This window comes from Gymnoscopelus braueri (genome assembly GCF_963280865.1).
Source record: "Gymnoscopelus braueri genome assembly, chromosome: 16".
Classification (NCBI taxonomy): Eukaryota; Metazoa; Chordata; class Actinopteri; order Myctophiformes; family Myctophidae; genus Gymnoscopelus; species Gymnoscopelus braueri.
Window position 1 is genome coordinate 3,522,457 of NC_137616.1, and position 144,179 is coordinate 3,666,635.

The window sequence follows — 144,179 nt, forward strand, 5'->3', positions numbered from 1 at the left end:
ACACAGCGCGTCGGTGAGGGTGATCTATGACTGTGTATTTGGAATACATGAAATGTATGTAAGATCGCAGACATTCTAGGGCTACAGCACCACGCTGTTGTTTGTCCAAAACACACAATATCTCCTCTCCCACCGACGTCATGTGTTCATTTATCTTCAGCCGTACAGACTCCATTTGACACGTTTTTACCTCCTTTATGACACGTTTTTCACCAAGATCACAGAGTTATAAGTCATAATTATAGAGTTATGCTATCGTGCTGCGCATGACCTATGGTTATGACGCGTCATGGAGTTGAAAAAATGATGTTGGGTGCGTTCGAAAATTACGCACCGGAGCACACTCGCCTATTAGTTTGTATTGGCCAGTGCGCTCAGTGCTGTATTTTCGAACGCACCCGTTGTGACACGCAGTTAGTACTTCTGGGGCAACGTCTTTCAAACATGCGCATTACACGTTCCAGGGTGTTGCCATAATGCCTTTCGCCACCTGGTGGAGGGGGTGTGTAACTGTCACTGAAAAAAAGAAAGACAGACATATATTTTACTGTCTGTCATCAATCAATGAATCAAGTCTATACAGACTTGATTCATTGATTGATTGACAGACAGTAAAACATTTAGGTTAAAAGGACACAAAACTAAAAACGGGGACTTGTTTCCATTGTGGTCCTATGTATTCAATTAATCAACAGAGCATTGAATATGAACACATTAATACATGTCATCAACAAATACAGATCCCTCATTTCAATGGGAATTAATTTCTAACTCCTAAGACAGATAGACAGAGAGAGAGAGAGAGAGAGAGAGAGAGAGAGATAGACGGACGAACAGACACGTTGCAATCTTGTAGATCGGCTATTTTCGGCACACAGCTAAGTACTAAGTCATGCATTACGACGCCGTCACGGCCCGCCAAAATACATTTTTAAAGAAAAGATGACAGCTTTCGTTCTCGGCTTTCGGGAGGTGTAGTTCCAGACTCTACAGCATTCGGAGATTGTGGAACAGTTGTCTGGCTGAAGACCCCTACACACTGTACGATATTTGACCCAATTTGTCTGTCGGGGAGCTTTTTTGGTGATCGCCGACAAAACCACCGATATGAGTCAAGATCGGGCGTTCCTCGGCGAGGTGTTGATCGCGCAGTGTGTAAGGTACTCCGAGAAGAAACACCCTGATAAAGTACGGTCGACGAGGTGTTCCCGACAACTTTTAGAATTCAAACTTGTTGGATATTTGGGGCTATCGTCCCCGATCTAGTGCACGCTACATCCAATGAGAGCACATTACAGCCACGCACCGTGGCTAGTCCTCCCGCATAGAACCGCAATATTACCGTCCAGACAGTCCGGTCTTGTATTAAGTTAAACATGAAAAAACAGATTGATAGAGTGAGCGAGCCTGCTCGACGATGGGGCTGTTTAATATTAGAGAGGAATAGGGCTTGCAGAAAGAGAGAGAGCTGTGTGTGTGTGTGTGTGTGTGTGTGTGTGTGTGTGTGTGTGTGTGTGTGTGTGTGTGTGTGTGTGACGCATGTATCTCTGAACAGTATTGCCAGGTTTTGCGAGAGAAATAAGCAACCAGGTCTATGAAAACAAGCCCAACAAAAGCGACTATATATTAGGCTGCATGAGCACTTTAAACCTATATACAAATAAAATGGCCGACAAGCTCACAACGCGTCGCAGCTATTTTCAAAGAAAAAAGACAACATTAAGAAATAAAGCCAAATAAGCAACTACACTTTGGAAATAAGATAAAAAAGAAACGCAACCACCAATATTTTTTACAAGCAACTCGCTTATAATAAGCGGACACGGCAACACTGCTTCTGATCTGAATTGCACCCTTTTGAAACGTTTGTTTCAGAGAGGGAGAGAGAGAGAAATACAGAGAAATTGAGAATTATTTAATGTCAATCATTAGCGTCCTGTCTCGGTCTCGTGCATATACAGTATAAGGGAGCCTTTCACGTTTTCGTGAGACGTTTGTAATAAAAACAAATGCATGTATTGGGTCGGGATCACATCATGGTGAAATATCTTAATCGATGAAGCTATATATGGAGCTCTGTCTGGTGTCAACCCACAAGAGACACACTGGAAATCACACGGCAACTTTTGCAAGGGAGAGGTGGTGTTGTTGTTGTTCTTTTTCATTGATGGATGAACGCAAGAAACGATCTGTGCAACTTGTTTGTGCGATGATCTGCAGTGAAAGATCAAGGAAGAAGAAAAAGAAAATAATTTGCATTCAAAAATGGATTGGGAGACGTGCCCAGCGAGGATTGGGTCTTTTGCTGAGAGTTGGAGGCCTACTTTTGTAGACATAATTGTTGGTGGTCATCGTTATTTACAAAATCTGAAACGTTTGTGTGTGTATACCAATGCATTATTTGTCACTTTGTTTCGAAAGGTCCTATATAAATAAAGCTTTATTATTATTATGATATAAACGACCGTTTATGTTGCTGCCTGCTTTTATTGCCGTTCGACAATGATGTGTGGTTGTTGTTTTGTCTTTTTTAAATCTTGTGTGTATACTATACATTATGAAAGAAAGTAGCCTATATCTCCCCCCTCAATATATGATAGGAGGATGATAGAGATGAGTTCAGGCCAAAATAAAAAGCCTCCACCTCTAATTACACCTTTTAGAATAACACTAATTTAATTTTGGAATGTGTCATGTTGATTTAGTTAGCCCAACAACATTTCTTATTCCTTTCAGAGTAAAAGCTTCCCTTCTAAGCTAATTATGAACAGTTTGTTTTATTTTTGCATTTTATTTTGAAAGGTTCACTTAGACAGGAAATGGGTGTAGCTTGTTTGAGGTGACTTGACTTGGATTTTGGGAACAATGGAAAGTTTGCTGAGCATAATAGTTTTTGACCGTATTTATTTATTGAGCGGTTCTTTTTGGACTTTTTAAGTTTGATTATCTTCGTTAAAATGGCCATTATGGGGACTACCCATACTAGGTTGTAAGTCTGTTAGTAGGTTTGATAAATAATTTACCACAGAATTTGTTTTTCTAATAACTTTGGAATACAGTAACTACATTTGATCTATTGGAAAACAGGTATGTCTGTGTTTACATATTGTGTACATTATTCCTGCATTGCCTTTTGTTTAAAAACTGTGGCCATAACATTTCAGTAGTTATTCCCATTTTCCACTATCTCTCCCAGTGTTACCTCTGTGTACCCCAAGGGGTACATGTAACCCCATTTGACTGATACTGCACTAGTTTATATACCCCATGAAAAGTACTAATAACATGAGCTTGTGAAGTAGTAATTGCATTAGATCTATTGGAACATTTATATTTCCTGAAAAGTAAATCCAAAGTTTCTGCTCAGCAGTGATGATACTTCTTTTTTTCCAATAGTATTTTAAAATAATATAATTGAAATAACAGTAACAATAATAATTAAAATTGCATATAATGAACAGAAAGCTGTGTGGCATTATAGGAATTACAGGGTAAAAGTGGTTGAAAGGAAAATAATGCAAACATAAAGCGTGTTCCCATTAGGGAACAATAGCAACAAAGCCATCATTAATAAAATGGATAAATAAAAATGAAATCACCACATCTAGTATAGAGAGCTAAAATATTCCACTGTGCCTATTATTATTTATATATATATATATATATATATATATATATATATATATATATATATATATATATATATAGAGAGAGAGAGAGAGAGAGAGAGAGAGAGAGAGGGAGGCACAGTGGAATATTTTAATCAACAAAAAACATTCTCCGTTTACTCGGGTTCACTACAGTTGGAGTGCAAAAAACCCTGCTCTTGGGGACCCTGGTTGTGCTGGCCCTGTGTAGGTTGGGGCTTAGAAGCCTGAGCCACGTACTACTGCTGCTGCTGGTGGTGCTGGGCATGGGAGCCCCTCGAGGCTCAGAACCCTTTTGTGGTTGGTAATAACTGGGATGGGGCAATTGGGGCATGTATGGGGAGGTGGAGGGAATGTATATGGCAACGGCGCCGGTGAGGAACGTGGTGAGTCGTCATCACACTGTGTCTCATAAATTAATGCCATGACCTTGGCTTTTAATTTTGGGATTCGGCTCCCTCTCTGGAGTCTGCCTCATTTCGTTAGCTACCCCTTTACCAAAAATTATAATCAATGTATGACATACATTGTATGTCATGACCTATACATTGACTATATCACTGCGTGGATATGAGTCTGGTGCTTCTATGAGGACGTTGTTTTTCCAAGGGGCGGGATCAAAAGAATTACAGTCTCCCATATTAGAATACTGGGCCCTGATTGGTCACCCCAGACTTCAGGAGCAGGAAATGGATTCACAATGGACCCAAATCGCAGAGGGCAATTTTATTTATTTATTCGCACTGGCAGATTTGTCTGGTCCCAGGCTACTGGTGCGTGCAGTTGATGTTGCAGGTGAGGATGCTGGTGCTGATGAGACTGAGAGTGCAGGTGATGAGGGCATTTCACATGCTTCGGGAGTTGCATGGGAGAGGCTGAGTTGCATGGGGAAGTATTCTGATGATGGTGTGCCAGGTGTTGGTGTTTGTGACTGTGACGGATCATCAGCATCTTCGTTCTGATCCTCTTCTTCTACTTCGCTAGCTGGCAAATCAAGCTGGAACAGAGGTTAAACAAAAAGTCAAGAAAACGTTGTCAGTGGTGGAAAGTAAAGTACAAATGTGCTCAAGTACTGTAATTAAGTACTACGCATTACAATTATTTTAAAAATATAGTTACTAGTTACTTCTGGAGTTTCATTATTATTACAAAACATACATTAATCACTTTGGGCCTATGTACACAGTTTAAAAAAAATTGATAGATAGATAGATCTGCTCATTTCAAAACGTTTTTTATACATTCTGCAGAATGAGCAGCCTACTTTTACATTTACTTTAAGTACATTTGTAGGCCAATACTTTTTAATACATACCGTTGTCACAGATTGTCGTTGGGCAATGTTGGGCTTTAAAAAAGCCAGCACCCTCAAAAGCCATTTGGTCCGGCTTGTCTGTGGCTTGGGGGCACTAACACTTTTGACTGGCTTCAAATGTTTTGAATATTGTGTTCTCAGACAGTGATGATTGCCTCGTTTCAAGTTATTTCACTTGAAAGAAGAAAAGCAAATGAATGGTGAAATTATGTTGTGTCTGTTTGGAACTGCTATAGCCTAAATGCATCGTTTATTATTACAACAGAAGAAACTAGGTAGGCCTACAGTAAATACATATACATGTCTCACCTGAAATGTCCAAATCACTGGCCATTTCCTGCAATATGCGCTCCTTCACAACTCTGTCTTGATACTCATGGGAAATATCATACAGCAAGGGCTGCTCCTGCAAGAGCTCCACCATTCGACCGTCCTTTTCTGGTGTCCATGTGTTTTGTGGATGGTTCTTTTTCTGCGTCGCTTTTTTAGGTGCCATTGTCTCCGGTTTGTTTTGCTTTGGATGCAAATTAACTTGGCCTTCGACTCTGACCCCAGCATATGTGTAGTGACACTCCCCCAGCTACCTGGTACTGTTCTCTCATTGGTTGAAACAACTCACTGCTCGCAGTGCTGATCGGAGCCCCTTTCACATTGCATGATTTCCAGTCGGCGACAGAGACGAATATCAAACCTGCTAGATATTTGAAACGGTCGGGAAGCCATCGCAGAGCACGATGATCGCGGCCAAGTCCTCTCGCAGAGCCTTTCACACACAGCGAGCATTATCTCGCCGATCAAAGGCCGATCTGCGTCAGAACGGGAGGTTTTGTCGGCGAGCGCCAAAAAAGGTCCCCGACAGCATTAAATATCTGTTCTTCGTAGCAAAAAAACACAACATCTATAGCACATGTTGGGGGTTAAAGGGATTCTAGGCAACTTCAGAGATTAAAAAAAAAGAAAAAACTGTTGTCAAACACCGCCCCTCCCCCCCCCCCCTCCTCATCAGTAGTTCGTTTCCCCGACCACCAGGGGGTGACGCAGGGGGGACTTCTGAACGGGCCATGCCGAAAATAGGTTGCTTTATTCGGATACAATGCGTGTCACTGCCTGCCCCTGCCGGTTCTCAGAATTTTTATTTTTAAATAGGCTCTGTCATGATTAATTGACCACATATATGAAGTTAAACAACTAAATTCTATCCAAACGCTATCTTAAAAGTAAATTCTGTGCCTCAAAAAATAAGTTTGAGAGCATTTTAAAGTTTTAAAACCGAAAGTAAAAACACTGCAGAGAAAACAATGGCTGCCGTTCCATTTTTGTCGGTTGCACTCGGTTCCATTCGGTTTCACTCGAACTCGCCACATGGACACGGAAGCGCACATGCGTACGTTTCATTTACGTCCCGGACAGAGCCGGATACCCGGATGTCAAAACATAAATAGTAGGGAAATCACCTGATTCGGATGCTATCAATGCATTGAATGGGACATTATCACCTTTTATTAGACCATTGAATGGGCGAAATAGGCGACATACTGACCTACCCGCGATTTATCAGACCATTCATTGGGTGTTATCAAGACATACTGACCTACCAACGGAGATGACTTAAATAGTTCAGTTTCGGTTTTGGTTTTGGTTTCGGACCATGACGGAGGCGCGCAGTCTCAGGCGAACTGTCACCCTGTGAAGGACCACCGAGGGAGCTAAAGCGACCGAGTTACTGTCCTGAGCGGTGTGACGTTCGCCTGAGCCTACTCAGCGCCGTTGGAGTTATGTACCGATAGGCACAGAATCGTAAATATTGTTGTGGGGACTGCTCCGCCTCCAAGTAGGTCAGTAGCTCCTGATTACGCCCAATGAATGGTCTGACAAATCGCGGGTAGGTCCGTATATCGCCTACTCGTCGCCTACTCGCCCATTCAATGGTCTGATAAAACGTGATAATCTCCCATTCAATGCATTGATAGCATTCAAAGCCGGTGGGAAAATACGGATTTCAGAAAGTTTCAATGCAGTAAAACACACCAGCATCATTATATAGTGGCTGATAGAGGGGAAGAAATGCAAAATATATATATTTAAATCAAATAAAAATAAAGTGGAAAAAGCGGCACTCCAAAATAAATACTGCAAGACAGTGGCTCAGTTTCTCATTTTATTGCGAGCGTTCTCGCAATAAAATGAAAATAAAATGATTTTCCACTTAGGTGGTTTTTGATTTGATTTGTATACATATACATACATACATGAGCACCCACTGCCTAAACTAAGAAGGGATCCAGAGGAAGCGCACCAGTTTTTCTTTCTTATATATATATAAATATTTTAAAATGTAGGCTTAGAGTTACCTAGAATCCCTTTAAAGAAACAGTGCTCTTGCTGCAGGTGAACAGAGATTAAAGCTAGATGCAGCCTCAGGACTTCCACCTTTTTCTGGATCAGGGCCCACTTGACAATCTCCAAAGCGTTCACGGCCCACCCATCTGACCACTTAACGCGGCCAAACGATTGCCGTGTTAAGTGGTCAGATGGGTGGGCCGTGCATGTTTATTTTAATGATCAATCAATCCATTGTGTTCTGGAAATGAATATCAAATCAAAACAAAACAATTAATTTGGTTCTCTGGTTTAAACTGAAATCAATCATAGATTTAAATTTGCTCAATCGGCAAAGAAAATCCAAATTACGCTAAGGAAAACACAACAGGCAAGATTTCACACAAAATAAAGGCACACAACTGAGCTTGTAGATCTACTGTTTTCGGCTCTGGGCTTCACAGGCCTGCAACAAGTCCTTCATATTCCCTCTAATCCACACAACTTTATACTTTAGTTTATATCAAATCATATCAGATTTATTTTGATCACATAGAACAGTGGTTTTCAAAGTGGGGTCCTGGGACCCCCAGGGGTCCTTGAGGGAGTTCCAGGGGGTCCCCAGCCAAAGGATTGATAGGTACCAAATGGACCCTGTAAAGGTTGACCAAGCGGCCAAGGCTCCAAAAACGAACAAGTTCAGAATTTGCAGATCGTTGAGTTTTATTCTCCGGGAAACAGTCCAATATGCAGCAGGTAGATAATGAAAAATAAATAAGACGTGGAAAAAGAGACTTACACAAATTATAGAATTACTTAAAGCATAACTAAAGACAACAAACCATACAGTGACTGCATAAACAGGCTATCCCTTAACTAAGGGCCCTGGCAGCTCTGTCTCACGGCTGTTAACGCTTTGCTTGCCAAGTTCAACTAACTGACTGTCACTTGCAGCCTCCCTTAAATAGGGAGTGGATCCTACCACAAGCACAGAAACAATTAACCTCAACATTAGCTTATCTACAAGCTTACAACTATCTGATGAATAAATAACCTACCACATAAATAGATGTTGTACTTTAAACTAAACACCATTTTGGGTTTGCATTTACTTCAAAAAGACATAAATACTTTGCTCATTAACATAGTCAAACTCTACAGTACATGGCACGTTCCACCCCTTCTTAAACCCAATTGACTAGCCTGCTCTGTTTCGGCAGTTACCAGTCAGATTCAGAGGGTGCCAGTACTGCAGAGGAAAGACCAGATGACCAACAAACATTTCAGATCAGTTCCAATACACAGTGTTTAAATAAACAAAGTTTGAACCCCTGAAGTCTGTGTCATTTCTACATTGAATACAGGTAAAAATCATATGCTACAAATAGTCCCTTCACTCTTAGTGTGTCTATGTATAGGGCACGGGCTGCCCCGTGACAGACCCTATGTCTGTAACACCGAGATGAACCAAACATACCTGTATGATAATATAACCCTAAATTATAGGATGATATGTTGGCAAATTTAAGGGCATCACTTTGATTATGAAACTTTGCACAATAACTTTGTGAATAAAATGCATTTTCCCCCCAAGTTTATATACAATAAAATAGTCAAAATAAAACATTGTGGAGGTGAAACATTACATGTTTAACGCCATTACACCTTATTGAGTCAAATATTTCAAAAATATCCTCCTGCACTATTTAAGGTACACACTTATCTTTTAAATATTGCTGTTTGTTTCTTTGTTTTTAAGTTATTCTCAAGAGTCAGAGTGACAGACACATTGACCATTTCTTATTTGCATTTTAAATGTGTCTGGTCGGCCCACTCAGCACAGCACAGATAATCTGTACACTTTAGGTGTCATTGTCTCCCAAGTATCCCCCAATTTACTCATTCTGGTATCTAGTGATTCTCATATTCTCACATTTCAAATCCAATTTGATTTGCATTATATGTAACTCCTTTTGACAAGATTTCTATCTCTGGAACCCAAACATAAGAACATGTTTTATCATTAGACATGATTAAGTATTGTCTGTCCAGAATGCCTTTATTGTCTTACTAGAGATAACAATGAAATCCTGATCAAAATAGTTATCTTGTTGCATTTACATGTGTTATGAAGATGAAGTAGCAATCACTTAGCTGGGGACCCCCTGGAACCCTGTCAAAGATCCCTGGGGGTCCCCAGGCCCTACAGTGAGATCCATTGATCACATAATAGTATTATGTGATGTTTGATCACATAATAGTATGGCAAAGGAAGAACTAACAGAAACACCAGTGTGTTTGGTGGTTCAAAAAACTCATCAACATTTAACATGACTGAAATATTGTCATTCATTAGTAAACACTCCTCCACTCTGTGTGCAGTGCAGATAAAACCCAGAGAACCAATAAAGATATATATATATATACATAGATACTGTAGATAGAGAGAGAGAGAGAGAGAGAGAGAGAGAGAGAGAGAGAGAGAGAGAGAGAGAGAGAGTGTATATATAGGGTTGGGACTGAGAGATCAATGTTTGGAATTTGTAGAGACACAGTGACAGAATACCTGAACACATCCTCGCAGTAGAGAAAATCCACCACAGGCAGACCTGGCTCCCAAGAGAAGACAGACTACAGATTACAGGAAATAAAATGACCCCCGCCACCCCCCCCACCCCCCAGTTTTGCAAACTGTTAATAAAGTATTCAATCAATCAAAAACTATGTACCCACTACACACAATGTGGTGGAAACTTTCTCAAAGACATCAGAAACACATACTTCCACACATTACAAACACCCAGAGAGAGCTTGAAAAACATGAGCAATGACAAAAAGACCATACCTGCTGTGAGAAGTACAACAATGTGCAAACACAGCTGAACGATTTGTGAACTGTTGTGACAAAAGGATATCCAATCAACAATAACCTTAAGGACTACTAATTATTATGCGTTTCCCTGCACTCTGTACAGAGTTGATCTCGAACATAGAAATACTGCACTGCACATGTGAACGGAGCAACTATCATTAACCTTTAAACACATTCGAATAACTGATGCTTTTTGTATAGTATTTTAAATTGTTTGCTATTTGTCCCAACAGGTTTTATACAACGTGACTGCAAAGGCTTGACAATTGCTATTAGTTTCAAAACGTTTCACACCAAGCTACCTTTGCCTGCACTGCATGTATTTGTACGTACGTTGTTTTTGACACTTGCTTTGGCAATGTAAGCGCGGTTTTTCCAATGCCAATAAAGTCTAATTGAAATTAAATGAATTGAGAGGAGAGCAGAGGAGGTTTTAAAAATATACTAAGCAGTATCATCTCAGTATAACAAAGGCTTTGTACTCGGACCCACGTATCTCTGGCCACCAAAGTCCACTCGCCCCAGGCAAATCTGGTGATCTCGGAACGGTCAGACCCACAAATCCAGCGACCTCCGAGCAGTCGGACCCACAAATCCGGCAACCTCGGAGCGGTACGATCCACAAATTCGGCGACCTCGGAATGGTCGCCGGACACACCAGGTATTTCTGCCACGTTTGACGTCTCAGGGGTACCGAGACTAAGGGGGGATTATTTACAATTCTGTTATTGAAATCCAAACATACTTACCCTGTGAAATCACCTTTCTCAGTTTAGAGCAAAAATCAAGCTATTTCCTGATTTCACCTTTGTTATTACATCATTTATGCCAATTATTCTAATGACAAAAGGTTGCATGACTTAGTTATTGGGAAGATAATAATGTCTGGACATGTAAACGTAGACCTATCGGCCCTATTCCAGGTTCAATTTCAACAAGCCACTAATTACTGATTTAGGACTAGGCAAGAGGCGTTTCCCAGCAAACTTTGGTTATTCTGTGGCACCCCCCTCACCCGCCAAACACCTGAGCTAACCCTTACATTATGCATAGGTGTGGTTTGGGCGTTACAATGATAAAACCAATCACCGTGCCAGAAGCCATTGCCTTTAAGAGAAGACTGCGCTAGCCGTCATCCCCGATCCAATATATGCTCTAGCCTATCTCCCTGTCTGCACTGTTGCTTGGTCTGATTATTATAAGCCACATTGGGCTTGTTTTCCTTCTTTTTTTTAATTTTTATCCAAATACATTTTTATATTAATTTGTAGCCTATTGTGTTCACAATAAGCAACTTGTCATATTAGTCAGATCCGGAATAGTATATGAAAGCCATTTAAAATATTTATACTATTGGTACACACCGGCTGCTCCCAAATAATTAATTACATCATGTTGCGACAACGCTCCTACAGGCAGCATGGACCTGGTCGACCACAGGGCTGGGCGGTGGTACACAGACATACAGTAGCACATGGGTATAATAAATTGGACAGTTTTAGGAAAGGTCTATATGTACTCACGTTGGCTGTTATTGTTCTATTTCCACCATTCTAATGGATTACAGGGGTGTGTAAACATCTCTGAAGTAGCTCCATAGTTTCCTCTGAAGTTAACTTACATCCATATTGTCCCCGTTATCTTTCATCAACCACCTTTGTTCAATAATCCCGAACAGTCTATACTTTAAGTTTACATCAATCATAGCCTCTCAAACCCAGACACATTGCTGCGATGCGTATGTGCGTCGCCTACCTACCTAAAATAACAGACAAGCTATCAACGCGCTGCGTCATGTCGTGTCGACAGCTTACAGATCTGTTATTTTGGACAGCATAAACAATGAGGCGTGCGCGCGCCACGGAGTAGCCTAACACTAAACCAAAAACATTACATTACGTGGTCAACAACATACTAGACATGTAACTTCCTTGGAGCTTTTAATGCAGTGGTTCTCAACCTGTGGGTCGAGACCACAATGGAGCTCCCAACGCCTGGCGAGCTTGTAGATCTGCTATTTTCACAATATTTATCTGTGGAACCGAGTCAAACAAAATGGGGGGTCCCCAGTTCAAATATGGTTATTTTGGGGGGTCGATGGCCTGAAAAGATTGATGCAGTAAACATGAACGTAGCGTTTACGTGGGGAATATAATAATATAATATATATAATATATAATATAATATTCACCCGCAGCTGGGTTTAACAAGACAGCAGCCAAAATGAAAATCACAGATGATCCGATGAGATCATCTTATAAAAAATGTAAGTGCTTAAGATTTTAGCCCAAACCCAACGGGACCCGACCCGGCCCGTCGGCACCGGCTGGGCCGGGTCAACGTTTTTTTTAATCCAAATAAATTCATATATTAATTAATTTGTAGCGTATTGTGTTCACAATAAGCAACTTGTCATATTAGTCAGATCCCCAAGAGTATATGAAAGCCATTTAAAATAGTTATACTATTCTTACACAGCTGATGCCAAATAATCAATCAGACCAGCGCAGCGCAAAAGTAGGTCAAATCAATCAACTGTCTTGACTGTCAGTTGTCACGACGGCAGCAGCAGAGCCCCCTTTAAAGTTTAAACCATAACATGACATACAGAATGGATCTTCAGACAAACTATTGATTGTTTGTTGTTGTTGGTTGTTTTTTGAATAAAATATAGACTGTTGGAATAGGGTAGAATGACTCCTGTTCTTAACGAATTACCAAGATTTAATGAGAAATAAGGCTTCTTTAGAAAAATTACTGACAGGCTGGGCTGGGCCTAATTTGTCAATTATTAGTCGAGCCGGGCTGAAATATATAGGGGATATGAAAGCTCTAGTTAGTAGTTTGAAGTGCTCATGTGGCCTTATAGTTGCTTCTTTTTGTTTTCATAGACCTGCGGTTGCTTATTTCTCGCCAAGGCTGGCAACACGGCTCATGGTCCAACGCACAAAGCCATTGCAGTGTCTGTGTGCACTTGGCGGGTGCTTTTAGAACCCACTATCCCCCCTCCCAAAGCCGTACCCATGTGTGGGTTCAGAATGGCAATGTGGGGGATATAGCAACAACACGCCCACGGGCACGCCTCCACGCGCAAATAACGGTGTCGGCATAATGGGTGACGGGTAGAGCAGGTGCTAGAATAACATATTGGGGTAGGGCAGCTCCATTATCAGTATTTAACAGGTTTAGGTTAGGGTTTAGGCTGGGAAAACTGCCACGGAGTGGGGCCCCTAGAGCGAATGTCCCCCCACTATTTAGCAATCGACTGGTCTATTTAATTTTTCCCGACGGCGCTGGTCTAGCACCCCACCATTTCTCACTGTGTTGCACAGTTGTTGTTGTGTATTGGCTGCATGCTTGCCTCTCGCCACAATGATCGTTCTGTTACTGGCTACGTGCAGTTGCTCTCTCAACTCGATCAACTAGGTGCCAGACAAAGGGTTTATTTGAGTTCAGAAAAACACAGCAATGATGACGAAAAAACTCTGTAGAATGTAAATAAGTAATCAAACTAACTTAGTCAACTACCTCTGACATCTACCAAATATGTACGATGATTATTTAACAATCCAAACAACACACGTCAACACACAGTGAACAGCTACACAAGCCGAGCAGCTTGTCAGCACTTTACTGCACTTTAATTGTATGCATATCAATGAACATAAAAAGTATTGCATTCATATGAATGAACATGACTTTTAAGGAGGGAATAATACAAGATAATAGAAAAAACGTTTGAAATTCCATCATGTTGAATCGAAAATAAGATTCATACACAAGATAAAACTAAAATCTATACACAAGAAACAAATAGTTTATTTTATTCAGTCATGTTGATATGGTCAGATTATATGATTCCTCAGTTTTAGTATCCTTTGTCATTGTCATCCTGGATTAGACTGAATGATCATATATGTGTCTGTGTGTGACTAAGCAGCCAATAGGCTTTTTTACCTGTATGAGTCCTCGTGTGTCTTTTTAGAGTACTTTTGTCAGCACAGCCTTTACCACAAACTGTACAAGAAAAAGGCTTTTCGCCTGTATGAGTCCTCATGTGTTTTTTATGATTACTTTTGCTAACAAAGCCTTTACCACATACTGTACAAGAAAAGGGCTTTTCACCTGTATGAGTCCTCATGTGTATTTTCAGATTACTTGTGTTAAGGCAGCCTCTACCACAAACAGTACAAGAAAAGGGCTTTTCACCTGTATGAGTCATCACATGTGTTTTTAGAGTACCTTTCTCAGCAAAGCTTTGACCACAAACAGTACAAGAAAAGGGCTTTTCGCCTGTATGAGTCCTCATGTGTTTCTTTAGATCACCCTTGTGAGCACAGCCTTTACCACAAACTGTACACACAAAGGGCTTTTCCCCTGTGTGAATCATTGTGTGACTCTTCAGCTTTCCCTTTTGATTAAACATTTTGCCACACTCTGTACAACTAAAACTTTTCTTCCCTGTGTGTCTCCTCATGGAATGAGTTTGTTTCGATGATTTCAGGTCCTGGGACAGCTTGCGCTGTTCTCCCACATTTTGTGTCTTGTGTGATATCAGTGTGTTTATAGCTGACTGATCTCCCCTAGTCTCCTCCCAGTCATCACTGTCTTCAGTGTCTGATTCAGAACAGTGTGAAGAGAGGAGCTGGTCATCACTAGTTGGTTGTGATGTTCCACAGTCCTCTACATCAGCTTGTGTTTTCATGTGTTCAGTTGGGGTGCCGGCTACAGGCTCTGTCTCAATGTTTTCATCATCATCTTCACTTGTCACTGCTAGTAATGTCAACGTTGACCCACCAGCCTCTTCTGGTCTTTGAAGTAGCTCCTCCTGTTCCTCTTTAATCCGTGGAGGTTGTGGTTCCTCCAGGACCACACTGGAGCTCCTCTCATGTTTTGGAGATTTTGATTCCTCCTTGACCAGACTGGAGTGCCACTCCTCTTCAGGGGAAACCTCCTCTTTACACACAGGGTGGTGCAAGAAGTCTAGGAAAAAGATATAATGAGACTAAAAGGTTTGAACTTCACATTATGTCATGCAGTGTTCCCTCTGTTAAATGAAAAGCTTCATCCACTTCGGTGCCCAGGTGCAAGACAAACAAAAGTTCAACAAAAGAAAATAAAGTCTGCACATTCGATAAAAAGGCTCACTTGATTTAATTGCATTGTAATTGTTTTATTTTCCTTGTTTCCTGTTGTGTGTCTTTGAATCAGAATCAGTTTTATTGTCACATCACAGGTTTACAAGGTAAAAAAGTGGGTGAAATTCGTTTTTGTACATCGTTCCCATCGCAACGTTAGTTTCCATAGAAAGAAGAGGGGGGGGGAGAAGAAGAGGGGGTGGGGGGCAAGTGGGAAGGAGATCAAAACAAGAGAGCAACAGAAGGCCAGACAAGTTATCTACATATTTACAAAGTACCTGAGATAATAAAAAACTAAAAAAAAACTAAGGTGCCTGAGCATAGCAGCAATGTATGTATACTGTGCATGTTATACTTATACTGTGCATGATATACATATGGACGTTAAGGTGCTTAGAGGAAAAGAGCACAATAAAAAAGACAAAAAAAGTCAGTGCGTTATACATGGGATTAAGGTGCAAAAGGTCAGTGCGTGTCCACCTAGGGTGGACTGACCCTAGTATAATCCGCAAGTAGCTCCATGAGGGAGTGCAACAAAAAGTCATTTGTACCTGGTGTAGTCCACAGGTGTGTCCGAGGGGGAGCTAAGTCCAAGTCATTGTCCCTGGTATAATCCACAGGTGTGTTCAGGAAGAGCCAGAAAAGTCTGCACCGCTTGTTGTCAGGCTGCTGAACAAGGCCTATGCCTCATTCAGGCTTATGCCCCATTCAGCATTCTGACAGCAGCCGGATTAAAACTGCACCAGTACCTGGTGGTGGAACTCTTGATACTGCGGTAGAGCCCCTTGCCCGGTCGCGGTCGTTGTAGGGGTTTGAACAGTCTGTGACTTGGGTGGTGCTTGTCCTTGATGATGCGCTTGGCTTTGACCACGCACCGCTTTTTGTACAGTTCCTGGAGCGCTGGGAGCTCGATTCCCATTATCCGCTCTGCCGATCACACTACTCGCTGTAGGCTGATCTTTTCTCGGGCAGTGCCGTTCCCGTACCAGGCCGTGACACAGCCTGTTAGGATGCCTTTAATCTCTCAACAGATTCGGCACTGCGTTGGAATCTGTCGGGGAGGTTCGTCATAACATGTGCGCATGGGCGTGCCTTCAGATCAGGAAGCGGGCCGCGCTTTACCCAATCAAATGTAGTGGGCGGGATTCACGTGTCCGTCGATCCTTCCCCCCTCGAAACAAACCGAAACTAATTTAACAATAGCGTCCGCGGAGCAGACAAAACCACGGAAATATATTCACATTTTAACTTACTCTTTCATCATAGAAACAAGTGGGCTTATAACCAATACGATCCATGTTCTCTGGGAGAAGTGGTGTTAGTGTTCCGTGTAGAAATATTGTTAGTGGGAATGAAAACATAGTCGCACCAACCGGAAGTGATGCGCTGAAGGTATACAACAAACACCGGTTTCCTTGCGCTCTGGCGTTACGTTTTCTTCCGCCCAGAGCCAACAGACATAGAACAAACAGCAGAGGGCGCTGTTTTTCATTTTCAGTTGGCGATGGGTTCCCAGATTGGGATGCCTTCAACAGAACTGTTGTAATACAGCCTGAGGATGCGATGTCCTACTCCGAGCTTCTTCAGGCGGCGGAGCCAGTACAGTCGCTGCTGAGCCTTTTTCCTCACGTGTGTGGTGTGCGTCTCCCATTTGAGGTCCTCCTCGATGTGTACTCCGAGGAACTTGAACTCGCTGACCCTTTCCACTGCAGCACCGTCGATGAGGATGGGCGCATGGTCTCTCCGCGGCCTCCTGAAGTCCACGATCAGTTCTTTGGTCTTGTCGACGTTAAGGGAGAGGTTGTTCTCCCGGCACCAGAGTGCCAGTGAGTTGATCTCCTCTCTATAGTCAGACTCGTCGTTGTTGACGATTCGGCCTATCACTGTCGTGTCGTCCGCGTACTTTATGATTATGATTTATGACTTTTACAGTGGTCAAGAATATTGTCACCACGGGTGCTGCAGGTGACATGCTGGTGGAATTTGGGAAAGACCTTTTTTAAGTCTGTCCGGTTGAAGTCGCCTAGGCAGATGACTGCGCAGTCCGGGTGGCGATTTTCTTGTGCACTGATCGCCTGGTGTAATTCCCTCATAGCTGTGTCCTTATTAGCTCCAGGATGAATGTAAACAACGGCTACAGTCACAATGCTGAAGTCGCGTGGTAGGTAGAAAGGACGGCAGGCTATGATTAAAAGTTCAAGGTCTGGTGAGCAGTGACTATCTAGGATTTTAACATCTTTGCACCAGTTGTTGTTGATCAAGGCACAAACTCCCCCCCCACGTTGCTTACCGCTTAGTACAGTGTCTCTGTCTTTCCTATACACGGTGAAACCAGGGGGAGTGATGGAAGAATCAGATGCTAACTCCGTTAGCCACGTCTCTGTTAGCACAACAATAGACGTGCTCCTCGTCTCGGTGTTGTATTTAACGCGTGCCAGTAAGTCGTCCATAGTGGTCACTGTTCTTGATTCACACAGAGATCTAACGTTCGCTAGCAGGATTGAAGGCAGTGCAGGTTTATATCCACGTTTTGTTGTTCTTACGAGGAGACCCGCTCTTGTCCCTCGTCGTCCTGGTCATCTCTTTCGCCGCCTCGGGTTCGTTCCAGCCGGAACAAAGGGAAGCCCTCCCCCCACCCAGCCGAGTGGAAGGTTTTCGGCAAAAAAGTCCGGAATTCTGCGTGTAATCGCTGTGCTGATGTCCATAAGTGCTTGTCTGTCATAACTCCTTAGACACCCGACGGTGTAGGGAAAAAAGAGAAAGCTAAAAAATACTAAAAGGACGAAAAAACGTTGCGACGCTCCGGAGCTTGTACGGAAGCAGCCTTTCTCCATGGCGCTCCCAGAGTAAAGCTTTGGTATTTGGTATTCGGAAGAACTTCAGCTGTGCATACATTCTCCATTTCCAAACCATTTATCAAAGACTGGGCCAGCGTTTTAGGCCATTGCCGGCAACGTAGGCCATTGCCTAAGGAGGCAGTTAGTAGAGGCGGCAATGTGTCGTAGTATTCTGAAATGAATGCTTACACTTGCGCGATCGGTATTCTATCACTTGTTTGTCGTTTGCAAGTCACATCACTGTTTGCATGAGTGAATTAACCTTGTGATACTGCATGTCTGTCTGTCTGCTGCTTGGAACTGGTAGAGCTGCGGCGGGGGGAGGGGCGGCTGTTAAACTGACGACGCTTGCAGCTCACCTCTCCGCTCTCCCATATTGTTGAACAGTTAATGCAAGTAAAACCAATCAGTCACACGCTACAAAATGCTATCAAATAAACCACCATCAGTGCTGCAGTTTAGAGGAAAGAAGGTGAGAAATGCTTGCTATCTTCTGTTATATGTAGCTGTTGATATTTTATGAACGCAAAAAAAAGAAAAGGGAGGGGACGCATCCAAGAAAGCCTGCCTAGAGCGGCAATTGGGTCAGAACCGGCGCCGATCAAAGACACTTGTTAATGGCAGCAACAATTCTAGGCAGCCTGAAGAAGACTGTAAGAGCCATACGATTGCTGTTGTTATTTTGCACTTTGATGAGGTCACTGCAGGGCATGGTCAAGGACAAGGTTACCAGGGTATTTAATAAGGTCCTTAACACTTGCGTGACTAAGCGGCCAATCTGACCGATTTTGAGACTTAAGCATACATTTTCACAAAGTCTTTATAAAAAGGCTTTCCAGTAACAATAACCAAAAGCCAAGTTATATTCCCATTGACTTCATTGGAATTATTATTTTTTAAACGCTGCCCAGTGTCTACTTGATATATTGTACCTCTGCTGTAGCAGCTCGGTGCACAACACCAACACACAAGTATAAAATCAGATATTAGACCTCGTATGGATGTGACTGGAAGAATTATTAACCGATTCGTCTTCGCCCACATCTTCCAAAATCGGTGCGCTGACCGTGCTCTGCGCTGTAAATAGTGTGGCCGTTGTTTGATACATTGGAAGAAGCAAAGGGAGCTGAATGAGAGGCGGTCTTTATTATTATTTTTAAAGTATTGACTTGTAAATGTTAGATCAGTGAGTCTTCTGCAGCAGGTTAGTTAATACTGAAGTAGAATAAACTGCAAAGCAACCGAACCATCGTCCGATTCATGGTACATTTAGATCGATGCAGGGGTCCATGCATGTCACATTGTTAATGCTTAAATCGATAACCGATTCATTTCGGTTCATCTTCACACTCTCAGTACCGGCCCACTTTCACCAATAAAAGAAATAAAGACAGAGTGCTTGAAACTTACTGAGATCCAGGTGTTCTTGTGAGTCTTTAGTTTCCTGCTTAATAGAAACAGTCCTGGCTGGAGAACTGATCTTCACCTGCAGACTGGACTCCACACACTGATCTGGAATGAAGGAATACAACATGCACTTTAATAATAAGGATTTTGTGACAAGAATATGGACTTTAATAATAAGGACTTTGATGCGATATGAATGAAATGTGCATTGCATGTCTGAATTCAGCGCTGAGTTCTGAATGCAACATCTCCTGTTCGTTTTCTGATTGGGTTAGATGAGCATGTTTACATTAAAAGAACATGATAAACACCTATGTAACCACTGAAAAAACTATCATTATTGTAATTCTGGCAAAAACCGGGACAAATTTGTAGTGAATGTTGAAACCGGGTTTCCGGGACATATTATGTTTTAGAGATATTAGTAGGGACATGCAACGTGAAAGCGGCACAATCCCGGCCAAACCCGGGACGTCTGGTGACGGCTCTGTCTCTCTGTTTTCATCATCATCACTTCGTACTGCTAGTAATGTCAACGTTGACCCACCAGCCTCTTCTGGTCTTGAGAGTAGCTCCTCCTGTTCCCCTTTAATCTGTGGAGGTTGTGGTTCCTCCTGGACCAGACTGAAGCTCCACTCCTCTTCTGGTGAAAGCTCCTCTTTACACACAGGGACGTGCAGGAAATCTAGGATAAAGATACAATGAGACTCTATAAAAAGGTTTGAATCTTGTACCTCCACTGCACGATCCATATCCATGGTAACAGCAAGCCCTCAGTCTTCATTGCGTTCATTCAATCACTATCACTTTTTGTTGCCATGTCTGCTTTTTATAAACGACCTTTGGGCTTGTTTGGCGCTTGTTTTCTTGTTTAGGCGGCTAATTTGTGCCTGATGTAAAATGAGGTAATATTAAAATACTACAAACGCACGCACGGTGAGATTTCATGCTTTTTAAAAGCTACAATAGACTATAGATAGATATCATTAATTTAATTCCCGCATTATTTCACCCGCGGTTTATCCAATATTAATTAATAATTACATTACATTTCACCCAAATCCACCCAAACTGCGGTTATCCGCTGCAACCATCCGTGCACTTCTACTGTATAGCAATTATTACGATCAGAATATAGTGCTTTAACCTTTTAACAAAAAATATCACTTACCCTACCTTTAAGGCCCGGCCGTAACTGTGCCCTAACGAACAATTACCATAATTTTAGGCCCGAAAACCCGGAAAACCATTTTCTTTATTCAACACTTCACTTTGAGCTGCATCCCATGCAGCCACTGCCATTTTGGTCGGCCTTACCGTTTGTCCGCTAGGGGCAGCTGAATTTTTTTTGGGGGGGTAATAGAATATATTTTTTTCATTTTTCTTTCACGTAACCCGAGGCACGGACCGGCTCGACTAAATAGCATACATGTTCACAAAATAAAAAGGCTTTCCAGTAACAATAACCAAAAGTCGAGTTATATTCCCATTGACTTCATTGGAATTATTCTTTTTTAAACGCTGCCCAGTGTCTACTTGATATCTTGTACCTCTGCTGTAGCAGCTCGGTGCACAACACCAACACACAAGTATAAAATAAGATATTAGACCTTGCATAGCTGTGGCTGGAATAATTATGATTACAGATTACAGATTACTCTTCGCCCACATCTTCCAAAATCGGTGCGCTGACCGTGCTCTGCGCTGTAAATAGTGTGGCCGTTGTTTGATACATTGGAAGATGCAAAGGGAGCTGAATGAGAGGCGGTCTTTATTATTATTTTTAAAGTATTGACTTGTAAATGTTAGATCAGTGAGTCTTCTGCAGCAGGTTAGTTAATACTGAAGTAGAATAAACTGCAAAGCAACCGAACCATCGTCCGATTCATGGTACATTTAGATCGATGCAGGGGTCCATGCATGTCACATTATTAATGCTTAAATCGATAACCGATTCATTTCGGTTCATCTTTACACTCTCAGTACCGGCCCACTTTCACCAATAAAAGAAATAAAGACAGAGTGCTTGAAACTTACTGAGATCCAGGTGTTCTTGTGAGTCTTTAGTTTCCTGCTTAATAGAAACAGTCCTGGCTGGAGAACTGATCTTCACCTGCAGACTGGACTCCACACACTGATCTGGAATGAAGGAATACAATATGCACTTTAATAACAAGGACTTTGTGACAAGAATATGGACTTTAATAATAAGGACTTTGATGTGATATGAATGAAAAATGCATTGCATGTCTGAACTCAGCGCTGAGTTCTGAATGCAACACCTCTGTCTCTCTGTTTTCATCATCATCACTTTGTACTGCTAGTAATGTCAACGTTGACCCACCAGCCTCTTCTGGTCTTGAGAGTAGCTCCTCCTGTTCCTCTTTAATCTGTGGAGGTTGTGGTTCCTCCTGGAACAGACTGGAGCTCCACTCCTCTTCTGGTGAAAGCTCCTCTTTACACACAGGAACGTGCAGGAAATCTAGGAAAAAGATAAATGAGACTCTATAAAAAGGTTCTTGTACCTCCACTGCAGTACCTAAAAACTATCAACAGATTACTCTTTGCCCACATCTTCCTAAATTTAAATGTGATGGTGTGCTGACTGCGTTCTCTGCTGTAAATAGTGTGGCCGTTGTTTGTTTACATTGCAGTGCTCTCATAGATGAAGCGAGACCAGCTGAATGAGAGGTGAATGAGAGGCGGTTCTCATTATTTTGAAAGTGATAATATCGGTTCATCTTTACACCCTCAGTACTGGCCCACTTTCACCAATAAAATGAATAAAGACAGAGCACTTGAAACTTACTGAGATCCAGTTGGTCTTCAGGTTCCTGTTTAAGGTGGTCTTCAGTTTCCTGCTTAATAGAAACAGTCCTGGCTGGAGAACTGATCTTCACCTGCAGACTGGACTCCACACACTGATCTAGAATGAAGGAATACAATACACACTTTAACTCAAACACTGCCAAGGACGACTTATGACTAGACATTTTCAGTGGTTATCCACCAGATGGCGCTGCTCTCTACAACCTAAGTGACCATTTTCACCCTCAAGTCAAACAGAACCAGGAGATCACGTGATCGAAAACTTCCTGTGTAGCGTTCCTGGGAAAACAGCTGTATCTTGAGTTCTCTTTTTTCCCCCTGCATTTTGGCGAGGCATGCTATATTCAACAGCCTGTAAGAAGGGAAGGAGGAGTCTCGGTGATACCCTCCTTGCTTAGCAACTGCCGGACGATCGATCATACATGGATATAAATATTCTGTGACCAGTTGAAAAGGTAAGAAAAACATGAATTTTTTTATAAGATATATATTCAACAGCCTGTAAGAAGGGAAGGAGGAGTCGCGGTCATTTCTTTATTGTCACGGCAGCACAGTGATCCCCTCCGTGCTTAGCAACCGTCCTTGGATCGATCATACTGGATATAAATATTCTGTGACCAGTTGAAAGGGTTAGAAAAACTAAAATCGCTGGCAGTGGGCAAACGCAGCCAGAAATAAGTCTGGCAGTGAATGAGTTAATAATAAGGACTTTGTGAAAATAAGGACTTTGATGTAACATGAATAAGGACTTTAGTAATAAGGACTTTGATGTGACATAAGGACTATGGGTACCCAAAGTAGGGTCGCAGGAAGGTGCAGATGGCAACTTGAAAAATAAGATAACATTTTTTTAATCGAGAAACGGGAAAACGTGTCCTCTAATGTCGAATGTCCACTTACTTTTCAGAATTCTAATTCAAAAAGTAACAAAGATAGCAGATGATTTGTGTGACACTGAGTAATAATAATTTATGGGGAAAAAAACATTAAAATATATATGTAAATTAAAATATGGGGATACAAGGTTTCTGCCCGACGATATGTAAAAAAGGAAACACAGCTGCCATAATAACCAAGTGACACGTCAACATGTGTCACTTGATAGCGGCGGCCATCTTGAAGGGCAGAGACTACATAATAAAGGATGCCCGTCGCCCCTAAATTGATGGTGAATCACAGGGTTTGTGACGGAGCTTGTAAACAGTGACTCTTCCGTGCTATTACAAACTTTATTGACAGTTTTTAAGTGCCATAACAGGGCGCGTCGAGGGAATGAGGTAGATAAAGGAGTTAGATTTTCAGCTTTCCAGCATGGAGGCAACATCACAGAGCTCACATGGATGAGTCATCAAAGAGATGTCGGATGGCTTGGATCGACTTAAAGAAATTTCTAACGTTCAACAACCTATCCAAGCACAGCCGTGTTTGTTCACGGCATTTTCACAAAGGTAAGTTATTACCAAACACATGAAACTGCTGTTTTGTCTCTGCTAACTTAAAGTATAGGTATTAGTTAATGGCAATGCCAACTAGACTAGGTTAGCCCAGCTGTGTTGTTCCACATGAACTTGTTACACAACAATATGTGCAGAGCTAAGACACATAGCTTTTGATTGATTGAATAATGTATTAACAATTTGAATAACTGAGTTACATAACTAATTAGCAATGTTGTTGTTTTTTCTCTCCTGGCAAACCAGCCATGGAACGGACAGCAAGCTGCTGTACTGAGCAACACTGACCCTGCAACAGCACCAGATGTGGAGACGGATGGCACATTATTATCTTTCTAATAGACGTTCTATGTTAGGTTATATTTGTGCATTTATAATGTCTGCATTACATCTCTTCACTGAAAATAGCCAATCTACAATGGCTCCTTCACAGTGACCCTGGTTCTTGACAAACAGGTTTCGTGCAAAGACTACAAATGATGCGGCAGGCAACTCAAGGCAGCATGCCAACCTGATCGGGTGACCAGTCACATGCTCTCTTCTCCTGATCTGATTTGGCATGTAACACTAATTAAAATGTTCATGCTTACAGGGAATGAATCGATACAGAGCCCAAACGCCAATATGCTTCATATATCAATGCTCAATTATGCTCAATAAAAATATATTCTAAAATCAATCTAAAAGTTGTCTGTCGGAACTGCATTCATATGCAAAACGCTAACATTTTTAGATTGGAGCTGGACAATCAGTGATGACCCTCCTGAAAAAGGCGTCTCCAGAGACACAATCTAGAAGTGAAACACAATTTACACATGAAGCCAGACAGGGTAACGATGCCCCGTTTTCAGTCATTTGTTATTCAAACTCAATGAGTCTGTCAGGTAGACACAAGTAGGCAGGCTGTTTGTAAATGAGGAGCCGCTACAGCCTGAGCTACAAGCTTTCGCTATGGAAGCTATTAAATGTGTAATAGCTTGTTCCTTCATTAGGGTTGCCAACCGTCCCGTATTAGCCGGGACGCCCCGTATTTTGACCAAAAGAGGCGCGTCCCGTACGGGACTTCATTTGTCCCGGTAAAGGGAAGATGCGTATAATAATAAAAAAAATCACACCCAGTGTGAAGAGAGTGGTGCCTTTCATGAGTTCATTTCATTAGTTACTTTTTACAGACTTTGATGACTTCAAAGTATTTTTACTCATTTTAAGTACTTTAAAATGTTTTTACAGATTTGTACGTGTTTTTACTCATTTTAACATCTTTTAAGTATTTTTACTCATTTTAAGTATTTTTAATATAAATTTAATAGATTTCTATGTATTTCAGGAGTTTGGGGGGCTGGCTTTTTTAATATACATTTCATAGATTTCTATGCATTTCAGGAGTTTGGGGGGCTGGCTTCTTTTATATAAATGTTATAGATTTCTATGTATTGTAGGGGTTTGGGGGGCTGGCTTTTTAATATAAATGTAATAGATTTCTATGTATTTTAAGGGTTTGGGGGGCTGGCTTTTTTAATATAAATTCCATAGATTTCAATGCATTTCAGGAGTTTGGGGGGCTGTTTTTTTTTATATAAATGTAATAGATTTCTATGTATTTTAGGGGTTTGGGGTCTCCGCCAGGCCGAAAGGCATGGCGAGAGAGTATGTTTTGCCGCCTGTCCGTCCGTCCGTCCGTCCGTGTGTCCGTCATTCTGTCTGTGTACAGCTAATCTCCGGCACCGTTGGCTTGCTCGCAGCGAAACTGTGCACAAACACTCCCTGGATGCCACAGCAGAACCTCTGCATGGGCCTTAATTGGGCCTTTTATAGCACCACCAGGAGGCCGATTTGTGCAAAACATATTTTTTGACAGTACTCTTTTGTACTATTTTGTCCTATTTTGTCCAAAAATCCCGCAAATCGGTACACAATATCTCTAGAGTAATCAAACAAAACGAGCCTTAAAGATTTTTCATATTCCATCCTGATTGGCTAAAAATGGCTTCCAAAGTTTGCAGGAGTGCTCTGTTTTGAACAAAATGCCTCAAATCATGAAAACAGCATTCAATTTCCTTGAAATTTTGCACGCGTATTTCCACTATGCCGAGGAAGAAATGCCACTTGAACATTTTCAAATCAGCCTCATGGTGGTGCTATAACAGGCCGATTCGTGTTTTTACCTATAACTGCACCGATCGGTGTAAAACTTTGTAAGCGCACTCCCTAGAGGTCAAAGAAAAACCCTTGCCCTGCATTTTTCACATCTGCCTTTAATAGCGCCACCAGGAGGCCAACTTATGTAAAACAATTGTTTTTATATTACTCCTTCTGATTGTATCCAAATTTCACGCAAATCGGTACACATGCTCTCTATAGTCATGTGATCAAGACGGATGTGTTTGCTTTTTCATATTCCATCCTGATTGGCTAAGATTGACATCTAAAGTTTGAATTAGTGGCTTTCAATGCATTTCAGGAGTTTGGGGGGCTGGCTTTTTAAATATAAATTTAATAGATTTCTATGTATTTTAGGGGTTTGGGGGGCTGGCTTCTTTAATATAAATTTCATAGATTTCTATGTATTTTAGGGGTTTGGGGGGCTGGCTTTTTTTAATATACATTTAATAGATTTGTAAGTATTTTAGGGGTTTTGGGGGGCTGGCTTTTTAAATATAAATTCCATAGATTTCTATGCATTTCAGGAGTTTGGGGGGCTGGCTTTTTTAATATAAATGTAATAGATTTCTATGTATTTTAAGGGTTTGGGGGGCTGGCTTTTTTAATATAAATGTAATAGATTTCTATGTATTTTAGGGGTTTGGGGGGCTGGCTTTTTTAATATAAATTTAATAGATTTCTATGTATTTTAAGGGTTTGGGGGCTGGCTTTTTTAATATAAATTTCATAGATTTCAATGCATTTCAGGAGTTTGGGGGGCTGGCTTTTTTAATATAAATGTAATAGATTTCTATGTATTTTAGGGGTTTGGCTCCCCCAAAATAATTAAATAACATAACACTAACCTAACCCTAAAACCGAAATAAAGTACCCAAATCCGTGTAAGTGGTCATAGTAGATCAAAATCGTCTTCTGTCCAGTCTATCTATGTTCATTCATACAAGTTGATTCTACCAATGTCCTCGATTGTGCTGAGTTAACGCGCTTTTCCCTCATTGTTCAGCTTGTCCTTGTATGGTATGTTGAGCCCGGGTTTTGCTCTGTCCATCCTGTTTTCCGTTTACAATGTAGTCGGCAAAGAACTAGTTAATGTTTACAAACACAGAGATCCACCATCAATCTGTAGTCTAAATAGCATCATTATGTACTCTCTGCCCGTCAAAATGGACGCGGCTACCAAGTCGCACGCCATGCACCCCTTTCTGACGTCAACGCTCACTATAGAACAGTGAGAATCATGTAGATCTCAGGATTCATTTCATAGTTTGATGTTGTGTGTGTAACGGACATACCTGCAGTGTGTAGTTTGATGATGTGTGTAACAGACATACCTGCAGTGTGTAGTTTGATGTTGTGTGTGTAACAGACATACCTGCAGTGTGTAGTTTGATGTTGTGTGTGTGTGTGTGTGTGTGTGTGTGTGTGTGTGTGTGTGTGTGTGTGTGTGTGTGTGTGTGTGTGTGTGTGTGTGTGTGTGTGTGTGTGTGTGTGTGTAACAGACATACCTGCAGTGTGTAGATCAATGTCCATATCAAAATCAATGTCCAGCAGTTTGTTTTGTTTCTCCAGCAGAGTTTCTAGTGTCTCTATCTCTCTCTGGAAGAGGTTGCACATGAACTCTGCAGCCGCACTGAGGCGCTCCACCACAAACACTCTGACACGCTTCACACAACAAACATCAGCACCACGCTGCTGTTTGTCCAAAACACACAATATCTCCTCTCCCACCGACGTCATGTGCTCATTTATCTTCAGCCGTACAGACTCCATTTGACACGTTTTTACCTCCTATATGACACGTTTTTCACCACGACGAGTTATGAGTTATAATTATAGAGTTATATTTTATCGGCTATGACCACGCTGACCAATTCTATGGTGCGTTATGACAGCTAGCTCTTTATGACACGCACTTAGTACTTCCGGGGCAACATGTTTCACACATGCATTGCACTATCCAGGAGCTGTTGCCATAATGCCTTTCGCCACCTGGTGGAGGGGGTGTATAACTGTCACTGAAAAAAGACAGACAGGCAGACAGACAAAATGACAGACAGTAAAAGATTTAGGCTAAAAGGATAACACAAAAAACGTCCACTCTTGAGGACTTTCCATGGTGGTCTTATGTATTCAATTCATCAACAGAGCATTGAATATGAACACATTAATACATGTCATCAACAAATACAAACAGCTATAGAGCACCTAAGTCTGACGTAATTTACACATACTACCCGGGTCGCGGTTTCCCCCCCCTCCTTCTGAATTCCCATAGACGTGTTTAATATCGCGTCAAATAAGAACTGTGTTCCAAAAATAAACAAATGACCCCGGCGGTTTTACTCTTATGGATATGAACCATCAACTGACGGTGAGAAAACGCTAATGTTACTTCCGACGAATTAGTAATTTTTTTGCCAGAAACAGACTGTTTCAAATATGAGTGACTGAATATCATAAACGATACACAGCCACCTCCCTGACAATATCGCAGAGACAGTTTGTTTATTTTTGGACCACAATTCTTATATGAGACGATTCTAAGATGACCCAATGTTATTCTCCATAGCGAGATTACTACGAACCAGGGGATGGACGAGTGACGTCAGGACTTCTGTACTCTATATTTAAAGAGGAGAAAGAGGATCCAGGCACTGTTGCCTTCGAGAGAAAGAGGATCCAGGCACTGTTGCCTTCTAAGTGTCTTTCGCCCCCTAGCGGAAGAGGTGTGTAAGTGAAGATAGAGCCTCCTGTAGCTGTGGAGGAGACGAATATAACTGTAACCAGATGGAGTCACCAAGTACTCCTTTATACACAGTGTGACTACGCCACTCCCAATTACAGGGTGGGAGACCCGAGGTACACGTTATTATCCAGTTAACTTCCCCAAAGGTAAGCGTTCAGTTTGAGTGAACAAATAATGGTCGGTTTGGAATGCAAAAATATATTTATTCACATAAGAGGATGTACAATGTATTGGTCATATATTTAATGATTAAAAACTAGTTCCACATGTCCACCAGTAAAGTGCATAGGGCTACTAAAGAGACAAGCTTGGCCAACTAGCTGCACTGAGATGTAGGCCTACTTATTGAAGTCTGCACACACAAGTTAAACACTGCAAATCAGCAAGATATAAACACTAAAGGTCCTTACACACCGGGGCGATTTTTTTCATGCGAATATTACGTTTTTTTTTTAAACCTTATAAAGTCAATGCAAGCTTCCACACCAGTTTCGCGAAGCAAAAAAAGCGTCTTTTAATTATTCGGAACGAGTCCGAATTTTGCGTATATTCGCATATTCGCCGGTGTGTAACCGCCTTAAGAGCCATGTGTAATTTGGCATTAAAGATCACTGCAAATGTACACTCAAAAAGGCCAAAATCCATGAACACCACAAAGGAGACAGCTATCAATTAAGTGCCAATCTGCAGTATAACTATTAGCCAAGTATCTGTCTCAGGCCGTAGCCGAATTAAACCTGTGGTTGGTTGGACAGTTTGTTTATACTTTAAAGCCGCAGGGGCTGTAGCACTGGATCTCACTAACAGTGCTCAAATAATAATAAAAAGGTAGCAACATAAAGCATAAAAAAAAAAGGTTAAAAGAACAGCGGTCAACAGTACACAGGCACAATCTGTAATAAAAACAAAACATTGAATTAGTCTCACGCTCTACTCTGGTGCTATGTTCTGCTGATGCCTGGTTGCAATCAGAATCACATTCGGACTACTACTTCGGCATCAACCAAACATCTACAATAGTCCACCCAGTACACAAGCAGCAGTAAAATGCATTCAATGTACTCAACAGGGTTTATAAAAGCAACACATACCCTGTTAACATGTGAGGGAATGCCCAGGTTGTCGGTGCAAAACGGTACAAACAGTCGGCTTGGTCCTAGTACCGCCTGCATGACAAAATACACCAGCGTGAGAACTCATTCATTTCATTCATAAAAAGAGTTGTGCTGTTGCGACCAAAAGGCCAGCCTACCTCTAGACCCGTGTGTAAACACGCACACACACACACACTAACAGGGCTCTACTTCGGCGCTTTGACGCACGTTATCTAACAAAGAAAAGATAAACATGTATATAAATAACCTGTAGAGTGTTGACTTAAAACTAAAAACAGGTAACGCTAGGTCATTAAAACAAGGCTTACCTCGACGCTATGAGCACACACAGGGGCGGATATTTGCACTAGGCATACCACGCAGCTGCGTGGAGCCCCGAGGGAGGGGGGGCCCCACCTCCCCCCTAAAAAAAAAAAAAAAAAAAAAAAAAAAACTTTTTTTTTTTTTTTTTTTTTAAATTTGTATTGATATGAAATCGCAATAAAATACAAAACAAACACAAACAACATACACAAACAAAAAAAGTATCAATACATCTACGCATCGTTTTGAAAGGAAACAGATTTCTGGGGGCCCCTTGACTAACGGGCCTATGCTATGGAACAATGTGTGTTCTCTTTCTCATCTTTGCAGAAGGTGGGTAAGTAATTAATCTAGTGCTGACAGTGGTGGAAAGTAACTAAGTAAAGTACATGTACTCAAGTACTGCTATTTGAAAATAGCCGATCTACAAGCTCACAAGTGACTACAGTAGCGGTCTTAACTGTAGGCAAGTTTAGGCAACCGCCTGGGGCCTCAAAAGTCAGGAGGCCTCATGAGTAGGGATGGTAGGCTACTGAATGGATGCGTGGAGACGGTCAGGACGCACAACGTGCACCTCTGTCAATATGGTAATGATAGACACCAGTTCTCTGGTTGAGATTCAACATCAAGTGAAACGCTGCACATAACCAGTGATAGGTTAGATTTAAAGCCTATATTCCAGTTTATAATGCGCGGAAGCCAAGCAACACTTTTGACAGAGAGAGAGGGGGGGGGGGGGGGAATTAAGAAATACTATATTTTAAATAGTGAAAAATACAAAAAATAGGGGAAAATACATAAAATCTCTAATCTGTGATTCTAATGTGATTAATGTGACCCCTACAGTCAGTGAAGTCCAGTGCTGAATGTGACAAATATTGAGACAAATAGGCTATAACCCAATACATAATTTTATGAAATAAATGGGTTATATTTTACAGATAGTTACACTATTCTTGTACTATATTAAAATTAAGTCATCCTTAAACTTCAAGTTAAATTAATTATTTCTGTGGACTTAAAAATCATCGTTTTATTTGATGGCCTTCTTTTTGATTGGCCTTTTACAGGCCCTACCAGCCTGTAGGGGGAGGTAGAGAGTAACATATTATAATACCAGCCTGTAGGGGGAGGTAGAGAGTAACATATTATAATACCAGCCTGTAGGGGGAGGTAGAGAGTAACATATTATAATAGCAGCCTGTAGGGGGAGGTAGAGTGTAACATATTATAATAGCAGCCTGTAGGGGGAGGTAGAGAGTAACATATTATAATAGCAGCCTGTAGGGGGAGGTAGAGAGTAACATATTATAATAGCAGCCTGTAGGGGGAGGTAAAGAGTAACGTATTATAATACCAGCCTTTAGGGGGAGGGAGAGAGTAACATATTATAATAGCAGCCTGTAGGGGGAGGTAGAGAGTAACATATTATAATACCAGCCTGTAGGGGGAGGTAGAGAGTAACATATTATAATAGCAGCCTGTAGGGGGAGGTAGAGAGTAACATATTATAATAGCAGCCTGTAGGGGGAGGTAGAGAGTAACATATTATAATAGCAGCCTGTAGGGGGAGGTAAAGAGTAACGTATTATAATACCAGCCTGTAGGGGGAGGGAGAGAGTAACATATTATAATAGCAGCCTGTAGGGGGAGGTAGAGAGTAACATATTATAATAGCAGCCTGTAGGGGGAGGTAGAGATTAACATATTATAATAGCAGCCTGTAGGGGGAGGTAAAGAGTAACGTATTATAATACCAGCCTGTAGGGGGAGGGAGAGAGTAACATATTATAATAGCAGCCTGTAGGGGGAGGTAGAGAGTAGCATATTATAATACCAGCCTGTAGGGGGAGGTAGAGAGTAACATATTATAATACCAGCCTGTAGGGGGAGGTAGAGAGTAACATATTATAATAGCAGCCTGTAGGGGGAGGTAGAGAGTAACATATTATAATAGCAGCCTGTAGGGGGAGGTAAAGAGTAACGTATTATAATACCAGCCTGTAGGGGGAGGGAGAGAGTAACATATTATAATAGCAGCCTGTAGGGGGAGGTAGAGAGTAACATATTATAATACCAGCCTGTAGGGGGAGGTAGAGAGTAACATATTATAATACCAGCCTGTAGGGGGAGGTAGAGAGTAACATATTATAATAGCAGCCTGTAGGGGGAGGTAGAGAGTAACATATTATAATAGCAGCCTGTAGGGGGAGGTAAAGAGTAACGTATTATAATACCAGCCTGTAGGGGGAGGGAGAGAGTAACATATTATAATACCTTTGCTTTAAGTGAAATGTTGTTGTCTTAATAGATGATATTTAAAATGCTCAAATATTAATAATAATCTATAATATATTGATAATAATAATCATAATCTATAATCTTATATAGATTATGATTATATATATATAGATGATTATATATGACAAAATATATAATATATTTTTGACAAAATATATAATATATTTTGTCATGAAGACAGTAAAAAGATGACCTATTAGATGCTGAGCCTGTAGATAACATTTTTTTTGGAAAATCACCTATATCTCCTGGCAAATTCATTGGAATGTGGAATTATATTCATTTCATTCATAAAATACGCTTACTTACAAAGCTGCAGGAATCACTGTTTTAATTTAATTTTCTAATAAATATTCATGTATAAGGCCAACAATGTATGCTTTATTTTAAGATATTCTTTATTTCCACTTTGAAATTGCACAATAAATAAATAAAGTGTGGGGTCGCCAAAACAATTCCACCATAAAATGGGGCACCCGACTTAATGTTTTGAGGGCAAAAATAATGATTAATTAACTAAATTAATAATAATAATGCAACATTTTGCAAATTTTTTTATAGTAAAAAATGGCAAATAAGTTAAGGGATAATGGGCCCTAAACTGCAAAATTTAGGGGCCCTAAATTATCCCATAAGGGATAATGGGCCCTAAACTGCAAAATTTAGGGGCCCTAATGCAAAAAATTTTTGCGCGCGCGCAACGCATGGCACCCCCGCGCTTCGCGCGGGGGTGCGAGGAGGCCCCCAACCAGAGCTTTGCTTGGAGCCCCTAACTTCTTAAATCCGCCCCTGCACACATACAAACGACCCGCCGTGAACAAGGAAGTGGGTGGGGAACCTGGACAAACGCAGTCTGACACTCTGCCTGGCCAGCTGACTCATATAGAGCATCGCAGTTCCCGCCCCTTCCGGGTTCCACCACAAAATACTCAATGCATTTTTCCCATTGACATTTCCAAAAATATTTATATCAATTAATTTAAGCCTAGAATCAAGCCATCCAGGGTCCTGGTGAATCATGACCATAAAACGTTTGATTCTGTGATTTTCTTTGGTTGAAAACGGCAAAACAAAGGGTATTTATTAAATATAGTATATCATATAATTAAATATAAAATAAAATAAATCACAGGAAAAAAAAGGTTTATGGTCATGATTCACCAGGATGCATGTGTCCTGTATCATGCTTAGGGCCCCTGTGGAGTCTAAAGCGGCACTGCCAGTCCCACTGACTACATAACTAAAATATTAGTTAACTTTATGTGGGAATCTATACCAGGGAGGTCACAAATGTATGAAAATTAAAGGATGGAGGACTTGGTGCTGTGGACTTGTAGCATCCGGTTGAGATAGGTGAGGCCTTGAGTTGGAACAAAAAGAAGGGTTGTGCAATTTTAAGATGATGTATGGTGACTTATTAAGCAAATTTGCACATTTAAATATTGATAGTCTGAAATGTCCAGTAAAAATATGTATGTTAATCTGTGTGAAGATGTGTATGTTGGTCGTTTTTCCTTACAAACGTCTAAATGACTCTCAAAAGCAGGTGTGTATAATACCTATTTGGAGTAAAAACATTTATGAAAAAAGAGGGACGTCATGTGGCTGGGCTCAGTGAGGAGCTGCTTTGTGAAAACTGTTGAACGACCTATTGAAAACTAACGAGGATGAATCTATTGAACACCTGCTTGTAGACTGTCAGAGGTCACAATACGTTTGGGGGAAGATGGCACACATTGGTTTGAATGTAAATGTCATGTATAATGCTGAAATGTATGGGTTTTTTATGAAAACATTTCTGCCATGGATCAGGAGTTCCATTGGTCTGTTGTGTGCACTGTGGTCAGCCAACTATGGACCACTCCATGTGCCATGGTCATGCATCAGGAGTCAATCTCTGGAGAGGTGGTCTTTAAACAAAATAAAACTGAACTATAAACACAAAGAACACTTGACTCCAGACCAAAAAAGCTGAAGCAATTCCTATGGTGAAAGCTGTGCTGTTTCACCCGTATGTGTCTCTCAAAGAATAGCAGATCTACAAGCTACCTTATAAGTATGTTCATGATGCATTATACACATAGGATACATAGCAAGTGCTAACAACTATTCTGTGACTACTTGAAAAGGTAAGATAATCCTGGCACTGGGCAAACACAGACAGAAATAAGTCTGGCAGTGAAAGAGTTAACAGCTAAAATCTAGCTATTTCCTGATTTCACCTTCATTATTACATCATTTATGCCAATTATTCTAATGACAAAAGGTTGCATGACTTAGTTATGGGAAGAAAATAATGTCTGGACATGTAAACATAGACGTAGAGCAAATGTCCCCCCACTATTTAGCGACTGACTGGTCCATTTTCTTTTTCCCGACAGGCGCTGGTCTAGCACCCCAACGTTTCTCACTGTGTTGCACAGTTGTTGTTGTTGTTGTTGTGTATTGGCTAAATGCTTGCCTCTCGCCACAGTGATCGTTCTGTTACTGGCTACGTGCAGTTGCTCTCTCAACTCGATCAACTAGGTGCCAGACAAGGGGTTTATTTGAGTTAAGAAAAGCACAGCAATGACGAAAAAACACTGTAGAATGTAAATAAGTAATCAAACTAACTAAGTCAACTGTCTCTGACATCTACCAAATATGTACGATGATTATTTAACAATCCAAACAACACACATGTCAACACACAGTGAACAGCTACACAAACCCAACAGCTTGACTGCACTTTAATTGCATGCATATCAATGAACATGAAAAGTATTGCATTCATATGAATGAATATGACTTGTTAAATCCTGACAAATGTGGACAGATACGGAACATATTTTTCTACCAATAACCTGGAGCTGGAGGGAATAATACAAGATAATAGAAACATCATTTGATGTTCCGTCATGTTGACTCAAAAATAAGATTCATACACAACATAAAACTAAAATCTATACACAAGAAACAAATAGTTTATTTTTTTCAACAGACATGTTGATATGGTCAGCTTATATGATTCCTCAACTTTAGTATCCTTTGTCATCCTGGCTTAGACTGAATGATCAAACGTGTCTGTGTGTGACTAAACCAAAAGGCTTTTGGCCCCTCTGTATGAGTCCTCATGTGTCTTTTTAGACTACTAGTGCTAACACAGCCTTTACCACAAACTGTACAAGAAAAGGGCTTTTCGCCTGTATGAGTCATCATGTGTGTTTTAAGAGAACTTTTCAGAGTAACGCCTATACCACAAACTGTACAAGAAAAGGGCTTTTCACCTGTATGAGTCCTCATGTGTGTTTTCATATTACTTGCGTTAACACAGCCTATACCACATACTGTACAAGAAAAGGGCTTTATTCCTGTATGAGTCATCATGTGTGTTTTTAGATTACTTGCGCTAAGACAGCCTCTACCACAGACAGTACAATAAAAGGGCTTTTCATCTGTATGAGTCATCACGTGTGTTTTTAGAGTGCCTTTCTCAGCAAAGCTTTGACCACAAACAGTACAAGAAAAGGGCTTTTCGCCTGTATGAGTCCTCATGTGTTTCTTTAGATCACCCTTGTGAGCACAGCCTTTACCACAAACTGTACACACAAAGGGCTTTTCCCCTGTGTGAATCATTGTGTGACTCTTCAGCTTTCCCTTTTGATTAAACATTTTGCCACACTCTGTACAACTAAAACATTTCTTCCCTGTGTGACTCCTCATGGAGTGAGTTTGTTTAGATGATTTCTGGTCCTGGGACAGCTTGCGCTGTTCTACCACATTTTGTGTCTTGTGTGATATCAGTGTGTTTAAAGCTGACTGATCTCCCCTAGTCTCCTCCCACTCATCACTGTCTTCAGTGTCTGATTCAGAACAGTGTGAAGAGAGGAGCTGGTCATCACTAGTTGGTTGTGATGTTCCACAGTCCTCTACATCAGCTTGTGTTTTCATGTGTTCAGTTGAGGTGCCGGCTACAGGCTCTGTATCTCTGTTTTCATCATCATCTTCACTTTTCACTGCTCGTAATGTCAACGTTGACCCACCAGCCTCTTCTGGTCTTTGAAGTAGCTCCTCCTGTTCCTCTTTAATCTGTGGAGATTTGGATTCCTCCTGGACCAGACTGGAGTGCAACTCCTCTTCAGGGGAAACCTCTTTACACACATGGTGGTGCAAGACATCTAGGAAAAAGATACAATGAGACTAAAAGGTTTGAACTTTACATTTTGTCATGCAGTTCCCTCTGTTAAAGAGCTGGAGAGATGGGGAGAGTCATGTTACTGAACAAACACTGTATAGTAGAGATGCGCGGATGGGGTTTTTCGTCACCCAAATCCGTGTGTACAGGTTCATTATCCATCCGCCATCCAACCGCATTCATTATGTCATCCTATTTATAGGTCCACACCAACCGCATGTCAAATAATTATTATTTTCCTGACATTAGTTCTTATAAACAATGTTACTCACTGTTACGATGTAGTGACTGTATACGATCCATATCCATGGTAACAGCAAGCCCTCAGTCTTCATTGCATTCATTCAATCACTTTCACTTTTTGTTGCCATGTCTGCTTTTTATAAGCAACCTTTGGGCTTGTTTGGCGCTTGTTTTGGGCTTGTTTTCTTGTTTAGGCGGCTAATTTGTGCCTGATGTAAAATGAGGTAATATTAAAATACTACAAACGCACGCACGGTGGGATTTCATGCTTTTTAAAAGCTACAATAGGCCTATAGATAGATATCATTAAATTAATTCCCGCATTATTTCACCCGCGGTTTATCCAATATTAATTAATAATTATATTACATTGCCCCAAATCCACCCAAACTGCGGTTATCCGCGGCAACCGCGGCTAAAACCACGATCCGTGCACCTCTACTGTATAGCAATGATTACGATCAGAATATAGTGCTTTAACCTTTTAACAAAAAATATCACTTACCCTACTTTTAAGGCCCGGCCGTAACTGGGCCCTAACGAACAATTACCATAATTTTAGGCCCGAAAACCATTTTCTTTATTCAACACTTCACTTTGAGCTGCATCCAATGCATCCACTGCCATTTTGGTTGGCCTTACCGTTTGTCCGCTAGGGGCAGTTGAAATTTTTTTTGGGTGGGTAATAGAATATATATTTTTATTTTTTATTTCACGTTACCCGAGGCTCGGTTTGGCCTGACTAAATAGCATACATTTTCACAAAGTCTTTATAAAAAGGCTTTCCAGTAACAATAACCAAAAGTCGAGCTATATTGCCATTGATTTCATTGATTTTTTTTTTTTTTTAAACACTGTCCAGTGTCTACTTGATATCTTGTACCTCTGCTGTAGCAGCTCGGTGCACAACACCAACACACAAGTATAAAATCAGATATTAGACCTCGCATAGATGTGGCTGGAAGAATTATCAACATATTACTCTTCGCCCACATCTTCCAAAATGTAGTTTTGTCGGTGCGCTGACCTTGCTCTGCGCTGTAAATAGTGTGGCCGTTGTTTGATACATTGAAAGATGCAAAGGGAGCTGAATGAGAGGCGGTCTTTATTATTATTTTTAATGTATTGACTTGTAAATGTTAGATCAGTGAGTCTTCTGCAGCAGGTTAGTTAATACTGAAGTAGAATTAACTGCAAAGCAACCGAACCATCGTCAGATTCATGGTACATTTAGATTGATGCAGGGGTCCATGCATGTCACATTGTTAATGCTTAAATCGATAACCGATTCATTTCGGTTCATCTTTACACTCTCAGTACCGGCCCACTTTCACCAATAAAAGAAATAAAGACAGAGTGCTTGAAACTTACTGAGATCCAGGTGTTCTTGTGAATCTTTAGTTTCCTGCTTAATAGACACAGTCCTGGCTGGAGAACTGATCTTCACCTGCAGACTGGACTCCACACACTGATCTGGAATGAAGGAATACAATATGCACTTTAATAACAAGGACTTTGTGACAAGAATATGGACTTTAATAATAAGGACTTTGATGTGATATGAATGAAAAATGCATTGCATGTCTGAACTCAGTGCTGAGTTCTGAATGCAACACCTCTGTCTCTCTGTTTATCATCATCACTTCGTACTGCTAATAATGTCAACGTTGACCCACCAGCCTCTTCTGGTCTTGAGAGTAGCTCCTCCTGTTCCTCTTTAATCTGTGGAGGTTGTGGTTCCTCCTGGACCAGACTGGAGCTCCACTCCTCTTCTGGTGAAAGCTCCTCTTTACACACAGGAACGTGCAGGAAATCTAGGAAAAAGATAAATGAGACTCTATAAAAAGGTTCTTGTACCTCCACTGCAGTACCTAAAAACTATCAACAGATTACTCTTTGCCCACATCTTCCTAAATTTAAATTTGACGGTGTGCTGACTGCGTTCTGTGCTGTAAATAGTGTGGCCGTTGTTTGTTTACATTGCAGTGCTCTCATAGATGAAGCGAGACCAGCTGAATGAGAGGTGAATTAGAGGCAGTTCTCATTATTTTGAAAGTGATAATATCGGTTCATCTTTACACCCTCAGTACTGGCCCACTTTCACCAATAAAATAAATAAAGACAGAGTACTTGAAACTTACTGAGATCCAGTTGGTCTTCAGGTTTCTGTTTAAGGTGGTCTTCAGTTTCCCGCTTAATAGAAACAGTCCTGGCTGGAGAACTGATCTTCACCTGCAGACTGGACTCCACACACTGATCTAGAATGAAGGAATACAATACACACTTTAACTCAAACACTGCCAAGGACGACTTATGACGAGACATTTTCAGTGGTTATCCACCAGATGGCGCTGTTATCTATAACCTGAGTGACCATTTTCACCCTCAAGTCAAACAGAACCAGGAGATCACGTGATCGAAAACTTCCTTTGTAGCGTTCCTGGGAAAACAGCTGTATCTTGAGTTCTCTTTTTTCCCCCTGCATTTTGGTGAGGCATTTTATATTCAACAGCCTGTAAGAAGGGAAGGAGGAGTCTCGGTGATACCCTCCTTGCTTAGCAACCGCCGGACGATCGATCATACATGGATATAAATATTTTGTGATATGTAAAAAAGGAAACACAGCTGCCATAATAACCAAGTGACACGTCAACATGTGTCACTTGATAGTGGTGGCCATCTTGAAGGGCAGAGACTACATAATAAAGGATGCCCGTCGCCCCTAAATTGACGGTGAATCACAGGGTTTGTGACGGAGCTTGTAAACAGTGACCCTTCTGTTATATTACAAACTTTATTGACAGTTGTTATGTGCCATAACAGGGCGCGTCAAGGGAATGAGGTAGATAAAGGAGTTCGATTTTCAGCATTCAACAACCTATCCAAGCACAGCCGTGTTTGTTCACTGCATTTTCACAAAGGTAAGTTATTACCAAACACATGAAACTGCTGTTTTGTCTCTGCTAACTTAAAGTATAGGTATTAGTTAATGGCAATGCCAACTAGACTAGGGTAGCCCAGCTGTGTTATTCCACATGAACTTGTTACACAACAATCTGTGCAGAGCTAAGACACATAGCTTTTGATTGATTGAATAATGTATTAACAAGTTGCATAACTAAGTTACATAACTAATTAGCAATGTTGTTGTTTTTTTCTCCTGGCAAACCAGCCATGTTACAGACAGCAAGCTGCTGTACTGAGCAACACTGACCCTGCAACAGCACCAGATGTGGAGACGGATGGCACATTATTATCTTTCTAATAGACGTTCTATGTTAGGTTATATTTGTGCATTTATAATGTCTGCATTACATCTCTTCACTGAAAATAGCCAATCTACAATGGCTCCTTCACAGTGACCCTGGTTCTTGACAAACAGGTTTCGTGCAAAGACTACAAATGATGCGGCAGGCAACTCAAGGCAGCATGCCAACCTGATCGGGTGACCAGTCACATGCTCTCTTCTCCTGATCTGATTTGGCATGTAACACTAATTAAAATATTCATGCTTACAGGGAATGAATCGATACAGAGCCCAGACGCCAATATGCTTCATATATCAATGCTCAATTATGCTCAATAAAAATATATTCTGAAATCAATCTAAGTTGTCTGTCTGAACTGCATTCATATGCAAAACGCAAAAGTTTTTAGATTGGAGCTGGACAATCAGTGATGACCCTCCTGAAAAAGGCTTCTCCAGAGACGCAATCTAGAAGTGAAACACAATTTACACATGAAGCCAGACAGGGTAACGATGCCCTGTTTTCAGTCATTTGTTATTCAAACTCAATGAGTCTGTCAGGTAGACACAAGTAGGCAGGCTGTTTGTAAATGAGGAGCAGCTACAGCCTGAGCTACAATGTGGAGATTACCATCCTGTTTTCCGTTTACTATGTTGTCGGCAAAGAACTAGTTAATGTTTACACACACAGAGATCCACCATCAATCTGTAGTCTAAATAGCATCATTATGTACTCTCTGCCCGTCAAAATGGACGCGGCTACTAAGTCGCACGCCACGCACCCCTTTCTGACGTCAACGCTCACTATAGAGCAGTGACAATCATGTAGATCTCAGGGTCACCAGAGATTTCGACCCAGGACAATTCGCCCAGCCGCGAATTTGAATCAGCTCGACCCAAATTTACCGGGTCGAATTATCTGTGTAACCCTAGAGGGTAGTAGAGTACAAGGTGACGGTGGTGAGGTCCTGAAGGTACAAGGTGACGGTGAGGTCCTGAGTATATTTAAGAGTAAATATTGTAAGCATGCTCCCCCAGTTGCATACTTTTTTTTAAAGAAGTTTTTTTGTAAACCTTCTTTTCTAAATGAAATAATAATGTATGCCTTACAGCTCTGCGGAGCTGCCGGCGGCGCCAGCTTTGGGAGTGTGCTGCGTTTGTGTAACGCAGTCCCCACCAATATTATTTACGATTCTGTGCCTATCGGTACATAACTCGGACGGCGCTTAGTCGAATAGCAGACCATCGGCCGGTCGTCGCGGGCACTCGCGCCTGGAGGCGCTCGGGCGCGACTCCTTGGCCTCAAGGTCTGCTGATTCGGCGCGCCTCCGTCATGGTCCAAAACTATACTTTATCTCAATGGCTGTGCTTGAAAGCCTTTGGGCTTGTTTCACCCTGACAGACAAATAATAATTGTTTGGTAAATCAATGTACATATTATTATTATTACGTCTCTGTCTCTCTCTCTCTCTCTCTCTCTGTCTCTCTCTGTCTCTCTCTCTCGCGGTCCGGGTCGAAATGTCAGGTCCAAGCGGGTCGAAAGCGGGTCGAATGGTCCGGGTCGAATCGTCCTGGGTCGAAATCTCTGGTGACCGATCTCAGGATACCTGCAGTGTGTAGTTTGATGTTGTGTGTGTTACAGACATACCTGCAGTGTGTAGTTTGATGTTGTGTGTGTAACAGACATACCTGCAGTGTGTAGATCGATGTCCATATCAAAATCAATGTCCAGCAGTTTGTTTTGTTTCTCCAGCAGAGTTTCTAGTGTTTCTATCTCTCTCTGGAAGAGGTTGCACATGAACTCTGCAGCCGCACTGAGGCGCTCCAACACAAACACTCTGACAAGCTTCACACAACAAACATCAGCACCACTCTGCTGTTTGTCCAAAACACACAATATCTCCTCTCCCACCGACGTCATGTGTTCATTTATCTTCAGCCGTACAGACTCCATTTGACACGTTTTACCTCCTTTATGACACGTTTTTCACCGCGACGAGTTATGAGTTATAATTATAGAGTTATATTATATCGGCTATGACCACGCTGACCAATTCTATGGTGCGTTATGACCATAGAGGTATAATATAACGGTTATAACACGTACTTAGTACTTCCGGGGCAACATGTTTCACACAAGCGCATTGCCATAGAGTTAAAGGCGCATTGCACGATCCAGGAGCTGTTGCCATAATGCCTTTCGCCACCTGGTGGAGGGGGTGTATAACTGTCACTGAAAAAAGACAGACAGACAGACAGACAGACAGACAGACAGACAGACAGACAGGCAGACAGACAGACAGACAGACAGACAGACAGACAGACAGACAGACAGACAGACAGACAGACAGACAGACAGACAGACAGACAGACAGACAGGCAGGCAGACAGGCAGGCAGGCAGGCAGGCAGACAGACAGACAGACAGACAGACAGACAGAATGACAGACAGTAGGCTTGAAAGATTTAGGCTAAAAGGATAACACAAAAAACGTCCACTCATGAGGACATTCCATTGTGGTCCTATGTATTCAATTCATCAACAGAGCATTGAATTTGAACACATTAATACATGTCATCAACAAATACAAACAGCTATAGAGCACCGAAGTCTGACGTAATTTACACATACTACCCGGGTCGCGGTTCCCCCCCCCTCCCCCCTTCTGAATTCCCATAGACGTGTTTAATATTGCGTCAAATAAGAACTGTATTCCAAAAATAAACAAATGACCCCGGCGGTTTTACTCTTATGAATTTGAACCATCAACTGACGGTGAGAAAACGCTAATGTTACTTCCGACAAATTGGTAAAATTTTCGCCAGAAACAGACCGTTTCAAATATGAGTGACTGAATATCATAAACGATACACAGCCACCTCCCTGACAATATCGCAGAGACAGTTTGATTATTTTTGGACCACAATTCTTATATGAGACGATTCTAAGATGACCCAATGTTATTCTCCATAGCGAGATTACTTTACGAACCAGGGGATGGACGAGTGACGTCAGGACTTCTGTACTCTATATTTAAAGAGGAGAAAGAGGATCCAGGCACTGTTGCTTTCTTAGTGTCTTTCGCCCCCTAGCGGAAGAGGTGTGTAAGTGAAGATAGAGCCTCCTGTAGCTGTGGAGAAGACTAATATAACCAAAATATTAGTTAACTTTATATGGGAAACTATACCAGGGAGGTCACAAATGTATGAACATTTAAGGATGGAGGACTGTGTGTGGTGCTGTGGACTTGTAGCATCCGGTTGAGATAGGTGAGGCCTTGAGTTGGAACAAAAAGAAGGGTTGTGCAATTTTAAGATGATGTATGGTGACTTATTAAGCAAATTTGCACATTTAAATATTGACTAGTCTGAAATGTCTAGCAAAAATATGTATGTTAATCTGTGTGAAGATGTGTATGGTGGCGTTTTTCCTTACAAACTAGATGACTCTCAAAAACAGGTGTGTATAACAAATATTTTGAGTAAAAACATTTCTGAAAAAAATAGGTATGTCATGTGGATAGTCTCAGTGAGGAGCTGCTTTGTGAAAACTGTTAAACGACCTATTGAAAACTGTAATGAGGACAAATCTATTGAACACCTTCTTGTAGACTGTCAGAGGTCACAATACGTTTGGGGGGAGATGGCACACATTGGTTTTAATGTAAATGTCATGTATAATGCTGAAATGTATGGGTTTTTTGATGAAAACATTTCTGCCATGGATCAGGAGTTCCATTGGTCTGTTGTGTTCACTGTGGTCAGCCAACTATGGACCACTCCATGTGCCATGGTCATACATCAGGAGTCAATCTCTGGAGAGGTGGTCTTTAAACAAAATAAAAAAAACTAAAACTAAAAAGACAAAGAACACTTGACTCCAGACCAAAAAAGCTGAAGCCAACTCTTTGTTTTGAAATTCTTTTTGCTGTATTTGTGTATGCAATTGCTTATAACCATGCCATGTAAATGCCAATTTCTCGTAAACCTTGACTCATTTCTAATACAGTATATTTAAGGAGATGATGTGTTGAAATGATATGAAGCAGTAAAGGTCTGTACCTTTTTGAGACGAAATAAACCCATAAAATGTAACAATGTGTGTGTTCCGTAATGCAATTCCTATGGTGAAATTTTGTGTTGTTTCACCCGTATGTCTCTCAAAGAATAGCAGATCTACAAGCTACATCTCAGAGAAATATATTGTATGCTTTACTCCACTAGAATTATTTGACAGCTTTAGTTACACAATACTTTACTTATACATTAAAAAACATGCAGTAAACCCTTAAGCCTTGTAATCTGTGCTATTTGAAAATAGCTGATCTAGAAGGTCACAACACGTCGTTAAAGTCTGACAAATTGACAATTGTTAGTTTTTGTTCTGTAAGTATATTTAATGACAATACCGGGACTCTCAGCGCTGACTGGACCATTACTTTCAGTAGGTGGTGTGATAGTTTAAAACAGACGGCAGTCACTGCTCAAAATTATTATTTTATAATGACAAGAAAAATGACAACTATAGTAATGATAATAATAATATAATGTACGCAGACTAAAATAAATACTTACTCATGTACCCTGTAGTAATAATAGCTTACGTAAAAGGTGTACATGCTGTAAAATGTTCACAGTAGTTATGGGGTAAGTACAACACATATTTGATAACATTTCTGTAATGATAAAGCACACATAGAGGACCTGTAGTGGGGAAACCTTTATTAAACCAAACAAACAAAAACATTATCAATATTTATTTTCCCAGGTATAAAAGTGTTTCTTTGAATTCAGAAAAACACCTCAATAAAGACAAAATCCAACAAAAATGTACTATGATAATTTAGCAATTCAAACACAAAGTGAATAGCTACACAAACCCAGCAGCTTGTCAGCACTTTGCTGCACCGTTATTGCATTCATATCAATGAACATAATAATTATTGAACGCATATCAATGAACATAATTATTGAAAGCATATCAATGAAAATTACAATTATTATGAATATATTAATTAATATAATAATGAGTATGACTCGTTTTACTCCTGACACACAGGCGCTGGTGTTCATATTAGGTACTGGTGTTCATATTGTTCTACCAATAACCTATGAGCTGGAGGAAATAATACAAGATAATAAAAAGGGTTTGACATTTGAAATTCCATCATGTTGAATCGAAAAAAAGATCCATAGACAAGATAAATCAAAACTCTATTCACAAGAAACTAGAAACAAATAGTTTAGTTTGTTTTATTCAGTCAGATATTGTCATATTATGTGATTCCTCTGCTTTAGTATCCTTGTCATTGTCATCCTGGATTAAACTGAATGATCATATGTGTCTGTGTGTGACTAACTTCAACTAAAAGGCTTCCCCCCCCTGTATGAGACCTCATGTGTTTTTTTATCTTTTACCACAAACTGTACAGGTGGGCTTTTCACCTGTATGAGTAAGCATGTGTGTTTTTAGATCACCCTTGTGAATACAGCTATGACCACAAATTGTACAGGTATAGGGCTTGTAACCTGTATGAGTCCTCATGTGTGCTTTATTACTACTTTTCTGAGCAAAGCCTTTACCACATACTGTACAAGAAAATGGCTTTTACCTGTATGAGTCCTCATGTGTATTTTAAGTTGACTTGCACTAACACAGCCTTTACCACAAACTGAACACTTTTCGCCTGTATGAGTTTTTTCGATGATTTCAGGTCCTGGGACCGCTTTCGCTGTCCTCCCACATTGTGTTTCTTGTGTGATTTCAGTGTGTTTACAGCTGACTGATCACCACTAGTCTCCTCCCACTCATCACTGTCTTCAGTGTTTGATTCAGAACAGTGTGAAGAGAGGAGCTGGTCATCACTAGTTGGTTGTGATGTTCCACAGTCCTCTACATCAGCTTGTGTTTTCATGTGTTCAGTTGAGGTGCTGGCTACAGGCTCTGTCTCTCTGTTTTCATCATCATCTTTACCTTTCACTGCTAGTAATGTCAATGTTGACCCACCAGCCTCTTCTGGTCTTTGAAGTAGCTCCTCCTGTTCCTCGTTAATCTGTGGAGGTTGTGGTTTCTCCTGGACCAGACTGGGGCTCCTCTCCTCTTCAGGCGAAACCTCCTCTCTACACACAGGTATGTGCAGGAAGTCTAGGAAAAAGATACAATGAGACTACCGGTATATAAAAGGTTTGAATCTTGTACCTCCACTGCAGACAATAATTGGCAGCCATTTTGGATTGATACCAATTAAACATAGTTCCACAACTAGGATTTCTTAGAACTTTTAGTGTGTTGTTCTGGTGACCTAATATACGTGGTCTGTGAAGAAAAACATCTGTTACAATTACTTTGATGTGAAACACTAGTTTGCCTGGACTAATTGTCCAATAGGAATATTTTGGCATATCGTCCAACCTTAATAACTATCCTGTAAAACTTTACTACAGGTTCAAACTACCCGTAAATAAAACAGTATATATCTATCCTGTACAACTTTACTACAGGTTGTGTACGTTGTGGAGGTTGTGGTTCCTCCTGGACTAGACTCGGGCTCCTCTTCTCCTCAGACGAAACCATCTCTTTACACACAGGGACGTGCAGGAAGTCTAGAAAAAATATAAAATGAGACTCTATAAAAAGTTTGAATCTTTTACTCTTTACCCACATCTTAACAGATTTATGATCCTGAAATAGATAACACAAGTAGGTATAATATTTTTGCTGTCAGGTGGAAACCTCTGTTGGAAACCCCAAAACTGTCACTTTTCAGAATTCTAATAAAAAAAAGTAGCAAAAAATATAAGATCAAAAGCTATTTTCGCTGCTATTGTGTGTTTCGCTGCTATTGTGTGACACTGTAGTGATGAATTAGGGCATTAATTTACAAAAGAAAAAAAAAACATAAAATGTTAAAATATGGAGATACAAGGTTTCTGCCTGACAGCAACGATATGTAAAAAATTTAACACACTCTGCTATAATAGAACAGTGATAATCATGTAGATCTCAGGATTCACATGGGATCGGTTCATCTTTACACCCTCAGTACCGGCCCCCTTTCACCAATAAAATAAATAAAGACAGAGTGCTTGAAACTTACTGAGACCCAGGTGGTCTTCAGGTTCCTGTTCAAGGTGGTCTTCAGGTTCCTGTTCAATGGAAACAGTCCTGGCTGGAGAACTGATCTTCACCTGCAGACTGGACTCCACACACTGGTCTGGAATAAAGGAATACAATAAATACTTTAATAATAAGGACTTTGTGACATGAATAAGAACTGTAATAATAAGACGTGATGCGACATAAATAAGGACTTTAATAAATAGGATGGCTTCTCAATCGTGGCGACAGATTTCCATCATTTGGATTCCATATAAAGTGTGTGTGTGTGTGGAAGGGGAGTAAAACTCAGTCATCAAAATGGAGCCTACTGGCTGGTCTATTGATCTACATGCAATGACAAAAACAGATCTACAACCTAACAACACCTCATCATGCAAACGCTGTGTCATACCTGTAGTGTGTAGATTAATGTTGTGTGTGTAACAGGCATACATGCGGTGTGTAGTAATTTAAAACTGATAAAAGACTAGGGGTCGTTTAGTTTTGGGTCAATTGGGTGTTTCAGGGGGGCCCCAACAAAATGAACTAACCACATGAACCCTATTCTGGGCATATAATAGGCAAACATTCACAGAAAATAGGCAATTCAACACATTACATCAGCTAATTTGGTGTAGATGAAATAAGGAGGAGGCAGTCAACATTGCAGTTCATATAGCATCAAAATCCAGACTATTTTAACCTGTTTTATACTTTTATAAATATGCTTGAAAATAGCGTGGTGCATTGTGAGCTTGTAGATCAGCTATTTACAAAAAACATTGAAAATGTGTTTAGATCTGGGAATAATCTTGAAGAATGTTCAGATCACTTTATTTTATTCACATACCAGTAGACAAACATTTTTCATCATCTGACCATTTTATTGCACACAAAAAAATCACTTTGGAAATGAACTTTTAACATCTTGAGGTTTGTTTTCTTTGACAAGCAATTCAGTCTCATACTGAGTCACCACTCAGTCATGAACCTTATTCATGTCTCCATTTTTGTCCAACATGATATCCTTGTGCTTAACAAGGATATCATTTTATTTGGTCTAGGCCCTGCCTGGACCAAATAAAGGAGCAGCACACTCTAGGAGCAGCACACTTGTTAAATGTCACGCCTGCTGTCGTTACATGGAGAGTCACATGGATGAAAACAACTGTGTAGGGATTCACTGCTTGACTGATATCTATTCCTTTAAGACGTTGGAGAAAAGCAGCATGGATTCCATTCTGGAACACTTAAGTGTCGTCTATCAGCAGGTCAGGATACATATTTTTCTCAAGTCTGTTGTCTTTTTCTCCTATAAATCTGTGGTGACTCAGTATGAGACAGGCCACCCTAGCTGATACAATATTAAAAGTGTTTTATTACTATTACTCAACCTATCACCAACACAACTGACTTTAACGTGTGAAGATATATAGAGAGGAGAAAAGGTATTTCAGGAAGTAGTAGTGGAGTGCCAATATATCTATTAGTATTTCTTATGCTCCTTCTCTCTCTGTGGACAAACTGACAGAGGTTCTTGCCAGCGATGATCTCAATGTGACCAAGGAGGAGACGGTGTTTGAGGCTGCCATGCCGTGGTTAAAACACAGTCCTGACCGCAAGCAGAGCTTTGAAAAGTTCAGTCCTTTCTAAGTGTTTTACCTGATGAAAGTCTATGGAGAAGTCAAAGCAATCTGACTGGCAAAGCTATCATGATGTAATTGTGTATTTAGTTAACTGTTGATGGTCACCGTACACAATAAAATACTTAGTAGGGTTCATTTGGTTCAATGTGTTCAATATTATGTAAAATGGACTTCACAACCTGTGCCTTGGACTTTTTTGAGATTATGCCTTGTTCTAAATGCACTGATATACATAACACAGACATGTATTTTGTCGTCCAAAGGTGATGAAAAATAAACTGAACTGAACGTTAACAGGTCGGACTCTGTGTGTGTTGTACATGTGAGTCTGTTAACCATTTCCTCCACACATTTAATCGTAATACATTCCTCCCACTGTCTGCCACTGCTGTAGCACCCTACTGGCTCACCTGTCAGTACACCTCCCACTCAACATTCCCCGCTGACAGGAGCTGCCCCAACAAGTGACAAATATCACCCTCTCCACCCACCTGTGTGTGTGTGTGTGTGTGTGTGTGTGTGTGTGTGTGTGTGTGTGTGTGTGTGTGTGTGTGTGTGTGTGTGTGTGTGTGTGTGTGTGTGTGTGTGTGTGCTCGCGCTCTCTTGGTACGTTCAGTCCAAAAAGTTATGTTCTGAGCTTTGAGAAAAGCTCAAATGTGCGATTCAAATTCCTTCAGCTCAGTCACGAGCCTCGACAGTTTTAGAGGAACATGGCGCTGTTTCTTCGCCTTCGCCTTGGACCCTCGGTCAGGATTGATTCCAAAGAAAACTCTAAGGAAACAGAAATATTTTTAGCTACACATGCAACTAAATGAATGAAACTGAACTAAAGAGTAACATGCAGACAAAGTTGAGATACTACAGGAGTGGAGCCATACAAATTAGCATACATTTGTTTTCTCCACTATGCCCCTGTGCGTGTTTGTGTGTGTGTGCTGACCCCCATTCTCTCACTGAAAGCCTGGCTGCCCGAGACACACACCTGACTAAAGCAAAATAAGGTAATGAGTAGACACAAAACATTAAAACTTACACATTAACACTAACCCTAACCCACGAAGACGAATGATGAAAAAGTGCATGAGAACGCACAATGCCATTAACAGAGAGTAGGCTACAACAATGCAAATATTAAAAGATAACACGGTAGTCTGTCGTCTAGTAGAATTAATCAAACAATTGTTCAAATGTTCAAAACAATGAGTTGCTTACCTTTGCATGAATTCCAGGGTAAGAGACATCTCCTTTGGGTATTCTATGTTGCAGACATAAAACAAGGAGAAAGCGTAGCTCAGGGCCACGATGGGGGAGGTGATGTGGTCATTGACAACTTCCCGATCGACAGCAATCTTGAATTGCTGGTCACCTTAAACATAGATCACAAAAAAATATATATAATAATAATAAGAAAAAAAAATGTACACACGCGCCAAATCTTCCATACTGAGTCCATACACAGGTTATGGTAAGAACAAGCAAAAAAAACTTTGAAACGGCATTCAGCATTTTGTTAGTCAGACTTGTACATACAATTGTATATACATTTAAAGATTTTGACCCTAATAATCAACATAGTTCTGAGCACCATTTATAAAAACAAATCAACAAACTCCATAACTTTTCATCACAACAAATTATCTTATCAGTAAAACTAAAAACAAATGGAAAACATATCTCCAAGCTTGCTGGGATACAAACATGATTTGACTACAAACCTTTGATTAGGATGCATGGGCTAAGTGGGAGGCTGAGTTCAGCATCCGCAGAGTCCTGTTTTGGGGAAATAAAACAACAAAGATACACACATGAATTTGATAATTTTATGTTTCCAATGTATACAAACACACAGACAGGCAGGCAAATAGACTATCTGCCAGTCTCTGTATCAGAGCTAAGCATTCACAATAATGTTAATAGTAGTTGTAAAAAAATATTTTTCACACAAACAGAATCAATTAATGTTAGAATCGGAATCCTTTCGGTCAGGGGGGTAAATCTGTCCTTACAAGACCTTGTTTTATCAGGGGACGGACTTTGGTCCTTCAAGACAGAGGAGCTCTGTCTGGAAGTGTATATGAGGGATTCTCTCCTGGTCAGGAAAATAAATCAAAGTAGGATTTTACTGATTTGTTTTTATCTTTGTTTCCAGGAGATGGTTTACCAAGTTAAGAGAATATCAGCAGCGCAAAGTTGGTCAACTACGATTGTTTGACTACGTGTATCTATACTTCGACTCAAGTACCGAGTACTGTGGTTGAGTACTTTGTCCACCACTGGATATAGATCATTATCTTGAGATCATTGCCTGGGGTTTAAAATCCATAAAATGTACTGTACCTCATTTTGGTAGAAAAAGTGATCAGGGTTTTCCTTGAAGTATCTCGCAACGCCACAGATCAGCTGTACTGGACCTTCACCCATCTTCATCCCTTTGGAGTCAAGGAAGCTGTTGATGCCCTGTTCTTTTTTGGAAAGTTCCTGTGCCAGCTTGTTTCGTACAGAAAAACCAAGGAGTTTAGATGCATGATCAAACAGGTGAGCAGCTTCAAATAGGAATGGCCACTCTTCCTTTATGACCTTTACAGTGGTTCCATCGTTGATGGTTTCACGCTGGATGGGATACGTTTCAGTCATCAATTTTTGAACAGATGGCTCCTAAAGATATGAGGAAACAGTTAATCAAACTAATCAATTCAATCAATAATAAAATAAATAATACATTTAAATATAAATAATCAACTTTGGGGGAGAAATCAAAATAAATATTGGAAATAGCCAATCTACAAGCTCACAACGTATCCCCTTGTGAACTTGTAGATCAGTTATTTTTGCTTTGTGTGTGCCACTTGCCCACTTGTATGAAAGTATAAAATGGGGCTTAAGTGATTAGACTAATCCATTTAGTTTATTATACAAAACCAATTAGAATTGATATACAAAAAATAAACCAAACTATCAAATATTTGCATCCCCATTACTCAATCAAAAAGTAATCCATACAACACAAGAAAATAATGGATGGTTGCAGCCCTACCTGAGGATCATGGGTTTTGAAGGCACTTTTCAATTCATCTTGTTTAGACCGCAGTTCTGCTCTAAACTCAGTTCCCTCAACAGCAGCATCCCACTCCACACATCCATAACGATCTGAAGGTTTGGCCTTTTTCTTCCTTGGCTCTTCCCCCTCTGCTCGCCTCTTTTCTGAGGTTAATGGCCTCCTCATATTTTCAGCTCTGCTTTCTAGCTGGGCAAAAAGAGGACCACAACCATCGTTCGCAAACGGTTTATTTCCAAAGGGCTCCATCTGTTTGAAAGACAGAGGATATTGTCCTACAATGTTCTTGGCGATTTCCATCAGCTTGGATCTACCAGGTCTTCCGGGGTGTTTATGGATGTAATCGTCAACAACGATCCGAACCATCTGTGATCTTTCTTTCTCCGTTACCCATTTCTTTTCACCCAACGCAGCGATGAGTTTTGAGGGCATTTTGTGCCATGGTACAGAATATGTCTCACAGGATGGGGAGTCGGCTGTTGCAGGTGGTGTTTGAGGCAGATGATCACTCTGTGGCAGAGGTGTAGATGTGGGGCCAGGGCTTGTGAACTGTGGTGCAGCTTGAGAATCTATGGATGACATACATCCCCATAAATTAACCACATCACCAATGTATGAAGCAAAGTAGGACAGTAATAAAATGTTTTATAATAAGGCTCGCTATTTGTCCTGACTGTAGTTGTCCTTTAGTATATCTCAGTAAGACAAGCATACCATTTCTATATGGAGTACCTTTAACCTGAACCTTCTCTGTGACAACTGAGTTACTCGAGTTAAGTTTAAAAATTCTTCAACTGCTGTCCTTATGCTTTGGTCATATACCTATCCTGTACAACTTTACTACAGGTTGTGTACGTTGTGGATCCTCCTGGACTAGACTCGGGCTCCTCTTCTCCTCAGGTGAAACCTTCTCTTTACACACAGGGACGTGCCGGAAGTCTAGAAAAAAGAGACTCTATAAAAAGTTTGAATCTTTTACCTCCACTGCAGTACCTCAGTGCAGAGTAGTGGCTGGACTACAGATTACTCTTTACCCACATCTTAACAGATTTATGATCCTGAAATAGATAACACAAGTAGGTATAATGCTTTTGCTGTCAAGTGGAAACCTCTTTTGGAAACCCCAAAACTGTCACTTTTCAGAATTCTAATTAAAAAAGTAGCAAGAAATATCAGATCAAAAGCTTGTAGATCGGCTATTTTCGCTGCTATTGTGTGACACTGTAGTGTGATGAATTAGGGCATTAATTTACAAAAGAAAAAATACATAAAAAGGTTAAAATATGGAGATACAAGGTTTCTGCCTGACAGCAACGATACGTAAAAAACGAAACAGACTCTGCTATAATAGAACAGTGAAAATCATGTAGATCTCAGGATTCACATGGGATCGGTTCATCTTTACACCCTCAGTACCGGCCCACTTTCACCAATAAAATAAATAAAGACAGAGTGCTTGAAACTTACTGAGATCCAGGTGGTCTTCAGGTTCCTGTTCAAGGTGGTCTTCAGGTTCCTGTTCAATGGAAACAGTCCTGGCTGGAGAACTGATCTTCACCTGCAGACTGGACTCCACACACTGGTCTGGAATGAAGGAATACAATACATACTTTAATAATAAGGACTTTGTGACATGAATAAGAACTGTAATAATAATACGTGATGTGACATAAATAAGGACTTTAATAAATAGGATGGCTTCTCAATCGTGGCGACAGATTTCCATCATTTGGATTCCATATAAAGTGTGTGTGTGTGTGTGTGTGTGTGTGTGTGGAAGGGGAGTAAAACTCAGTCATCAAAACGGAGCCTACTGGCTGGTATATTGATATACATGCAATGGCAAAAACAGATCTACAACCTAACACCATCTCACCATGCAAACGCTGTATCATACCAACCTGTAGTGTGTAGATTAATGTTGTGTGTAACAGACATACATGCAGTGTGTAGTAATTTAAAACTGATAAAGGACTAGGGGTCGTTTAGTTTTGGGTCAATTGGGTGTTTCAGGGGGGCCCCAACAAAATGAACTAACCACATGAACCCTAGAAACCCTATTCTGGGCATATAATAGGCAAACATTCACAGAAAATAGGCAATTCAACACATGTGAGCCTTTACATCAGCTAATTTGGTGTAGATGAAAATAAGGAGGAGGCAGTCAACATAGCAGTTCATATAGCATCAAAATCCAGACTATTTTAACTATAGCGTGGTGCATTGTGAGCTTGTAGATCAGCTATTTACACAAACATTGAAAATGTGTTTAGATTTGGGAATAATCTTGAAGAATGTTCAGATCACTTTATTTTATTCACATACCAGTAGACAAACATTTTTCATCATCTGACCATTTTATTGCACACAGAAAAATCACTTTGGAAATGAACTTTTAACATCTTGAGGTTTGTTTTCTTTGACAAGTAATTCAGTCTCCTACTGAGTCACCACTCAGTCATGAACCTTATTCATGTCTCCATTTTAGTCCAACATGATATCCTTGTGCTTAACAAGGATATCATTTTATTTGGTCTAGGCCCTGCTAGCAGCAGCACACTTGTTAAATGTCACGCCTGCTGTCGTTACATGGAGAGTCACATGGATGAAAACAACTGTGTAGGGATTCACTGCTTGGCTGATATCTATTCCTTTAAGACGTTGGAGAAAAGCAGCATGGATTCCATTCTGGAACACTTCAGAGTCGTCTATCAGCAGGTCAGGATACATATCTTTCTCAAGTCTGTCTGTTGTCTTTTTCTCCTATAAATCTGTGGTGACTCAGTATGAGACAGGCCACCCTAGCTGATACAATATTAAAAGTGTTTTATTACTATTACTCAACCTGTCACCAACACAACTGACCTAAACGTGTGAAGATATATAGAGGAGAAAAGGTTATTTCAGGAAGTAGTAGTGAAGTCCCAATATATCTATTAGTAGGCTATTTCTTATGCTCCTTGGAGCATAAGAAAAGGTGGACAAACTGACAGAGGTTCTTGCCAGCGATGATCTCAATGTGACCAAGGAGGAGACGGTGTTTGAGGCTGCCATGTCGTTGTTAATACACAGTCCTGACCGCAAGCAGAGCTTTGAAAAGGTCAGTCCTTTCTAAGTGTTTTACCTGATGAAAGTCTATGGAGACGTCAAAGCAATGTGACTGGCAAAGCTATCATGATGTAATTGTGTATTTCAGTTAGCTGTTGATGTTCACCGTACACAATAAAATACTTAGTAGGGTTCATTTGGTTCAATGTGTTCAATATTATGTAAACTGGACTTCACAACCTGTCGCTTGGATTTTTTTTAGATTATGCCTAGTTTTAAATGCACTGATGATGTACATAACACAGACATGTATTTTGTCGTCCAAAAGTGATGAAAAATAAACTGAACTGAACGTTAGCAGGTCGGGCTCTGTGTGTGTACATGTGCGTCTGTTAACCATTTCCTCCACAAATGTAATCGTAATACATTCCTCCCACTGTCTGCCACTGCTGTTAGCACCTTACTGGCACACCTGTCAGTGAGGACCCCCCTCCAGGAGGATGTAGCAACTCCGTCCTACACCTCCCACTCAACAATCCCCGCTGACAGGCACTGCCCCAACCAGTGACAAATATCACCCTCTCCTCCCACCCATGTGTGTGTGTGTGTGTGTGTGCTCGTGGTACGTTCAGTCCAAAAAGTTCTGTTCTGAGCTTTGAGAAAAGCTCAAATGTGCGATTCAAATTCCTTCAGCTCAGTCACGAGCCTGGACAGTTTTAGAGGAACGTGGCGCTGTTTCTTTGCCTTCGCCTTCGCCTTGGACCCTCGGTCAGGATTGATTTCAAAGAAAACTCTAAGGAAACAGAAATATATATTATAATATATAATATAATAATAATATAATATATTTTTAGCTACACATGCAACTAAATGAATGAAACTGAACTTAAGAGTAACATGCAGAGAAAGTTGAGATACTACAGGAGTGGAGCAGTACAAATTAGCATACATTTGTTTTCTCCACCATGCCCCTGTGCATGTGTGTGTGTGTGTGTGTGTGTGTGTGTGTGCTGACCCCATTCTCTCACTGAAAGCCTGGCTGCCCGAGACACACACCTGACTAAAGCAAACTAAGGTAATGAGCAGACACACAGCAGGAGCTAATCAATCAATTACTGAAGGAAGTGGGACATCAAAACAAAGTGTCGGAAAAAAAATAATAATAAGATCAACAAGCAAAATATATATATTTGGCTCCTACAGTCACATTAACATTATTCACATACAGTAGCCTAACTGTTCACTAGCCCTCAGCTCAAAGCATGTATCAACAGAATATCAGAAACAAGAAACAATGTTCCTTATTCTAAATGATATGTTGTAGACTTTCGGCGTGTGTGTGTGTGTGTTTTATGTTCCTTGGATGAACATATCAAAACACTTAGTCATAAATGGCCATCATCCTGGACTCGTCTTTGCACATTATTAACAACAAAAGTGCAGGAGTAGCTTATCATTTTAATAAATAACAAAAGTGCAGGAGTAGCTTATCATTTTAATAAAACTGATGGTTTATGTGTGCATGTCAGAAACAGTTTAAATCAAGGCTCATCTAAATGAATCACTGATTATTTTTTAATATAAGTGGCACATTAACACTTACACATTAACACCAACCCTAACCCACAAAGACTGGTGTCCCAACTGGTGGCCCAAGATGAAAAAATGCATGAGAACGCACAATGGCATGGACAGACAGTAGGCTACAACAATGCAAATATTAAAAGATAACACGGTAGTCTGTCGTCTTGTAGAATGAATGAAACAATTGTTCAAATGTTCAAAACAATGAGTTGCTTACCTTTGCATGAATTCCAGGGTAAGAGACATCTCCTTTGGGTATTCTATGTTGCAGACATAAAACAAGGAGAAAGCGTAGCTCAGGGCCACGATGGGGGAGGTGATGTGGTCAATGACAACTTCCCGATCGACAGCAATCTTGAATTGCTGGTCACCTTAAACATAGATTACAAAAAAAATATATATAATAAAAATTAAAGAAAATAATTATGTACACACGCGCCAAATCTTCCATACTGAGTCCATACACGGACAAGCAAAATAGGCGGGTGCAGTTATGAAAAAAAAGCACCTTACCCAAAACAAATTGCAACAAAACGTTTTTCAACAGTTTTTTGTAGTATTAGGTGTCCTTAATAACATACTAAAAGTTTACCAAAGTTTGATCACTGGAAAGGTGTTATTTTCAAGATGGCGTCCAAAATGGCCAAAAAATCTTTAAAATAACCTAACTCCTTCATTATTTATCCTAGACAAGTACTTTTTGTGTCTAACCCTATGTTTTGGGGGCATAGAAATCCACAGGACTTGTCCAAATTGCAGAGATACATTTAGATAATTGTGAAATCCAATATTTAGTTTTTGACTCTTATTAAAACTCTGAAATGTTCACCCGTTTCAACTAGTTATATTTGTTTTACTGGAACAAGGCTTCAAGATATCCTCAAAACACAACAAAACAATAGTCACAATTTTCAGTCATTCAGAAGGTGGCAGAGAAAGAGAATATTGTCAGTTGATATAGTATTGCTTGCAATATTTAAACATTTTGGATAGCTCTGCGGATCAAATGTGAATCAAACTGTCATCTTGTAGACAAGATTTTGAAAAACTTTTTTAACACATTAGGAAGGCAATCAGTGTGAGTGTGTAAAAAGGGGTGGCTACGGAGGTTAGTGCAGAGCTGTCACAACCCATTTCTCTACTGGGTGCCTAGGCAGAGGGGAGTATGAGGGTGGGGTTGTGCGAGGAGGTAAAATGGGGTCTGGTGTAGAGTTTAGTGGGCCTAGGGTTCCCCTCAGGTGGGTACAGGGGAGTATGGGGGTCACTGGATTGCTCCGTGGGCACTTGGAGCACAGAAGAGCAAAGTTATAGGAGCCAAGGAGACCCTGAGCTTCTCCTCTCCCCCATGTCCGAGGTGCAAAACCTTCAACAGTTGGCTCAGACATGTCCCATTAAAGCTATAGTGGGGCACTTGGGAGCTCAGGACGAGTGCTCATAGGCAGCTAAAGAGAATGGGGCTTGTCAGCCCCTGATGCACGTTGTGCATCGCGATAGCCAAATTCCAATTTTTAAGTGTCCATCCTCAAGTCCTCCACTCCCGCCTAAGCCCTGCCTCCGAGCGAGGAGTCAAGGAGCGTCATTTTGAAGTGATAGCAATTATGACGTGTCACACAGTTGGATTGCTGGACTATTCCAGAGCTCAGAGGGTTGTCATGTGGAGGAGGAGAAATTATACGCCACGCATTTCAACAAAGACAGTTCCCCAAACGATACATGAAAGATACACTTGTATCTTGCCAGATTTCACTCCAAGTGGCTTAGGGAGCCTGCGCTCACCTCACGCTGGAGGACAGAGTGAGGAGGAGGCAGAAATGAAGCTTATGCGTTAGGCTGAGAGGAGTATCCCTATGTCGCCTGGCTCACTGGATAGTCCCACTGGTCCCAAGTGGACCTCCATGCTGGCTCCTATGCCCGAGATGGGCACTCGTGAGTGGGCATAGTTAGTGAGGAGGGATTTTTAAAGTTAAAATTATCCAGAAAAAAATATCAAAGTTCAAGGTTATTGCCAGCAGTACCAATCACAAAATAAAAGACATTAATTTTGCACTTAAACTACTACAATCTCAGGAATAAGATGTCTGTGACAAGCAAATCTGAACCCTATCCGGGCACACTCCTCTACCCGCCCTACCCAAGACAGTAGACACTAAATGTTGTGATAGCTCTGTGCTGACTTGCACATCCTCTCCAAGCCCATAAGGGGCCATTTCTCCACTGTAATATTTGAGAATTTGGCCAATTTTCTATTAAAAAGGTCTTAAGAGTCATTAAATTGTAACTTTAGAAAGGTGCAGATACCCTGTACTATACTGTATGTTGGTTTGTTTACTGTTGAGTGAGACCCCCAGTTTGGGAACCACTGCCCTAGTGGACTAGGATTATTATTTCATTTCACAATTACAATGTATATGTATATGTGCTTATAACCATGCTTATAACCAATTCCTTTATAATTGAACTTGTAATCACTTGACTATAATTTATATATGCTAATTAGATTTCAAGATTACCAAAACATGGGGTTAGGCACCAACATTACTTGTCTAGGATGAATAATGAAGGAGTAATGGTCTTTTTAACCCATTAAGACCTGTAACTGTCTCATTTTTAGATTTGAGCTAAAAAGCATTATTTTACACTTTGGGCTATTCAAAAATAGCAGATATACAAGCTCATAGCGCGGCACCGAGTGCCGCGCTACGAGCTTGTAGATCTGCTATTTTTGAAAAATCATGAAAATGTGTGCAAATCTTATGAATATATATATTTTTAAAGCGAACATTTTTTACTCAAATCTTTGCTTCTTGGGGTCCCTGGAACAAAATATTTTGATGGGGGTCCGCGGCCAAATACATATAATTTTGGGGGTCCTTGACATGAAAAAGATTGAGCACCACTGATATAGAAACATACGTTTTTCAGAAAACTGTTGAGATTTAGGAGACATGTAGAATCGGCTTCAGGTCTCAATGGGTTAAGGAACTGGCGGCGGCCATCTTGAAAATGTTACCTTTCTAGTGGTCCGATTTTGGTAAACTTTTGATATGTTATTAAGTACACCTAATACTACAATAAGCCATTGAAAAACCTTTTGTTGCAATTTGTTTTGGGTCAAACCATAACTGCACCCGCCTAAAACAAATTTTGTTTGTCAGACTTGTACAAACAATTGTACTTACGTTTAAATATTTTGACCCTAATAATCAACATAGTTCTGAGCACCATTTATAAAAACAAATCAACAAACTCCATACCTTTTCATCAAAACAAATTGTCTTATCAGTAAAACTAAAAACAAATGGAAAACATATCTCCAAGCTTGCTGGGATGCAAACATGATTTGAAAACTTATCTCCAAGCTTGCTGGGATACAAACATGATTTGACAACAAACCTCTGATTAGGATGCATGGGGTACATGGGAGGCTGAGTTCAGCATCCACAGAGTCCTGTTTTGGGGAAATAAAACAACAAAGAACATGAATGTGATGATGTTATGTTTCCAATGTACACAAACACACAGACAGACACACAGACAGTGTCTGTATCAGAGCTAAGCATAGACAATAATGTTAATAGTAGTTGTAAAACACTAACAGAATCAATTAATGTTAGAATCGGAATCCTTTCGGTCAGGGGGGTAAATCTGTCCTTACAAGACCCTGTTTTATCAGGAGACGGACTTTGGTCCTTCAAGACAGAGGAGCTCTGTCTGGAAGTGTATATGAGGGATTCTCTCCTACTCAGGAAAATAAATCAAAGTAGGATTTTACTGATTTATTCTTATCTTCGTTTCCAGGAGAGATGGTTTACCAAGTTAAGAGAATATAAGCAGCGCAAAGTTGGTCAACTATGATTGTTTGACTATGTGTATCTATACTTCGACTCAAGTACTGAGTACTGTGGTTGAGTACTTTGTCCACCACTGGATATAGATCATTATCTTGAGATCATTGCCTGGGGTTTAAAATCCATAATATGTACCTCATTTTGGTAGAAAAAGTGATCAGGGTTTTCCTTGAAGTATCTCACAATGCCACGTATCAGCTGTACTGGACCTTCACCCATCTTCATCCCTTTGGAGTCAAGGAAGCTGTTGATGCCCTGTTCTTTTTTGGAAAGTTCCTGTGCCAGCTTGTTTTGTACAGAAAAGCCAAGGAGTTTAGATGCATGATCAAACAGGTGAGCAGCTTCAAATAGGAATGGCCACTCTTCCTTTATGACCTTTACAGTGGTTCCATCGTTGATGGTTTCACGCTGGATGGGATACGTTTCAGTCATCAATTTTCGAACAGATGGCTCCTAAAGATATGAGGAAACAGTTAATCAAACGAATCAATTCAATCAATAATAACATAAATAATCAATTTAAATACAAATAATCAACTTTAGGGGAGAAAAAAAAAAAAAAAAAAATGGAAATAGCCAATCTACAAGCTCACAACGTATCCCCTTGTGAACTTGTAGATCAGTTATTTATGCTTTATGTGTGCCACCTGCCCACTTGTATGACAAAGTATAAAATGGGGCTTAAGTGATTAGACTAATCCATTTAGTTTATTATACAAAACCAATTAGAATTGATATACAAAAAATAAACCAAACTATCAAATATTTGCATCCCCATTACTCAATCAAAAAGTAATCCATACAACACAAGAAAATAATAGATGGTTGCACTTGCAGCCCTACCTGAGGATCATGTGTTTTGAAGGCACTTTTCAATTCATCTTGTTTAGACCGCAGTTCTGCTCTAAACTCAGTTCCCTCAACAGCAGCATCCCACTCCACACATCCATAACGATCTGAAGGTTTGGCCTTTTTCTTCCTTGGCTCTTCCCCCTCTGCTCGCCTCTTTTCTGAGGTTGTTGGCCTCCTCATATTTTCAGCTCTGCTTTCTAGCTGGGCAAAAAGAGGACCACAACCATCGTTCGCAAACGGTTTATTTCCAAAGGGCTCCGTCTGTTTGAAAGACAGAGGATATTGTCCTACAATGTTCTTGGCGATTTCCATCAGCTTGGATCTACCAGGTCTTCCGGGGTGTTTATGGATGTAATCGTCAACAACGATCCGAACCATCTGTGATCTTTCTTTCTCCGTTACCCATTTCTTTTCACCCAACGCAGCGATGAGTTTTGAGGGCATTTTGTGCCATGGTACAAAATATGTCTCACAGGATGGGGAGTCGGCTGTCGCAGGTGGTGTTTGGGGCAGATGATCACTCTGTGGCAGAGGTGTAGATGTGGGGCCAGGGCTTGTGAACTGTGGTGCAGCTTGAGAATCTATGGATGACATACATCCCCATAAATTAACCACATCACCAATGTATGAAGCAAATGTAGGACAGTAATACAATGTTTTATAATAAGGCTCGCTATTTGTCCTGACTGTAGTTGTCCTTTAGTATATCTCAGTAAGACAAGCATACCATTTCTATATGGAGTACCTTTAACCTGAACCTTTTCTGTGACAACTGCTGTCCTTATGCTTTGGTCATAGAGCTCAGGATAGAACCTGGTGGAGTCTGAAACTTGAACCTGGGGGCTAAATAAACTACTGCAAAACTGATAAGCCTGAAACAACTGATGTCTATCAGCAAGTGACTTAGTTACATTTCTGTTTTTACTTGCCCTAATACACCTTTAAGAAAATAAGAATGTTTAGATTCAAGGGCATCGTCCAGGTATGTACGAGTGAGCCAAACTGTAAACTCAAGTGAGCATAGTGAAGCAGATAGTGGTGGTTTCGGTGTGGTGTTTAAAATCTTGGTAAAGCCTTTGCAAAGACCCACCTGGGTGTTGGAGTGGCAGCCCATTAAGGTGAATGAGCGAGCAGCAGAGCAGGGGGAGCGGCAGCGCGTGCAGCCAGAACGCCAACGTTATCCAGCCCAAGTGAGTAGATGGGACGGAGAAATACAGAGCGGCCAGACTAACACATCATGCCTCGGGGAGGCCAGTGAGAGAAGACGGCGATCAAGTACTGTGCACAGATGCTCTGTCTCGGACAATGACAATCGGCAGTTGGTCTAGTGTGGCATGCCACTGCAAGACTTCGTAGAGTGTTAGGCCATGCTTCTTCTCCTTTACAGGGACCAAGAGGACGGGCGTGGTGACAGCAGAGAGGAGCCTGGACCTCATGTGCCTCCTGTCGCATTTGGCTCTTTTTAAATTCAGTTAGGCGCCTTCGTTTAGGATTTAGCTGTGTTTTATGGCATTTTAGAGGCCACTGTACAAGGGTTTTTATTGAGTATTTATTTTGAACTTGGTCTTGTCTGTTTAGTTTTTGCAGGTTGCTTTTCATCTCGTCAGTGTACCTGTGTGTAGCGTTTAGTCAGTGAAGACGTAGTCCGTTTTTAACCATTTATTATTTTAGATCTATCACTTGCACTTAAGTTTTAGTGTCAGGTGTGGAGTAAAGAGGCTTTTTACACACTTACAATTTAATTCCTTCAGCTCAGTCACAAGCTTCGACAGTTTTGGAGGAATGTGGTGCTTTTTCTGCCCCTTCATCTCAGCCTTGGACCCTCGGTCAGGATTGATTCCAAATAAAACTCTGAGGAAACAGAAATAGTTTTAGCTACACATGCAACTAAATTAATGAAAAACTGAACTAAAGAGTAGCATGGAGACAAAGTTGAGATACTACTTTTAGTGTGGCTCTACAGGAGTGGAGCCGTCCAAAATAGCATACATTTGTTTTCTCCAACATGCCCCCCCTGTGTGTGTGTGAGTGTGCGCGTGTGCGTGTGTGTGTGTGTGTGTGTGTATGTCCATCTACAGCTAATCTTGTAAACTACTACTACACCAACACTTTGGTACTGTAATCTGAGCAACTCCATTGCATTATAGTTGACCATCTGTCTTTGTAAAAAATACATTTCATTACACCAACATTATTGTGGTGAAGTAGTGCTGGTGTCATTGGTCAAGCTTTATCACTATGTCTGCCTCTTCCACAATCACATGCATGCGCACCGCACACACAAATGTACAGACACACAGTGTACCTATACAGACATGTTTGCAATGGAGAAACAACGTGCTGTTCAAAGTCTGCTCTTCACCAACACACTATACTGGAAATGTCAGTATTAGAGATTACTGTGTTTGTGAATGTTTTGCTGGGACCTCTCTACCCAGGATAGATAATCTGGTAAAAGAGTAGACGTGGACTCCAGAATAGCTTTTTGTTGCCTTTTATATAAAGAGTTGCAGCAGTAGGTGGATGACTGACATTCTGACTGACATGCTTTATTGTTAAATTATTTTTATGTAATTGTATTCTTGCTCTGTAAAGCACTTTCAGCTGCATTTCATGTCATGAACGGTGCTATACAAATAAAGTTTATTATTATCAAAAGCAGCTCACATCTTTGGTTAAAGAGATAGAGATATAGTCAGAGATATAGTTGAGAATTGTACAAAATAAATCCCAATCACCCAGTGTCAGAGCCTAATAAAGGCCAAATGCCTTAAGACAGACCTTTTCTATGTACTTGGTGTAGTCTGAAGTTATAGCAAAGAGCATAGGCCTTCAAAAAGGGAGCTGCCAAATCTCTGCGTTATAGAAACATTTTTATTTTTGTACTTGACCCCTAGCATCCCTATTCTGGGGGGATCATTAGCCAAAAATAGCAGATCTAAAAGCTCACAGCATGTTGCGATGCATTGTGAGCTTGTAGATCGGCTATTTTCGGCAAAGAGGTTTGGCGTAGACCGTAGAGGGGAAAAAAGCAAAGGTCACATTTACAAAGTATTGAGGGTTTAAGTGGTTATGTGTTTGATAATACACATTAACATGAAACCAACATATTAATAGAAAATATAATGTGTAAACAAACAAGGACCTTTACACAACACTGGTGATAGTGCTGTCAAACAGGTCTATGAAATCGATGAAAAAGTTGAATCTGCAATACAATTTTAGGCAGTATGCGGGTCCCTGCTTCATCTCTCTCTCAGCTAAGGGGTCCTTGGACTGAAAAACATCGAAGATCCCTGTCAAAGAGCAATATTAGGCTCGATTGTAGAGTGTCAATGGGACAAAAAAATATTATATATATTATATATAATAATCATGATCATTACATTAGTCATTTGGCAGACGCTTTTATACAAAGCGACTTACAATAAGTGCATTCAACATGGGTAGGGAACGAAACTACTAATCACCAGAAGTCTAAAGTGCATTTTCTGCTAAAACAAGCAACCAAGAGTATTCCTAGCGCTAAGGTAAAGGTGCAATATATCAGCTACCTACTATTTAAAACAGATGAGACAAATAGCAAAATCAAATGAGCAAGAGCTAAGACAAATAAGTGTATCGAATAAACAAGATCCGATAAACAATAGAACAAGAGTTTGTACAACTAGTTAACAACAAGTAGGCATGGCGAAGAGGGAGGGTAGTGTTTCCATAAGTATCCTGGAATTGAGCAAAACTATGCTAGTAATCTAAGGGAAGATGAGTGGATGCCTTTTTACATGCTTTGTCTAGTGGGAAGCCCTCAGTCTCAGAATTTGAATACCCCAGCTAACACATTTCAAAACAATGAGTTGCTTACCTTTGCATGAATTCCAGGGTAAGAGAGATCTCCTTTGGGTATTCCATGTTGCAGACATAAAACAAGGAGAAAGCGTAGCTCAGGGCCTCAATGGGGGACGTGATGTGGTCATTGACAACTTCCCGATCGACAGCAATCTCGAATTGCTGGTCACCTTAAACATAGATCACAAAATATATAAAAATAATGTACACACGTGTCATATCTTCCATTCTCAGTCCATACACAGGTTATGGTATGAACTTTTACACTGTATTCAGCATTTTGTTTGTCAGACTTGTACATACAACTGTACTTACATTTAAAGAATTTGAAGACTAATAATCAACATAGTTCTGGGTACCATTTACAAAAACAAATCATCAAACTCCATACATTTTCATCACAACAAATTGTCTTATCAGTAAAACTAAAAACAAATGGAGAACATATCTCCAAGCTTGCTGGGATGCAAAAACGATTTAACTACAAACCTCTGATTAGGATGCATGGGGTACGTGGGAGGCTGAGTTCAGCATCCGCAGAGTCCTGTTTTGGGGAAATAAAACAACAAAGATAGTAAGATACACACATGAATGTGATTATTTTATGTTTCCAATGTATACAAACACACAGACAGGCAGGCAAATAGACTATCTGCCAGTGTCTGTATCAGAGGTAGCGGCTAAGCAGACAATAATGTTAAAGTAGTTGTAAATAATATTAATTTACACAGACAGAAATGATTAATGCTACAATCAAAATCCTTTCGGTCAGGGGGTGAAATCTGTCCTTACGGACTTTGGTCCATCAAGACAGAGGAGCTCTGTCTGGAGGTGATTTCCTTTTATCTTCGTTTCCAGGAGAGATGGTTTACCAAGTTAAGAGAATATCAGCAGCGCAAAGTGAGTCAACTATGATTGTTTGACTAGAGTATCTATACTTCGACTCAAGAACTGACTACTGAGTACTGTGGTTGAGTACTTTGTCCACCACTGGATATAGATCATTATGTTGAGATTATTTATTTATTTATTTAGTTTAAAATCCATAAAATGTACCTCATTTTGGTAGAAAAAGTGATCAGGGTTTTCCTTGAAGTATCTCACAATGCCACGTATAAGCTGTACTGGACCTTCACCCATCTTCATCCCTTTGGAGTCAAGGAAGCTGTTGATGCCCTGTGCATTTTTGGAAAGTTCCTGTGCCAGCTTGTTTTGTACAGAAAAGCCAAGGAGTTTAGATGCATGATCAAACAGGTGAGCAGCTTCAAATAGGAATGGCCACTCTTCCTTTATGACCTTTACAGTGGTTCCATCGTTGATGGTTTCACGCTGGATGGGATACGTTTCAGTCATCAATTTTCGAACAGATGACTCCTAAAGATATGAGGCAACAGTTAATCAAACGAATCAATTCAATCAATAATAAAATATAAATAATCAATTTAAATACAAATAATCGATTTTGGGGGAGGAATCAAAATAAATATTGAAAATAGCCGATCTACAAGCTCACAATGTGTCCCAATGTGAACTTGTAGATCAGTTGTTTTTGCTTTTAGTGTGCAAAATGTATAAAGTATAAAATGGGGCTTAAGTGATTCGACTAATCCATTTAGTTTATTATACAAAAACAAATAGAATTGATATACAACTTATATAACAACTTTTACTCAATAAAAAAGTAATCCATACAACATAATGGATGGTTGCAGACCTACCTGAGGATCATGGGTTTTGAAGGCACTTTTCAATTCATGTTGTTTAGACAGCAGTTCTGCTCTACACGCAGTTCCCTCAACAGCAGCATCCCACTCCACACATCCATAACGATCTGAATATCTGGACCTTTTCTTCCTCGGATCTTCACCCTCTGCTCGCCTCTTTCCTGACATGGTTGGCCTCCTTACACTTTCAACTCTGTTTTCTAGCTGGGCAAAGAGAGGACCACAACCATCTTTCGCAAACGGTTTATTTCCAAAGGGCTCTGTCTGTTTGAAAGACAGAGGATATTGTCCTACAATGTTCTTGGTAATTTCCATCAGCTTGGATCTACCAGGTCTTCCAGGGTGTTTACGGAGGTAATCATCAACAATGATCCGAACCATCTTTACTCTGTCTTTCTCCTTTACCCATTTCTTTTCACCCAACGCAGCCATGAGTTTTGAGGGCATTTTGTGCCAGGGTACAGAATATGTCTCACAGGATGGGGAGTCGGCCGTCTCAGGTGGTGTTTTGGGCAGATCATCACTCTGTGGCAGAGGTGTAGATGAGGGCCCAGGGCCAGGGCTTGTGAACATAGACATTTTCTTCCTTGGATCTTCACCCTCTGCTGGCTTATTTTCTGAGGTTGCTTGCCTCCTTAAATTTTCAACTCTGCTTTCTAGCTGGGCAAAGAGAGGACCACAACCATCTTTCGAAAATGGTTTATTTCCATAGGGCTCCGTCTGTTTGAAAGACAGAGGATATTGTCCTACAATGTTCTTGGCGATTTCCATCAATTTGGATCTTTTAGGTCTTCCAGTGTGTTTATGGAGGTAATCATCAACAATGATCCGAACCATCTCTACTCTTTCTCTCCTATTTACCCATTTATTTTCACCCAACGTATCCATGAGTTTTGAGGGCATTTTGTGCCATGGTACAGAATATGTCTTACAGGATAGGGAGTCGGCTGTCGCAGGTGATGTTTTGGGCAGATCATCACTCTGTGGCAGAGGTGTAGATGAGGGGCCAGGGCTTGTGAAGTTGGACTTTTTCTTCCTTGGATCTTCACCCTCTGCTTGCTGATTTCCTGAGGTTGCTTGCCTCCTTAAATTTTCAACTCTGCATTCTAGCTGGGCAAAGAGAGGACCACAACCATCTTTCTCAAACGGTTTATTTCCAAAGGGCTCTTTCTGTTTGAAAGACAGAGGATATTTTTCTACAATGTCCTTGGTGATTTCCAACAGCTTGGATCTTGTAGGTCTTCCAGGGTGTTTATGGATGTAATCATCAACGACGATCCGAACCATCTGTGATCTTTCTCCCCTACTTACCCATTTCTTTTCACCCAACGCATCCATGAGTTTTGAGGGCATTTTGTGCCATGGTACAGAATATGGCTCACAGGATGGGGAGTCGGCTGTTGCAGGATGTGTTTGGGGCAGATGATCACTCTGTGGCAGAGGTGTAGATGTGGGAACAGGGCCAGGGCTTGTGACCTGTGGTGCAGCTTGAGAATCTATGGATGACATACATCCCCATAAATTAACCACATCACCAATGTTACTAATTAATAATACACTGGTTCTCAATGTCCGGTTGAGGACTACCTGGGGTACAAATGGACCCTTAAAGGGATATTTCACTTTCAAAAAAACTTTTGAACTCATTTATTTTTTGGGGAAAATGAAAAGAATAAAATACAATAAAAATTTTCAATAAAATAAATTAAAAAAGTAATTGGAAAAACACGGCCCCCTCACGCATTAGGAGGGCAGGATGAGTCACCAGAACCAAGGACGGGTGTTTTTGATAAATCTAACATGGTTAAAATGGAGTTTGAAGTTACAATGGGTTTGTATAGGAAGGGGGCGTGTCTGATAAAAATAATATCAAATATCTAAATAATGAATCAAGCAACTTAAAAACTGTCTGGGGGGTTCACAAAGGCCTGAGTAGATGATAAAATGACCAAAAGTTTTTATGAAAGTGAAATATCCCTTTAAGGGTCTGTGAATCAGAGCGTACAAATGGAACCGTAAGGGTTAGAGTTGGAGATTTGGACAAATGGTGATCCTCTGCCCTAACATTGAGAAACAGTGCATTAATTAAAAAATAAATAAAGAACCTTCAATTCATAACAATCTTGGCCATAGTAGGACTGGGCAACATGAAATAAATAGATACTAATATTTTTGACCAAATGTCCCAATATTAATATTTGGGGATGATATAGCATTTGGAGGGTAACTTCAGTTTTCTTTAAAATATTTCTAAAATTCCCCAAATAACAATCCACAAACACAAAACGTGTCAAAATGCGACAAGGTGTGAGCTTGTGATTTGCCATTTTCTCTATTTTACCATTTCTGACAAATTACTAAATGTTAAATAATGCTTAAATGTAGGGTAAGTGATTTACTTTGGTTAAAATAAGTGTTAAGTAGCTCTATATTCTGATAGTACTCATTGCTATAGAGTGTTTGTTCAGTAAAAGGAGTCTCCTTGTCTCTCCAGCTCTTTATAAAACAGAAAATGCATTTTCGTTTCAGTTTCATTTCCAATTTTATCTTATCAGGATAGAGAACTCAATCAGGATATAGATTAAACAAGTGAAATTGTAAGTGATGACACTAAGAAATGAGAAGACAAAATTGGAACTGGAACGCTATAAAAATGAAGCTTAAAAATTGGTACTTTCTCCTGATTGGCTGAGATTTTGACACCTACCGGAAAATGTATTTTCTGTTTATTAAAGAGCTGGAGAGACAGGGAGACTCCTGTTACTGAACAAACACTCTATAGCAATGATTACTATCAGAATATAGTGCTTTAACCTTTTAACAAAATACTTTTTTGTTTTAATCCAAAAATATCACTTACCCTACCTTTAAGTGATTAAAACCAGGATAAAACACTTATGCCATATTAAGTATAAAATCCCAGACTAGATCAAGTTTCATATCACAATATCAATATGACATCTATATATTGCCCACCCTAGGCCATGGTATGTATACATGCATGTCACAGCTTGCTGTCCCCAAGGGTTCCTTATGGACCTTTATGTAACTCTGAGTGTAAGCATGGCATTCGATTTAATGGCCCACCCATCAGTGACATCACAGAGTAGTATCATCTTCAACATGAGGATTAGAACTGCGCTGAGCTGCACCTCCCTGTTTCAGAATTGCTCTGAGGTTTTTCCAGTAGTGGAATGTAAATGTGCCTCTTCTGCCCTCTTGTCATTGTGCCCAAGATTGACTTCAACCGGCCGAACATAGTTATAGAGTGCCTTGTAATATTGCAGTCTTCTGTGTTGCGTAGTTAAAGGACCATTTTCATACAATGCCTCGTGCATTGGGCTCTGCTCGTATGCACTCTTCCCGCGACATGTTAATGCCTCTGTTGGATCAAGTTCACGAGCTAGCACATCCATGGTATATTCCTGTTGAATATCATTTAGAGTTTTCATTTCATTTGCAATCTCGTAATTGTGGAGGCTGGGACCAAATATTTTGCCTGCAAACCCACTGAGCAAGACTATGTGTAGGTGTCTTGCTCTTGATCAATCCCAAAATTGTCACTGTGTTCTGCATCAACAACATTAATACCTTCAGGCTCTACATGTGATCCTTCACCTGGCAAATACTGTTTTGCGAGTTCACATACATGAACAGGGGCTATCTTGGTAACATCCCACCCTTTATGGTATCTGGAAATATGCGATGAAAAGGATGACTTTACATTAAACGTCTTAGAACATCCATCAAGGGGACACATTACAGTCCCAAGGTGTATGTGACCACTCAAATGAGACACAAGACTTTTAAGATCTGCACATCCACAGCTGCGGAAATTAATGAGCACTTTGTCTGCTCCTTCTGTGTGGGTGTGTTCATGGCATATGATCTGCGGATTACAAGGCATAGTGCAGAAAACAAGACAAATCTCGGTAAAACACTGCCGTATAGAGAAGTATTCTCTCTCTCTGTCTCAGGGCAGTGCGAGCTGCTGCTAAACTCTCCCCTCCTCTCACACACACAGGCACGTAGAGAGAGAGAAAGAGAGAGAGGGAGAGAGAGTGAGAGTGCTGTGTTCAATGTTCAGAGAAATGTGTCAGTATTTGTCTTAATTTCTTTAATTCATATTTCTTTAGTCACCAATAATTCAACTGTAAGCCAGTGTTTTGAGACATATTGTCTTGTATTTCTACAAAATAAATGGTAAAAATGCATTCTACATGCATTTTTTACAAAAATAATAAAAAATAAAAAATGATTGGATCGGTGATTGCTATCGGCCTGATTGGACCACCTCTAGTTATAACCAATAACATTGACTCAATTACTATGTTCCACGGTATTTTAGTGTTTTAGATTGGTATAACAATTAATTGTATCTATTTCATTATGGAATTTACGTGATTATTAAAACTTAATCAATTTTAGCTTGATAACTAGTCATTTCAGGTTGTTTTTTAATGCCCGCGGAATATTAACGATAAGCCGCGGAATCAAGAATTGCTCTCCGCGGAATCAAGACTTGCTCTCCGTGGAATCTAGACTTTTTCTCCACGCTTTCCTGGGGGGACTAGCTTATGGCCATATAAAAAAAACACATTACTAATATTTCGGTGTGATCTGCAGTGTTTCAAGTAATCGGTCGAAGACCGACAGTTAAAGCCACAAATAAGCCAACATGTTTATGAGATTTGCCAGGTGAAGGATAGACAGAATGAGAAACAATAGGCAAACTGCAAACTAAAGTCAGCTTAGTGAAGCAGAATAGTCGCGTTTCGGTCCTGTGGGAATAACTCTTGCCTCATTTACACTTAACTCTTCAATCAGTACCTTCAAATAAGCAATCTGCCAAAATTCAACTAGCTCCCTCAGAAGTAGTACATGTCATGCAGCACTAAAATAGGCAAGAACCTCAATAGCCAGGTACCTGCTTTGGGCTGCATGGCTTCCAAGCTTTTCTCACTTATTGGGAATAGCATTTGGAGGTGGAACATTAGATTCTATGATTTGTACTTAGCTTTTGGCTTATTGTGAGATCTTGTTGGGATTATCGCAGTTTATTGTGTGATTTTGTTGGGATTATCGCTTAGATTGTTTTAATCATTGCTATTTTGAGTTGTATGTTGTTCTTATGTTTTTGCTGTCCACCACTAACGTCAGGCCTGATTAAAATCTTGGTAAAGCCCTTACAAATGGTGGAGAGAGGAGTGCACTGCCCAGCAGAGAGTACACGAGTTGGTTTCGATGATTTCAGGTCCTGGGACAGCTTGTGCTGTCCTCCCACATTTGCGTCTTGCGTGATATCAGTATGTTTAAAGCTGACTGATCTCTAGTCTCCTCCCACTCATCACTGTCTTCAGTGTCAGATTCAGAACATTGTGAAGAGAGGAGCTGGTCATCACTAGTTGGTTGTGATGTTCCAAAGTTCTCTATATCAGCTTGTGTTTTCGTGTGTTCAGTTGAGGTGCTGGCTACAGGCTCTATCTCTCTGTTTTCATCATCATCTTCACTTTTCATTGCTAGTAAAGTTAACGTTGACCCACCAGCCTCTTCTGGTTTTTGAAGTAGCTCCTCCTGTTCCTCGTTATTCTGTGGAGGTTCTGGTTCCTCCTGGACCAGACTGGAGCTCCGCTCTTCTCCAGGTGAAACCTCCTCAAAATTACTCACAGGGACGAGCAGGTAGTCTATACCTCCACTGCAGTACCTCAATGCTGGAAAAAAGTCTCAACAGATTAGTATTTGCCCACATCTTCCAAAATTTAAATTTGACGGTGCGCTAACTGCGCTCTGTGCTGTAAATAGTGTCTTCGTTGTTTGATGCATTGCAGCGCTCTCATAGAAGATGCGAGACGAGCTGAATGAGAGTTGAATGAGAGTTGAATGAAAGTAATGACTTGTAAATGTTAGATCAGTGAGTCTTCTGCAGCAGGTTAGTTAATACTGAAGTAGAATTAATTGTGAAGCTTCAGTGAACCCATTAATACTTTTACAATCGAACCATCGTCCGATTCATGGTACATTTAGATCGATGCAGGGGTCATTGCATCGATGTAGTCACATTGTTAATGCTTAAATCGATGACCACTTCATATCGATTCATCTTTACACCCTAAGTGTCTTCAATAAAATAAATAAAGATGCTTGAAAAGTGCTTGAAACTTACAAAGATCCGGGTGTCGTTTAGGTTCCTGTATAAGGTTTTCTTCAAGTTCCTGTCTAAGGTGGTCTTCGGGTTCCTGTTTAAGGTGGTATTCAGGTTCCTGTTTAAGGTGGTCTTCAGTTTCCTGCTTAATAGAAACAGTCCTGGCTGGAGAACTGATCTTCACCTGCAGACTGGACTCCACACACTGATCTGGAATGAAGGAATACAATATTCACTTTAATAATAAGGACTTTGGTGTGACATGAATTAGGACTTTAATAATAAGGACTTTGATGTGACATGGGATGTAGGTGAAGATTGAATATGAAAGAGGGAACAGAGGTTTAAAGAAGTGTGTTTTTCGTGTCTTTTCAAAGACTGGGTCAGATGCCTTCCCAGTATGTCACTTCATTATTGCTGAGCAATATGGATGGACTACAGTATAATAAACTTATGTTAATATTCAATAATAACAAAATAGCTAATTTTACATTGAGGTGCCGAGTTCTTGTATCCTATCGTGCCGACTTCTTGTGTCCTAACTAGACGTCCGGGCGCCTGCCCCCTAGCCACGCACGGGGCTCTAGTGAGGGCTCGCTTATTTAAAAAAAATATATATATAAATATATACATCGCGCCCCTGGGAGTCTTGGGACCCCCGCGAAAAACATCGTGGACCCCTTCGGACCCCTGAAAACATCGCGGACCCCCGCGAAACATTGCGGACCCCTTGGGGGTCCCGCAAAACATTGTGGACCCCTTGGGGGTCCCTGGAGACCTGGTGTGGTCTAGCTTTGAGATTATGGGAGTACAAAAGGAGAAAAACCAAAGCGAAAGCAAAGTGCAAGATGCAAACGAATTGTGTGTGTGTGTGTGTGTGTGTGTGTGTGTGTGTGTGTGTGTGTGTGTGTGTGTGTGTGTGTGTGTGTGTGTGTGTGTGTGTGTGTGTGTGTGCATTGCTTGATGGTCGCGCGATACCTGGAAACCTGCCAACCCTGGCCTGAGGCAGACAGCTTGTTGCTCACGCACCCAGGCAGATATAGACACGGCAGCCACAGCCACGCATGCGCAGCGCTCCGCACCCAGGGCCACACACACCCAGGCAGACACAGACACACACACTAAAGCCACAGCGACGCATGCGCGCGACTCCCAAATGTATAGATAGATAGAACAATGAGAATCATGTAGATCTCAGGATTCACATGGGAACCGTGTGGCTTCAATGCTGATGTGCGCGCGTGTGTGTTTTGCCTCTGAGACCTTAGTGTCAACCCCTGGTACCGGCCCACTTTCTCCAATAAAATAAATAAAGACAGAGTGCTTGAAACTTACAGAGATCCAGGTGTTCTTCAGGTTCCTGTTTAAGGTGGTCTTCAGGTTCCTGCTTAAGGTGGTCTTCAGTTTCCTGTTTAAGGTGGTCTTCAAGTTCCTGTTTAAGGTGGTCTTCAGGTTCCTGCTTAAGGTGGTCTTCAGTTTCCTGTTTAAGGTGGTCTTCAGGTTCCTGTTTAAGGTGGTCTTCAGGTTCCTGTTTAAGGTGGTCTTCAGGTTCCTGCTCAATAGAAACGGTCCTGGCTGGAGAACTGCTCGTCAACTGCAGACTGGACTCCACACACTGGTCTGGAATGAACGAATACAATACGCATTTCAATAATAAGGACTTTGGTGTGACATGATTAAGGACTTTAATAATAGGGACTTTGATGTGATATGATTAAGGACTTTAATAATAAGGACTTGGATGTGAAAAGAATAAGGACTTTAACTCATTCACTGCCATAAAGTGTTTTTTTCCAACACCCACACCACCAATGATGTGTTTGTGTGTGTGTGTGTGTGTGTGTGTGTGTGTGTGTGTGTGTGTGTGTGTGTGTGTGTGTGTGTGTGTGTGTGTGTGTGTGTGTGTGTGCGTGTAGCGGGGATAGGCTACACTACAGCAATCACTGCCGTGTGGGATGTGGAGTTGCACTCCGGCTGGTCTATTGATCTACAAGCAATGATCCCCAAAAACTAGATCTATAAGCGAACAACGCCCCACCATGCAAAACGCTAGCTAACAACGCCCCACCATGCAAAACGCTAGCTCGTGACCAAAATGTTTTTGTTTTTACAAGCGGTCAGACAAGCGATCATAATGGATATACATTTGTCTGTGACCAGTTGAAAAGGTATAAAAAACTAAAATCGTTGGCAGTGGGCAAACACAGCCAGAAATAAGTCTGGCAGTTAAGACTGAAGGATCATACATGTGTCTGTGAGTGACCTTCAACTAAGGGCATTCCCCCCTCCACTTCCCCCCTGTATGAGTCCTCATGTGTCTTTTTAGATTATCTATTGTAGCAAAGCCATTACCACAAACTGTTCAAGAAAATGGCTTTTCACCTGTATGAGTCCTCTTGTGAGTGTTTAGATAACTCGTTTGACAAAAACCTTTACCACAAACTGTACAAGAAAGGGGCTTTTTGCCTGAATGAGTCCTCATGTGTTTTTTTTTTAGATTACATGAGCTAATAAAGCCTTTACCACATACTGTACAAGTACAGTAAAGGGCTTTTTGCCTGTATGTGAATTTTTAGATCACTATTGTGAAAATAGCCTTAACCACATACTGTACAAGAAAAGGGCTTTTCACCTGTATGGGTCCTCATGTGTACTTTTAGATGACTCATGTGAACACAGCTTTTACCACAAACTGTACAAGTATAGGGCTTTTCGCCTGTATGAGTCCTCATGTGGATTTAAGAGTACCTTTCTCAGCAAAGCCTTTACCACATACTGTATAAGAACAGGGCTTTTCCCCTGTATGCGTCCTCATGTGTTTGTTTAGAGTGCCTTTCTTAGAAAAGCCTTTACCACAAATTTTACAAGCAAAGGGCTTTTCCCCTGTATGAATCATTGTGTGTCTCTTCAGATTTCTCTTTTATTTAACACTTTGCCAAACTCTGCACAACTAAAACTTGTCTTCCCTATGTGACTCCTCGTGGAGTGAGTTTGTTTCGATGACTTAAGGTCTTGGGACAGCTTGAGCTGTCCTCCAAAATGTTGCGTCTTGTGTGATTTCAGTGTGTTTAAAGCCGACTGATCTCCCCTAGTCTCCTCCCACTCATCACTGTCTTCAGTGTCTGATTCAGAACAGTGTGAAGTGTGAAGGTCATCACTAGTTGGTTGTGATGTTCCACAGTTCTCTACATCAGCTTGTGTTTTCATGTGTTCTGTTGAGGTGTTGGCTACAGGCTCTGTCTCTCGTGTTTTTCATCATCATCATCACATTTCACTGCTAGTAATGTTAACGTTGACCCACCAGCTTCCTCTGGTCTTTGAAGTAGCTCCTCCTGTAGCTCCTCCTGTTCGTCTTTAATCTGTGAAGGTTGTGGTTCCTCCTGGACCAGACTGGGGCTCCGCTCCTCTTCTGGTGAAACCTCCTCTTTACACACAGGGACGTGCAGGATGTCTAGGAAGAAAATTGAAAGGAGACTCTATAAAAGACTTGAATCTTGTACCTCCACTGCAGTACCTCAATGCTGGACAAAAAAGTCTCAACAGATTAGTATTTGCCCACATCTTCCATATTTAAAATTTGACGGTGCGCTGACTGCGCTCTGTGCTGTAAATAGTCTTGGCGTTGTTTGATAAATTGCAGCGCTCTCATAGAAGATGCGAGACGAGCTGAATGAGAGGCGAATGAAAGTAATGACTTGTAAATATTAGATCAGTGAGCCTTTTGCAGCAGGTTAGTTAATACTGAAGTAGAATTAATTGTGAAGCTTCAGTGAACCCATTAATACTTTTGCAACCAAACCATCGTCCGATCCATGGTACATTTAGATCGATGCAGGGGTCCATGAATCGATGTAGTCACATTGTTAATCGTCTTTACTCCCTCAGTACCGGCCTACTTTCTCTAATGAAAGAAATAAAGAGAGAGTGGTCGAAACTTACTGAGATCCAGGTTTTCTTCAGGTTCCTGTTTAAGGTGGTCTTCAGGTTCCTGTGTAAGGTGGTCTTCAGGTTCCTGCTTTTTAACCTGCAGACTGGACTCGACACGCTGATCTGGAATGAAGGAATACAATATGCACTTTAATAATAAGGACTTTGGTGTGACATGATTAGGGAATTTGATGTGATATGAATAAGGACTTTAATAATAATAAGGACTTTGTGACATGAATTAGGACTTTAATAATAAGGACTTTGATGTGACATTTTTTTGAAAAACATGTTCAGAACCCAAGATATGATGATTTGAAGATTTGCTGCTCCATTCACTCTTTGTTTAACTTCTTACTGAAAAAGGCTGTATCTCGGCTCCTAAGCACTTTTTTTTTACAATGCATTTTTGCTGTGGCACTCAGCGCCAAAATTCCATAAATAAGCTAGGCACTGAATGAGTTAATATTCAATAACTAACAATGTGCAATGGTGGCACAGTAGTAAAGTACCTGCCCACCACCGCGGACGTTGTCAGTTTGAATCCACCGTGGTTATTTTCACTATTTTTATGTGTGAAAAATTCACTATTCTATATAGTGGGAATTTATGAAAAAACATAAAAAGGTTAAGAGATACAAGGTTTCTGCCCAACAGCAACGATATGCCTAGAAGGAAAAACAGCTGTTATAATAAAAGGCAACAGGAAGAGTGGGCACTAAGGAAGAGTGGTCCAAAATGTTAAAACATCTAAATATTTGGAATACAACATGATTGAACATTTGACAATTACGGTCTAATATTTCTAATATTGCTAGAAATTGCTACAAAACATGTTGTATATCAAATCATTATGGGCACAAACAGGGGGTTGAAGGGTAAATTTAAGTCTGATAATGAGGTACCGTGCATGTTAAAACATTTATACTTTACATAACCATTTTTCTAATATTCTATTTGTTTACATTTTGGACAAAATAGCACATTTTACATTGAGGTGCTGACTCTTCCTTAGTGCCCAATCTTCTTGTATTCTAATAGAACAGTGAGAATCATACAGATCTCAGGATTCACATGGGAACAGTGTGGCTTCAATTCTGATCTCTGACTCCATGTGACCACTTGGATTAAGATTCTCTTGTGGTGACAGATGTGTGTGTTAGGGATGTCACGGTACCCAGTGTTCCGATGTTTTTGTCATTAACATTACAGCTTGCAGGCTGCTCGTCTCATGTGCAGCTGAGCGTTGATACAAAGTCCTCCTAGATTGTGCTGCTGCTGAGGTAAAGGTATGTATATTATGTGAAATCCACAAAGATTTCTCGTTTTCCTCAATCTCTCAATAATAATACTGACTGAGATTAAAGTTATGTACCACTACAATGCCTTCCAGAGAGACCTATGAGCTAAATTAATTGATAAATGAAATGAATGACCTACGCGAGGCTCGGTAATTTGTGGATCACGCAAACGGTTAGGTAGCTGATTTTTATGGGCATAGCCTAGTACAATCTTCTGGCTACTTGTATATCGCTAAAGAAATATATATGAACTAAGTCTGTACGCGACGTTAACTTACTCAACATCCCCACGCCGTTTCTGAACGGAGCGGGGTGAATCTGGCTGACACGGTGAATACCAAAACCCTCGCCCCAAAACTAATTCGCACCGGGGCAAATCCGGCGGTATTCACCCAACCTTATTCCTAAACATAAACTCAGTAAAACGGTACCAAAACCTAACCTTATGCCTAAACTTAACCTCAGTAAAACTTCATAACCTTATCATCAAAGAAATACAAGAATACAAGAACCGCGGGTCCGCTGTGATTTCAGTGTGTTTAAAGCTGACTGATCTCCCCTAGTCTCCTCCCACTCATCACTATCTTCAGTGTCTGATTCAGAACAGTGTGAAGTGTGAAGGTCATCACTAGTTGGTTGTGATGTTCCACAGTCCTCTACATCAGCTTGTGTTTTCATGTGTTCAGTTGAGGTGCTGGCTACAGGCTCTGTCTCTGTGTTTTCATCATCATCATCACATTTCACTGCTAGTAATGTTAACGTTGACCCACCAGCTTCCTCTGGTCTTTGAAGTAGCTCCTCCTGTTCGTCTTTAATCTGTGAAGGTTGTGGTTCCTCCTGGACCAGACTGGGGCTCCGCTCCTCTTCTGGTGAAACCTCCTCTTTACACACAGGGACGTGCAGGATGTCTAGGAAGAAAATTGAAAGGAGACTCTATAAAAGACTTGAATCTTGTACCTCCACTGCAGTACCTCAATGCTGGACAAAAAAGTCTCAACAGATTAGTATTTGCCCACATCTTCCATATTTAAAATTTGACGGTGCGCTGACTGCGCTCTGTGCTGTAAATAGTCTTGGCGTTGTTTGATAAATTGCAGCGCTCTCATAGAAGATGCGAGACGAGCTGAATGAGAGGCGAATGAAAGTAATGACTTGTAAATATTAGATCAGTGAGCCTTTTGCAGCAGGTTAGTTAATACTGAAGTAGAATTAATTGTGAAGCTTCAGTGAACCCATTAATACTTTTGCAACCAAACCATCGTCCGATCCATGGTACATTTAGATCGATGCAGGGGTCCATGAATCGATGTAGTCACATTGTTAATCGTCTTTACTCCCTCAGTACCGGCCTACTTTCTCTAATGAAAGAAATAAAGAGAGAGTGGTCGAAACTTACTGAGATCCAGGTTTTCTTCAGGTTCCTGTTTAAGGTGGTCTTCAGGTTCCTGTGTAAGGTGGTCTTCAGGTTCCTGCTTTTTAACCTGCAGACTCAACTCGACACGCTGATCTGGAATGAAGGAATACAATATGCACTTTAATAATAAGGACTTTGGTGTGACATGATTAGGGACTTTGATGTGATATGAATAAGGACTTTAATAATAATGACTTTGTGACATGAATTAGGACTTTAATAATAAGGACTTTGATGTGACATGACATAAGGCCTCTGAATAATAAGAACTTGGATGTGACATGAATAAGGACTTTAATAATAAGGACTTTGGTGTGAGGAATAAGGACTTAAACGATAAGGACTTTAATGTGACATGAATAAGGACTTTGATAATAAGGACTTCGATGCGATATGAATAAGGACTTTAATAATAAGGACTTTGATGCGATATGAATAAGGACTTTAATAAGGACTTTGATGTGACATGGGCTGTAGGTGAAGAATGTATGAAAGAGGGAACAGAGGTTTAAAGAAGTGTGTTTTGTGTGTCTTTTCAAAGATGCCAGATGCCTTTTTCCCCAGTATGTCACTTCATTAGTGCTGAGCAATATGGATGGAATACATTATAATAAACTTATTTTAATATTCAATAACTAACAATGTGCAATGGTGGCACAGTAGTAAAGTACCTGCCCACCAACGCGGAAGTTGTCAGTTTGAATCCACCGTGGTTATTTTCACTATTTTTATGTGTGAAAAATTCACTATTCTATTTACTATAGTGTGAATTTATGAAAAAACATAAAAGGTTAAAATATGGCAACAGGAAGAGTGGGCAATAAGGAAGAGTGGTCCAAAATGTTAAAACATCTAAATATTTGGAATACAACATGATTGAACATTTGACAATTAAGGTCTAATACTTCTACAATTGCTAGAAATAGCTACAAAACATGTTGTATATCAAATCATTATGGGCACAAACAGGGGGTTGAAGGGTAAATTTAAGTCTGATAATGAGGTACCGTGCATGTTAAAACATTTATACGCTTGCAGGCTGCTCGTCTCATGTGCAGCTGAGTGTTGATACAAAGTCCTCCTAGATTGTGCTGCTGCTGCGGTAAAGGTATGTATATTATGTGAAATCCACAAAGATTTCTCGTTTTCCTCAATCTCTCAATAATAATACTGACTGAGATTAAAGTTATGTACCACTACAATGCCTTCCAGAGAGACCTATGAGCTCAATGAATTGATAAATGAAATGAATGACCGACGCGAGGCTTGTTAATTTGTGGATCACGCAAACGGTTAGGTAGCTGATTTTTATGGGCATAGCCTACTACAATCTTCTGGCTACTTGTATATCGCTAAAGAAATATATATGAACAAAGTATGTCCACGACGTTAACTTACTCAACATCCCCACGCTGTTTCTGAACGGAGCGGGGTGAATCTGGCTGACACGGTGAATACCAAAACCCTCGCCCCAAAACTCATTCGCACCGGGGCAAATCCGGCGGTATTCACCCAACCCTTATTCCTGAACTTAAACTCAGTAAAACGGTGCCAAAACCTAACCTTATACCTAAACTTAACCTCAGTAAAACTTCATAACCTTATCAAAGAAATACAAGAATACAAGAACCGCGGGTCCGCGAAAAAAAATGGGGGCGAGGGGGTTTGGGGGCAAGTCTTCTGTGGTTACCGGCACGGTGTGCAGTTATTTAGCCAGCTTCAACTCGACGTCTGATCAATGAGAAATACAAATTCATCAACGAGACAAAACACAGCAGAATCCCCAAATTACGAGTCTTATTATCCAGCAATATAAATTGATACACAGTGGTGGAAAAATTACTCAATTTCTTTACTTAAGTAAAGGTATCAATACTGCAATGTAGAAATACTCTGTTACAAGTACTAATTTTGCGGAATGTCCCGTTTCACAATGTATAAAATTTAAAATAGCCAAAGTTTAAAAAGGGCTGAAGACTTGTGATTAATGTATGTTGTTTAGTAATAATAATTTAAATCTACAAAGTAACTAGTAACTAAAGTTTTCATAAAATTTGTAGTGGAGTAAAAAGTACAATATTTGCCTCTGAGATGTAGGCTAGTGGAGTAGAAGTACAAGTATAAACAATTGGAAATACTCCAGTAAAGAAATAAATATAATGAGGTCATGTGACAAATGACTAATGTGTTATTGCAAGTGTGCAATACAGTCACGTCTGAGCATATTGTATTTTATTTTCCCACCACTGAATTTTATGGACAGGGTAGCTTGCTAGATAAAGACTTTATGATGTAGTTGGAATAGAATCATTTATAATGTACTGAGAATACATATATATATATATGAAATTAACAATAATATTCAAATAGATAGCTACATGTTTGAAACGGTAAAGTGATAATTTTTTTATTCATCTTGTTATAGATGCCTGGAAAAGAAAATGCAAGGTGTGGAATTATTTCACATCAGTGAACGATGAAGTCACATGCAAAATATGTGAAGGGACGGTGAGCCAGGTTTAAAGAGTGATACGTTCTACAGAACATATATGCTTGATCAAGTTTTCGAAAAGGTTCAAGAGAAAGTAAAGATGCTTTCATTCACAACCGATTTCTGGTCAGGCTCCACAGAATCCCTGATGAGCTTGACTGCACACTTCATTGACAATAATTGGGAAAGACAGCAAGTCATCCTAAATATTAAGGTAATGTCAGGTTCCCACACTGGAATATACATTGTCGACACATTCTTGGCAATGCTGGAGTACTGGGGTATAGAGAAGGAGCGTGTGCTACTGATGCTGCGGGACAGTGGGTCTTTCATGATTAAAAGGCATGAAACTAATCGAAGTCCCTGATTAGAGCTGCTGTGCTCGGCCTCTCAGCTGGTCATCAATGATTGCCTTGAAGCACCGAGAATGGTTGTGGATCTTCTTGCAAGGCTGAAGCGGTGTGCCACACACTTCAATCATTCAGTGCTCGCCAAGCAAAGGCTTCACAAAATTCAAGAGGAACTTGGCGTTGAACAACACTCCAGACTGCAAGCAGTACCAACTCGGTGGAATTCGTCCCTCCACATGATCCAAAGGATGTGGGAGCAAAGGCGTTCACTCACAGTTTACTCTGCTGAGTTTGGGCACTTCACATGTCCAGGAATCTCCAAAATCGGTATCGGACCAACAAATCTGGCATCTGTCGGGCTCTAGTCACCAGTGTGCGGGCACACCACAAGTATGTTACTTGCACACCAATAGCACAGTTTGAAAAAGGGTTTTCATCTATTTAAATAAAAGTACATTTTTTGTGTGGCATTCATGCACCTTCTTGTAAATTACTACGGTTGTTATCAATTTTAAGTCGGATATTGGACAGTACAAACTTGTGTCTTCCTGCTCTCTGCCTCAACGAGTTAAGAGTGTACAGGCAGGCAGGTCACAGAGCCACAGAAGCGCATCACGTGATGATTGTGGGGGAGGGAGAAAGAATGCCGCTCTAAACAAACTGCAGTTTACACAAGACAACAAACAATATGGTTGAGGTGGGGATTTGGTGTCAAAACCCAGGTCAAAGGTGCCTGTTTGGCGATATTTTGGTTTTAAACCCAATGCTGATAAGGAACCTGAGAATGGCAATGAGTAATCTGTAAATTGTGTCTGGGTTAGGTGCAAGCATCTGGAGGCAACACATCTAATCTACAGTCACCCCTTATCGAAACATAAGAGGCTGCAAAATTTGGTCTTGCTGGAAAATCTAGGCCATGATTCACACACACACAGACGTCCATTGCTGGAGAAAGGCACTAAATATAAGAAGGACAGTGTGAGGTGGAAAAGATGCACTGATGCGGTGTACATCTGCAAAGACATGGCGTCATTCAGGACGGTTGAAAAGCAGGCGTTCAGAGACATGTTGACCACACTCGACGGCCAGTACGAGCTACCGTCTAGGAATTATTTTTCCGACACGGCCGTCCCAGACGCCTACAAACGGATTCGGAGGGAGCTGCAACATGGCATATCTAAAGTTGATCACTTTTCCCTCACCACTGACATGTGGTCCAGCCCAAAAATAACAACGTAGATGTCCCTTACTTTTCATTACATAGACAAAGAGTGGACCCTGTTAGCCAAATTGCTTACAGACCAGCTTTTTGCCTGAGGACCACACTGCCGATAACTTAAAGGACGCTTTGAAGGAGGCTCTGCACGAATGGGGATTAAAAGTGGAAAACGTGTCGTGTCTCACGACCGACAGTGGAGACAACATAAAAGCGGCTGCTCGTAAGTTGAGCTGCCCTGGTTGAGCTGGAGGGAGTAGTCCCTGAGCAGCAGCAGCCCAAAAGGAAAAAAAACGTTTGCTAGTTTATTCAAGCAAAAAGTAGGCGCTGCTGCCACGACCACATCCGCCACTATTCCTGAAACAGGTAGTTGCAGAGATTGCCAAATATTGTCTAGAATCACCCCTGACACAGGAGGAGGACACTCTCCTTTGGTGGAAAAAAAAATTAACAGAGTTTTCCCCTGCTAGCAAATGTGGCCAAAAAATACCATTGCATATGTGCAACAAGTTGCGCATCCGAGAGGCTGTTCAGTACCACGGGGAACATATGTACACCAGTAAGTGCTCTTCTTAGGCCAGAGAAGGTTAACCAGTTGGTTTTCCTATAGCAAAGAATAAGTAAGTTAAAGCACTGCAAAGCAAACTAATGCCAATATGTATGTAGCAGCCTATTAGCAGTGTAGCCAATTAATGCCAATATCATTTTATTCTGTATTTTATTTTTAAGTCTGACTATATATGATTTTAATGTATTTCTTATTGGGTGATTTAGATGTTTGTATAGTGTTTGGTTGGTAATTTCCCAGATTTGGCTATGTAGGCTTGTTGTTTAAGACGTTAACTTGTGTAATGTAAGCCTGGTTGTTATGGTAACCGGAAGACTCGTCCCAAAACACGCTCTCCCCCATTTATTTTACGGACCAGCGGTTCTTGTATTCTTGTATTTGTTTTACTGAGGATAAGTTTAGAGATAAGTTGAGGGTTAGACATAGTTTTACTGAGGTTAAGTTTACGAATAAGGTTAGGTTTAGACATAGTTTACTGAGGTTACGTTTAGGAATACCAGGTGAATACCGCCGGATTTTCCCTGGGGCGACTGTGTTTTTGGGCGAGTATTTTGGTATTCTTTGTTATCACAGCATGCGATGCGTCAGTCATTATTTGTCGCGACCGTTGTTATACTGCCTAGATATTTTGGTATCAAAGAGTGGCTTTTTGATTGATCACTTTATTAAGTTTGCAAAAAAAAAGCACAGAGGTACAGACTGATTTATATAAAAGAATGTTAAACGGATGACCCAAAAAAGCAATGCACTGTGAACTGTGTGCAATTTGTTATACAGGTTTCATATACGTTTCAATAAAACAAAACATGAACCAACCTTCTAAGCATTGTTTTGTTCAAAGGGGCAGTATTCTAATGAATTAATCGTCATGATATATTATTATTACTAGCAACTACTGTGAAGTTTTGACTTGGGTATGTTGGGAGGAGTTCAAATCCTGTGAGAGGCTAACAATTATTTATTTATTATTTATGTTGACGCTTTAAATGGGCTGAATAGTCAATGTACGTGACACATGTTTACTCAAGACTCCAATGGCGAATAGTTGCATTTAAAAAAACGTATAAAATGTATTGTTGGAGACTGCCACAGGAAGAAGTGGTTGTCTTATAATGAACTGTTTATCTAACCTATCATGCGTCATACTTACTATTTCTAAGTAGCCTGTATAACATAATGAATAATAATAGATAGAGGTGCTGCGATCAAGGTTTTTGCAATCCGATTCCGATCAGGCAGCATCAAAACAGATCCGATTCCGATTAATTCCGATAAGGCACATAATAGTCTCTATACTATTTAATGAAGTCTTGGGGGACGCGCTGCGCACTTCTGTGTTGCTCGCACGGATGTGTCAGCCCATACAACATGTGGCACGCGGCCGCGGTCCACGCTTTTTTTACTTTTTATTACTGATGTTATGTTAACACTAAATGTTAAAAATTGATCAAGTGATATTACTCAAACAGAGAACATAACCTCTCCAGAATCATAGTCAACAAAGATTCACAACGTGCTGGTTAGAAGTGCTGGAGTGGAGTACTGGAATGGAGTGCTTTGATCGGAGCGTATCGGTCATTTCGCTGCGATCTAATTTTTTTTGCTGATATCGGGCCGATATTCGATCTGTTAATCGGATCGCGGCATCTCTAATAATAGATGATGGTGAGAGATTTCAGAAACAAATCAGCCGTGTTGGAAATCAGTGTGGTGAATGAGGTCTCAAGTAGGGTTTAACACCGGGAATCCCGGGATGCGGGAATCCCGGGAATCCCGAGGTTATTTACCGTCCCGGGAACTGACTTGGGTTCCCGGGATCCCGTTTTTTTTTTTTCTTGTTAGAAATGAATACTAATTAGTAGAAAGGCCTATCTACAGCGCGGAGGAATTACTATTATAATTAGCCAACTTACTTGCCGCGTTGCCGACCAAGGCAGGGTCCCATCGTCCCGTTGTGAGAACCAATATGGGACGCACTGTAACAGTAATGAACAAAATAAAACACAAGTGGCCGTGATGCCCCCCTGCCTGCCCTGCGCACGCTGATTTCACCGTTTCCTCTGCTGTCAAACGGTAGACACCAGTTGACTAGTTGAGATTCAACATCAAGTGAAACGCTGCATAAACAGTGGGTAGGTTTGATTTTGAGCCTATATTCCATCTTAAAATGCGCGCAAGCCAAGCAAATACACAGCAATGCTTTTGATAGAGAGAGAGGAGAGACTGGAGAGAGAGAGAGAGAGAGCGCAAGAGAGAGCGCGTGCGAGAGAGAGAGAGAGAGAGAGAGAGACCGATGTGGTCGGTGGTCCGATTTTTTTATCATCATTAATGTAGCCTACCCTACCTACACTTGCATTTTAGAACGTTCAAACTACCATTTTACTAGAACTACCCAGTAGAACAAGTGAACTGCACAACAGCTGTCTGTCTCATTGATTGTCAGTGGCAGCGCATGCATGTGCACATCAAAATCACACTACAAAACCCGACATTTGATCAACAACAAAATATAGATTAATACATTTGACAACATACAGCCAACATCCCAAAATGGAGTCTTAATATCCAGCAAGTAGCCTAATATAAATTAATAACTGCAAACAAATTACAAGTTTAGGCTATCAAATAAATCAATATCCTACAAAAGTAGAGATAAGCTGTGACCTCACCGGCGCTCTGATGGACAATAAATAAATAATCCTTTTGCAAATTCTCTTGTCAATAATGATACAAATGGAACGTTTATTTCAGCAGCTAGAGTTTGACATTGTTTGAGTCCGTGTTGGGTGCACAGCGCAGCTCCTCGTTTAAGTTAATTGTCTTCACCCGCTGCTGCGCAACAGAAGATCTCCGCCAGGGCACTATATTATATTTATATATTATATTTATATGATTTAAAAAATCAACTTAAGTCATTATTAGTGCAAGTTCATAGGTGGACACAATAGGGACATTTGGGCACCTCAATATAAAATTGGCTATTTAAGTATCTACATATAAATGCATTTTAGTGGGTACTTTTTTTTTTTTTACCCTTTAACGGGAATTCCCGGGAAGCCCGGGAAAAGGTCTGAAAATTCCCGGGAATTAAAATTAGCTATTTCCCGGAAAATGTTAAACCCTAGTCTCAAGTTAATCTAGTAACCACTGATCATGTTTGTTTTGTGTTTTAATGGCTGGTTTTATACTCTATGATTTATTTACGGTTATGAGTTAGCAGAGGCGTCGGCTCACTTGGGCAACTGGGGCAACCAGGTCTATCAAAAGAAGCCACATGAGCACTCCAACCCTATATACATAGGCTACGATCTATAAGCTCAACAAAAAATATTGGATATCTTCGAGCACCTGGTAAAAACCAACCACCAATATTTACAGGCAACTTTACAGAATTGATTGATTGATTACTTTATTAAGAAGAAGTAGTTGCCCAAAGTCACTTATAAAAAGCTGACATGGCAACACTGGCAGCTTTCCGTGTGTCGCTTGCAGACACCAATCTAAATAGATCTATTGTCTATTTGAAGCTGATAAATGCTTCCCCCCCGGGGGGGTTACATATTCTGCCCAGTCAACATAATATTTCAGCCTACGCGCCTGGAAAAAATTGTTGCATTTATAAATAAATGTATAACATTTATTGTTAGAGCAGTGTTCAGTCAGCAAATATAACGGAGCAAATATAAGACTTCCGGTGGACGATCTCTTCAGAATAAGAGTACCCTCTAGAGTAAAAAGAAACCATTGAAAACCATTGAAAAACGGTTCATTTGCACATTAAAACTATAAATTAAGCATTTAAACGAAGCTATATATCACATATTATGTTTCTGTGTAACAAAAACGGATTTAAAACATTAATTATTTATCTAAATTGATAGATGCTGTTCAAAGGAGTGCATAGCCTATACAAATTGGACACTGGACAGGAGACGGTGCTTAGTGCCGGAACTTCTGAGGTACGCACGCGTTCAGGGAAACCCCCTCTACACAGCCACACTCTCCGCTAAGCGGCACTAAGGTGTAAAAAAAAGTGGCGGGCCGTCCAGTGAGGTCAAGGGTCAGAAAAGGGCCGTTTTCAGTGCATAGCCTATACAAATTGGACACTGGACAGGAGACGGTGCTTAGTGCCGGAACTTCTGAGGTACGCACGCGTTCGGGGAAACCCCCTCTACACAGCCACACTCTCCGCTAAGCGGCACTAAGGTGTAGAAAAAAGTGGCGGGCCGTCCAGTGAGGTCAAGGGTCAGAAAAGGGCCGTTTTCAGTGCATAGCCTATACAAATTGGACACTGGACAGGAGACGGTGCTTAGTGCCGGAACTTCTGAGGTACGCACGCGTTCGGGGAGACCCCCTCTACACAGCCACACTCTCCGCTAAGCGGCACTAAGGTGTAGAAAAAAGTGGCGGGCCGTCCAGTGAGGTCAAGGGTCAGAAAAGGGCCGTTTTCAGTGCATAGCCTATACAAATTGGACATTGGACAGGAGACGGTGCTTAGTGCCGGAACTTCTGAGGTACGCACGCGTTCGGGGAGACCCCCTCTACACAGCCACACTCTCCGCTAAGCAGCACTAAGGTGTAGAAAAAAGTGGCGGGCCGTCCAGTGAGGTCAGGGGTCAGAAAAGGGCCGTTTTCAGTGCATAGCCTATACAAATTGGACACTGGACAGGAGACGGTGCTTAGTGCACGCGTTCGGGGAAACCCCCTCTACACAGCCACACTCTCCGCTAAGCGGCACTAAGGTGTAGAAAAAAGTGGCGGGCCGTCCAGTGAGGTCAAGGGTCAGAAAAGGGCCGTTTTCAGTGCATAGCCTATACAAATTGGACACTGGACAGGAGACGGTGCTTAGTGCCGGAACTTCTGAGGTACGCACGCGTTCGGGGAGACCCCCTCTACACAGCCACACTCTCCGCTAAGCGGCACTAAGGTGTAGAAAAAAGTGGCGGGCCGTCCAGTGAGGTCAAGGGTCAGAAAAGGGCCGTTTTCAGTGCATAGCCTATACAAATTGGACACTGGACAGGAGACGGTGCTTAGTGCCGGAACTTCTGAGGTACGCACGCGTTCGGGGAGACCCCCTCTACACAGCCACACTCTCCGCTAAGCAGCACTAAGGTGTAGAAAAAAGTGGCGGGCCGTCCAGTGAGGTCAGGGGTCAGAAAAGGGCCGTTTTCAGTGCATAGCCTATACAAATTGGACACTGGACAGGAGACGGTGCTTAGTGCCGGAACTTCTGAGGTACGCACGCGTTCGGGGAGACCCCCTCTACACAGCCACACTCTCCGCTAAGCGGCACTAAGGTGTAGAAAAAAGTGGCGGGCCGTCCAGTGAGGTCAGGGGTCAGAAAAGGGCCGTTTTCAGTGCATAGCCTATACAAATTGGACACTGGACAGGAGACGGTGCTTAGTGCACGCGTTCGGGGAAACCCCCTCTACACAGCCACACTCTCCGCTAAGCGGCACTAAGGTGTAGAAAAAAGTGGCGGGCCGTCCAGTGAGGTCAAGGGTCAGAAAAGGGCCGTTTTCAGTGCATAGCCTATACAAATTGGACACTGGACAGGAGACGGTGCTTAGTGCCGGAACTTCTGAGGTACGCACGCGTTCGGGGAGACCCCCTCTACACAGCCACACTCTCCGCTAAGCGGCACTAAGGTGTAGAAAAAAGTGGCGGGCCGTCCAGTGAGGTCAAGGGTCAGAAAAGGGCCGTTTTCAGTGCATAGCCTATACAAATTGGACACTGGACAGGAGACGGTGCTTAGTGCCGGAACTTCTGAGGTACGCACGCGTTCGGGGAGACCCCCTCTACACAGCCACACTCTCCGCTAAGCAGCACTAAGGTGTAGAAAAAAGTGGCGGGCCGTCCAGTGAGGTCAGGGGTCAGAAAAGGGCCGTTTTCAGTGCATAGCCTATACAAATTGGACACTGGACAGGAGACGGTGCTTAGTGCCGGAACTTCTGAGGTACGCACGCGTTCGGGGAGACCCCCTCTACACAGCCACACTCTCCGCTAAGCGGCACTAAGGTGTAGAAAAAAGTGGCGGGCCGTCCAGTGAGGTCAGGGGTCAGAAAAGGGCCCTTTTCAGACAATAGTGTATACAAGTGGCCATACCCTAACCCAATAGTGTATACAAGTGGCCACACAACCCCACACCATAAAAGAATACAGACACAACAGAGCCTTTTAGGTAGTTTTTCCAAGATACAGTAAATCACAGTACATGCTTTAACTTTGTACTCAGATAAATATCTTTTTGCCTGACAACTCATGCATAACACAATCTCGCTTTTCACGGTGGCTTTTGAAAGTGTTGAGGCTCACATCAAACAGAACAGCTTTGGAAAACAAACAAGTGAAAATACCACAGCTGCTGCCGTCAGTTTGTTCTATGAAATTGGGACAACTGTGATAACACTCATATCTAAATGTAATACCCATACCTCTACCATACAATGCAAAGTACTGTAATGCTAAGTACCTTTGCAGTGGAAAAAATGCCTTAACCAGGTCTTGCTCATGCACACGTAGTGAATCCATTATCACAACATCTAATACTATAACATCACCATTCACTGTCTTTTTGGTGAAATCTACCGCGATGGCTCCCCAATGGGACTTATTTGCGTTGACGGGCAATATCACCAACTCGTAGTTCCACCAATTGCGTGATGCTCGTGGTACATCTGGGAGGACACTGATGTCATCACACCAAAAACTCTGTAACTGTTGGCTTACAAAAGTGCTGGGACAAATAAATGCATTTTTTTTCTTTCAACACTCGAAAGCAAGAGCTTATGGTACTCATCGATCATCTTATCACTCAGCCACTCGTTATTCTCCACAGCTGCCTTTGGAATGGATCTCCTTTTTCTAGCCCTCTATCTGTCTGTGCATTTATGTTTTTGTTCGACCTGCTGAAAGTTGATTAGTTTCACACTATTAGTTTTCTCGTATGACACGACAAAGCAACTAGCTGTGGTCAGTATTTTTAGCATCAGCTCAAAGGTATAGCCTGCTGTGTCATTGGATGCTTTTGTCATTATATGCCATAGCTGGTCTTTACACGTGTACAATGACACATATGGTGACTTGTCAAAAAATGCACAAATGCTGGACACAGCATAATCATTTTGGTGGTACAGACAGGAGAGAGTGAACGTTTTGGGAATTTCTGCACCAGATCTTAGCAGGAGAAGTAAAGTCTGTGGGCTGTGAATTACTTGATAGGTTGATAAGCTTAAAGTAATACTAGGTAACGTTTTCAACAAAACTAAAGTTAAATTGTATATCTTTTGCGAGTGGCAAAAGTTTCACAACACCCACTCCGTGAATTTCACCCCCGGAAGCCTTTTATTTATATATTTTCTATTGAACGTGTACGGGGGGGACTTTCCCGGGAAAATGACGTTCCTGGCCAACGTCATGACGTCGTGGCCGACGTCCTCAGGAACTACCGCAACGGTTTCCTGTTTGGCCAGGAACTACCGCGCTATTAACAAAAAGGAACCTCACGCTGATTTTAAGATAATGTAGGATTGGAAGATCGAAAAAGAACAGAAAAAGAAAGCACAGCTCATGGTAACTAATGCTCCACTGGCTAAGAGAAACGATCCGTAGATAGTATAAAACAATTAAAAGATCGCTTTTTGAAACGCTTCCGGCTTCCGGTGAAAACGAATGGAATTCTGGGTAATCGAGGACTAGGGAAATTGTATGCAGTGACGGTAGTGACCAGCAGAGGTTGCTAAAAATCGTTATTTGTGATTTTGCATTGTACAACTTTAAGTCCTGCTTACATGTTTCACATTGGTCAAGTTGAGCAGAACATATTTTTGCAACTGTGTCCAAGATGCCTTTTTGTGACACTTCAAGTGGCTGCACTATGAGTTCTGACATGTTCTTTCTAGATGGTACGGCCTGGTCACCACATTGAGTACAAATATAGCGACCAAGACTTTTAAGGCAAAGCAGGTCATTTCCAAGGAAAGGAGCCCCAAGTGTGTCATTCACAAAGCTGTTTAATATGTGGTACACGTCTGTCATAGAAAATTGCCGAGACACTAATGACACCACCTGAGTGTTGGCAAGTTTCTCAAGCGCTCTTTTAAACAATGCTGGGGACTGCGCTGCTGCTGCTGCTGCTGCAAGCCGTGTGTGACATTTTTGGAAAGCAGATGTCTGTTTTAGAAATGTTAGTATTGGTAATGGTATGGCTTCACACATATTGTAATTTGGTCTTTCATTGCAAAAAAACACATCCACACCATGGCCAATATCTTCCCATTGCCCATTGAATGTGGATCAAAGGCCAATTTCAATAACGACCTGTTAGGGCGTAGGCGAATTCTTATAAACACACACACACACACACACACACACACACATATATATATATATATATATATATATATATATATGCATCATAATGCATATAATTAGGCAGCATAATTAGAAATAACAGATTTTTTGTATATACATTTCAACAAAACATTTTAACATACTGTACAACAAGATCATTGATGCACTAACCTAACAATCAAATATTCACAACCTCTGTAGAAAATATAGGTTTAGTGTGTGGACTACAGTGGCTGGATTCAGACAAAACTGTTTTTTAACTACTGTAGTTGTTGCATTGACACACACACACACACACACACACACACACACACACACACACAGTATTGTATTGTTAAATATGTTATAAACCCCCCACATGTTACACCTGTACAAGCTACTATTATTATTTATAGAAAGGGGATTGCCATCTTTGGCATTCCAATTTAAATCTGAAACCTGTTTACAGTCTAATCACAGTGGTTAAACATGGGTGTATGGAAAATGTGCTAAGTGCCCATTGAATGTGGATCAAAGGCCAATTTCAATAACGACCTGTTAGGGCGTAGGCTAATTCTTATAAATACATCCATCAATGCAGTGGTGGAAAAAGTACTAAAATGTTTTACTTAAGTAAAAGTATCAATACTGCAATGTAGAAATACTCTGCAAAAGTAAAAGTCCTGAATTCCAAATGTAATTAAGTAAAAGTACTGGTATCAAAATGTAATTAAATATACAAATATTTTGCTTGTAGATCGGCTATTTTCAAATTGCCAAAGTTTAAATAGGGCTGAAGTGGTCTTGTATAAATATAAAAATATTTTGCTTGTAGATCGGCTATTTTCAAATTTCCAAAGTTTAAATAGGGCTGAAGTGGTCTTGTAATTATAATCAAAAATATACAAAGTAACAAGTAACTAGTATAATATCTGCCTCTGAAATGTAGTGGAGTAGTACTTAGTTACTTTCCACCACTGTATACGTGTATTTTTAAAAATGCATAGTACAGTAATTGATTACATGTACTTAGTTACTTTCCACCACTAATGTCTTTTTCGAAATGCATGTATGTCTTTCATAAAACATTAAATGTGATGCTCTTACTTTGAAGGCAACCGGAAACCTTATATTTGCTAGCTCAAAAACCGGATGTGTTATATTTGCTACCGGAACGGAGCTCAAACAAGAATCAGATCGATATGTTTTGGCATTGTGATATGAAACAACAAAAAACAGGTATTGATGAGGACAGCTAGTGTTGTTGCGCAGTGGGCAACATCTGCAAATTAGGGCAACGCGGTCTCAAGTTGATCGGGTCTCGTTACAATCAGATACACGGGCGGGCAATCCCCGTAGCTGAGGCGTTGTTGATGCCGAGTGTGTGTAACAGACATACCTGTAGTGTGTAGTTGGATGTCCAGCAGAAGTTTGTTTTTTTTCTCCAGCAGAGTTTCTAGTTCCTCGATCTCTCTTCGGAAGAGTTTGCACATGAACTCTGCAGCCGCACTGAGGCGCTCCAACACAAACACTCTGACCAGCTTCACACAACAAACATCAGATGTTTGTCCAAAACACACGACATCACACAATATCTCCTCTCCCACCGACGTCATGTGTTCATTTATCTTCAGCAGCACAGACTCCATTTTGACAAGTTTTTGCCTCCTTTATGACACGTTTTTCACCGCGACCGTAGAGTTACTAGTTATTATAATCGGATATAGTAGGTACTGTAACGTTTCGCACACCGAGCTGGAATCGAACCCCGGTCTCCAGCTCGGCAGGTAACCAAGAGCAGCTCGCTTGAGTCGCTTGGACTGGAGGAGCAAGTTACGGCCGGGTCTTTAACGGGGTCGCTACACCACCCCCTCCTTTCTGAAGCGCGCTCTCGCCTCGCGCTTCTAGCTACTTCACTTCTCGACTCCCTCACGTCCCTGAAGCAAAGGACACGGTCCGCCGGTCCTCAACCGCTTCTGACTCCAATGTAGCGATCCAACGAAATGGAGGCAGAGATGTAATCCACCGTTTATACTCCTTTTTTATTATAATAACTCCCTTTACATTCAGTGCTAACGTAGCATGCTGTAAGCTCCTAGACACACACACACACACACACACACGACATCAACAGCTACGTCACTTCCCACACAAGTCCCGGAAGTCCCACCCCACAGTCACTGTCATTGGCTGACTAGGTGGAAAGACTGGTGACGCGAGGTTATTGGCTGACTTAGAATGCAATACACCAGTAATCCGCACCGGGCCGCTACAATACATTGGTTATGACCATAGAGTTATGAGTTTAGTTATAATTATAGAGTTATATTATATCGGTTATGACCACGCTGACCAACTCTATGGTGCGTTATGACCATAGAGTTATAATATATCTTCCAGCAGAGGTGAGTCTCTGTCTGTCTGTCTGTCTGTCTGTCTGTCTGTCTGTCTGTCTGTCTGTCTGTCTGTCTGTCTGTCTGTCTGTCTGTCTGCCTGCCTGCCTGCCTGCCTGTCTGCCTGTCTGTCTTTTGTTATCTTATATTTAATTTTTCTCACTTTGACAGGACATATGGAATGATCACCCTGTGCTCTGTCCGCTATTGATGGTAACATGTGTGAACTCATGTTACAGGTGCATACAGAAATACTTGTGTAATCATTTTGTGCAGGATGTGGCATTAAAAAGTTTTGAAAGAACATTTGATCTGGAGACAGTCATACTCCTTTTAGAACAAGAGCTCTTTCATGTTTCAAGGTCTCTTCTTAGAACAGAAAGAAACAACCTATTGTTTAAGGCACGTGAAACACAGTTTTTCAAAGAATGGTATAAACAAATATTTTGTTCTTAGGACTTAGATATTTTCTACAATCACAAAGCTAACGAAAATATTATAATTTTCTTTTTTCGTGTTTTATTAATCACAAAAATAGATCAATTAACAAAGTCATTGGATTAAACCACGTTAATGTACGACAGTATTAGTATATTAAACAAAAAATATTATACAAATGTTTAAAAAAAAGCATAAATAACTAGATTTTCGATGTGCTTGTGTTCTTAGTATCGTAAATGAGTGAAATATTGTTTCATCTGCAGTCAGTTTGGTTCTGGTATCTGAAATATACTTAAATATTTGTCTGAAATATACTCAACACCAATTGTTCGTACCTTGTTTAAAAATGCAGGGATTGAAACAAACTGACAATGTCTATTTATGTATTTATTTATTACAAAACAAAACAAAAAACGGTGCATATGATATTAAACTACTAAAAAAAATAACTTTATTTGTCCAGGAACAACTCTTATAATGTCAAATACATGGTTTGGAAAGCAGTCCATGCACTTCAGGCAAAAGTATTTATACAGGTAGGTACGCAATACAATTCTCAGAGTACATTTTTTTTCATCAAAATTAACAACTGAGGATTGTACTGTGCAGAAAACAGGAACACGCGTAAAACTGATAAGCGATAAGAGCGTTTTGCACTAACTATCCTTGCCCCAGGTCAGAGCCATGATGATTCTGCAGCTGATGTCAACCTCATAGACCTGGCATGTGATTCCAGGTGGTTCCAGCAGAGGGCTTCAGTCAGCTCACCTAACGAAGCAGGCCAATGCAAGGAAAGCTTAAGTTGGCACCAATATTTGTCAGTTCTATTCATAGACTGTAAAGGTTCTACTGCATTTTTTTAAAGGGAAAAAAGTAATAAGAGGAAATAGACACCATACTAATGGCCTAAAACCATAGTTTTACACTTTGGATATTTAATATAAAAAGAAGGAAAGTAAGAGCTTATTGGTGTATTTGGTTGTCAGCGGTGAAACATTCTTTATAGCCTATGTTTTGTACATTGACTCAGGACTGTTGCAAATTACTTTAAAAAGTCCTGAAAGTTGCGGTTCTGTCAAGACAACTTTGACGGTCTGTACATATGCTGCTTATTACTGCTCTGTTCATATCCAAGGTTGTTAATCAAAGAACCACTTCGCCCATTTTCAATCTATCTTCATATAGTTGGTCCTCGCTAATGCTCATTATATACAATGGCACCATTTCTGTCTACTCTCCCTGTATCTCAGAGGAGGTCTGTGGACAGTTCTGAAACCTGCCTACCAGTGACATAATCGATAGGCCTATTTGGTCATTTTCTTATTTTATTGTTTTATTAATGCAAGAACAATGGCTTCATTCGCTTCGAATCCCTATCGATGCTGCCATTGGTAGGCAGGTTTCAGAACTGTCCCCAGCCCACCAATGAGACACAGAGTGAGTAGACAGAAATTGTGTCATCTTAGGGCCAATTATGTGAAGATAAAGTTGAAAATGTGTGAAGTGCTCCTTTAATTCCTTGAGTCACAATCTGTAGCTGCGTCAGTCACATTCCAAGATACTACTAATGTAAAAGTGTCCAAATTGTTTCCACTCACAAAACCACGTCTAGATTGCAGGTTTTGAACAACAAAATAATGACATTTAATAGAGACCTGATTATGTTGCACACAAAAAAGGTGCAAACCTCCCTGATCAATGTAGTTGAGAAGAGATGCATATTGATAAAACGGTGGAGAATATTTGAGCAAGAATCTTTGCTTTTGTTTAAAATTATATTTTAATAATTTGTTAAAAAAATAGCACATCTACAAGCTTGCAACGTGTCGCAACACGTTGCGAGCTTGTAGATTGGCTATCTTTGGAAGATTTGTTTAATAGGGCTTAAGTGGTTAAGCACTGTAAATGAACTTGTTGGCATGAGTGGTTGCTGAATTGATCTCTCTCAGGTGGCTGTTGGGTTCAGATGTTTAAACCTCTGCTTTGTTCTGGGCCAGACTCTCCTCACCATCTGTCTCTTCCTCAGGCACCTGACCGGAAAACAGACAAAAACGTATTCAAGAATAACTGAAAAGTGTTTGTTTTCAAGCAGTGCCACATATGGGATTGGGGTTACCACGGTTACCACACAGGACAATCAAAAAATGTTAAAACAGTCAGGAAATTGTGTGGAAGACTTGTTAAAGGAGCACTTCACCCATTTTCAACCAATCTTCATATCATTGGTCCTCACTAATGCCCAATTGTACGATGGCACCATTTCTGTCTGCTCACTGTCTCAGAGGAGGGCTTGTGGACAGTTCAGAAAGCTCCTATCAATGACATCGTTGTAGGCAGGTTTGGTCCTTTCAAACAAAATGTTTTTGTTTGTTTGTTTGTTTGTACACTTTTATAAATACAAGAACAATGGCTTCTATTTCAGCATGACAACTGTCCGGGAAACGAAAGGTTGTAGTTTCTATTATCTTGGAATCCCCAATGATGATGTCATTGGTAGGCAGGTTTCTGAACTGTCCACAGCCCACCTCTGAGACAGAGTGAGTAGACAGAAATTGGTTCCATCTTATAATGAGCATTAAGGTCGTAACACACGGCAAGCGGTTCACATGGGCGGTACGGTACCGCTCGGATCAACGGTGATCGCGCCGCGATCATTGTTGTTTTTTTCCTCCTGCGCGGTGCGGTGAAAAGAAAAGCTCATCACAATCCGCCCGCGCGCGTGTGCATAAACGAGCACGCGCACGAAAATTTCACGGGCCGCGCCCGCCTGCCTCACCGCCCCTCAACTTCTCCGCGCATCCCAAATAATCGTCCGCTTCTCATTGAAAATGAATTACATAGGTGCGTTGGCCGCTTGCCGTGTGAAAGGACATTTAGTGAGGACCAATTATACCTGTATGATGAGGTTGAAAATGGGTTAAGTGCTCCTTCACTCAAATGACTATAATAGTTGACCCCTAAGCGCTCGGCTGGCGCAGTGGTAAAGTCCCTGCCCACCACCACGGAGGCTGTGGAATCGAATCCACCGTGGTGCAAGCGGCTTTGTCGGGTGTCTATGCAAACACAACTGGCCCGTGTTTGGGGGAGGGAAGCCGGGCGGGGGCGGGGGAGGGTGATATTGGTCATTGCGCATACTCCTATGGGCTGGGTGGCGGCACCTGTCAGCAGGGAGTGTTGAGCGGGAGGAGTAGGACGAAGGCTCTACGTCCTCCCGGTGGGGGCTCCTCACTGGCGGGTGAGTCAGTAAGATAATAACAGCAGTGACAACACAGAAATGTGTGTGGGGAGGAATCAATTGGCTTCACAACTAAATTGGGGAGAAAAGGTGGGTAAAACGTGATATTTAGAGCGGTGGGATTTCTCACCTCCCAGTAAAGAGAGTCGTCGAAGCAGTTCTGGTCCGGAGGCTGACCCCAGAATGGAAGCTTCATTATCAGGCCTGGAATGAATACAAAACACATTGAAATCCATACAAAACCCTTGACTCAAGACACAAGAGAGTTTGCCTTAAATCATAAACTAGTGAATAGGGAGCTATAATGTGTGCGTCGGTCCACCCACCTGTGACTGCCCCCCCGACCAGCGCGAAGCCAAGCGAAGAGGCCAGAGCAGCGGCTTGCATGGCAGCCGAGTTTTTGTCACTGAACAAGAGGACACAAACACACACACACACACACACACACACACACACACACACACACACACACACACACACACACACACACACACACACACACACACACACACACACACACACACACACACACACACACGTATTAGCTTGATTATGAAGGCTTGCAGACAAAACACTAGATCAGTGGTTCACATCCTTTTCTGGATCAGGGCCCGCTTGAGAAGAAGACCACTTACTAAGTGGTCATATGGGTGGGCCACGTGCATTTTCTTTTAACCCATTAAGACCTGCAAATGCCTTTTAAATCAGTGGTTCTCAAACGTTTTCATAATTCAAAATTATTCTAGATTTTTCAAATGCTTTCAAGATTTTTCAATAATGTTCAAAATGTGTTTTTAAAGGTTTTAAAGAAAACAATTAATACAATTCACTTTTTAACATTCATTTTGTAACACTAATGTTATTACAAAAAACATTCAAAGTGTTTTGCCAAATGTTTTGGAGGCCCACTTGTGACACCCTTACAGCTCACAGGTTGGGAATCACTGCACCAGATCAACTCAGAAATGATCCAGAATTCATAACAAAATGGATCTGTAGATCAGTGGTTCTCAACCTTTTCAGGCCGCGACCCCCCAAACAAATCATATTTGAACTGGGGACCCCCCAAAATGATCATATCGTCACCTTGCTAAACTAATGGCCTAAGTAATTTTTTGAGGAAAAAGATATATAAATATATATTTTTTAAATATTTTTTAAGTCAGCTCCTCATGACACTGGCCACCTCTGGTAAAATCGCTCATCTCCTAATAGAAAAGGATCATGCTGTTCACTCCCCTTTTAGTATAATGGCCTAACTCCTTAGTGTGACTTAGGCCAAAATAGCCTTTTTCTTTTGGCCTAATTAAGTCACACGGTTTTGTGACTTAGGCCAAATTATTTACTGATTTAGGCCAATTAAAAAATTTTTTTTGGCCTAAGTCAGATGTAATCATATTTAAACCTATTTAAATCTCTTATGTTACATAACTGACAGACAGTGTTATTTCTATTTAAATAGTCATCATTTGTTATAAACATTTTGGGTGAAATGATTAAGAAATATATCGTTTTGTTTTGGATCAGTTTTTCTTTTTCCTGAAAAACTTTAAAAAAAAAAATGACATAGGCCATTAGTTTAGCAAGGCGACGATATTTGAACTAGGGACCCCTCAAAATAATCATATTTGAACTGGGGACCCTGACACGCACTTGGAATTGTAGGAGTTGAGGCATTACATTTAGTTTGACTCTGTTCCACAGTTAAATGTTTTGAAAATAACTCACAATGTCTCGCAATGTGAGGCGTTGTGAGCTTGTAGATCGGCTATTTTCAGATTTTATGCCTCTTACTATTTTGACAATTTGGGCAATGTTTGACAAGTTTTTATAGTATAGTTTGTTGATTACTTTTCATGTAGTAATGATCTTTTTCATTTTTGTTCCTTCTTGTTTGTTTTGGTATTAAAAAAGGTCTTAAAAGTCCTTAAATTGAGGGGCACGGTGGCGCAGTCGGTAGCGCTGTCGCCTCACAGCTAGAAGGTCCTGGGTTCGATTCCCGCCGGGGACGCTGTGGGCGCTGGGGGCGTGTCTTCTCCTCCGCGTCATCAGCGCCCATACCCTAGGTGGGGTTGGCGAAAGGGCCTACTCTGTGTGGAGTTTGCATGTTCTCCCCGTGTCTCCTAGGGTAGTTAATACCCTCACAAAAACATGTAGTAATCCTGGTCACTATACCGCCTCCCCCATGACAGCCGGGGCGCCTGATGGAGGGGAAGGGAACTGGTTGGAATAACGTGTTCCTTCCACGCGCTACGTCCAACCAGGGAAACTCCCCCCTGTCAGGTGACAAGAAGGTCAGTTGGCTCTCATGCCTGAAGGAAGCATGAGCTCGGCCCTGGCCTCCCTACTGTGGGGTGACAGGTGTAATACTGGTGTAGGGCTGGTGTAGTGCCCAGGATCACTTAGGAAATTGGCACCGGGTGAAAAAAATGGGTTACAAAAATCGCGGGATAAAAAAAAAAAAGTCCTTAAATTGTCCCTTCACTGTCATCTGGGAACCCCCCAAAAAAAACATTCAATACCCACAGGCTGTGTGTGTGTGTGTGCGTGTGTGTGTGTGTGTGTGTGTGTGTGAGCTGGCTGATCACTGAGAGAAGCCCTCTTACCCCGAATTCTTGCCCATGGCCACGGCCACGATGCCAGCCAAGCCTCCCAGGATGCCAGGCATGCCATGCAGGTTGTGAACCCCACAGGTGTCCTGGATGCCCAGGTTGGATGCCAGGATGGGCTGCCGAGGAGCAGAGAGAGAAATATCAGTTATCGGTGCATCCGTAATAGCCTCTATGTACAGCATAGCAGCCATATTGGAAAGAAATTGGGTCTCTTCTTACTTCCTTCACAGTGTTACCAATGATAATAATGAAGGCTCTGTTCCATTCTGCTCAAACAGAGTCAGGGTGCTGATATATTGTGCATGTTGGCTCACTGGAAACACTCTGCTACAACAGTGGGTCTCAAAGTATGGTCCAGGGACCCTCATGGTTCCTTGAGGGGGTTCCAAATGGCCTCTTACGGGTGTGTAACTCTGAGAGTGTACAAATGGAACCAAATGGACCCGTAAGGGTCCATTTGGTTCCATTTGGTTCCATTTGGTTCCATTTGTACACTCTCAGAGTTATGGGGGTCCTTGACATTAAAAGGTTTGAGAACCACTGCGCTACACTAAATGGAACAGAGCCTTCATTAGAATCATTGGTAACACCTGTGAAGGAAGTAAGGAAGAGGCCCAATTTCTTTCCAACATGGCTGCTGTAAATAGAGCCTATTGTGACGCGTTGTGAGCATGTACATCTGCTATATATTATTATTTTTGTGTGTATTTTTGTAAGTGAAAGGGAAAGTGGTTATGTGTGTCCACACTGTCCACCAATGAAAAGCATTAACACGAGCTTGTTGTGACTAAACAATAACTACATTGGATCCATTGGAACACAGGTTTTTTTTCTTTTTCTTGAAAAGTAACAGTTTTGAGCGTTCAATACAATATCCAATGAATCAAAGACAAAGCTTTGAGCTGTTGCTCACAGAGAGGAACTTGAAGCCCAGGGTGGAGATGACCCCGGCCACCAGGCCGATCAGCATGGCCCCGAACGGTCCGATGTTCATGTCAGCACAGGTTCCCACGGCAACGCCTCCAGCCAGGGTGGCGTTCTGGATGTGCACCTACAGGGTGGGGGCAAATACAAAAATAAATAAAACAACAAACACTTTCTTTGTTATTGTTATATCGTATATATTAGTACACAAGAGTAAACACAGTGGTGTAAAGTAACTAAGTGCATTTACTCAAGTACTGTACTTAAGTACAATTTTGAGGTACTTTTACTTTACTGGAGCATTTCCAATTTTCTATACTTTTACTTCTACTCCACTACATCTCAAATATTGTACTTTTATTCCACTACAATTATTTCAAAACTTTTGCTACTAGTTACTTTGCAGATATAAATTATTACATTATTAACCACTTTTGCCCTATTTTATACCTAGGCTATTTGAAAATAGCCAATCTACAAGCTCACAACGCGTTGCGATGCGACGCGTTGTGAGCTTTTTGTACTTTTACTTTTGGTACTTTAAGTACATTTGAATACCAATACTTTTGTACTTTGTTTTATTCCAGACTTTTACTTATAACTATATTGTATTTCTATATTGCAGTATTGATACTTTCACTTAATGTACCATGTCTAGTTTCCCTTTGTGCTCCACCAGGCTGGAGATGGCGTAGGCGGACAGGACGCACGCAGACAGAGAGAAGTAGGTGTTGATGACGGCGTGGAGCTGGGCCTCAGGCGTCTCAGCAATGGCAGAGTTGAAGCTGGGCCAAAACATCCACAGGAACACCGTTCCTGTACAGCAATGTGGTTAATGAAGACAACATTCATGTTTTAGATAAGTGGTTCTCAACCGGTGGTCCGGGGACCCCCAGGGGGTCCTCTCGGGGGGTACCAGGGGGTCCCCAGCTAAATTAGTTAACATAGTGTCACAATCATTTTAACCATTTAGCTTTGGCTATTCAAAAATAGCATATATAAAAGCTCATAGTGCGGCACAGAGTGCCGCGCTATGAGCTTGTAGATCTGCTATTTTTGAAAAATAGTGAAAGTTTGTGCAAACCTTTGAATATATATCTATATTTTTTTAAGCATAAGCTCCACGGCCAAATACGCGGCCAAATACTTATCATTTTGGGAGGTCCCTGACATGAAAAAGTTTGAGAACCACTGTTTTAGATCATTGATTGTCAATATTTTATTCAATTCAAGGACGCCCCCTTTGATATGCATTAGGCCAGTTGGTTCACAACCTTTTCAGGCTCTGACCCCCCAAAATAATCATATTTGAACTGGGGACCCCCCACTCTGACAAGCACTTGGAATTGTAGTAGTCGAGGCATTACATTTAGTTTGACTCGGTTCCACAGATGAAAATAGCAGATGTACAAGCTCAAAACGTCTCGCGTTGCGAGGCCTTGTGAGCATTTTCACAATTATTTGACAATTAGGCCAATGTTTGACTAGTTTTTATACTATTGTTTGTTGATTACTTTTGATGCAGTATACTGGGTCTTTTTCTTTTCTTTTTTTCCCTTATATATATTTTGGTATTAACAAGGTCTTAAATTGCCACTTCACTGTCATTTGGGGACCCCCCAAAAAATCATGTGGGCCCCCCCTGGGGATCCGACCCACAGGTTGAGAACCACTGCGATTAGGCCACAGACCCCATTATATAGGATTTGTATCTCAGGGACCCCAATCTAATAAAAACTCTAAAATCATCACCTTTCGTTTAACTCTCAGAGTGTTCAAATGGAACCAAATGGACCCGTAAAGGTTCATTACCTAGATCTATAACACTGAAACTCCGATCAAATTTACTAGGCTACTGCATGCAAGTATGGTAATTGATTAACCATCAGTCGTTTAGCTGAGGACCCCCAGGAACCCCCTCAAAGAGCCCAGTGGGTCCCCGGACGGACCTCACGTTGAGAACCACTGTTCTGGTTGCTCTGTATGTGCTGCAGGACTAATTTACTCCACCAGGGGGCATAATCCAACCATACATAATGAACTGCACTCTGTGAGGGAAAGCCAACGCCAACATATTAACATTATGTTAATGTGCTGTAAGTCAGTGGCAAGTTAGTAATCAACAAACTATAATATAAAAACTGGACAAACATTGGCCAAATTGTCAAATAATATAAGAGGCAAAAATTGTGAAAATAGCCGATCTACAAGCTCACAATGGTTCGCGTTGCGAGGCGTTGTGAGCTTGCATATTGACCATTTTCACAATATTTATCTGTGGAACCAAGTCAATGAAATACCTCAACTCCTTCAAGTGCTTGTCAGGGTGGGGGGCCTCCAGTTCATATATGATTATTTTGGGGGGTCCCCAATTCAAATGATTATTTTGGGGAGTCCCCAGTTCAAATATGATTATTTTGGAGGGTCCCCAGTTCAAATATGATTATTTTGGGGGGTCCCCAGTTCAAATATGATTATTTTGGGGAGTCCCCAGTTCAAATATGATTATTTTGGAGGGGCCCCAGTTCAAATATGATTATTTTGTGGGGGTCCCCAGTACAAATATGATCATTTTGGGGGGTCCCCAGTTCAAATATGATTATTTTGGGGGGTCCCCAGTTCAAATATGATTATTTTGGGGGGTCCCCAGTTCAAATATGATTATTTTGGAGGGTCCCCAGTTCAAATATGATTATTTTGTGGGGGTCCCCAGTTCAAATATGATCATTTTGTGGGGGTCCCCAGTTCAAATATGATTATTTTGGGGGGTCCCCAGTTCAAATATGATTATTTTGCGGGGTTGCGGCCTGAAAAGGTTGGGAACCCTTGATTTAGGCCTACACCACCTTAAAGGGACACTTCACCCAAAAAAAACTTTGTTTCAATGGATTAGTCACCCCATGGAGACTTGAATTCATGGATATTTTTTTTGTTTTTTTGTCTCATTCCTAAGACAATAATTTGATGACCGGCAGCGGTTCCGGTAGGAGACACAACGAGTCTCCGTTGTGTCTCCTACCGGAACCGCTGCCTACCGGTCCGCTGGTCATCAAATTATTGTCTTAGGAATGAGACAAAAACTAAAAAATATCCATGAATTCAAGTCTCCATGGGGTGACTAATCCATTGAAACAATTATTTTTTTGGGTGAAGTGTCCCTTTAAATTCTGTCCATAGACAAATCATACAAATCAGTGACTACAAAGGTAAAGTCGTGGTCACAGTAAGTTACAGCACTTACTTTGAAATGGGGACCCCCAAGAATAATAGTCCGAAATCATGTGGGGACCCACCTGGGGGTCCCGACCCACAGGTTGAGAACCACTGAGTTACAGTAGCCTACCAGATAGGCCTACATTTACACGACATTTACGTGACTCTTACCAATCATGGCGAATAGATCGGAGTGGTAAACGGACCCGTCATTTTCGTGTCCGTTCCTCAGGGCGGGGCGGTAGAGCACGCGCGCCGCCGCTAGGCCGAAGTACGCCCCGAACGCATGGATGATCATGGACGCTCCCACGTCGTTGGCCTGCAGAGACATGAAGGGTCATCATCACACATTCAGTGGTGAGAAGTAACTAAGTACATTTACTCAAGTGCTGTACTTAAGTAAAATGTTGAGGTATTTTTACTTTACTGGAGTATTTCCAATTTTCAGTAGGCTACTTTTACTTCTACTCCACTACATCTCAGAGGTAAACATTATTTGTACAAAGTGGAGGAGGGGTTACACAGTAGCTTCTACTAGTCGTGTCACACAGGTGATTCGTGAAGATGTTGAGGGGTCATAGCTCCGACTAGCCCAGGGGTCATCAATGTGTCCATACATACACGGGCAAATGTGTCCGTGGCAAGATTTGTCCTTGTCCGTGGCAACTTTTAGTTTGAGTTTTTACATAACATAATGTTGTTATTTTTATCACAAAACCCAATTACTGAATGTCAGTCTCCAGGTTTTCTTCAGAATATGTATTACACTGATTTATTTATGACACTATGGCACATTAGGAGTCCAGTTGTTCTCTAACTTCTTTTTATTTCAAAGGACCACCATAACTCCTGAGAGTGTACAAATGGAACCAAATGGACCTGTTCTATTTGTACACTCTCAGAGTTATAGACTCTATAATGGTCCATTTGGACCACCCTCAAGGAACCCTGAAGGTCCCTCGATCCACTCTGAGGACCACAGCACTAGTAGTATACTTGTTGCTGTCCGGCAGAAACCAGCTAACTCCATTTTGACGCTTTTAATTGTTTTTCCCATAAATCAGGGCCATTGAACACCCTTTACGTCTGTGTGTTGGTAAAACAAATATTGAACCAATGACACGCAAAAAGCGCTTATGACAAAACCAGGTAACTCCATTGGATCCTCAAACCTTCTGCTAAACCAGCTAACTCCACCGGAGTTAGCTGGTTTTGCTGACTCCAGGCTCCACCCCATTTTGACTTCCAACCTCATTGTGAGCTTGGAGGTCCATTCAGCTGTTCTTATCAATGATGAACAAAACCTCCTAACTCCACTTTCTTTCATTTCCTGAAAAATTAACATTTTGGAGTTAGCTGGTTTCTGCCGGACAGCAGAGATATAGTATACACATCTAGGGAGGGATATAGCTCGGTTTCTGGTCATATTTGTATGTTCATGACAAAAATGGAAATTTGACAAAAATGTCCACCACAAGCCAGCATGGCGATGAATCCTGTACTAGCGGCGTCACACAGCGAGGGGGAGGGTACTCACCTTGAAGACCTCGGCAACCAGGTGCTCGTTGACGGAGAAGATGGAGATCTCCAGCACGGTCATGATGAGCAGCTGAACCGGGCTGGTCTTACCCAGGACTGCCCCGAAAGAGATGAGCACCGTGGCTGTGCTGAAGTCTGCGTTGATCATTCTGAAATTACAATGAATGTACAGGGCAAAGCATTTAGCAGATCGCTCTTATTATCCAGAGTGACCTTAGAACCATTAAAACCGGGAACGCATCCGTTGTCATTTCATTTTAACCACTTTAACCATTGTTTTATACTTTGCCTATTCAAAAATAGCAGATCTACAAGCTCATAGCGCGTCACTTTGTGCCGTGCTATGAGCTTAGATCTGCTATTTTTGAAGAATCATGAAAGGTTTTGCTAATTTGTGATTTTTTTTCTCGAATCTTTGTCTTTGGAACAAAATATTTTGAGATGGGGGTTCGTGGCCAAATACATATAATTTTGGGGGTCCTTGACAAGAACAAATTTGAGCACCACTGATATTAGGCTACAGAAAACTTTCAGAAAACTGTTATACTGACATTTGTAGAATCGGCCTCAGATCTTAAAGCGATAGTTCACCCACAAAATGACTTTTTTTCTATCGATTAGTCACCCCATGGAGACTTTCATGGACATTTTTTTGTTTTTTTAATGGCATTCCTAAGCCAATAATTTGATGACTGGCAGCGGTTCCGGTAGGAGACACAAAGAGTCTCCTTTGTGTCTTCTACCGGAACCGCTGCCTACCGGTCCGCTGGTCATCAAATTATTGGCTTAAGAATGCGACAAAAACAAAAAAATATCCATGAATTCAAGTCTCCACGGGGTGACTATAATCGATAGAAAAATATATCTTTTTTGGGTGAACTATCCCTTTAATGGGTTAAATAAAAAGGAAGAGAAAAAGGGAAAGTAGCGTTTTCTTTACTTTAAGATGTCGACTTTGATCTTGCCGTCACTCAAGTGCCAGATGCCCTGCATGAAGAGACCCCACTGCAGGCCGAAGGCGGCCAGGAGCAAGTTGAGCCCCACACTGCTGAAGCCATATCTCTTCAGGAAGGTCATGAGGAACCCGAAGCCGATGAAGATCATCACATGGACATCCTGGAACACTGCACGGAGGACACACACACAGAGTACATGTCAGTTCAGATCGGTTTATTTCAGTGGTGGAAAAAAGTACTCAAATTCTTTACTTAAGTAAAAGTATCAATACTACAATATAGAAATACTCTGTTACAAGTAAAAGTCCGGAATTCTAGATTTACTTGATTAAAAGTACAAAAGTATTGGCATCAAAATGTACTTAAAGTACCAAAAGTAAAAGTACTAAAATGTTTGAAAATAGCAGATCTACAAGCTCACAACGCATTGCGCTGCGACGCGTTGTGAGCTTGTAGATCGGCTATTTTCAAATGGCCTACGTATAAAATAGGGCTAAAGTAGTTAATGTATGTTTCATAATATCAGAATGTATACCTGAAAAGTAACTAGTAACCAAAGTTTTCAAATAATTGTAGTGGAGTGAAAGTACAGTATTTGCCTCTGAGATGGAGTGGAGTAGAACTAAAAGTATTGGAAATACAAAATTGGAAGTAAAGTACAAATACCTCAAAATTGTACTTAAGTACAGTACTTAAGTAAATGTACTTAGTCACTTTCCACTACTGGTTTCTTTACAGCATTTGTTGGGCAATTTATTTTAAAACAATACATCATGCATGTATGTACAACAGTGCAATTTTAGGCCTGGGCCGCGGCGTGGCGGTCCAGGCACACTAGACTCAGGTAGTCAAGTCCATTTGACATAATGGTGTCCAAGATGCCAAAACTATTTAATGCTGCGCTTACAATTTTAAAGAAGTAACATAAAATAACTCGCACACCGTCAACACTTGCATCTCAGATGCCTGAAGAAGGTCTATTGACCGTAAGGTTGTCTTAAGCCTTAATACAAGTGGTTCTTATTGTGGGTTATTTTCTTTCATTCTATGATCCCCACCTACGCACCCGTCGCTGAGCTGATCAGATGTGAATAAGACCTTGTTTTTCCAAAGAAGTAACATAAGAAATGAGCTGGAGATTTGATCTCAGTAGGGAGCAGAATGAAAACATCAAAGGCAGGCACAATTCATATATCGTTGCTGTCGGGCAGAAACCTCATACATCTCCATATTTTTACTTTATGTGTTTTTTTTTTGTAAATGTATGCCATACTTGATCATATACAGCGTCACACAAAAGCATCAAAAGTAGCAGATCCACAAGCTCAAAACGCGTTGCGAGAGATAGATTAGGGGCCGATTTTCCTTTTTCTCCTCTGTAAATATAGCCGTTTGTATTTGACTATTGTCAAATACAAATATGACATGCCCAGAATAGGGACGCTAGGGTTCATGTGGCCCTCATGTGGCCCTTACAAATGCTCAAGGATGGCACCATTTCCGTCTACTCACTCTGTGTCTCAATCTTAAAGGCATACTAGGTAACGTTTTCAACAAAACTAAAGTTAAATTGTATATCTTTTGTGAGTGGCAAAAGTTTCACAACACCCACTCCATGAATTTCACCCCCGGAAGCCTTTTATTTATATATTTTATATTGAACGTGGACTGGGGGGACTTTCCCGGGGAAATGACGTCATCTGGCCGGAAAACGGAGGTGGAAATGCACTGGTTTCCTGTTTGGCCAGGAACTACCGCAACGGTTTCCTGTTTGGCCAGGAACTATCGCGCTAATAACAAAAAGGAACCTCACGCTGATTTTAAGAGAATGTAGGATTAGAAGATCGAAAAAGAACAGAAAAAGAAAGCACAGCTCATGGTAACTAATGCTCCACTGGCTAAGAGAAACGATCCGTAGATAGTATAAAACAATTAAAAGATCGCTTTTTGAAACGCTTCCAGCTTCCGGTGAAAACGAATGGAATTCTGGGTAATCGAGGACTATGGAAATTGTATGCAGTGACGGTAGTGACCAGCAGAGGTTGCTAAAAATCGTTAGTTGTGAATTTGCATTGTACAACTTTAACTGAATATCCCTCTAGGACAATAACGACTGATTATGATTATGATCATTGGTGGGCTGTGGACAGTGCAGAAACCTGCCTACCAATGACATCATCGATGGGGATTCCAAGCTAATAGAAACTACAGCCTTTCTCTTCCTGGAAAGTATTAGCATGCTGAAATAGAAGCCATTTTTCTTGCATCAATTTACCAGAGTTTGGAATCTTGTTTGAAATTACCAGACCTGCCTACCGATGCCGTCACTGGTAGACAGGATTCTGAACTGTCCACAGCCCTCCTCTGAGACACAAACCAAGTAGACAGAAATGGTTACATATTATAATGAGCATTAGTGAGGAACAAACATAGTTATGAAAATGGGTGAAGTGGTCCTTTAACGTTCTGTATATTGAGCCAGTTTTGAGCGCAAGAAATCTCATGTCATAAAAGTACAATTATTGTAACCACAGTAGAAGTTTTCTGTGGTGTTAATGACCAAGTATTATGGAGTAGGCCCACTCATTGTGACTCATAATGATGATGATTAATTCAGGACTTCAGCTCTGATGTTTGTTCTAGAGGAAATACACGTCTTGTTTATTCTGCCATTCTAGTACGTAGGCAAACGATCTAAGATCTCTGTCCACAGAATAATCTGGGGACATCTAAATTCAATGTATTGTATGGGCTGGAACAGTGGCACGATCCTCCAATACCAAACATACACCATATACAACATAGGCCTACACTGCTTTGTAAACCAATATCACCGTCACAATTTGAAGGATTTGCAGTGGTTCTGCATTTTTCCTCATCAACGCTAATGTCCTTAATTCTGGACATGTCGTCATAATTAGGCAACAAACGTTCTGCAAAAATAGGTGAACTCTCTGTGAAAATAGGCGATCTGCGAGCTCAGAACACATCACAGAGCGTTGCTGCGTGGTGAGCTTGTAGATCGGTTCCTGGGGGATCCCGCTCAACAAAGTATAATAGGGTTTAAGAGTGATTAAATCTCTGAACGGTTTCCACCCAGTCCTAGCCGGCCGTACATTGAATTATATGTCCCCTGGCATTTCGGTAGGTGGAGATCTCTGATCGCCTGATAGTCTCTTGAGAGACAGACTTGTTGCTTCCGCCTAACAGTGTGCAATGAAAGGATTGAGTAGTTTTGGACATACAGTATGAGGTTTCCACCCGACAGCAACGATATTTAGAAATAGCAAGAATGGGAATTCAAAAATACGTCTTAAAGACATTTTAAGATGTATTTTCGTGAACGGAAATGGCAAACAGATGACGGCTTCCGGTCAGAACTCTTGCGTGGCTAAGTTACAGACTCTGTAGCGTTAGAAGATTGTGGAAGAGTTGCCTGGCTTGAGAGAGTAATCCCCTGGTTATACAATACTGCCATTCTATTGCTGATATTTGTGTTCAGATTTCCTTATTTCACTATCATTATTACACGCATGCATCTTATCTCATATCGTTGCGGTCTGGTGGAAACCTTGTATGTACATAACGGTTCCTTTTTTATTATTCTTATGTTATCAAATACAATTGTGAAAATAGCCAATCTACAAGCTCACAATGATGAGCTTGCACATCTGTTATTTTCACTACTTTTGTGTGACACTCTTATAAATATGATGTAAGGCATTACTTTATGAAAAAACATAAGAGGTTGACATATAGAGATACAAGGTTTCTGCCTGCCTGACTGACAGCAACGTTAAGCGTCTTTGTCTTTATAAAGCGCTTTACACACACGCACACGCACACACACACACGCGCACACACACACACACGCACGCGCGTGCGCGCATACACAACAAACACACGCGTGCACGCACGCACGCACGCACAGGAGAGGTAACCCTGCAAGACGCTAACCTGTTTATCGGGAGAATAAACAGAATTAGGGGTCCTTGCTCAAGGACACTTTGACACAATGCCAGGGGGAGAGACGGGGATTGAACCGACATCCTCCCAGGTCCCAGGTGGCTCTAATGGAGCTCATGAGCTCCTGAGCTCATGAGCTCCACTGGGAGCCACTGGGACAGAATGCCAAAAGGCACACATTGTTATGTAATACTGAAACCCAGTAACCAGCAACACCTTTTCCTACACCACACCCTTTTGTTATTTTAGCTGATGATGAGTTTAGCCTGATTTATTGCTAGTTGCGCGCCAGTGTCGGTGGAAAGTACATTTACTCATGTATGTACTTTTGTAAAATGTTGAGATATATTTACTTTACTTTAATATTTCAGTTATTTGATGCTGTACATAATCAATATTAAGTCTACGTCATTAAACAATATTTGTTTTCCACTAAATGTATTTGCCTGCTTTAGTTACTACTTTGCTGATTTAGACTATTACTACAAAACATACTTTAACCACTTAAGCTATTCAAAAATAGCCGATCTACAAGCCCGCGACACACCGTGACGTGACACATTGCAAGCTTGTAGATCTGCTATTTTCAATAAAGTGTTTTTTTCCAAACACTTAATTTTTTCAATGGACAATTCTGCATAATGACTAATACTGTACTTAGTCATACTGTATAAGACTAAGTATATTTGGAGGCCAATACTTTTGTACTTTTACTCAAGTAACATTTCAAAACACAGGCCTTTTTACTTGAAACAGAACATTTAATACAGTGCGGCATATTTACTCAAGTAAAAAATCGGAGTACACCGCAAATAGACGACACGCTCTCTACATCATGTCGCTACGTGACACGTTGTGAGCTTGTAGATTGGCTATTTCCGATGTGCGACGTGACGCGCGACCACCTCCACCTCCTCTAGGGAGGGACTGTTGTTTTCCTCTCTGACACCTTGATGTGTTTAACAGACGACATCTTAATGTCCTTGTGGGATGATGGGGAGACGCACTTCCTGTTAATGCTTGGTTCTTTGTTTAGGATGATAATGTAAATTAATGATGTCTGCATTGTGTGTGTGTGCGCGAGCGCGAGCGTGTGCGTGTGTGTGTGTGTGTGTGTGCGTGTGTGCGTGCGTGCGTGCGTGCGTGTGCGTGTGCGTGTGTGTGTGTGTGCACGCGCGCGCCCAGTCCTAAACAACTCTCCCTGCAGACACACAGTTCTGACATGGAATCATGCATGTATTAAACAAAGATCATTATAAAAATTGGTCGATTTGACCATGCAATTAATTAATCGGTAATCATAATATCAGCTAAAAGTTCAATAACGTGCGTGCCTATTTACAACAACAAGCATTGAGCATAAAGAAGCTTGCCTGAATGGGGTGAAAAGAAAACACATTTTCATTTAGGTCGGACGGTCATCTCAGTAACGTTTCACATCAACTCCAAAGGGGTTCCCGCCTTTGGAATCTTCTAACAACTGAAACTAATGGTAAAGAATGCGTTAGATGTTCCCTATACGACTGAAATCTAATAAGCTTAGATTTATTAACCACTTAAATACTCTGTTGATCTGTATCCGCGCACCCCACCACCCCCCTCTACAAAACCTCTCTGCCGAAAAACAGCCGATCTACAAGCTCACAAGGCAGCCGCGTCGCAACGCCTTGTGAGCTTGTAGATCGGCTGTTTTTTTTGCGGAAGGTTGGCCTTGTTTTCGCAGGAATGTGGGACTATTATGACATGCCCAGAATGGGGATGCTAGGGGTTTGATGTGGGTCATTAGATCATTAGATCATGTGGAGTTAATGGAGACATGTGAGACCACAGACCCACCAAGATGAGTAGGCTCTTCGCCTCTTCCCACACTAACATTCACCCACTGATTGAATTGCTTTGACAAGTTAAAGGAGTATTTCAGCCCCCAAAATGACTTTCTCTCCCCTATCAACTATACTCACTCCACTACCCACTCTCTTTTCTGTTTTTGGCACATTGCTGAATGAAGAATCCAAAAATGAAGAGAATGTTTGATGAATTGAAGAAAATAGGAGTCCAAGCTTAACAACTGCAAAACAACTGCAAAACGATATCAAATAAATCTGCCTATAACCTAACATTTATTTTCTTTGAAAGAGTTTAGCTGTTGTTAAGATTGGACCCCTATTTGTTTTTGATTGATCAAATGTTCTCTTCATTTTTTTGATTCTTCATTCAGAAATGGGACAAAAACTAAAAACTAAAAATCTCCATGAATTGAAGGTTTTATTCAATAATATATGAATTGAACATTTATAACAAAGAAAAAGGTTCCGGGGACGAACTATTCCTTTAAGGATTTATAATCCAGTCCTTTTAAGTGAAAGACTTGTCCTGATCGATCAATCATTTGACCTACAAACACAAAAGGAGACAAATCGTTTACAGGAATGTTGTCAAGTTTTCACAGGGACAGCAAACCCCAATCCGGAAACACTGCACGACATCGTATTAAACATTTTAAGTGTCTGTTCTTTGCCATCAATTAACCAGTTAAACCCTATATACTTAAAAATAGACCCAAGGGGGGACTCCAGTCAACAAAGTATATAGGTTTTAAGAGGTTAATACTATGGAATGCCATTCTAGTGGCTGGGTGCGCTACTATGAAGAGAGCAGTTGGACAGCAGCCATAGTGACTGGCACTACGCCTAAGTGTTACTGCAGGTCATACTGGGCAATCCTCTATGGATTTGGGTGAGTCTGGGGAGGGGGGGGGAGCTAGGGAATCCCCTCTGGATCCTCTTACTCTGTATGCCCCAGACATGTGTAAAGTAAAAAAGTACATGTACTCAAGTACTGTACTTGAGTACACTTTTTTTCATTTTTAAACAGGTTTTTACTTTTTCTTCAGTATTTACAATTGTCAATACTTTTACTTCTACTCCACTACATCTCAGAGGAAAATATAGTACTTACTTTGTAGATTTTGATTATTATTATTACAAAACACACTAACCACTTCAGCCCAATATATTTCGGCTTGTAGATCGGCTATTTTCAAAATATGTTTTATACATTTTGAACTTTAAGTGTATTTTGATGCCGATACTTACTGTACTTTTACTCAAGTACATTTTTAATACACGTGAGTACTTCTTCCATCACTGGTTACAGCCAGTGGTGGAAGAAGTACTTGTTTCACTTACTATAATAAGTAAAAGTATCAGTACCAAAATTAATTACTCTGTTACGTAAAAGACCTGCATTCAACTTTTACTTGAGAAAAAAATCTATTTCCATAGATCTTAGGTATAAGATAGGGCTAATGCCATAATAAGGGATAAGTGGGGTAATGTCCTAATAAAAGATAAGTGGTTAATGTATGCTTTGTAATAATAATCTATAAAGTAACTTTTAACTAAAGTTTTCAAATAATTGTATTGGAGTAAAAACAAAAAGGGCAACATTTGCCTCTAAGGTGTAATGGAAACATGGAAATACTCAAGTACTTACTATTAGCATTATGAGTGTATAGTGCATCAAATATGCCTGCCTCTGATGTTTTCATTCTGCATAGATCAAATCATCAGCTCATTTCTCATGTTACTTCTCTGGAAACATATCCATCAGTGTTTCATCAGACTAGACCCAACTCTTTTTTGCTGGGTTGTATTTTTCACAGCTGATGTGTGCCTTGATGTTAAAGCCATGCCTGTTTTGACCCCCCCAGGGGACCGCATTCCTTATTACTGATTTCCCTCGCTTCCTCCTAATCGTAGCCGTCTGGAATATGCTGCATAAGGATTCATGTATGCAACAGCAGGCACCTGGCGTGGTTAACATCATTTATTCGAATGCTCTGTGTGTATATGTGTATAAGTGTTCAAAATAAAACAGTATAGGTAATGGCAAATAAGCATGGCTTTGGCAAATAAGCATGGTTTTCTATCCAAAGGGGTATTTCACTTTCAAACAAGTCTGGGGTCATTTGAATGTCTACTCTGGCTTTTGTGTACACCCCAGACAGTTTTTAAGTTGCTTGATTCAATATTTAGATATTTGATTAGGAAGGGGGGGGTATATCAAATATCTAAATATTGGATCAAGCAACTTAAAAACTGTCTAGGGTGCACACAAAAGTCAGAGTAGACATTCAAATGACCCCAGAAGTTCAAAATGAAATACCCCTTTAAAGGGTTAATTCACCCACAAAACTACTTATTTTCTATCAATTGCACACCCCATGAAGCCTTGAATTCATGGAGATTTCTTTCTCTTTTTTTTTTGCATTCCTAAGCCAATAATTTGATGACCGGCGGAGACTCAAAGAGTCTCCTACTAAGTTTCCTATTGACCGATGTCAGATGACAGTTGTGCTAGTCAGATTTATTTTTATGTAATGTGGTTGAACACTTTACAAATCAGCAGGTTCACACAAAGTATGTCAATGAAACAACAGTAACAAAATGACTCTTTTTCATGTTCCACTTTCTCTCATGTACCTGGTGTAGTACCTCCTCATACCCCTAGGGGTACACGTACCCCCATTGGACAAACACTGTGCTGCTCAGGGTTCAGATTGAGCCCAGAGCTAATCTCTTTGGCTCACACCTGCCACACCCATATATGAGCAAACCACCGTGCTGTCGTTGGATTATTTACCAGACGGCCCCAAGTTACTATCAAAATGCAAATGAAAAACAAGCCAAATAATACGTCCAATCTCAAAATATACGCACAAATTATCTCTAATTGGATTCTGAGTGTGAGAATTGTATCTCTTTATGCAAATAACTGTTTACACTTCATCTTCAGGGGATACGCAGTGTTGATTTATCCATTTATAACTCTAAAAGACCCACACAGGTCTGTTTGGCCTCAAGTACCTCACTGTTGAGTTGAAAGTCAACACTGTAAAATCCTGATTTGGTTAGATTTGTACACTCTCAGAGTTGCAGACCCATAAGGGTCCATTTGGTTTTGCACACTCTCAGAGTTACAAAAGGATAAATTAACACTGAGGATCTGTGAAATAGGGAAATCTATGCACATAATTCCAATATTTCAGTCCATATCTAGTGGCGCAATCAACATTATGTATCAAGATTCAACATCAATAACAAACTGTTGCTTTCACACAGTATTATATGCTTTTTTCCTTGAATTGCAAAGTTCAGAATACAAAACTGAACAGAATCAGAAGCAACATCTTGCCCTGACTGCAGTCACAGCCTTCACAAAGCTGCATGTCTCATTCCCCATCTGTGGCCTTAATAGTGAGTATTAGTAGTAAACGAGTATATGGACTTTAATGTGACATCCACTGATGTGCTTTAAACATTGTCTCACATTAAACCAATCACAAAAAATGTTTTACTCAAGTAAAAGTAGAAATACCACAATAGAAATACAAGTAAATTGCAAGCATTCCAAACATTTACTTGTGTAAAAACACTATAAACTAGTATAAACTGTCAAAACATGGAAATACTTAAGTGAAATGCACTTGGTTATGTTCAACCACTGCATACAATCCTGCAGAGAGCAGCCTTTTCAGGCTGAAGATTCTCTCAATATGAATACTGGATATTGAAAGTTAAAGATTGGCAGAATTAAACCACATAAAAACAACTTATTAACTAGTAAAGTCTTGGTTGGACTAAGACCAAACCAACCAATTAATCGATTATTACACTATAATATATGACAGACAGCCTTAATGACCAGGCATTCTTTTTTCTTTTTTCCACCTATGTCCACCTTTTAAAAAAGGTAGACTTCTCTCCAGATCTCCACATGTGCACACAGTGATGAAAAGTACATTTATTCAAGTACTGCACTTAAAGGAGTAGTTCACCCAGAACATTTTCTATCAATTACACACACCATGAAGCCTTGAATTCATGGATATATATTTTGTTGTGTTATTCCTGAGCCAATAATGCTCAGGAATGGCTTAGGAATGCGACAAAAACTAAAATATCTCCATGAATTCAAGGCTTCATGGGGTGTGTAATTGATATAAAATAAGTCATTTTTTTGGGCTAACTACTCCTTTAAGTACACATTGGAGTACTTCTTCTTCCACCACTGACTATAACTATGACAGCCTTACTAATAATCAATAACCATTATTTTTCTTCTTATTTTTTTTGTCATCAGATGTCCACTTTAAAAAAAGAGAAGACAGCCTCCTCTCCAAATCTCCACAAGTACAGATCAAAAGCTTTGCCAGTGAGGGAGCCGCGTCCATCACGCATGCAGGACAGGTGTCCACTTACTGGGGTAGAGGGCCATGGGCTCTTTAGCGTGCTCCGTGCCATTGGCCTCCTTGGCGTGGCCATCGCCCTTGCCGTCGTCATAGACCACAAACACGGCAAACAGAATGATGGTGATAATCTCCAGGGTCAACGCCACTATGGGGAACTTGAGCCTCATGTTGGTGGAGTATGCAGGCATGCTGGTCACACGACACACACACTAATGTTAACTCTCTGTCAGTCTGTCTGTCTGTCTATCTCTCCCTCTCTGGCTCTCTCCCTCTCTCTGACACACACACACACACACATACACACACTCTCTCTCTCTCTCTGTGTCTATCTTTTGAGGTGGTGTGATAGGGGGGGCCGTGGCTGCTGGTGGTTTTAAATTGGTGCATGTTTTCCTGGTGACCAATGACAGTACAGAACAGAGGGGGGGTGTGGGAGGTGGGACCCTCCTCCTCCCCGCTGTTGCACTTTGCTCGTGGGACGGGTTTCCTCTCTGGAGGAGTGAGCCTGTTTTAAAAGAGGGGGCCAAAACAAGACATATAGGCAAAACATACAGTAATGACAGTATACACAATAATGTCACTGAGTGGACAGGAGACCCGCCTCTTAATGAGCCATTTCCCCCAACTAATTTTTCACTGTCAAGTTCAGGGTTGGTGTTTTTTTTCTTAATAGTTTTTTGTTTTGTTAAAGCAGTACTTTACCGATTTTAACCATATCTTCGCATAACCTCTCCTCACTATGATTGCTCAGTATAAGATGGCACCACTTCCGTATACCCACTCCGTGTCTCATTGGTGGGCTATGGACAGTTCAGAAACCCTGCTTACCAGTGACATCATCGCTGGGGATTCCATAAGCTCCATTCTCTTCAAAGTGTCACACACACACACACACACACACACACACACACACACACACACACACACACACACACACACACACACACACACACACACACACACACACACACACACACACACACAAACAGGCACAAACCATATTGCCAATGTTCAATGTTCAATTTAATTTCAGTGAGAGAGAAACTTAGCCTGGTAAACCCCCCTCCCTCCGGAAATCTCATTTGCATTTGAGTAGGCTGTGAAACAAAATGTGTGTCGCAAGCTTCTTCCATTTGACAGAGTCAGGTTAAGAGAAACTTGCTCTTGTTAATTATCTCCGGCAGGCCCAAAGGCCAGGACACAGAGATTATGTTTTTGCCCTTGTCCATCCATCCGTCCGACAGTGGACAGCTAGTCTCGGACACCGCTGGACCGCTCGGTGAGAAACCTTGCATGCACACTCCCAGCAGACCAAGGAAAATCTTCCACCCCAAATGTTTCAAATCGGCCCCATGGTTGGCGCTAATGAATGCTGTTTCACGTTTTGGTCGACATGCCAATATTGTCATTATGGTAAATTACATTCTTTGAATGGACTGCATTTTTATGTAACGCTTTTCTCCGAAGCGCTTTACAATGTACTTCACATTCAACGATTCACACACCGATGGTGGAGGAAACCAATGCGAGACACCAACCTGCTCATCAGCGTCTTGCTCAAGGACACTTCCGACACTCAGCCATGAGGAGGAGCCGGGAATCGAACCTGGAACCCTTCAGATCCCAAGACGGCCGCTCTATACCTCCTGAGCCACTGGTGCCCCAGTTAGCTGTGCCAATATACTGGTGGGCCATAAATAAATCGTTTTAGGAAGGAAGCCGTAGGCCATATAAAATCTGCCCTTGTGTCACGATTGAGGGCCGCACTGTGCACATGTCTGCTCTAGAGTGTAGAGCAGACTGAGTTCATTCAGCTTTATGAAAGAAGGAGAAACAGTGACATGTGACATTTGTTTGTTTTGGAGGTCAGCTATCAGTGGAGCTGTTCCCAGACCTGCCCCAAATCACTCCCAAATGTTGAGAGATTTCACTAGTAGTAATCATCCACTTTACCATTCTAGCCCTCTCTCTCTCTCTCTCTCTCTCTCTCTCTCTCTGTCTCTCTCTCTCTCTCTTCCCCTTATGAGAGAGAGAGAGAGAGAGAGAGAGAGAGAGAGGGGGGAGAGAGAAAGAGAGAGATCATCAAATGAGTGGACAACCGCATACATCTCGTACTATGAATAGCAAAAAAATAGGCAATTTACAATCTCTTTGTAGAGTTTGTAGATCGGCAATATTTTTGCTATCTAAAAAAACCTAAGTCGCACCGCCGATCCGACCACTACGTCTGAGTCATACGGTGTCGGGGGCTTTGTCAGAGTACCCGTTGTACCCTCTGTCTGTGTCCCTTTTGTGCCCATAATGGAGATCTCTGTATCTGTTGGTCTACAGGGCAAGGTTGGAGCCAGGAAGTGATATGAGACTCTGTCCCTGTCCACCACTATAGCCAAGAAGACACCAGAGGTGTAAAGTAACTAAGTAGATTTACTCAAGTACTGTACTTTACAATTCAAGTACTGTACTGTACAATTTTGAAGGTACTTTTACTTTACTGGATTATTGCCAATTTTCAATACATGTACTTCTACTTCTATATTGTACTTTTACTCCACTATAATTATTTGAAAACTTTAGTTACTAGTTACTTTTTAGATTTTGATTATTATTACAAAACATACATTAACCACTTCAACCCTATATACATTTTGGCCATATAAAAATAGCCGATCTACAACTGCTATTTTCAAAAGATTTTAAATACATTTTGAACTTGTGAAATGGGACATTCTGCACAATGAGTACCTTTTACTTTTGGTACTTGTACATTTTGATACCAATACTTTTGCACTTTAAAATTTTTAACTTTATACATTTTGAATTCCGGATATTTACTTGTAACAGAGTATTTCTACATTGCAGTATTGATACCTTTACTTAAGAACATGTGAGTACTTTTTCCACCACTGCACTATTAGCCAAGAAGAGACGGACATGGACCACTTGTGGTCCGTGGACCACTAGTTGAGAAACAGTGCACTAAATGACCTGGTGACCTAAGATGAAGCGTCAATGTTGTCATTTACTGGAAAGTCTGAGGTCAAGAAATCACAGAGAAAAGGGAGTTCGATATTCTCAAGGAAGGGAGGTGTACCGGATTGGTTGGTTGAGTCATCATTTTTGGGAAATATGCCCATATAACCACAATACCGCATGTGTCTGCTCATTTATAATCAGTATATCAGTTAAGATCAGTTTAATATGGAAGGTTGGATAAGGTAAGAGAACAGAATAAGGGTAACCCCCCACAACACGCCTATTAATTAAAAAAAAAACTTACATTTGATTGCCAAATTGCAATTTCCGCATCGCCCACCAATGGGCCCTGGCATGTCATGTTGTGGTTGTTTTTTTATATATACATTTTTATTGGTTTTTATAAGACATACAGTAACAGACATAAATCAGCAAGACTTAACAAGAAAACAAACAAACACCAGACTATAATGCATAATAAACATGAGTAATTAACGTTGTTGTTGTGGTGTTTTTATAGCCTCGCGTAGCCAGACTATATCACTGCGTGGATATGAGTCTGGTGCTTCCATAAGGAAGTTTTTTTCCCAAGGGGCGGGATCAAAACAATGGCCCTCGACGCAATTGGTTAGACCTACAACCAACTACCAATTACAGTCTCCCATATTTGAATACTGGGCCCTGATTGGTCACCCACGTCTTCTGGAGCAGGAAATGGATTATGGAGCTCTCTATGGAGCGGTGCCAGACCCAAATCGCAGAGTGCCATTTTTTTTTGCACTCGCAGATTTGTCTGGTCCCAGGCTAGTGTTTTTATACATGACTACGGAAGGAAATTGGCCTCTAGCTAAATAAATCCGGCATCACATGATATCAAGTTCAAATGATTGAATTATTGTACATGTATTGCACTGTCCCGTAAATAAACAAATAAAGTAGGTTGAGAACAACACGTCAACTGTATTAAGTTAATGTAATTAGATTAGCCTGCTACATGAAAGGAACAAAGCAAATAAAACAGCCGAGCGTGTTTATTTATCATTATTGCATTTTCTTTTATCAAGCTCAATTACTTTGAGCTTGATAAAATCACTGGCCTCTCTGTGAACCTCACATTCCAGTAAAACCATTAAGCAAATGATGAGCGCTCACAGCCCGCCGCAAAGCATAGATTTAGTGGAATATAAACAAGCCTAAATGTGCTCCATCCTTTGTCTCACACCTGTGTTGATTTCGTCGACTAAAACTATGACGAAAAATGTTTGTCGACTATCTTCTGTCACTGACGAAAACTAAATAAAAACTAAGCTATGAAACTAAGACTAAAATATATTGACAATTTCATCAACAAATAAAAACAAGACTAAAATGGTAGTGAGGGACTAGTGGAGAAGAGATCCAGTAGAACTAAAAGACAAGTCATTTTATGTTTGGTTGTGCTCGGGTGTTGCGCTAAGAAAATAGCAGATCTACAAGCTCACAACGCGTCGCAGATCTACTATTTTCAGCATGCAACTAGTGTAAAATCAGTCATTTGGACGCCATCAAGGCACCGTCAAAATACATTTTAGTCGACAAAATCAACTGTAGATTTAGGCGACTAAAATCTTATGATATTTAGTTGACTAAAACTAAAACTTTTAAGATGACTAAAATATGACTAAAACTAAATGAAATTCTAATCAAAAGACTATGATTAAAACTAAATCAAAATTTGCTGTCAAATTTAACATTAGTTGCATTAGCCAGAGTTTTAACTAAAACCAAGATGAGAGAACATATTACTCCAGTTCTAGCTTCACTACACTGGCTCCCGGTTGTTTTTAGGATAGATTTTTAAATCATTTTACTAGTTTATAAAGCTCTAAATGGTCTGGCACCTTCCTACCTCTATGACTGCCTAGAGAGATATGTTCCAAACCGGCCCCTTAGGCCTTCAAGTGCTGACCTGCTCGAGGTGCCTACAATGACATATACAAAACACGGTGAAGCAGCATTTTGCTTCTACGGGCCGACAGCGTGGAATATACTCCCATTACACCTAAGACAGGCAGCCTCTGTCGATAGCTTTAAAGCACAGCTCAAGACCTAGTAGGGTCATCTGTGGCACTTCCGTGACCGTGGAGAGCAAAGGTCCGTTTCTCAATGGATTTGTCATCTAGGAGGGTTATTAAACAAATTTAGCCGGGGTTAAAAGGGGCGGGGAAAATTTGTGAGAGACCAAAATTCAAAATGGCTGCCGTGAAAATGAACTTTTTAATGGTTTGACCTACAATGATGCACAATACATGGTTCCAGAGCTTATTTTGGTCAAGGAATACATATTTGGTGTTTACATAATGATTTGACCTATTGTTGACCTTCAAATGCAAGATGGCTGCCAATTATGAGCTCCAAAAGGCTTTTTTTTCAAAATCGTCACAGAGCCTTCTTGTTAGGCTCTAATGAAAGCTCTGCTCATGATGAGTTAAATAATATACAGTATAAGTACACAGAAGTAATCTCTGAGGTCAATAAAGTCAATGTTTGTGTGTAAATAACAGTTACTGATTTGCGGTTTCCCATTAAATAGGGTCTCAGTAGCCTACTGAGAATATGTTCATCCCATCCCATTTTCATAATGAACCAAAAATAAATTAGCACTATAGCCTAACATAAAATAGTATTTTGTATGCAAAGCTAGAAAGGTTAGTTGCTTGAGGTGAATTTAAAGGTCAACTCATTTGTCACCCTTATTTTGTAGTATTGCTCCGAGTGTTTCCTGTCTGCCTACTTACTTTTACCTGCCTTGTCTAACCAGTCTTGTGATTGTGTCAGTGTTTCCACCTGTGTCCTCTTAGTCCCCCAGCCTATCCCAGTGTTGATTGTCTGTTGAGTTCACCTGTGTCCTGTTAATCGCTGTCTATTTAACCCCTGTGTTTGCACTGTAATCTTGTTGGTCTGTAGACCTTTGTCAAGTGAGGTTGTTAGTCCTGTTCTTTGTGCTCAATAATCTCGTACAGTAGATTTTGGATAAGAATCTCTCTCCAGATCAGGATGCACTGCCGCACGCCCCATCTGTAGTGCTTTCCTCGTAGTGCTTGGTCTACCAACCCCTCCACTACAACCCCTGCTGTAACCTGAGTGTCTGCCATTCCAGAGCCCTTGAATCGCTTATAGATGGCATATATGTAGGACATCAGCTGGTGGAAAGGTATGAGGATTGGGAGGATGTCCTTGAAAATGTCTAGATTCTCCGCCTTGAGCTGAGTGAGCCAACAAGAAAGGAGAATGGAATATTCCTCTGCCGTATGGCCTACACACCATGATGTCATTCACCACTGACTTGCTTGGAGGTTCATTGTATGTTGTGTCAGTGTGGTAATAAGGCTTGTACCATGATTGTCTACACGAGACAGTGCATGTATCAGAGCGAGCACGCTGCCGAGCTGACCCATCCACTGGTGGATCTACCCTGGGACCAGCAGGTGGCTCACTCTTGCTACCAGTGGGGCATCTGTACTGGCAAAACTTTGTCAGTTCTGCACATTTCTGCTTTAGCTGTGCAGAGATGTCCTTCTTCTTGGTGAGTGTTTCACCAGTCTCTTCGCCTGGTTTCTTTTCATAGCTCTCTGGCTGCACATACATGACATTTGTTCGATGGACTCCTGTAGAGTCACCTGTCATAGTGTCAATCTTGAAGTTGTCATTGTCGATGATCACGATAGCTGGCTTGCTGTCTGCGATCTCATGTGGGCAGGTTGCTTATGCCTCCACATCAATCAGAGCCCAATGGTCATAGAGGAGCAGTGTATCTGCATAGCTGATGCAGACACCGCTCTTGTGCAGACCGCTCTTGTGCAGAGTGTCTACCAGATCTTTACTCCTTGTCATGCCATGGACATTTACGCCCAGGTTGATAGCAGAGCTCTGCAGCGTGCTCGCTCTGTGATACATGCACTGTCTCGTGTAGACAATCATGGTACAAGACCTCCACCTGAAGAGCAGCGAGTTCCAGGATACAGTGGTGCCCAGTCCTGCTGTCACCCACCACCCAATAAGAGCAAGCCTTAATATCACACAACATACAATGAACCTCCAAGCAAGTCAGTGGTGAATGACATCATGGTGTGGAGGCCATACGGCAGAGGAATATTCCATTCTCCTTTCTTGTTGGCTCACTCAGCTCAAGGCGGAGAATCCAGAAATGTTCAAGGACATCCTCCCAATCCTCGTATCTTTCCACCAGCTGATGTCCTACATATATGCCATCTACAAGCGATTCAAGGGCTCTGGAATGGCAGACACTCTGGTTACAGCAGGGGTAGTAGTGGAGGGGTTGGTAGACCAAGCACTACGAGGAAAGCACTACAGATGGGGCGTGCGGCAGTGCATCCTGCTCTGGAGAGAGATTCTTATCCAAAATCTACTGTACGAGATTCTTGAGCATAAAGAACAAGGACTAAAACATCACATGACAAAGGTCTACAGACCAACAAGAATATAGTGCAAACACAGGGCTTAAATAGACAGCGATTAACAGGACACAGGTGAACTCAACAGACAATCAACACTGGGATAGGCTGGGGGACTAAGAGGACACAGGTGGAAACACTGACACAATCACAAGACTGGTTAGACAAGGCAGGTAAAAGTAAGTAGGCAGACAGGAAACACTGGGAGCAATACTACAAAATAAGGGTGACAAATGAGTTGACCTTTAAATTCACCTCAAGCAACTAACCTTTCTAGCTTTGCATACAAAATACTATTTTATGTTAGGCAATAGTGCTAATTTATTTTTGGTTCATTATGAAAATGGGATGGGATGAACATTCTCAGTATGCTACTGAGACCCTACTTAATGGGAAAACGTAAATCAGTAACTGTTGTTTACACACAAACATTGACTTTATTGACCTCAGAGATTACTTCTGTGTACTTATACTGTATATTATTCAACTCATCATGAGCAGAGCTTTCATTAGAGCCTAATAAGAAGGCTCTATGACGATTTTGAAAAAAAGCCTTTTGGAGCTCATAATTGGCAGCCATCTTGCATTTGAAGATCAACAATAGGTCAAATCATTATGTAAACACCAAATATGTATTCCTTGACCAAAATAAGCTCTGGAACCATGTATTGTGCATCATTGTAGGTCAAACCATTAAAAAGTTCATTTTCACGGCAGCCATTTTGAATTTTGGTCTCTCACAAATTTTCCCCGCCCCTTTTAACCCCGGCTAAATTTGTTTAATAACCCTCCTAGATGACAAATCCATTGAGAAACGGACCTTTGCTCTCCACGGTCACGGAAGTGCCACAGATGACCCTACTATACTTCTTCACTCTTGCTTTTAGCTGATTTTTTGGTTGATTTTTTAATCTCTGTGTTGTTACCCATGTCCTCACTGTATTGCCTGATTCACTACCTTTTGCTATTATTTTAATGATGTTTTATGCTTTTGCTTTCCTTTTTTTGCTTTATTGTTAAATTGGTTGTAACTGTAATTGTATTCTTGCTCTGTAAAGCACTTTGAGTTGCATTTCATGTCATGATAGGTGCTATACAAATAAAGTTTATTATTATTATTATTATTTTTAGTTAGTTTTGCATCATTGTCAAGACTTGTTTCCATTCATCTGTATGAATTCATTTGTCGAAAAGCTGCTCTGTGCAAGTTCTGTGTACAAAGCCTGAAAGTACATTTTATTCACTGTATATTTTCCCGATGTTCAACGTCCAAAACACAATGAAATCGCCAATCGCAATTTGTACGGCAATTAATCGTCAACAAATCATGTCATGATTGTGACATGCTGCGGAGCATTGACTTTGAAATCAGACCTGCGGTGCCGTTGATATGTGGAGCCTATACTTGATATATGTGCCGCAGACCTGAGCTTCAGTGCAAACTTGGGTTTGGAGATATGAGCGGATCAAAGGGCGTGGAGAGGCAGGGGGAGGTGATCGATGGTTAACTGTAGTGCTCTCTCCCAGGGTCAGGACATTCCTCAGTGGGCCGGATACCCCCGGTTCACATCTTTGACTGGAGGGGTGACAGAGGGATTTGGGGGTTGGTTTCATGACGGAAAGTAGTTACTCAAGTACATGTAATTGAGTACAATTTTGAGGTACTTTTACGTAACATTGACATTCTGCATACTGAGTACTTTTACTTTTGGTAAAAGTATATTTTGATGCCAATATTTTTTTACTTTTACGCCAGTAAAATTTGATTACCAGACTTTTACTTTTACAGTAAAAAAGTTAAAATATTGTGTACTCATTTCCACCACTGTTCATGGCCCTCCTTGATGACAGCATCCCAAACATCTGAACCAGTACCACTTTATTCACTATGAAGAGATGTTTACAGAGACACCTGAGGCTATGGAGTTATGGGCAGTCTGGGTTAGATTTGTCAAGAAAAAAGACAGAGGGCGGGACATTTTCTTAAGCTCTTAAAGGACCAATTTGCGTTGGGATAGCTTGTAGATCGGCTATCTTCACTATTTTTGAATGAACGACTTGACTAATTCAGATTTTCCCCCAAAAAGAGAGTGTTAAAGTGATTAACTGCCCATCATGCCAGGCTGGGATGGCTCAGGGTATGGACAGAGTAAAGCAAACTTGCAATGGGCCCAAGATACGCATTAAAACAGGGATACCCATGTACATGTTAGACTACTTCAATAGCGTAAAAAACACACACAGAAGGAGCCCCACTGATCTCACTGAACCCAGTTTCGGCCCAAGAAACAGGGTCAAATTTGTTCTACTGCTATGCCACCAGAATGTGGAATGCCCTACAAACTACTTACCTGCGACTCCTTACGGTGCGTTTTAACAGCGGGCGATCAGCGGGCGATCAGGATAGTATTTTCCGGAAGTGCATTATATGTCTATGAGAGCCGGCGACTACTGGCGATAGGGCGAAGTGGGCGGGGGGGCGATGAAAGATGGATTTTCTTTATCTTTTGGACGATGTCGCCCGGGATCGCCCGAGAGTCGCCCGAGAGTCGCCCGCTGTTAAAACGTACTGTTACCCTCCTTCAACAACCGCTCTAAAAGAAATCTGTACCACTGAGCCTTTTTTTTTGCAAATTGTTAATAAAGTATTCAATCAAACAATAAATCAATAACATGCATTTTTTTTATTCAATTGTGACATTGTGATAATATCAAACATATCAGATAGTCTACATTTCCCAAAAAGCAAATGCATGAATTTTATTCAGTCTGACCAGAAGCAGGGATAAAACATGATCCCCAACGGCCATGAAGATGAATGATTAGAGATAGTCCTGTACCTGGCCTTTAGACCTGCTCGCAATTTGGTGTTGAGGGAACTTCTCCCTTGAACTGAGTCAGTGGGTCCCTAGACATGAATAATCACAGAGGCTCTTGTCCGCCATGTGCCACAAATGGCCAAAGTGAGAAATTCCCCCAACACCAAATTGTGAACCTGTCTACGGGCCAGGTACTAGACTCAAGAGGGGATATCAAAAGCAGAGGCATGGACCCCCACCCCCAGGTTATGGGTCATACTGTAAATTCTAATCATTACTCAGCTCCTCCATAACTCTTTGCGTGGAAGAGAGGCCGCTGCTCTCTAGTCATCACTGACCGTGTGTGTGTGGGTGTGGGTGTGGGTGTGTGTGTGGGTGTGTGTGTGTGTGTGTGTGTGTGTGTGTGTGTGTGTGTGTGTGTGTGTGTGTGTGTGTGTGTGTGTGTGTGTGTGTGTGTGTGTGTGTGTGTGCGCGCGTGCACACGCATTCCTTGTGGGCTCTGTTTGTTCAGCCCTTTTCTCTTTCTCACATGAGCGTCCACTCCAGCTGTATCCTCGTGTGTGACCTTAAACCCTGAAGAATTAGCTCTTATCTCCCCCCGGTGACGACCTCCATCTTTCTCCTTTACACTGCAGGTTAACAGCCAGCGTTGCCAAGTCTGCTTATTATAAGCGACTTTGGGCTTGTTTTTACCTGTAAAGTCACTTGTAAATATTGGTAGTTAAAGTGTGGTTTAACAACATCCTTCCCGATGTCGTTTAATCCAGTGGTTCTCAAACATGTTCATGTCAAGGACCCCTAAATGTATTTGTCCGCAGACCTCCATCTGAAAATAATTTTGTGCCAGGGACCCCCATACAATGTTTTGTACCATTAAAATGTTTCTAAAATATTCCAATCCTTTTTTTTTCAAGATTTGTTTTGAAAATAGCAGATCTACAATCTCTGCTTTTTTCAAATAGTCAACGTAGGGCCCAAGTGGTAATAATGTATTAACAAATGTTGCTGTGTACCCCCTGCGTGTGTGCTCATGTATAGTCGCTTCTTTTGGGCTTGTTTTTCGCCGCTTGTTCCTCTCACAAAATCTGGCAACATAGGTTACGGCCCCTCTACAGCTCTCGTGAGGAGCCTCCAGTAAACCCCTGACTGGAATTTCGAGGGGTTCCCCTCCCCAGACATTCCATGTATTTGAGGGAATTCGTGCTACATGGCCGGAGTTTGCCTGAGAAGAAACAGGACCTGGGGAAAGGCCAACATCACAGAGTCAGGTCATTGTGATCGACGTTACAATTTAGGGACCTGAGAAGCACCGCACTGCTTCATAAGTTGCATGCTGATAGGGGGTCCTCAGAGATTTGGGCTGTCAAATCTTTGTGTGATAGGGACTATCTTTTTTAAATATTAACCACCACTTGAATCCTTGCATCCCTATTCTGGGGGGAACATTAGTTGAAAATAGCAGATCTACAAGCGTGTAGATCGGCTATTTCCAGCAAAGAGGTTTGGTGTACAGAGAGCAGACCAAGTACCGAGCCAAAGGCCAAGTTTACAAAATATTGAGGGTTAAAGTCGTTAAATGTCTGAAAATACACATTAACATGAATCCAATATGTAGTGGGGGTCCCTGCTTCATCTCTCCCCATTGAAGACCCCTGCCCTACAGTATATCTCCACTCTGGGGATGATAGTGTATTGTTTTTTTCACCTACTCTCTTTGGCTAGCCGTAATTATTAGGGATGCACCGATATACAGTATATCGGTATCGGCAATATCGGCCTTAAAAAATTCCATATCGGGATTGAACCAATATCAAAACAATATAGTTTTTTTACGGTCCATTTGGTTCCACTTGTACATAATAGAATGTGTACAAGTACAACTGTGGGGATTGTACAGTGTAGAATGGGGTCCCAGAGATAATACATCATCAAAATGGGGGTCCGTGTGGCCCAGGCCTGGAATTTTGTCATTTTAAGGGCAAGGCCACTTGGACTTTGGTGTTGTTAATTTTTTGAGGGCACAAAGGCCAAATGCCAGGGCAGGAAGGCCATCAAATAAAACAAGATTTTTGTCCATTGACATAATTAATTGAATTTAAGGATTAAGGATGTGGCCACCAATCAATGTCAGTGGCTTGGTGGGGACTCAGGGGAGTTAAGAATTCAGAATCTCAACAAAAGACACTGGTGTCTAATGTCTACATGACAAGAAAGAGACACTGGTGTCTACATATTGTCAAGAAAGAGACAGAGGAGAAAGTGGTACAGTCAGCTGGGGCACTAAGGCCCCTGTGGTCTCAGGGCAGTTTGAGGGGCACAAGGCCAAACTGAGGGGCAACGACGGCCATGGCCTTCGTGGCCTCCCTGAAATTCCTGCCCTGGTGTGGCCTAAACTAAAGCATATCAAACTGAGGGTCCTGGAAATGAAAAGGTTTAAGAATCACTGCTGTAACTTAACCCTAGATGTACATACTAGCTGCACTTAAGAAGGACTAACAGCATGCTAGCCTTGCAGTGTGCTGTGGGGTCCTATAGCTCGTGTTCTGTAGTGATGCTAGCCCTGCAGCGTGCTGTGGGTCATATAGCTGGCGTTCTGTAGTGAAGGACATTCCAAACATAGTGATGCAGCAAAGGGAACAACAAAGCAGTGTTTGGTTTGATGTGTGATGTCATGCAAGTGGGCTAGAAAACACACAAATCGCAAAAACATCTGAAGATGGGCTGTCTATAGCAAGCATGTGATGTTATCATGTTACAGCGTAAACATTGAGAGACCCCGACACAGACGCACGCACACAGGCACACACACACGAGCGCGCGTGCACGCACACACAGATTCCTTTTCATGTCAAGGACCCCCTAATATATATGCATTTTGCTGTAGACCCCCCATCTGAAAAGATGTTGTGCAGGTGTTGTTAAAATTCGAAATCTTCCAAGCTCACAACGCATCATATTGTGATGCGCTGTAGATTGGCAAAATCTTTGAAATCCAGGGAGTGGGTAAGTGGAGCGGTGGTGGAAAATACTGAGGAGTGTGGGTGGAGCTGGGAGCCACAGTAGTCAACAGTAGTGGCAGTTTTACCACGGTTCTCCGTTTACTACTCACTATGGGATATCAGCGCCCCCAGGCGATGGACAGAGCAACACACACGCTCCCGATGCCAATTACTGATTGGCTTAGGGTATGTCACGAGTCCGGAAGACCCGGGAGTACAAAAGCTCCCCGTGACATAGGCTCTTCCTCTTTTCTACTCTCTGCATGCGTATGCGCAGACTAATTCACACACAAAAAGTACTCAGAAAGATTTTTACAACAAAACCCTTAGCGGGAATAAGGAATATTCCCCACGGGAAAAATCTTGCTATTTATAAGTTCACTCCCGAGACTTATATATTAATTTTTCCTTTCCTATCTCCTCAAGTTTTTCCTTAATTCTTGGTCTGTTCTGAAAACGCCGGTTAGCTGCTAACGCCGGTTAGCAGCTACTAGCTCATTCATTCATTCAGTGGCTAGGCTAATACTAGCAGCTATGCTACGCTACTAGCTAGGCTATTAGCCTGTTGTTTTCCCAGAGATGGAACCACTGAGGAGTTGCGGGTTCGCGGAATGCGACCCCCTCATCGCCGCAGACGACCCCCACCGCGTCTTCATCCACTGCTTGGGGGTCGATCACGCGTTCTGCGCCAGGACCCACCCGGGTGAGCCAGATGCGTGCCCTAACTGCGCGATGTTCACCGTTTCTCAACTTGACGCTCGGCTTGTCAGGGCTAGGACCCTGGTCGGCTGGACTACACGAGACAACGGTGAGACCTCCACCGCCACCGGACCGGGGACCCCAGTCGTGCAGCACGAGCGGCCCCAGCTCATGGGACCCCCACCGGTGCCGATGCTGAGACTAAAGCGTCAAGCGTCCACGACGCTGACGCCACCTCCCGCCGCTGCTGCTGCGATGGGGGCTTGTCCCCACCGCAGCATGCTAGCAGCGGCCCTCCCTCCCCCCTGCCAGCGAGGAGTCGATGGCTCTTCACGATGATGACATGGCGGAGGACGGGGAAGATTTCCTGGAGCTCCCGTCGTACCAGGACACCCAGGAGGTGTCCACGACGAACCCCGGACGGGGAGAACATCCCGCAGCCACCGAGGAAGAGATCCTCGAACCTGTGGCGGCTGGTTTTCAACGAATGGCTAGCCTCACTAAGCAACAGGTTGTTAGCAGCGCTGTTCTAGCTTAGCTTGCTCGCTAGGACAACACCAGCTCGTTAGCCTCTTCAGAGCCGGTGTCTGTACCACGAAGGACGAGGCTACACAGCGACATCCAGAGTGGGAGCTCCTGGATGAAGAGCAACCGCGAAAAGTTTCATCGGGTGCTTTGAGACACATAAAGGGTTTTCATAAGAGTATGTTGAACTGTTTATGCTGTTTCCACTGTTTCTGTGCTTTATTCTGTTCCATTAAAATTTCCCAAAATACACAAGCACACTATCCAGCCCCGGTCAGGAGGTCACGACGCTAGGGGTCCCTGGGGGTCCCCGGGCGTCGATGCCCTCCTCTATAAGCCCATTGTGCCTATCAGGCCTGCCTTCACAGCATGATAGACACTAATGGGATACTTCTCTGCCTGTTTTCAACAACTGTCGGGGTGCATCGACGCATAGGGATCACTAGGTGGTCCCCGTGTTGATAACCACCCCTTATAAGCCCAAAGCGCTTGGACTGTCCCTTGGTGACTTTCCAAACGCTGCTGGGATGAATACTGTGCATGCTATGAACAAGACAAAGGTAATAAACCCACTAATTCTAAACGCCAGTGTACATGGGTCACGCCAAAATTTCCAATTCTACCATCCGTCCGGCAGAGGGCGCCAGAGGCCCACTGTGGGAAGGAAGGTTTGCAAGATGGCGGCGCGGGTCGAAGGTCACCCCAATATTTACAACCTGCCGAGCACCGTGTCACGCCAGCCTCTGGAGGGCGACAGAGTGCTTCCTTCGGTGGAGGCGGCTCCGTCGCTTCCTTTAGCCAGGCCAAGGAGCCTAGACAAGATGGCGACGGACTTTGTAAACACCAAGGGAGCAGCGTGGAATGCTTCCGTACTCAGTCACGTGACCCCCACGCTTGCACGGGCCCGGTGGATTAGGTGTCGACGTCACCTGTTTCCATGGAAACGGATGTCAACGTCTCTTCACTCCTGGTGAGTTAGCCGTGACTATTAGTAGCTATGGTACCTGCTAGGTTAGCATAGCCTCCAGTCAGGCTGCTGTTGTTTCACTTAGTGACTGACTAGCCTGACTAACATCGACACAGTTAAAGAGCAGTGTTGTTTTGGTGCAGTGCTTAGACAGTCCCCTAAAACAACACCACGGTGGCCATAGCTCTCCCTCGTTCTTGGTTAGCCAAACAACTACAGGTAGCAGCTAAAGGCTAAAAGCGACCTGTAGCTAGGCTAGACTAGACCAGGCTAAGCTTACAAGCTAAGCTAGTTAGCCCTTTGTCTACACTACCACGATGGAGGCTCAGGTTCACTGGGTGCTTTGAGACAAACATAAAGGGTTTTCATAAGAGTATGTTAAACTGTTTATGTTGTTTTACACTGTCTTTGTGCTTTGTTTTGTTGCATTAAAAATGTCCTAAAATACACAAGCACATTATCCAGCCCCGGCCAGGAGGTCACGACGCTAGGGGTCCCAGGGGGTCCCTGGGCGTCGATGGCCTCCTCTATGAGCCCATAGAGTCAGGCTGCTGTTGTTTCACTTAGCGGCTGACTAGCCTCACTAACATCGACACAGTTAAAGAGCAGTGTTGTTTTGGTGCAGCGCTTAGCCAGTCCCCTAAAACAACGCTGCGGTGGCCATAGCTCTCCTTCGTTCTTGGTTAGCCAAACAGCTACATGTAACAGCTAAAGGCTAAAAGCGACCTGTAGCTAGGCTAGACTAGACCAGGCTAAGCTTACAAGCTAAGCTAGTTAGCCCTTTGTCTACACTACCACGATGGAGGCTCAGGTTCATTGGGTGCTTTGAGACACACATAAAGGGTTTTCATAAGAGTATGTTAAACTGTTTATGTTGTTTTACACTGTCTCTGTGCTTTATTTTGTTCCATTAAAAATGTCCTAAAATATACAAGCACATTATCCAGCCCCGGTCAGGATGTCACGACGCTAGGGGTCCCAGGGGGTCCCTGGGCGTCGATGGCCTCCTCTATGAGCCCATTGTGCCTGACAGGCCTGTTTTCACAGCATGGCAGACACTAACGGTCTCTAATGGACGCCACAGTACGAGTCCGCTGGACCGCGTGGCGACGTCATCGGTCCCCGTGGAAATGTGCACGTTGCCCACGGGACTGATAACAGCAGCGCCCCCTCCCGACTCGCTCGCTCGGTGAGCAGCTTTTGGGAGGGTTGCAATCCGAATCTGTTTTTATCCCAGTACATCAGCGTTGCACTGTGTTTTACTGGTTAAGCTCAGTACGGCAGTAACACACTGTGGTTGTACTGACCAGGCTCCCCTGAACAACAACAACACATTGTGGTGGCACTGGTGTGTTTTCCACATGCCTTGTGTTACTTCCTATGTCAGACAAGTGTATCTCTCTCATGCGGAAGATAAAAGCAGCCATGACTCTGAGAGAGGAGGTTCTCTCTCTCTCTTGAGCAAGGGCGCTACCAGAGAAATATCTACGAATCAGAACCGACTGGGTTTCTGTTCAAAGCTTTTTCTGGTGAGAAAAAAAGGGGGGGGGGGGGGGGGCGTACGGCCCTTTCTGAATCTGAAGGGCATCAACAAGTATCCATTTCATTGTTGACGACCGTGAAGCTGTTGCGAACGGTACGTTAGGGGCACTGGTGGACGGGCATCGACCTCTAGGTTGTTTGCCTCCACGTTCCAGTCTGGCCTCCACAGAGAGAATTCCTGCACTTCGGCTACAAAGGGGAGTGTACGAGTACACGGTTCTTCCCTTTGGTATGTCATTAAGCCTGCAAGTGCTCGTGCAGTGTACCAATGCGGCCATAGCTCCACTGCGGCGACAGGGGATCAGTCTGTCGACTTAACTTCGACGACTGGTTAATTGCCGCAGGCTCAGAGGAGGAGGTGGCACGGCACACGGCCGTGGCCCTCTCCCACCTGACGTCGCTATGTTCACAATCAACGTCCAGAAGAGCGTTCTGGTTCCATCTCAGCGGACCACCTTCTGGGGGATCTCGCTGGACTCGAACACGCTCAGAACACGGCTGTCCAAGGGCAGGTTAGACAGCGTCTTAGCTTGTGTGAGGTTTTTTCGCGTGGGGCGTCAAGTCACTTACAAACTAGGCATGCAAGCGGTGAGTCTCATGGTTTCAGTCATTCACTTAATCCGCTTGGGCAGGTTCTACATGAGACCTGTATAGAGGTGGCTGCGGGCTCTTCGGATCCCACTCACCTCAGGCTATCAGCAAGTGGTGGTGTTTCCAGGGTGCGTGGAGACACTCGGATCGTGGTCGCAGGTGGCCTTTCTGTCCCAGGGGGTCAGTATAGGCGCTGTGATATCGCAGAAGGTCATCACCACGGACGCCAGCCTCACTGGGTTTTTCCTCGCTCTCAAACAGTTCGGGGCTCGGTTTCGGGGTTGTTATGTCTCGATCAGAACATACAACACCACCACCATGTGCTATGTCAACAAGCAGGAAGGCTTGGCCTCCCTGGTGTTGGACGGATTAGCGTGCGAGATGACGCTGTGATGCGACTCCCGTCTCGCGTCCATTCAGGCGTTCAATGTGCCGAGCCTCCTGAACGAACTGCTTTATGCTTTCCCGCCAATGGAGCTGATCCTCCCCATGTGGGGGAGGGTCAGGCTCCGAGGGTTGTTGATGTTGCTGGTGGCCCCAGCATGGGACACGTGGAGGTCAGGAGATAACTCCTCTCCTTCACGACGTGCCTTGGGCCCTCCTTGTCGGCAGGGACTTGCTGCGGCAGGGAGGGGGGACGCCCTCAGGACCTAGACCTATGGGTCTGGCCCGTGAGAGGGTGAATTTGAGCTTGTGTGGCCTTCCCCCTGACGTGGTGGCTACCATCCAGGGCGCAAGGGCCGTGTCCACGAGGAATGCTTACGATGTCAGATGGTGGTTGGAACAGTCACCAGTGGTGGTGGCTTTCCAGGCCTCGGTGTGTAGCATTCTTACTTTCTGCAGAGGAGGCTAGATCGGGATTTATCCTTCTCAACAGTGAAGGTGTTTTGGGCGGCCATTTTGCTTGCCACGAAGGTTTCGATGGCAAGACGGTGGGCCAGCACCCCTTGGTGCGCCGGTTTATGTGCGGCGCCAGGAGAGCCAGGCCGGGTAACAGGCCACTGTTCCCAGCCTGGGATCTGACGGTTGTGCTGGAGGCACTATGCCGTCCATCGTTCGAGCCTTTTGAGTCTGTGGATCTGAGGATCATTAGTCTCAAAACGGTCCTCTTGGTGGCCCTGTCTACGGCTAAACGGGTCAGTGACATGCATGCACTCTCGATGAGTCCGGAGTGCATGAAGTGTTTTAACAATGACAGGAGGGTTTTGCTTAAACCTAACCTGACGTTCGTTACCAGGACCGGGGTGGCCCCGGATCCGGGTGAGTTGGTAGCCTTCCATCCGCCTCCCTTCGTTTCGGCGGAGGATAGGCGGTTGCATTGTTTCTGTCCAGTGAGAGCTTGAAGCTCTATTGTCAGAAGACAGCGGCCAATCGCTCATCGACGTAGCTCTTTGTCTCTTTTGGGCCTTGGAGTTCAGAGGAAGGCGGTCAATAAGGCAACGTTTTCTAGATGGATCCGAGATGCCATTAGATTGGCTTATGTGAGTAGTGGTGCCCCGGTCCCGGAGGGTCTGAGGGCTCACTCTACTAGAGGCATGGCTACATCCTGGGCTCTCTACAGGGGAGCTTCGATCCAGGAGATCTGTGCAGCCGCAAATTGGTCGTCCCAATCGACTTTTGCGGTTTTCTACAGCCTGGACGTGGCGGCGTCATCCTTGGCGCGCGCGGTCCTAGGCGTAGCGGCTGCCTCCAGACCAGTGGAGGGAAGGGGCTTTTCTCCCTATCTCTCGACTTCCTCTTGGGTTTCCATGGGACCAGCTGGGCTGGCTCCCAGGAGGTGGGGCCCTGTTTCCTCATATTGAGTTATGAGGCAGGCTTGTGTCTGCCTGTTAGTAAATAGGCGGACTCTGGAGTCTGTCAGGGCCTAGCTTGGTTATCTATCCCGCACCCCAGCCCGGTGGGTTGGGGGCGCCCATGGGGCCATAGGTCACGTCCGTGTGGGCGGGACCTAGGGGCTGAGGGGCGTGCGGGCCTGTCAGGGTTGTGTGGCTCATTACCTCAAGGGGGGTTTATGAATCCCATAGTGAGTAGTAAACGGAGAACCGTGGTAAAACTAGAGGTTACGAATGTAACCCCGGTTTTAGTAGGTTCGGAGTTTACTACTCACCAGACACCCCTTTCTGTGCGCATTTGGCATGCAGAGAGGAGAATGTTAAGAGGAAGAGCCTATGTCACGGGGAGCTTTTGTACTCCCGGGTCTTCCGGACTCGTGACATACCCTAAGCCAATCAGTAATTGGCATCGGGAGCGTGTGTGTTGCTCTGTCCATCGTCTGGGGGCGCTGATATCCCATAGTGAGTAGTAAACTCCGAACCTACTAAAACCGGGGTTACATTTGTAACCTCTAGTTCTCAGCAGCTTATAGAGCAATTATTTGTTTACAAACATTGAGACTGGACGCACATGTTTCTTGTAATCAATTCCCAACAGATCCCCAAACCTGCGGTTTTGGGAGCACTGGTTTCAGTTCATTCAACTGCCTCTTGTGTGTTGGCTAGTGAGGCGCTCCCTAGCGATACATATGGTATTGCGCGCCGAGAATAGCTGACATATAAGTTCACAACCACGCCGCTGATGCGCTGGTGCATACTGGTTCTTATCACTGCGACTTGCCTGATAAGGGGTCTATATAGGCAGCTTGCTCTGATGGCGATGTGGAGCAGCTGGGCTGATTGGTATCACCCTCACCTGAGCTGGCTGCTGGCTGAGCTCTGTGATGTCGTGCAGAGGAGGGACTAGGAACGTGTGACACAACACAACAGTCACATCAGGGACAAAACAGGGGCACACTGTACGCAGACAGAGGCCGTGATCATGACGGATAGACGACGCCTTAACAGACGACGTCACACTGATACGAAACAGTATGCGCGCGCAGGTCGGCAGCAAAAGAACCCCACTGCTCATAAGATGCAATGTAAAAGTGGTCACAGTCTCACGTGTAAAAATGCATCCCATCAAACTTTCAGATGCTGTTTTTCTCCCAGTGTGGAAGAAGAATGCTTAGGATTTTTACTGTGATCTCTCGCTCTTGAAATATATAATCCTTGGTTTCTGTTGTGTGTAAACAATAATAACAATTCAAAGCAGTTGTCCTCAAAACTCCCCCTCCAGTGGCTGTCATAAGAACGGAGGGAGCGCTCTATGATCATGGCACCAGAACCTGCTTGGCTCGCGCAGCTGCAGCCCGTCAAGACTAATTTATGCTCCGTCCCGCGAAGGTGTCGCGCGCAGAGAACGGCCGAGAATAGCAGATCTCCAAGCTCACAGTGGTCGCATCCACGACACGATTGTGAGCTTATATGTCAGCTGTTCTCGGTGCGCAATACCGTTGCGCGATGAAGTATATATGTGTCGCCAGGGCGCACCCCACTAGCCTACACACAGAGGAGGTTGAATGAACTGAAACAAGCTCACCCCAAAACAGCAGGTTTGGGGATCTGTTGGTTGGGAATGGATTACATGAAACAGTCACCTTTGCATTCAGTCTCAATGTTTGTAAACAAATAATCGGTCTATACTACATGTTGATAGCTCGTATTTCTGCCCTTTTTACCCATGTGACAACCCCTGCTATAAATGATAGGCATAAAACAATAACACCAGATAATGATGGGTCAAAAACTAAGCACATTCATTGTAACTTAGTATTGCAACTTAGTAAGTTACTTGCTTGGATTAATAACTGATATATTAATGTTTTGGCAATTGTAATAAGTTACACTATTAGTTAGTGGGGAAAGCAATAATTGGAATATATTATATTACATTATACGGTACATTATATATTACTGCCCTGATTCCAATCGGGATGGGCCAACGTTTTGATTAGGACTGCAATAAGTCTGAACATAATATATAGACTTAGACATTATACGAAATTAGACAGACTGAACTCACTAACTTGAACATGCAGTAGTGACACTATGTGATTTGTGGTGATGTGTTCATGACAGAGGTGATAGGGGTAGAGGAGACCATAGTCCATATTCACACGGCGGACATTTTGGAATTTAACATTGCGTTGCTGTGGCAACTGGGGTGGCAACTGGGGTGGCATTTCATTGACTTAATGGCAATATGGCCGCCGTGTGAATATGGTCTATAGTATAGAGATTATGTTGGGGTGGTGGGGTCAATTCATTCATTCATGCAATTTCAGATAAAAAAAATTAAATCCATTGATTAAACAAACTTTAACCCCACTTAAACCCCAGCATGCCTATTCTGGGGGGAACATTTGCCAAAAACAGCAGATCGACAAGCTGTCAACATGTCGCCTTGTAGACTTGTAGATCGGCTAGTTTCACAACATTTATCTGTGGAACAGAGTCAACATAATTGTAATGCCTCAACTCCTACAATTCCAAGTGCTTGTCAGGGTGGGGGGTCCCCAGTTCAAATTTCACTAGACACTAGAGATTCTTCCCTCTCACGTGCACATGCACCCCCCCCCCCCCCCCCTCTGAAACTGTACCCACCCCTTCGTTTCCTCTTGCTCAAGCCTTACACCCTGATAAGAGAGGCAGGAGGAAGGCCTTTACGCAGGAGGCTAATCAGCATGGTAGATGTTGGTAATCAAGAAACAATCACAAGCTCTCATGGTGTTTATGTTGCTGCCACGGCCCCCTTCATGCTATTTAAGTCGCATTGCATCCACTTCCCTATACAACCACCTGGCTAATAAACGCTCCATATAGTATGTTCAATGTTACGTAATATACGGTAGTTGCCGGACAGAAACCTTGTATCTCCATATTTAATCTTCGTATGCTTTTTTTCCCCTCCTAAATTAAACGTAGTGTAAGTGATCTTTGATGGTTAAAACAAAATGTTTTCGTTTTTTTGTTGTTGTGAAAAACTTGATTCTGGTAGCAATCACTGCTTTGGAGTGTTTGTTCAGTAACGGTCTCCTGGCTCTCCAGATCTCAGTCCAGAAAATACATTTTCAGGTTAGTTGCCAAGAAAAAAGAACCCATTCATCAGCTTACATTTTTAAGTGTTGCAGTTAAAATTGTGTCTGCTAGTTTTTTTGTCTCATCACTTCCAATTGTACTTGTTTATCCTGTATACGGTATGAGCTCTCTCTCTGTCCCGACATCAAGCACGTGACAAGTGTGGAGGTTCCGCATAAATTCCACAGACTAATGTTCTGACCATCTGTATCATATAGCGTTACTGTCCGGCAGAAACCTTGTATCTCCATATTTCAACTTTCTTTACTTACTTTGTCGTTAAAGAGTGTCAAGCTAAAGAAGTGAAAATAGCAGATCTGCAAGCTCACGTTGTGTCGCATCGACACACGATGTGAGCTTGTACAGTATATATGCTATTTACACTATTTCTTAAATGTTTCGTTCCATTCCTTAAAAGTAGCAGTTTTAGACATACAAGGTTTTCGCCTGACAGCGTTGATATCAATAATATTATTTTTTTTGAATCAAACGGTTTTATAAAACAAATTTATAAAAACAATATTATGCAGTAATTATATAGTTAAACATGTGTTTAGCTACATATTAGGGCCCAGTAGAAGCTATACAGTCATGTGTACTTTTATGGCCGGGCCTGCTGTTTGACATGCTGGCTGTTTGACAGGTGTGTTGCAGGATTTACTGTGGTGGCGTGACTCTGGGATGCACAGCAGACACACATCATCATCAGAGACAGAGCAGAAACAGGTTCTGTGTGTCGGTGATCCTCACACATTTTTCATGTCAAGGAACCCCTAATACAGTTGGGTGCGGACCCCAACATAAGAGAAGATCTCAGTTGTTTAGATTAGATTAAGGACATAAATCTACAACTGTCTATATATACAGTAGGTGGGGAGAGTGAAACCGATGAGCTGAATAGTCATTCTTAATAATATTCTGGAATAGTTTAGTCACACCATGGAGACTTGAATTCATGGATATTTTTTAGTTTTTGTCGCATTCCTAAGCCAATAATTTGATGACCAGCTGTCATGTAGGCAGCGGTTCCGGTAGGAGATACAAAGGAGACTCTTTGTGTCTCCTACCAGAACCGCTGATGGTCATCAAATTATTGGCTTAGGAATGCGACAAAAACAAAAAAATATCCATGAATTCCAGTCTCCATGGGGTGACTAATCGATAGGAAAAAAAGTCATTTTGGGGGTGAACTATGCCTTTAAGCAGCTTGCACACTGGTCCTTATTTTTTAGCCTGTACCCTGAAGAATGAAGGCTGTGGATTCAGGAGAGTCAGTTAGTATGGCTATAGTCCAAATGTATCTCTATCACCTCAACTACACTCTTCAGTGGACCTAGCCACTACAACGACATTCCATAGTATTAACCACTTATAAACCTAGGTATACTGGGATTCACCAGGGCTATACTATAGACCCCCTCCTTTTTTCACCTCTACGGCAAATCTCTTCGCCGCAAATAGCCAACCTACAATATTGTAGATCTGCTATTTTTCGCAGACTTCTTCGGCTATGATGACATGCCTAGAATAGATAGACTATAGGGTGGTTAAAATGTAAATTCAAGTCAGCTAGAGCAAGGGTTGCCAAACCTTTCAGGCTGCGACCCCCCCAAAATAATCAAATTTGAACTGGGGACCGCCCCACCCTAACAAGCACTTGGAATAGTACTGTAGGCATTACATTTAGTTTGACTCGGTTCCACAATGTTGGCCTCTTTCTTACGTAGGCCTAATATTTGACAATGTGGTATTAAAAAGGTCTTAAAGCCATTAGATTGTCACTTTAGAAATATACAGAGGTATTTATGGTACTTATACTGTATAAGTATGTATTAATGTGTATGTATTACTGTATGTATTAATGTGCAAAACAATGTTGCACATCAAGCTAATCATCTGGGGACCCCCCAAAATAATTGGGGGACCCCCGTGGGGGTCCCGACCCTCAGTTTGGGAACAACTGAACTATAGGGGGGGGGGAGTGTAGTTGCAGTTTTTCTTTTTTCCCCAATGTGTTACATAACCGCTCTCCCTCCTGTTGCGTGCAAACCAGGCTCCACTGAGACCCATGGTATGTTACATGTCACACAGCTGGACGGATGGTTGCTGCTTCATGGCAGTGCTTCTCAAAGTGGGGTCCGGGGACGCCCAGGTGTCCTTGAGGGATTCCATGGGGTCCCCAGCAAAATGTGTTAATGTAGCATCAACATCAGTGTAACCACATTAGCCCTGATTAACTCTTTAACTGCCAAAAACGGGAATTCCCGTCCGATGGCTCTATGGCTATCATGGCCACGGACGGAAATGACGAATATATATATATATATATATATCTTTTTATATATATATATATTTTTTGGTCTTTTTTGTTTTTGTTTATCTCAAAAGAACTAGGAGATAACGCTATCCAAAAAATTGCTGCTCCATTCACTTCAATGTTAAAAAACAAACGGAGGAAAAATTCACCTTTTTCCTGGCACTGGGACGACACAGTCTGAAATAAGTGTGGCAATGAAAAGTTAATACTTTGGCTATTTGAAAATAGCTGATCTACAAGCTCTCGCCATGTGACGTGTTCCAGAAATAATCTTAAACCTCTTGAGGTAATACTGTAGGGTGTCACTGCGGCACAACATCTTTACAGATCCGGGTTCATAGCTAAATACAATTTGGGGTCCTTGAAATTCAAATATTTGAGAGTCACTGCTTCGTGTGCTAAAGAAAGTCTCCTTTTTTATTTTTTTTGGAAAGCAAACATTGTGAATGGCAGGTTTTTGTTGGTTCAGATTCAAAAGAGAGTGAATGGCAGTGGTTTAAAGTAACTAAGGGCATGTACTCAAGTACTGTACTTAAGTAAAATATTTAGGTATTTTTTACTTTACTGGAGTATTTCCAATTTTCAATAATTTTACTTCTACTCCATTACATCTCAGAGGCAAATATAGTACTTTACTCTGCTGCAATTATTGGACAACTTTTGTTTCTAGTTACTTTGTAGACTTTAAATATTATTACAAAACATACATTGACCACTTCAGCCCTATAGACTTTGGCTATTTGAAAATAGCCGATCCACAGGCTCACAACACTTGTGAGCTTGTAGAACTGCTATTTTCAAATGACTTTATACATTTGAAAACGTGAATTGGAAGATTTCTGCACAATGAGCACTTTGGTACATTTTGATGCCAATTCTGTTGTAATTTTACTCAAGAGAATTCTGAATACCAGACTTTTACTTGTAACGGAGTATTTCTGCATTGTAGTATTGATACTTTTACTTAAGTAAAAAATGTGAGTACTTCTTCCACCACTGGTGAATGGGACATGTTATCTGCTCCCTCAAAGCCACTATCAAGGTTACTAGACGTTCCAAGTGCTTCAGGAAGCCCTATGACACAGTGGTTGAACTTGGCAGTCAATGTGTAGCTCTTCTAGTCTCTCTCAAACTATTCCACAATCTTCTAATCGTTCCTGTCGAGCAGAAACCTCGTATCTCCATATTTCAACTGTTTTTTTCTTTTTTTGTAAATGAAGGCCCTACTTCATCAAGAGTGTCACACTAAAGTAGT

At 41.7% G+C, this 144,179-nt stretch overlaps 3 protein-coding genes across 3 annotated transcripts; all 3 read right to left on the reverse strand.

The window, feature by feature from the left end:
• Positions 1-12,707: 12,707 nt before the first annotated feature.
• LOC308102621 (uncharacterized protein) lies at positions 12,708-22,688 on the reverse strand (the record flags this gene model as incomplete). Its single annotated transcript, XM_080452422.1, has 9 exons — positions 12,708-12,731; positions 13,474-13,575; positions 15,024-15,136; positions 19,539-19,640; positions 20,083-20,220; positions 21,573-21,674; positions 21,880-22,017; positions 22,345-22,461; positions 22,616-22,688. 9 exons carry the CDS (start codon positions 22,686-22,688, stop codon positions 12,708-12,710), a joined length of 909 nt encoding a protein of 302 aa, XP_080308548.1.
• Positions 22,689-48,571: 25,883 nt separating this feature from the next.
• On the reverse strand, positions 48,572-94,635 carry LOC308102562 (uncharacterized protein). The gene is made up of 20 exons (XM_080452332.1): positions 93,951-94,635; positions 79,578-79,688; positions 78,952-79,089; positions 76,893-77,003; positions 76,255-76,404; positions 74,289-74,573; positions 72,975-73,163; positions 72,355-72,522; positions 66,806-68,307; positions 66,144-66,461; positions 65,577-65,631; positions 65,104-65,257; positions 62,977-63,092; positions 53,377-53,493; positions 52,732-52,848; positions 51,889-52,478; positions 51,192-51,509; positions 50,570-50,624; positions 50,067-50,220; positions 48,572-49,625 (listed from the first exon to the last, which is right to left on the reverse strand). Exons 1-20 carry the CDS (start codon positions 94,198-94,200, stop codon positions 49,505-49,507), a joined length of 5,019 nt encoding a protein of 1,672 aa, XP_080308458.1. The 5' UTR covers positions 94,201-94,635; the 3' UTR covers positions 48,572-49,504.
• A 1,122-nt stretch (positions 94,636-95,757) lies between these two features.
• rhag (Rh associated glycoprotein) lies at positions 95,758-118,434 on the reverse strand. Its single transcript, XM_080452582.1, has 10 exons — positions 118,094-118,434; positions 107,849-108,032; positions 106,907-107,057; positions 105,541-105,688; positions 102,806-102,972; positions 102,146-102,283; positions 101,227-101,348; positions 98,947-99,026; positions 98,751-98,824; positions 95,758-97,415 (listed from the first exon to the last, which is right to left on the reverse strand). The coding sequence occupies exons 1-10, from the start codon at positions 118,269-118,271 to the stop codon at positions 97,356-97,358; spliced, it is 1,302 nt and encodes a 433-aa protein (XP_080308708.1). The 5' UTR covers positions 118,272-118,434; the 3' UTR covers positions 95,758-97,355.
• Between the last annotated feature and the right edge of the window lie 25,745 nt (positions 118,435-144,179).

Excerpts from the sequence above, each read along its gene's own strand:
- LOC308102562 (XM_080452332.1), bottom strand. The coding sequence starts at position 94,200 with ATGGAGTCTGTGCTGCTGAAGATAAATGAACACATGACGTCGGTGGGA. Across the intron at positions 65,632-66,143 it reads ACTTTTTCTACCAAAATGAG|GACTCTGCGGATGCTGAACT; the intron begins GTACATTTTATG and ends TCCCCAAAACAG. Across the intron at positions 52,849-53,376 it reads TGAAGACCACCTGGATCTCA|ACTTCCGGCACGTCCCTGTG; the intron begins GTAAGTTTCAAG and ends TCTTTTTTCTAG.
- rhag (XM_080452582.1), bottom strand. The coding sequence starts at position 118,271 with ATGCCTGCATACTCCACCAACATGAGGCTCAAGTTCCCCATAGTGGCG. Across the intron at positions 107,058-107,848 it reads ATCAAAGTCGACATCTTAAA|AATGATCAACGCAGACTTCA; the intron begins GTAAAGAAAACG and ends TTGTAATTTCAG. Across the intron at positions 102,284-102,805 it reads ACAAAGGGAAACTAGACATG|GTGCACATCCAGAACGCCAC; the intron begins GTACATTAAGTG and ends CCCACCCTGTAG.